Raw genomic sequence first — 144,179 nt, forward strand, 5'->3', positions numbered from 1 at the left:
CCCTTTCAAGGAGTCTGTGGGACATGGTATATCCATAAAGAGGCCTGGAAAACTACTGCTCCATTCCCTTCGATAGCTCAGATGGTAGAGCGGAGGACTGTAGATGAAGCGGGACAGGTATCCTTAGGTCGCTGGTTCAATTCCGGCTCCAAGGAAGAGCTTTCACTTAAGGTGGGCTGACTGTCTTTTTTCTTTGGCAAATGGACCTTTGCCTTTCATTGGCTGAAAAAGCAAAAGAGGATCTTTGCGCTCTGCGGGCCATGTGAATACAAACGCATGGGGTTAGTGGCGCAATGGATAATGCATCTGACTACGGATCAGAAGATTCTAGGTTCGACTCCTAGCTAGCTTGGCTTTTGGTCACTTACACATTGCTAAAATGAGCAATTAGCCAACCCACACTGCAAATCATGAAAATCCCATAAGACACACTCAACAATCACCCTGTTTCTAGACCCAAAGCTTACCCTCACCTTGTCTTTCACAGAAAACATCTCATCTTCCGTCACATTCGAGTGCCTCTTTCAGCTTTTATGGCCACCATTTTGCACAATCTTTCAGACATCATATTTGCACAAGTGAGCTGTTATCTGATAATCTTCGCTATCTTGTTGCATGCGCCAAAACAATTTCACCAGAAGGTTGAACGTACTCAGCTGTAAACGCAATAGATGTGTCGTTCACATCTCATTGGATTAGTACCTTGTTTTTTTTTCTTCAAGGGCTCTGAAAGACTTTCATGCCTGGCTAGCTCAGTCGGTAGAGCATGAAACTCTTAATCTCAGGGTCGTGGGTTCGAGCCCCACGTCGGGCGATGACTTGACTGAAGCTGTCAGTATGATTTCAGTTAAGCTATTTGTTTGTTGTGCCATTGCACAAGTAAAATGGTGCTCTGGTCATCCTCCAAGCCCCCCCCCCCCCCCCCCCCCCCCAATAAGCTTCAGTTACTCCACCAGGAATTGGTTGCTAAGAATCACTAAAGGTGTTTGATGATCCTTAAATGAGTAGTTCTTAACGTGCCTGTCAATGTTCAGCAATCATTATGAAACATGCCAATTCTTTGCAAAAAGATCATTGAAAAATGTTTGTATGGACACAGAATTCCTCAGCAAGCTGCATTGGATGAAGGAGACAGAGGCTTACACCTCTCTTTAGCAGAACCTTGGGATAGGGGAAAAACATCAATGACTAGCAAGAACTAAGAACCAAATTAGCTAAACTGCATATAGGGAGTGATGTTATCAAGGTACACCAAGTCACAGATGCTTGCTCAAGACAAGACATTTCACCAAATCTTGCCTTTGATGGTTCAGTGTCGCACTAGCATCCCCTGTTAGCAGAAGGCCTGAGTCACAATGGGTCCCTTTCAAGGAGTCTGTGGGACATGGTATATCCATAAAGAGGCCTGGAAAACTACTGCTCCATTCCCTTCGATAGCTCAGATGGTAGAGCGGAGGACTGTAGATGAAGCGGGACAGGTATCCTTAGGTCGCTGGTTCAATTCCGGCTCGAAGGAAGAGCTTTCACTTAAGGTGGGCTGACTGTCTTTTTTCTTTGGCAAATGGACCTTTGCCTTTCATTGGCTGAAAAAGCAAAAGAGGATCTTTGCGCTCTGCGGGCCACGTGAATACAAACGCATGGGGCTAGTGGCGCAATGGATAACGCATCTGACTACGGATCAGAAGATTCTAGGTTCGACTCCTAGCTAGCTCGGCTTTTGGTCACTTCCACATTGCTAAAATGAGCAATTAGCCAACCCACACTGCAAATCATGAAAATCCCATAAGACACACTCAACAATCACCCTGTTTCTAGACCCAAAGCTTACCCTCACCTTGTCTTTCACAGAAAACATCTCATCTTCCGTCACATTCGAGTGCCTCTTTCGGCTTTTATGGCCACCATTTTGCACAATCTTTCAGACATCATATTTGCACAAGTGAGCTGTTATCTGATAATCTTCGCTATCTTGTTGCATGCGCCAAAACAATTTCACCAGAAGGTTGAATGTACTCAGCTGTAAACGCAATAGATGTGTCGTTCACATCTCATTGGATTAGTACCTTGTTTTTTTTTCTTCAAGGGCTGTGAAAGACTTTCATGCCTGGCTAGCTCAGTCGGTAGAGCATGAGACTCTTAATCTCAGGGTCGTGGGTTCGAGCCACACGTCGGGCGATGACTTGACTGAAGCTGTCAGTATGATTTCAGTTAAGCTATTTGTTTGTTGTGCCATTGCACAAGTAAAATGGTGCTCTGGTCATCTTCCAAGCCCCCCCCCCAATAAGCTTCAGTTACTCCACCAGGAATTGGTTGCTAAGAATCACTAAAGGTGTTTGATGATCCTTAAATGAGTAGTTCTTAACGTGCCTGTCAATGTTCAGCAATCATTATGAAACATGCCAATTCTTTGCAAAAAGATCATTGAAAAATGTTTGTATGGACACAGAATTCCTCAGCAAGCTGCATTGGATGAAGGAGACAGAGGCTTACACCTCTCTTTAGCACAACCTTGGGATAGGGGAAAAACATCAATGACTAGCAAGAACTAAGAACCAAATTAGCTAAACTGCATATAGGGAGTGATGTTATCAAGGTACACCAAGTCACAGATGCTTGCTCAAGACAAGACATTTCACCAAATCTTGCCTTTGATGGTTCAGTGTCGCACTAGCATCCCCTGTTAGCAGAAGGCCTGAGTCACAATGGGTCCCTTTCAAGGAGTCTGTGGGACATGATATATCCATAAAGAGGCCTGGAAAACTACTGCTCCATTCCCTTTGATAGCTCAGATGGTAGAGCGGAGGACTGTAGATGAAGCGGGACAGGTATCCTTAGGTCGTTGGTTCAATTCCGGCTCGAAGGAAGAGCTTTCACTTAAGGTGGGCTGACTGTCTTTTTTCTTTGGCAAATGGACCTTTGCCTTTCATTGGCTGAAAAAGCAAAAGAGGATCTTTGCGCTCTGCGGGCCACGTGAATACAAACGCATGGGGCTAGTGGCGCAATGGATAACGCATCTGACTACGGATCAGAAGATTCTAGGTTCGACTCCTAGCTAGCTCGGCTTTTGGTCACTTCCACATTGCTAAAATGAGCAATTAGCCAACCCACACTGCAAATCATGAAAATCCCATAAGACACACTCAACAATCACCCTGTTTCTAGACCCAAAGCTTACCCTCACCTTGTCTTTCACAGAAAACATCTCATCTTCCGTCACATTCGAGTGCCTCTTTCGGCTTTTATGGCCACCATTTCGCACAATCTTTCAGACATCATATTTGCACAAGTGAGCTGTTATCTGATAATCTTCACTATCTTGTTGCATGCGCCAAAACAATTTCACCAGAAGGTTGAATGTTCTCAGCTGTAAACGCAATAGATGTGTCGTTCACATCTCATTGGATTAGTACCTTGTTTTTTTTTCTTCAAGGGCTCTGAAAGACTTTCATGCCTGGCTAGCTCAGTCGGTAGAGCATGAGACTCTTAATCTCAGGGTCGTGGGTTCGAGCCCCACGTCGGGCGATGACTTGACTGAAGCTGTCAGTATGATTTCAGTTAAGCTATTTGTTTGTTGTGCCATTGCACAAGTAAAATGGTGCTCTGGTCATCTTCCAAGCCCCCCCCCCCCAATAAGCTTCAGTTACTCCACCAGGAATTGGTTGCTAAGAATCACTAAAGGTGTTTGATGATCCTTAAATGAGTAGTTCTTAACGTGCCTGTCAATGTTCAGCAATCATTATGAAACATGCCAATTCTTTGCAAAAAGATCATTGAAAAATGTTTGTATGGACACAGAATTCCTCAGCAAGCTGCATTGGATGAAGGAGACAGAGGCTTACACCTCTCTTTAGCAGAACCTTGGGATAGGGGAAAAACATCAATGACTAGCAAGAACTAAGAACCAAATTAGCTAAACTGCATATAGGGAGTGATGTTATCAAGGTACACCAAGTCACAGATGCTTGCTCAAGACAAGACATTTCACCAAATCTTGCCTTTGATGGTTCAGTGTCGCACTAGCATCCCCTGTTAGCAGAAGGCCTGAGTCACAATGGGTCCCTTTCAAGGAGTCTGTGGGACATGGTATATCCATAAAGAGGCCTGGAAAACTACTGCTCCATTCCCTTCGATAGCTCAGATGGTAGAGCGGAGGACTGTAGATGAAGCGGGACAGGTATCCTTAGGTCGCTGGTTCAATTCCGGCTCGAAGGAAGAGCTTTCACTTAAGGTGGGCTGACTGTCTTTTTTCTTTGGCAAATGGACCTTTGCCTTTCATTGGCTGAAAAAGCAAAAGAGGATCTTTGCGCTCTGCGGGCCACGTGAATACAAACGCATGGGGCTAGTGGCGCAATGGATAACGCATCTGACTACGGATCAGAAGATTCTAGGTTCGACTCCTAGCTAGCTCGGCTTTTGGTCACTTCCACATTGCTAAAATGAGCAATTAGCCAACCCACACTGCAAATCATGAAAATCCCATAAGACACACTCAACAATCACCCTGTTTCTAGACCCAAAGCTCACCCTCACCTTGTCTTTCACAGAAAACATCTCATCTTCCGTCACATTCGAGTGCCTCTTTCGGCTTTTATGGCCACCATTTTGCACAATCTTTCAGACATCATATTTGCACAAGTGAGCTGTTATCTGATAATCTTCGCTATCTTGTTGCATGCGCCAAAACAATTTCACCAGAAGGTTGAATGTACTCAGCTGTAAACGCAATAGATGTGTCGTTCACATCTCATTGGATTAGTACCTTGTTTTTTTTTCTTCAAGGGCTCTGAAAGACTTTCATGCCTGGCTAGCTCAGTCGGTAGAGCATGAGACTCTTAATCTCAGGGTCGTGGGTTCGAGCCCCACGTCGGGCGATGACTTGACTGAAGCTGTCATTATGATTTCAGTTAAGCTATTTGTTTGTTGTGCCATTGCACAAGTAAAATGGTGCTCTGGTCATCCTCCAAGCCCCCCCCCCCCCCCCCCAATAAGCTTCAGTTACTCCACCAGGAATTGGTTGCTAAGAATCACTAAAGGTGTTTGATGATCCTTAAATGAGTAGTTCTTAACGTGCCTGTCAATGTTCAGCAATCATTATGAAACATGCCAATTCTTTGCAAAAAGATCATTGAAAAATGTTTGTATGGACACAGAATTCCTCAGCAAGCTGCATTGGATGAAGGAGACAGAGGCTTACACCTCTCTTTAGCAGAACCTTGGGATAGGGGAAAAACATCAATGACTAGCAAGAACTAAGAACCAAATTAGCTAAACTGCATATAGGGAGTGATGTTATCAAGGTACACCAAGTCACAGATGCTTGCTCAAGACAAGATATTTCACTCGCCATCAACCTTTGATGGTTCAGTGTCGCACTAGCATCCCCTGTTAGCAGAAGGCCTGAGTCACAATGGGTCCCTTTCAAGGATTCTGTGGGACATGGTATATCCATAAAGAGGCCTGGAAAACTGCTGCTCCATTCCCTTCGATAGCTCAGATGGTAGAGCGGAGGACTGTAGATGAAGCGGGACAGGTATCCTTAAGTCGCTGGTTCAATTCCGGCTCGAAGGAAGAGCTTTCACTTAAGGTGGGCTGACTGTCTTTTTTCTTTGGCAAATGGACCTTTGCCTTTCATTGGCTGAAAAAGCAAAAGAGGATCTTTGCGCTCTGCGGGCCACGTGAATACAAACGCATGGGGCTAGTGGCGCAATGGATAACGCATCTGACTACGGATCAGACGATTCTAGGTTCGACTCCTAGCTAGCTCGGCTTTTGGTCACCTCCACATTGCTAAAATGAGCAATTAGCCAACCCACGCTGCAAATCATGAAAATCCCATAGACACACTCAACAAACACCCTGTTTCTAGACCCAAAGCTTACCCTCACCTTGTCTTTCACAGAAAAGAGCTCATCTTCCGTCACATTCGAGTACCTCTTTCGGCTTTTATGGCCACCATTTTGCACAATCTTTCAGACATCATATTTGCACAAGTGAGCTGTTATCTGATAATCTTCGCTATCTTGTTGCATGCGCCAAAACAATTTCACCAGAAGGTTGAATGTACTCAGCTGCCCAGCCAGCAAAGCCAAGTGGGCCCCATATGGTTTAAAAATGGGCAGAAAATGTGGGCCCCGAATGGTTTTGTCCGCAGTTTCCGTGATGGCCCCAACTGTGTATGCCCACATAGGCTTGAAGTGGGTGCTGAGTGGGTGTCAGATAGGCCCGAGGTTGGTAAATAATATTAGAACCCATGTAGGGCCCATATTTTTGCCCATGTGGGCTGGAAGTGGGATTGAAACAGGGCCCATGTGGGTCCCAACTGGGTAAACTACCCAAGACCCACTTTGGCCCCACTAATGTGTCTATCTGTATCTTATATTGGTTTTATGTGGGACCTAAATGGCTATAATGTGGGCTATAAGTGGGTTTGTCCGCAGTTTCCGTGGTGGCCCCAACTGTGTATGCCCACATAGGCTTGAAGTGGGTGCTGAGTGGGTGTCAGATAGGCCCGAGGTTGGTAAATAATATTAGAACCCATGTAGGGCCCATATTTTTGCCCATGTGGACTGGAAGTAGGATTGAAACAGGGCCCATGTGGGTCCAAACTGGGTAAACTACCCAAGACCCACTTTGGCCCCACTAATGTGTCTATCAGTATCTTATATGGGTTTTATGTGGGACCTAAATGGGCTATAATGTGGGCTATAAGTGGGTTTGTCCGCAGTTTCCGTGGTGGCCCCAACTGTGTATGCCCACATAGGCTTGAAGTGGGTGCTGAGTGGGTGTCATATATGCCCCAAGTTGGTAAATAATATTAGAACCCATGTAGGGCCCATATTTTTGCCCATGTGGGCTGGAAGTAGAATTGAAACAGGGCCTATATGGGTCCCAACTGGGTAAACTACCCAAGACCCACTTTGGCCCCACTAATGTGTCTATCAGTATCTTATATGGGTTTTATGTGGGACCTAAATGGGCTATAATGTGGGCTATGAGTGGGTTTGTCCGCAGTTTCCGAGGTGGCCCCAACTGTGTATGCCCACATAGGCTTGAAGTGGGGGCTGAGTGTGTTTCCTGTAGGTCACAAGTGGGTAAGTAGCATTAAAACTGACATTGGGCCCATATTTTCACCCATGTGGGTTAGAAGTGGGATTAAAACAGGACCCATATGGGTCCCAACTAGGAAAAGTACCCAAGACCCATTTTTGCCCCACTAATATGTCTATCAGTATTGCATATGGGTTTTATGTGGGACCTAAATGGGCTATAATGTGGGCTATAAGTGGGTTTGTCCGCAGTTTCCATGGTGGCCCCAACTGTGTTTGCCCACATGGGTTTGAAGTGGGTGGTCAGTGGGTTTCCTGTAGGCCCCAAGTGGGTAAGTAGCATTAGAACCATACTCATAGTTAACCATAACTCGTAGTTCTTCTTCTGTGGGCTGGAATTATGACTGAAACAGGGCAAAGATGGGCCCAATCAGGTAATCATCCATGACCCATTTTGACCCCACTTATGCATCAATTAGTATTGCATATTGGGTTAATGTGGGACCTAAATAAGCCACCATGTGGGCCATGAGTGGGTTTGTGCAGTGTTGCCATGGAGGTCCCAGCTGTGTTTCCCTACAGTGCTATATACCAGTGAACCATTATAGGGTCTTCTTTTCCATCTAGCTTTCCTAAAACCCAAATGAAAAGATTCTGTAAAATCCCACTGTTTCACAACATAATTTTCCAAATGACATCAACAAAATGCTTTTTAAAATGCTTCAATTTAATAAAAGAAAATAAATTATCCTGATCCTGCATTATGAAAACGATATACAAGACCATGGCAAGGTCACCCAAAGGTTTAACAGATAACACACAGGATCTAACATACTACAGTTACTTAATAAAATAAAGAACAACTTCACTTGGTACAGTACAATTTCAACAACCTTAATGTGTGCCAATTATGTGACGAAAAAAATAAATAAATCCAGTAAAACAAAATACTCATGGCATCCTTGACGGTTCCTGAGAACAAGCTCCATCGGCTTGTTATTCAAGCTCTCTTTGAGTCCTTATAGCTCGGTTTCCTCCCCTGTCACGAGCTCCAACAAACCATTTGGAAAGGCCCTTCTCCACTTCCTTTAGTGGGACTGGTTGGGTGCCGGCATTTTTCTTCACTGCCCCTAAAAAGAAATCACAAAAAACAAAGTATTCATTTTAGCCTGGGATTAAACTTACTAAATCATTTGTCAGTGATGAATATAGATTAATAAATTCAAATCCAATTACCATAGAAGACATCAAAAAGACACAGCTAGCAGAACTTATTCTCTCCATGACATCCAAACAGGTTATATTGCAGAGCCAACTCATTGGACATGAGGAAGCCCATCATTCTTCTGGTTGCATCGTCCAAGAGTCCCCAATTACTCCAACCACAGCAACCTTTTTAAATAGAGAAAATATCACAAGATAGAAAGATATAGTTAAACGTTAACAGCTTAATTACATATATAAATAATAAAATGTTACTTTAAGAATAAACTTACAACTGCTGACATGAAATCTACATCGGCGAGTCTGTCACGACAACTTGAGTGAAGCTGCAGGTGACCTGACCGACACAAGGGACAAAATAACTAAACTCTGAAATAACCATTCCCTTAAGCAAGTATTCAAGTAACTCTAGGATGATATATATATATAAAAAGCATAATTAAAACTATTAAATACTTCCAGAAACTCAATAAAGGGGCCTATACCCTGTTATTTTTAATCCCTTAATAGTAAGCAACATCCATATATATGATAGTATTACCTTTGGCCCACACACAAAAGGATTTTTTAATTTAAATATCGGTTATTATCCGGAGTTTCTTTCCAAACTGGAAATAACAGGACTCATCCTCTGAGTCACCGGCTTTCGCTCTGTGTGTGACGTCAATCTCGGCAGACGGAGCCGGCCTCAGCAGCGTGTCTGCGTTTCTCCCAGGAAAACAAAAACACATTCAAATTCTGCAAAGATGGATGTGCATATTGTGCATATAAAAATAAAGCGCTTTTGACAAACATTCTTGCTCATCGGAGAAAGTGGGTGTGTGTCTGTGGGCGGGGCCGGCAGCGCAGACTCTTCATGAACGGGACCGTTCTCAATGTGTTCGTCACGTCACCTCATGAGAACCCGCTCGAGTTTAGAGGAATACTCAAATGCTTGAATGGATCGAAATACCGCTTGGGTGTCTTTTTGTGAGGAATAAACATTATAATACACTAAAAAGCAAAAACGAAAAAGATTTTGCATTTTATGGATCTAAACTCGCCGCTGGACTGATTAGTATTCATTCATTTTACCGAGAAATTCCGGTCATTTTTCAAAATAAGATCATTCAGACTCATAATAAAACGAACTAAAAAACATTTCACACAAAACCTGGCCAAATTACATCTGACCAAAACAAGTTATCCCCGCAAGATCCAAATCAAAACCACTAAACTGGACGGAAACCCGCCGAATCTGGCAACTGACAACTCTGTTACTAGGATGCGCTTCCTAGTTTGATGCCTCGGTGAAACGCCGACACACACTGGCTGGATGATCGGTGACGCGACCCACCACTACTTGTCATCATGTCTGCAAATAAACCTGCTGCACGTGGAAACTAGTCGTCTGCCCATTTGTGACACCGGCTTCTTTCAAATGCAAAAGCCGCTGTAACGTGGATGGATTCAACTGCAGGACAGAACAACACTCCCGAGCTGCGCATGCTTTTATGAACCACATTTATCATTGCCAGTTAGAGCTGTAAGCGAAACACAAAACCAGAAAGGTATCTTACCTTGATATCAATAAATGGCCTGGATGAATGGTGCGACAGAAGTGCAGAATCTCCTTGAGTTGACGGAACAGGACGACTGACCGAAGCCGTATCAGGAAATGAGCGGGAAATTCAAAACGCAGCAACCGTCCAATCAGCAACGCCTGCTTACCACTTTGAACTCCTTAAACCACCCTGCTTGCCCCTTCGAGAAAAAAATTAAAACGTCCATACTATTTTTTTTTTTACTTTTCACCAGTCAAAATAGGCGCTTTACGCTTTACAGTCACAGTCCAGATCATTCACCCATGCACACACACTTACACACACTAATGGCAGCTCTGCTGCCGAACAATGGTGCCAGCCTCCCACCAGAGGCAAGTTGGGGTTCAGTGTCTTGCCTAAGGACACTGCGACACATGGGTGTGCAAGGCGGGAATCATACCTGCAATCTTACGATCATGGGTCAACCGCCCTACCGCTGCACCACGGCTGCCCCATATTAGTGCAAAGGTGTTACTACAAAGGGGAATATTCTGCTGTGTTCCAACCAATTTCACATTTAAACACTTTCAAACATAATTCCAAAGAAATTAATTAAAATTGCATGCACTAAATTAGATGAACTAAGGGAATTATTAGATATTCACCAGACCCAGCTCACTCTGTTAAGACGGAAACTCTGCAAAGCATGAGACACAGCGCAGAGGACAGCATCATGACACATTCACCTTTTCCACAGCTAGCCAGCCACAGTTAAACTAATGTCAAAAATTAATAATTGAAATGCAACCAAAGACCACCATCCAAATAAATGTCTAATGTCTTGTAATCTCTAATTGCCTGCAATTCTTATTCCGCTGGCCTGAGCCCACTGATGAGTTGCAAGTGCCCTTCTGCAGGGCCCTGAGATTAAATCTGTATTGTTTGTTGATTGCAAGTTACAGGGAATAAAAGTCTTGGTTCATTTTGTATGCACTAAAACTGGGTGGATTAAAAAAGGTTAAAAACTGCTATGTTTCACAAAACATACTGTATATAGCATTAGTTTTCTGTGTTTTAGAATTTAAGGTAGGGTATGGTAGGTGTAGGTACCAAAACTATTCAGCCTGCAATTACCGTTTGAGGTCCTTCAGGGTCCTGGGACTAATACTGACGTCACATTTTTTTGATGGGCTGTCCGTTGGTCCGGTGACGTGTCAGAATGTGATAGGACAAATTACAATACTGGTAAATGGTAAATGTCATACACGGATACAGAGCTTTTCTACCTTCCTTGAAGGCCCAAAGTGCTTTACAGTCACAGTTCCATTCACCCTTTCACACACACATTCACAGACTGGTGGTGGCTCCGCTGCCGAACACTGGGGTCAACCTTAAAAAACAGAGTTACGGTGGGGTTCAGTGTCTTGCCCAAGGACACTTCGACACATGAGCGGGGCAAGGCAGAATCTGATATCTTCCGATCAGAGGTCAACCAACCTACCGCTGCACCACGGCCGCCCCATACTACCATAGAAGAAGATATTATGAGGGGCCCTGTGAACATACAGAGATCTGACAGAGCAACATTATCTTTTAAACTTGCACCTTCCCTGCCTGCAAAAACAAAGTTATGAGACTCCAGCTGCTCTGCTCAGAGACACGGTTCTATTTGTGCAGCAGCAGGTTCATTCTAACAGCCACAGATCTTTTTACAAAGTGGGTTGTGTCAAAACCTCTCTTTAAACATTACAAAGAATAATGTCACACACAACTTATGAAGGAAAATAACTTTAGGTTACAAAAGGAAACATAAAATGAATATTATAGAGCTTGAGCAGATCTTGACGCAACGTAGTTTGTCCAAGTGGGGTTACCGTAGTGTGACGTTAACCTCAGTTGAAAGGATCCCAAAAGGTAATTGCAGGCCGAATAGTTTTGGTACCTACACTGGACTGCTGTAATTAAAAAATGTGCTCCAAATTAGTGTATATCTCCCTCTATTCTTTTGTTCTTGCACTCTCTAGCTCTCTTGTATGCTTATGTACATTTACCAGATTGAACATTTCTTTGATCTTATTGTTTAAACTTTTACAATGATTCTTCTTTTTCAAAACTTTACCTTGAGACCTTTGCACCCCTAAGTATTGACTACACATGCATACATGGCCAATAAAAAAATCTTGAACCTTGAAGCCAGGCTTGTACTGAATAGGACAGCAACACAACAAATGTGTTATTGTCATGGTGCCTCTGTCAGCTATCTTCCCCCTCCCCTCTCTGCTTGGCCACTGATTCGTCCCAGCTGCGTTCACTCATCTCATCAACCTGCCAGACCTACTTAAGGAGCGCCAGGACCAGAATTCAACGCTAGTTCGTTGCCCCTGATGGACCTACATATCCCACGAGTGGACGCCAGCTTCAGCTTCAGCCCAAGCGGACTTATCCCCGGAGTTACCTACCTCCTCTCAACGCTCCATACATCAGGCCTCAGCTCTGGCCTCAGCCGAACCTCCAGCCACGCCACGGGCCACAGTCGAACCTCCAGCCACGTCAAGATCCACCCTCTCATCTGGAGTTGCCGTTCCTGCCATTCCCCGCCACAACAGGACAAATTCATCCGCTGGAAAAATTAAATCTATTATTTACCTTCACTCACCTCCTGTCTTTCTTCTGGGTTTCAGCGTCTGGGTCTGTCTAGCTTTGACAAGTCATGACAGTTATGTTCAAACAAAGTTACCACTTCATTTTAAACTGTGTTGTTAAAAACTTGAATCTGTGTTGGATCCACTGAGCACCATTGAAAAAAGTAAATATTTTTAATAAATAGGAATGCCAGACAGAAGACTAGATGGCTGTATGGTGCCAAAAGTGGGACAAGTGGTCACCCTACTTGTATCTAATTGCTACTTGCTCCATCCTCAAAATCTCAGCACAAACTACCAAAACTCTGGACAGTAAAAAATAAATGTCATAATTGTCCAATATTGCAAATGCAGGTTGCTCTGGGTAAAACATGGTAAAATATTAAAATGTACGTCTATTTGTGGTTCATCAATTTAGCCAATGTTAACAGCCGGACTGATCAGAATTAGAAAAGCTGTGATTCATATTCAATTTGGAAAGAGTCTTCAGGGGTTCTGTCATTTTACTCATCTTCTTGGATTTTAAGCATATGTCTAGTAACAGAATACAAAAATAACCTTTTAAAATACCTGCCTATATGGTTAACCCATTAGCACTCTTAATGTGGTACTCATTTATAGCAAACCATGTGGGTCCTACATACAGTGGCCCAGTTACAGACCAGGTCTTCTTCACCTACCTAGATCCTTTATTGAGCCTATTTGGTTAGCCCATGAGGGCTCCTCATGTTGAACCCATGTAAGTCATACCACATGGGTCCTACATACAGTAGCCCAGTTACAGACCAGGTCTTCTTCACCCACCTAGATCCTTTATTGAGCCTATTTGGTTAGCCCATGAGGGCTCCTCATTTGGGACCCATGTAAGTTATACCACATGGGTCCCACATACAGTGTCCCAGTTACAGACCAGTTCTTCTTCACCCACCTAGATCCTTTATCAGGCCTATATGGTTAGCCCATGAGGGCTCCATACGTGGGACTCATGTGGGCCAAACCATATGGGTCCCACATACAGTGTCCCAGTTACAGATCAGGTCTTCTTTGCCCACCCGGGCTCTTTATCAGGCCTATATGATTAGCCCATGAAGGCTCCTCATGTGGGACCAATGTAAGTTATACCACATGGTTCCTACATACAGTGGCCCAGTTACAGACCAGGTCTTCTTCGCCCACCTAGATCCTTTATTGAGCCTATATGGTTAGCCCATGAGGGCTCCTCATGTTGAACCCATGTAAGTTATACCACATTGGTTCTACATACAGTGTCCCAGTTACAGACCAGTTCTTCTTCACCCACCTAGATCCTTTATCAGGCCTATATGGTTAGCCCATGAGGGCTCCACACGTGGGACTCATGTGGGCCAAACCATATGGGTCCCACATACAGTATCCCAGTTGCAGACCAGGTCTTCTTTGCCCACCCGGGCTCTTTATCAGGCCTATATGGTTAGCCCATGAGGGCTCCTCATGTGGGACCAATGTAAGTTATACCACATGGGTCCTACATACGGTGGCCCAGTTACAGACCAGGTCTTTTTCGCCCACCCGGGCACTTTATCAGGCCTATATGGTTAGCCCATGAGGGCTCCACGCGTGGGACACATTTGGGCCAAACCATATGGGTCCCACATACAGTGTCCCAGTTACAGATCAGGTCTTCTTTGCCCACCGGGGTTTTTATCAGGCCTATATGATTAGCCCATGAAGGCTCCTCATGTGGGACTCATGTGGGACAAACCATATGGGTCCCACATACAGTGTCCCAGTTGCAGACCAGGTGTTCTTTGCCCACCCTGGCTCTTTATCAGGCCTATAAGGTTAGCCCATGAGGGCTCCTCATGTGGGACCAATGTAAGTTATACCACATGGTTCCTACATACAGTAGCCCAGTTACAGACCAGGTCTTCTTCACCCACCTAGATCTTTTATCGGGCCTATATGGTTAGCCCATGAGGGCTCCACGCGTGGGATTCATGTGGGCCAAACCATATGGGTCCCACATACAGTGTCCCAGTTGCAGACCAGGTGTTCTTTGCCCACCCTGGCTCTTTATCAGGCCTATAAGGTTAGCCCATGAGGGCTCCTCATGTGGGACCAATGTAAGTTATACCACATGGGTCCTACATACAGTGGCCCAGTTACAGACCAGGTCTTCTTCACCCACCTAGATCCTTTGGCGGGCCTATATGGTTAGCCCATGAGGGCTCCTCATGCGGGACCCATGTAAGTTATACCACATGGGCCCTACATACAGTGGCCCAGTTACAGACCAGGTCTTCTTCGCCCACCTGGGCACTTTATCAGGCCTATATGATTAGCCCATGAGGGCTCCACGCGTGGGACTCATGTGGGCCAAACCATATGGGTCCCACATACAGTGTCCCAGTTACAGCCCAAGTCTTTATGGCCCAGATGCAACCCATATGGGCCTTACTTGGCTGACCTACATGGGTTGTAGCCCACATGGATCCTTTGTAGGGCCCTAACAGGTAACCCATGTGGGGGGCCAATGTGGGGCCAATGTAGGCTAAACCTAATGGGGCCTTCAAAGTTTACCCAAAATAAACCCATGCCCAGTCAGTACCCACATAGCCCACCTCTTTCCCAGTTGGGGCCCACGTGACATGGGTGTAAACGCAATAGATGTGTCGTTCACATCTCATTGGATTAGTACCTTGTTTTTTTTTCTTCAAAGTCTCTGAAAGACTTTCATGCCTGGCTAGCTCAGTCGGTAGAGCATGAGACTCTTAATCTCAGGGTCGTGGGTTCGAGCCCCACGTCGGGCGATGACTTGACTGAAGCTGTCAGTATGATTTCAGTTAAGCTACTTGTTTGTTGTGCCATTGCAAAAGCACAAGTAAAATTGTGCTCTGGTCATCCTCCAAGCCCCCCCCCCCCCCCCCCCCCACACACACACACACAATAAGCTTCAGTTACTCCACCAGGAATTGGTTGCTAAGAATCACTAAAGGTGTTTGATGATCCTTAAATGAGTAGTTCTTAACGTGCCTGTCAATGTTCAGCAATCATTATGAAACATGCCAAATTTTTTGCAAAAGGATCATTGAAAGATGTTTGTATGGACACAGAATTCCTCAGCAAGCTGCATTGGATGAAAGAGACAGAGGCTTACACCTCTCTAGCACAACCTTGGGATAGGGGAAAAACATCAATGACTAGCAAGAACTAAGAACCAAATTAGCTAAACTGCATATAGGGAGTGATGTTATCAAGGTACACCAAGTCACAGATGCTTGCTCAAGACAAGACATTTCACCAAATCTTGCCTTTGATGGTTCAGTGTCGCACTAGCATCCCCTGTTAGCAGAAGGCCTGAGTCACAATGGGTCCCTTTCAAGGAGTCTGTGGGACATGGTATATCCATAAAGAGGCCTGGAAAACTGCTGCTCCATTCCCTTCGATAGCTCAGATGGTAGAGCGGAGGACTGTAGATGAAGCGGGACAGGTATCCTTAAGTCGCTGGTTCAATTCCGGCTCGAAGGAAGAGCTTTCACTTAAGGTGGGCTGACTGTCTTTTTTCTTTGGCAAATGGACCTTTGCCTTTCATTGGTTGGATTATGACAAACAAAAAACGGTTTACTCCCAGCGTCACCAAGCCCACCTGAAGCAGGGTAGATTTAGAGCAACCAAAAAAATTGTAGCCCCCGGCGTCGAAAGCACAAAAAGGTGAGTAGACAAAAAACACACAAGAGCTGAGCCACCAAAAGAAGTGACACAAAACAAAATGTTTGGTTTTAAAATAACACTTTAAATCATATATCCTTGTTTTTTTGTCCTTGCTTTTCCCCCTCTTTTTTCATTCAGGTGTTTTATCGGGGCTCACAGTCCTGCACAGTGGCCAGACTGCAACCGAGTGTCAGAGGCCATCTTTGTGAGACTTTGTGCCTTGTACCCAAACGCCGTCCGATGCGAAGGGAAGAAGGTTTCTCGGTTCACTATGGTGCTGCGGATGTACAGGACGATTAGAGAGTGTGTCGTCTCAAATGCGAGAATTATGAGCGAGACCACCATCCAGCTCCCAGAAGTAAATGCTGCTACAGTCACACAATGGTAAGTAAATTAGAATGATTTTAATACATGACATTTTCAGTCTTTATGAATACATTTTCAACAACATCAAACAGAAAAATATAAGAAGCTGTATCCTCCAGAATGCATAGAGGAAAATCAAAACAGTTTAATCAAAAAATAGGATCAAACAATAGTAGGGGTGGCTTTTTCATTTGTCTTGCATCTTATAAACACAAAGGCAGCTGGGGCTGTTACCCTGTTTTGATTCTATTGTTGAACCTTTTCGTTTTGCACATATTTACAGGTACAGCAGGCGGTGCCATGTACAAGATAAACTCATTTTAAGCCAGGGCATCCCACAACCTGCTGCTTCCATGGCAGCTACAGAAAAACTTCCAGATCCACTCCAGAAAGGAACACCTTTACAGATGGGGACCTCAGCTCAGCCGCACATTTTTGTGCTTCCGCCCAACACTGCTGGGGAGGCAAAAATTAAGGCAAAGCCACAGCTGCAGGCACTAGCACCCCAATTGAGTTCTACACCCTTCATCATCCCATCAGGATCCACCTCACAGGTTTTGGTTCCTCCCGTTTTAAATGTCCCGTTCAGTTTTGTCATGCCTCCTCCTCCTGCCGTCCCGATCATACTTGCTGGACAGGGTGGACAGACTGTGGTGGTATCCTTCGTAAGTCCCCTTGCACGTAACCAATGTCCCTCAGCCCGAAGAATAATTTGGCAGCCCCCTCTTTCTTTGGATGCCCCAAAAACCACAAGTCCACATTCAGATTGCCACAAAGGGCTTCTGACCTCATCTGTTGTGCATAAGAAAATCAGACAAGTTATTTCTGTGGAGATAACTTACTTTGTGGCATCTGAGTATTTAGTTTGCAAACAATGCAAAAGAAAGCTGATCAGCTGGAGCCACACCCTCATACAATCTCCTTTTCGCATCCTTTCCCAGTGACCGTCATTCAAACAGTCTCTTTATTCCCCCCCATATCTTTCGTACTTCATTCATTCTAAACTCTACCTCTCCCCCCATTCCACCATCCACACAGACATACGACCCCAAATACTGAAAACACTCTACCTCTTCCAACAACTCCCCATTTAATGCCACATTCAATCTACGTTCACTCTTTAACCTCGTACACCTCATCACCTTACTCTTTTCCACGTTCACTCTCAACTTCCTTCTGTCGCACACCCTTCCAAACTCCTCAACCAGACGTGCCAAGCTCTCTTCTGAGTCAGCCACTAGTGCAGTATCATCTGCAAACAACAACTGATTCACACTCCATTCGCTGCCGTCAGTATTCACCATGCTCACACCCGTACCTAACACCCTTTCATTCACCTCTTTTACCACACCATCCATACACACTTTAAACAACCACGGAGCATCACGCATCCCTGACGCAGACCAACCCTCACAGGAAACCACTCACTCATGCTATTTCCCACTCTCACACATGCTCTACTGTTTCTATAAAAACTCTTCACACCTTCCAACAATCTACCATCAATACCATACATACTCAACACAACCCACAACGCCTCTCTATCAATCCTATCATACGCCTTCTCTAAATCCATAAATGCCCAAAACACCTCCCTCCCCTTAGCCAAAAACTGTTCACACACCTGTCTCACAACAAACACCTGATCCACACACCCTCTACCTCTCCTGAAACCACACTGCTCTTCACCAATCATACACTCAGTCCCCTCTACTGCCCTATTAATCAGCACTCTCCCATACACTTTGCCTACAACACTCAAAAGACTAATACCCCTAAAACTACCACATTCATACTTATCACCCTTACCCTTGTACAGGGGAACCACACACGTACTCATCCAATCAAGCGGCACCTGCCCACTTACAAAACACACATTCAACAATCTCACTAACCACTCAATCACGATCGCTCCACCACACTTCACGCATTTCACATCTTAATTTTCATATTGTTTATATTTCCATTATTAACAAATCTCATGTGCTATAATGTGTGGCAAACCTGGCAGATGAGGTTAAGAAAGCTAGGAGGCCAAAAAACCCAATTTGTACGCGTTCAATGCAGGGCTCAAACTCGCGGCCTCTGTCTGTGTTTCTTCAAAACGTGGAAACTTTATCTTGTCTGATGGGCGCAGCCCTTAGCGCAATGGATAACGCATCTGACTACGGATCAAATTATTATATAAATTATTGGTTCCGTCCATTTGGATATTAAAGTCACCCAGAAGTTTTATGTTTGTTGAGAGTAGGGAGAGGTGTGTCAAAAAATCCAAAAAGTCAGAGATAAACTCCTCATTGGGTTTAGGTGGGCGATAGATGGTGGCAAAAATAGTTGGAGTTGATCCAGAGAATTGACAGACTAATGATTCGAAAGATCCAAACACTGGAGCAGTCACAGGCGCTATCATCCAGTTCTCGCGATAGATCTTTGGGAGACCGCCCCGACGGCCAGAATCACGTGGTTTGGCGATGTAAACAAACCCCGGCGGAGTGGCTTTATTTAGTGGAGTAAAATCCAGGGGATGTTTCAGTCAGGGACATGAAATCCAGCCCACGATTAATGAGGAGATCTTGGACAAGATCTCCCTTGGTTGTGAGGGAGCAAATGTTCAGGAGGCCGAAGTTGACAGATATGCGGTGGAGATTGTTAGCCATGTTATAAGCCGAGCGAGCAAGAGGAGCTAAGATGTGGTTAGCATGGCGACCGGTGTGTCTTGACGGACACCGAGCAGAGGACCAGAGTGACTTGATGGAGTTGGTGTTGTCGTAATGGAAGCTCTGATGTGATCTTCGATGAGTGTATCTCCGGTGGGGCACGTATAAGATGTCCGGATGCTAGAGAATAGCCAACGGCGGTGGCCCGGGCGGAGAGTTCCGGAGGTTAGCAAGTTCGTCAGCAGAGTATTGTAGCAGTGCTGTTGGAAATTCCTGTACAAGCGACAGGTATATCCAAGTAAGTAAACACAAAATTGAGAGTAATCAACATTGCTGGTATTTGAGTTAAATTGAAGTTTTTTCCAGGGAGCAGCGGCTGCCAGGCACGCCAGCATTCACTCGACCCGATGATCACGATGAGGAGAGCAATCAGCACTTTCACTTCTCTACTGCTGAAGCTGAAGTGGAAATGTTCACTACTACTCTGGACTAACTTGCACAACACTAGACAGGTTCCACGTTATGTCAAAAGAGACAGTTTATGAGGTTATAAATCTATTTACACAGATGCAAGTATTGACAGTTTTGGCATTTGTTTGGCTGATCTCTCTTTGATTTATTCGTATTCCCATCCATCTCTGAAAACTTCTCTACCGGTGATTTCTTTTCTCCCTTCAGCCGCTTCACACATCAGCCAAAATCTGCTCTCTGTTCCTTTTTTTAAGACCCCCCTCTGCAGACCCCTCACCTTTGAAAATGGTCAAATTCATCAGCAGGGACCAGCAAGGTCTTAAGGGCAAAGTGGATTGGGCTGAGCCGTCCTTTCCTGCTGCTTTTCTCTTTATCTCTGGCAGAAACCAGCAGCTATCTGTCCCCTCACAGTCACTGTCTGGCATTCCAGGAGACAACAGCAGTGTGATGGAAAGGAAATCATGAATTTTTATCCTTCAGTAGGACTTTTGAAAGGTCAAAAGCTAAAGCTTCAATGACTTTGTTGGGTTTTAAGTTTATAGCCCTCACATGTTTAATTTATCAGATAATCCAGGTCCACAGATAATTCCTCTTGTTTTACAATTCATTAAGACAAACAATATATATATATATATATATATATATATATATATATATATATATATATATATATATATATATATATATATATATATATATTATGTCATTGCTGAAGATAGTTTCTTTTTATAATGACTAAATTAATCTTCCCACAAGTACATGTGACACACCCTTTTTAAGTTAAATAAAAAAAAAATACTTCAAAAAAAGGAAATTACCAGCCAATTAAGTTAACGAAAAAGTAACTTGTCATTTCAACCAGAAAATTTTATGTTTGTAAATCTTACGTGAATGAATCATGTCGATTGTACATAAAAATAATCCATTTAAAAGTTACTAATTTCAATCACGTTGATCCAACATGATACCATTAAATTGGATGCATTAGTAATCGCAAGGAATTGTGGGATACCATTTTCTTTGTCTATCTGGGCAGATTGGGGTCTAAGTGTGAGTTTTTGTCCATGGGTTTTATTGTCTAGCTGTTTTACTCTGTTTTAACTAGTGATTTAAACTGTTATGTTTATTTTTTTTTGCACCATGTGTTAAAGTTTGGTAGAGGATGATGACCAACCCCCTTGTGTGGCAAACTGTTAATGTTCCAATACTTAACACAGAGTTCGCGGTAATTGAGCTTCTGTTTTGTGATGGACTTTGCTGGGTAATTCATGTCTTTGATGTGAAAATTAAAAGACCCATTGGTTGTAACTTTGGAACAACATATCAATTACAGATGAATAAATAAAATTAAAGAAATAAATAGAAATTCAAGTTAAATAAACTTAATTTACTTAGGTGACCAATTGAAGTGATTCAATTAAATTGGATCAACTTTTTTCTTTTTAGAGTGAGCAACAATATCAATTTAAAGTTGGGTGCAACTGCTCTATTTAAATTGAATCAACTTAAATTTATTAGTTTGAACCTAAATACATTAAGTTGACCCAACCTAAATAAATTAAGTAGGACCAACATGATTCATTTTTGTTCAAGTAACGCAATCTAATCATGTGGAAATCCTTTCCATAATTTTTTTATGTTCATTCAAAGTGAACGTTTTTTGAGTGTAATCATAGAAAATTGATTCATTTTTTTCCATTATGTCTATAAAACAAAACAGAAGTTTAGTTTGTAGATATAAAGGATGCTCAGTGCCCTGAACAAAGACCTCTGAAAGTTTGACTCTCTCTGTATTTTTGCCTAAAAAACAAATCTCTGTTCTAGAAGTTCGTCTTCTTTGCTGAAAGCAGGGTTGTCTGTTCTGTGCACCGGCATGTCACTTTAGTCCCAGAGTGAGGCTTTAATAAAGTATTTCATTTGGATACTGTCACAGTGAAACCTAACATTATTAGCATCCTTTCTTTGAAATCCTCTGCAGGATTTCTCAGCAAGGAATCTGTCATTTTCATATTATGTTGGACCCCATCTATCAGCGGGAAAGCATGAACACATGTTGATGTTTTCCTAGAAAGCTGGTTGTTTGTCTGGGGCGTTTGACTGTTTGTCACTTTTCTTCATTACTTTCTACTTAAGCTGACAGGGTAACATGCTTCAGCAAATAAATTTTTTTTTGTGCCAAATTCACAAGTATTTAAGAGTTGTTTTTCTAACAAAAACTTTTTTTGTTCAGATTTTTTGTGTAGTAATTTTCAGAATTTGTTAAAAAAACTGTCATTAAGAGGGCTCACCCTGTGAGTATTATTTTCTTCTTTTATTTCAGTTTTGGAGGCATTAACTAATTATTGGCTGTTTTAAACTCTGAAGTCATTGCTTACAATGTCATTTCCTTTTCTGCAATTAATAGCTTTGGTGAAGTGAAGGTGTAAAGATTCTTTTTGTATATGCGTACGTTTTTATGTTTTGTTTCAGGTGTTCTGGATTGGTGGACTACAGACTTATGGCTGCACTGGACTGGAAGGAGGTAGACTGGTGGCTGCTCAGGATTTGAGGACAAGACTTTAAAGACATGGCATCTTCACTGCCCCATGGGGGGTTGGGTTGGACTATAGTTTCTATTTTTTGGAAAGCACCAAATGAACCAACCATTCAGGGCTATGGCATTTCATCTCTGCCATAAAGTGAAAGGGTGTAAAGACAACTGAGCGGGCGTATTCAGGAACTGAGAGAGTGAACCTTACAACCGCACAGGCTCAATTCTAATCAAGCGATGATGCATTTTAAAACTGCACGCCTGCAATCCTAACTGAGCTGTTATCCCGTGTGGGCAATTCTTTTTGTGTGCTTGATTGGATTTGCGCTCAGTGTTAAGGGGGCATTTTTGTCACTTGGGGGGCAGTATTCAGGGATGTGTTTGTCACTTGGGGGCAGTAACCGTTCTGGTTGGCTGAAATTTGTTGGTCAAATGCGGCGAGGCAGTGGGGCGGGACTTTCATTTTTCAGAGCAGGGGGGGTTAACAAGCGGCTCTTGAGCGGAGAGAGGCAAGGACATGAAAGGAGAGAATTGAACCTGCAATCTTACGTTCAAGGATTCCCTCCTTTCATGTCCTCCCCTCTCTCTGTGCTGTTCTCTCCTAGGTCCTCTTTACTGGATTCACACAACAACACATTAGGGCCGCTCTGTACATTTTGGAGAAAATGTAAGACTTTTATGTTCGCCTTTTGGTGGTGAAAGTACGGTATATAGAAAATATGATAAAAGGCAGAGAGCCGGATGCAGCTCAAGAGCCGCCTTTTAACCCCCCCTGCTCTGAAAATAAAAGTCTGGCCCCGCTGCCTCGTCTCATTTGACCAACAAATTTCGGCCAATCAGACCAACCAGAAAGGTTACTGTCCCCAAGTGACAAAAACGCCCCCTTAACACTGAGCGCAAATCCAATCAAGCGCACAAAGGAGAATTGACTGCGCAAGATCACCGCTTAGTTAGGATTGCAGGTGTCCAGTTTTAAAATATGGGGTCGCTCGGTTAGTTCCTGAATACGCCCGCTCAGTTGTCTTTACGCCCTTTCACTTTATGTCAGAGATGAAACACCAAACAGGGCTTTGAAACCACACAGAACAGCAGCATCTGGGGGGTATTCCAGAAAGCAGGTTATGCTAGCTCCTACGGTAAGTTTGAGGCTAAGGAAGTGGATAACCTCAGCTTTAGGTTCCAGAAATGGAGGTATGTTTCAGGGTATGTAAAGTTGCTATAACAACTCATGTTCTGAACATAACCTGGTCTGGAGCAGGTTTAGTTGAAGGTTAAATTGTTTTCAGAGAGGTGAAGCAGCATGCCGTGTCCATTTGAAAATGATTTAGTGGATGAAGGAGCTCAGATAATACTTTTTCCATCATGAGAGTGTGATAAGACCACGTTTCAAACTTTTTACATTGATCTAACTTAATTGTTTGCTATGGTTAAGATAAAGCAATTATTTTTAGTTAAGTCAACTTAAAAATAACACGTAGTAATCAGACAGTTATTTTACTTTCATTCAAATTAATTCAATTAAGTAGGTGTAACTTTGGTGCTGCTGTTAGATCGGCACCGCAAGGGATTGTGGGATATCATTCCCTTTGCCTGTCTGGACGGATTTGGGTTTAACTGTGGCTTTTTGACCAAATGTGTTTAGTTGTTTAGCTGTTTTACCGTGTTTTGCCGAGTTATTTTGTCCTACTTTGCTCAAGTCTCTGCACCATGAGGGAGAGGGAGGGGGAGGATGATGAGTTTATATAGCACCCCTATGGTCAATTGGTATATTAACAATGTCAGAAAATTCCTAAATAAATGAACACATGGAGCACATACTGTTTTGTTCTTTTTATTGTTAGAAAAATGAGGATGTGACGGCTCAAACTTAGACGTATGAGAGTTCAAGAATTTTAAGTTATTACGGTGGAAAAAAAATACTTGAATTGGAGTAATATGACATTTAGTTAAATAAATATGTAAATTTGAGTTGTATTAACAACTATTGAGTTTTATAGACGTAAAAAATTAGGTTGAATAAATTTAACTCAATTACTTGTTACCAATAGAACTAATTCATTTAGGCTGGCAAAACTGGATAAGTTATATATATATATATATATATATATATATATATATATATATATATATATATATATATATATATATATATATATATATATATATATATATATATGTCACATGAAAATGGTCATGAAAGTCGTGCGTTTATTTTGTCTGTTCTTCTACTACAAGCAGAAACTCTTTCTTTTGATGATGCAGCCGTGTTACTTTTTTGATGGACGTATAATCTTCATACGCCGTCATTAAAACCTCCGACTCCGTCTCACTGAAGTGTAGCGCTTTCTTTTTTTTTCTCCACGCGTTTCCATGGTGACTCCGGAAATCGGCGATCTATTGAGAATGTCTTTATGTACCTGCTGTGCACAAGCATTAACCCAGGGTTACCAAGTCGAGCGTAATTACGCCAACTCATATCAGGTCTTTTGGAACCGACATACCCCGAGTAAGCAAGTTAAAGCAGATTTCAGCCAGAGTTCAGGCTTAAAGTCAGGGTAGTTTAAACATGCTTCCTGGAATACCCTCCTGGGGCCTGTTTCAGAAAGGAGGTTAAGTGTAAACTCTGAGTGCGTTAACCCTGGAATCAGGGAAACCCTGGGTTTTCCGTTTCAGAATGGGAGGTTTGTTAAACCAGAGAAAGCAGAGTAAGTCAAACCCGTTTCTGAAAGAGGGGTAACTTATACTCGGAGTCAGTGTCCATGGTTACTTATGCTGTGAACCTAACCTGGTCGGGAGCAGGTTTTATTCTCCAAACTCAAGGTTTCTGCCAGTCCCCTCCCCTTTTTAAAGACGAAGTGGTATTTTTCGCTTTAATCTTCATTGCCCACATTTCCGTCACACAGACAGAGACGGTCTAAGTGACAAGAATGGCTTGTTCTTTTTTGGAGGACCCAATAGACGAGGAGGCTGCATTAATTCGTAGAGAATTATATTTACCTCGTACGAGGATTTTGAGAAGACTCAATATTTTGTCATTTCTCCATACGTTTTTGTTTGAGCGTTACCGTTTTTCGTTGCAGTCAATTACATATATACAATGAAAACAACATTAGGTCTTGCTATGTAGATGTTTCATATGTCAAATATTGTCAACAAAGCCTACATCCATGACATGCTCAGATTTGACCTGATTGAATTATGTTTTTATACTTCATTTTTAGCTTCTGCCATGTTCTTTTAATTCCTGCAGGATTGCAACTACATGAAAATGAAATCAGGGACATTGAATTAGATTAATGTAACAATTAATGTTTGGAAACACAATTTGCTAGTACTGCTTACTTTCTTAATCCCATATAAACCTATACCACTTGACCAATACAAGGGTAGTGTTGCAGCGTGTGTGTGCTGAGCGGGGTGCGATCCAAGAGAGACAAGGGGAGGGGCGATTGCAGGTGCAGATGGGGGGGGGGGGGGGGGGATGAGCACGGAGCGGAGGTGTGTGCGTGGTATATATTGTGTGTTCGGAGGACGGAGCACTTAGTTAAATAAAGAGAAGGTGTCATTCCCAGAATAACTGTTTTGGAGTCATTCTTAATCCGCTCTGGAGGTTGAGGGTTTCGAACGGGAAGTGAACCCCGAAGGAGAATTCCCTTCGGCCCTGAAGGAAATCTCCCCTGCGCTTCTGACCACGGTCGGAAAGAAGAGAGAAAAGAAAGGAGAAGTCTTCGCGCAGCGAAAGGTTCAACAGTAGACAAAAGTTCACTTTTAAAAACACAATTGCATGTATTAATATTAAACTGACCAACGTTTGCAAGAGGGGGAGGTTAACAAAAAAGTCCTCTAAACATTATCAGCATTAAATGCATTTTCCCCCCAGATTGGTTCTGAACACTATGCAGCATTTCATGCATTTACACCAGGAATGACACTTCAAAAGTACGCCTAAATATCGCCATTTTTTTATTTCACTCCTTACGCTATTTAAAAAGTTATTACAGTCAATATTTTATAACAATGATTTAAATGCAAACTTAGGCATTAACTTGAGCAGCTATGTTTTCCACGCTAACTGTCTCTGTTTTGCAGATGCAGCGGTGTTGCTTTTCTTCCAGAATATGTGCTCATATTCACTGTAACTCTGCAGCAGCACGTCAAGTTCAGCTGGCGAAAAATACGCAGACCTCTTTTTTTCACGGTTGCCATGGTGACTCGTGATATCTGCGCTCCATTGATAATGGCTTCTTATAGTCGCGGTGCGCACGCTAAACTCCGAATCAGTCCACTCAGAGTTGATTGACCCAACTCGGATCAGCTTCTCTGAAACAGAAAACTCAGAGTTGTTAATCTCCCGATTGACCAACTCAGAGTTCAAGTTCAACCTCACAGTTCGTTGAACCTCCTTTCTGAAACAGGCCCCTGGTGGCGGACTGGACGTATATCATATGCTTCAACTAAGCTCCTTGTAACACTGCAATTTGGAAAATGATGAAAATACACAAAACAATGTTGTTAATGATGATTAAAAAAAAAACAGTGTAAAACAACACAACGTGTGACATTTTCTGTGAGAAGTGCTTGACACAGCAAAACACACATCACATGAAGAAAATAAATGCAAAGCAAAACTATTATTAAATGCTAGTTTTTACCCCAGGACCCCATGATTTTTCAACTGAGCTATCTCTACTGTTGCTGTAGCAACTTGCCATTTTATATTCATAGAAGTGTTTTCTTTTTAAATAACGTTCATAGTGTCTAACCGAGTTGAAACGATCCTGAGCCACAGTACGTTTTTTACCAGGAACTATGGTAAAGTGCAATGAACTGATGCTGATTCAAAAACAGGGGAAACAACAGAACTGGGGCCTGTTTCAGAAAAGAGGTTCAACCAACTCTGAGGTTAAACTTGAACTCTGAGTTGGTCAATCGAGAGATTAACAACTCTGAGTTTTCTGTTTCAGAGAAGCTGATCGGAGTTAGGTCAATCAACTTTGAGTGGACTGATTCGGAGTTTAGCGTGCACACCGCGACTATAAGAAGCCATTATCAATGGAGCGCAGATATCACGAGTCACCATGGCAACCGTGAAAAAAAGAGGTCTGTGTATTTTTCGCCAGCTGAACTTGACGTGCTGCTGCAGAGTTACAGTGAATATGAGCACATATTCTGGAAGAAAAGCAACACCGCTGCATCTGCAAAACAGAGACAGTTAGCGTGGGAAAACATAGCTGCTCAAGTTAATACGCAAGTTTGCATTTAAATCATTGTTATAAAATATTGGCTGTAATAACTTTTTAAATAGCGTAAGATGTGAAATAAAAAAATGGCGATATTTAGGTGTACTTTTGAAGTGTTATTCCTGGTGTAAATGCATGAAATGCTGCATAGTGTACAGAACCAATCTGGGGGGAAATGCATTTAACGTCGGTAATGTTTAGAGGACTTTTTTTATTAACCTTCCCCTCTTGCAAACGTTGGTCAGTTTAATATTAATACATTCAATTGTGTTTTTAAAAGTGAGCTTTTGTCTACCCTTGTATTGATCAAGTGGTATAGGTTTATATAGGATTAAGAAAGTAAGCAGTACTAGCAAATTGTGTTTCCAAAAAGAAATTGTAACAATAATCTAATTCAATGTCCCTGATTTCATTTTCATATAGATGCAATCCTGCAGGAATTAAAAGAACATGGCAGCAGCTAAAAATGAAGTATAAAAACATAATTCAATCAGGTCAAATCTGAGCATGTCATGGATGTAAGCTTTGTTGACAATATTTGACATATGAAACATCTACATAGCAATACATATCTAATGTTGTTTTCATTGTATATATGTAATTGACTGCAACGAAAAACGGTAACGCTCAAACAAAAACGTATGGGGAAATGACAAAAAAATCGAGTCTAGGTCTCAAAATCCTCGCACGACATAAATGTAATTCTCTACGAATTAATTCAGCCTCCTCGTCTATTGGGTCCTCCAAAAAAGGACAAGCCATTCTTGTCACTTGTCTCTGTGTGACGGAAATGTGGGCAATGAAGGTTAAAGCGAAAAATACCACTTCGTCTTTAAGAAGGGGAAGGGACCGGCAGAAACCTTGAGTTTAGAGAATAAAACCTGCTCCCGACCAGGTTAGGTTCACAGCATAAGTAACCATGGACACTGACTCCGAGAATAAGTTACCTCTCTTTCAGAAACGGGTTTGACTTACTCTGTTTACTCTGGTTTAACAAACCTCCCATTCTGAAACGGAAAACCCAGGGTTTCCCTGATTTCAGGGTTAACGCACTCAGAGTTTACACTTAACCTCCTTTCTGAAACAGGCCCCTGGTCAGGAAACGTTTGGGATTCCTTTGTATTTATAGAGAATAGCGCGCCCAACTGTTCAAACACAAGTGATATCTGAACCCTGGTTTCGACCAAACAATGCATTTGGCGCTTCATACGTCATTAACCACGTGATCTGCGCTAGTATAAACCCACCCCAAAACATTGTGCCGAACCGCTCTGTTTCATGAAGGTGAAACAAGCGCCGGAGCATCCGTGTCAAACAGGCCATCACTAAAAAATAGTGGTGGGTAGATGAGGCCTCGTGAATCGTTTCGGCACATTGCTCAAATTGTATTTATACTGTGTCAATACTGTGTCACTTAATACTTACTTCTGGGGTGTATTCCAGGAAACAGGTTATGCTAGCTCCCATGGTTTGAGGCTAAGGAAGTTGATAACCTCAGCTTTCGGTTCCAGAAATGGAGGTATGTTTCAGGGTATGTCAAGTTGCCATGGCAACTCATGCTCTGAACATTACTGGACGGGAGCAGGTTTAGTTGAAGCTTAGTTTGTTTACAGAGAGGTGAAGCAGCATGGCGTGTCCATTTGAAGATGATTTAGTGGATGAAGAAGCTCAGATAATACTTTTTCCACCGTGAGAGGGTGATAAGACCATGAACGGATGTTGGAAAGATAAACTTTGTTGATCTAACTTAATTATCTGCTTCAGTTAAGTTAATTAAACAACATTTTTTTTGTTAAGTCAGTTTAAAAATAACACGTTATTTTCAGACATTTATTTTACTTTCATTCAAATTAATTCAATTAAGCAGGTATAACTTTGGTGCTGCTGTTAGAGCCTGTCTGGACGGATTTGGGTTTAAGTGTGGGTTTTTGACCAAATGTGTTTAGTTGTTTAGCTGTTTTACTGTGTTTTGCCGTTTTTTGCCGAGTTATTTTGCCCTACTTTGCTTAACTCTCTGCACCATGAGTGAGAGGGAGGGAGAGGATGATGAGTTTATATAGCACCCCTACAATCAAGAACTATATTGACAATGTTGGAAAATTCCTAAATGGTTGTACTCTCCAAGTGTATATCATAATGTTCTTTTTATTGTTATAAAAATAAGTATATCTGCCGGTTCAAACTTAGACATTTGAGAGTTCAAGAATTATAATTCATTAAGATGGAAAAAATATTAATTAATTCAATTAATTCAATTAATATTAAATATTAATTGAATTAGAGTAATATGACATTTAGTTAAATAAATATGTAAATTTGAGTTGTATAAACAATTATTGAGTTTTATAGACGTAACAAATTAGATTGAATAAATTCAACTCAATTACTTGTTACCAATAGAAGTAATTCATTTAAGTTGACAAAATTGAAAAAATTATATGCGTCACAAGGAAAATGGAAATAAGATCAGAAACTCGTGTGTTTGACTTTGTCTGTTCTTTTACTACAAGCAGAAACTCTTTCTTTTGATGATGCAGCCGTATTACTTTTTTGATGGACGTATAATCTTCATACCCCGTCATTCATCTCCGACTCCGTCTCACTGAAGTACAGCGCTTTCTTTTTTTCACCACGCGTTTCCATGGTGACTCCGGAAATCGGCGATCCATTGAGAATGTCTTTATGTACTTGACATGCACCCGCATTAACCCAGGGTTACCAAGTCGAGCGTAATTACACCAACTCATATCCGGTCTTTTGGAACCGACATACCCAATACCCAAGCATTTTCAGGCGATTTCAACCAGAGTTCAGGCTTAAAGTCAGGGTAGTTTAAACATGCTTCCTGGAATACCCCCCTGCTGGACCAAAAACATCATTGCAGCCAATCAAGTTAAGAAACTCTGCTGATATTAAATCTAATCTAAGCACAACATTAGCCATTATAGTTCCTCATCCCCATGTCTCGCTCTATAATGCCCCAGCATTGGGGAAGTGTTTTTAAGTTGGACAGTTCTGCAGAACAAATGCCACATTTAACCTCCAAAACATAAAATGATTACTTTCGAATAAGAGTCCATTTGAAATGGAAGTGTATTCTGCTAGATCAAGCGAAAACCGAGAGGAACAGGAGAAACAAAAAGCCAAAAACACTGTTAAAACCATTAAATAATTCCACGAACCTCAATAAAAAACTACATTCAAAAACACCTTAAGTAAAGATCCAGTAAAATAAAATGTCAAACTCAGGTGGGCGGGGAAAATGGGGGTGCAGGAGCGCGAGAATCATTCAACAGCTGGAAGCTGGGCACACATTAGAGGTCTCACTTTTTTTTCCTCCCTACTCTGTTAAACTCACCGCTGGACCTATTTAGCACCCAAGTGACATTGATGTAACTGAGAATGTCCGGTAATTTTTCAAAATAATATATCTTTCAAAATAAAAGACAGCTTAGACTCATAATAAACTAACCGAAACCCGCCAAATTGACCCGAAAACTGCCCAAATCAAACCCACCCAATTGGGCGGAAAACCGTATAATCTGACAGCACTGCTGGTCGAATCGCTTCCTTGTTTGTCTCATTTGTTACACACCAACACAGTGGCTTTACCAGACACGTGACATCTCCTGAAGTGATACGCGCACCGACACAGGGTTTCACTTTATGAGCTCGACACGTGTGCCGATGCGTCGGTGTTGCCAGACCCATCACTAGGAAAGTCATTTTTCATGCCCCGGAGCACCTTCCAGCTGTTGAGAGATTCTCGCACCCACCTGTTTTTGATGTTGTATTTTACTGAATACAAAATTCTTTATTCTAAATACCTTAAACAAATTCTAAAATAAAATTCATTTTTGTTACTCTAATTTACAATCATCAATTAAAAACATTAAAACAACAAATATCTCCCAAACTTTCCCCCTCAGGCCTCTAAATAAAATCTACCGGAACCTTAAATTAATATAGCTCTGCTCCTGGGGAAGGGTTTTGCCCGAGCACTCTGGGGAAGACAAACACAGGTGAGTACATCTTGTAGTCACACCTTATTCTAATTATACTAAAGACTAACATTCCTTTCTTGGTAGCTGCCAATTAATCTACACACCACATAAGAAATATAAAACCATGTAAACCTCTCATTAATAAACCTTTATTCAAACCTATAAAATGTGCCATGGATTCTTCTTTCACTTTCGGCTTCTCCCATCAGGGGTCGCCACAGCGAAACAACCCTCCCACGAGGATGAGTCGCATGTATTACTGTTATTAAATGCTACTCTTTAAAATGTGGTGTGCCCACGTACCATACCTCTATACCGCTACCACTACCTTTACTAAAGTAATGAAGGAGCTCTTCGTTACAGTAAGCCAAACTGATTGACTTTTCCTGAATTTGTGGTCAATTTTCTGTTCTTCTATTTGCAGAATTTTCTTTATTTGGCCACATCCATGAGCTTTTACTAAGTAACCTCTTTTAGGTCACTTTTTAATCTGATTTTAATATTTCTTCTGTATTAGACTTGCATTTGGGCTCTCAAAAACGTTTTATTTATGGTATTTTTTATTTGAGTAATTCACAGGTGGATGTCCTGCTGTGCTTGTTTCATTCCTTTTCCAGAGATGTGTCTGAGCCTCAGGTCACGATTGATTGTTAAACATTTTTCATTAGGATTTACTGTTATAGAGTGGACACTCAAGATTTCATTTACAGAGATTGACCGAATCCTATATACCAGTGATCTCCAACCTTTTGGGGCATAAACTGCCGCTAATAAAGCTGCATTTGTAGTGGATTCATGTTTATTATATTGAGAAAATACAAGTTTTGCAATGGTTGTGTGCATTCAATATTTTCTTTTGTATTTTTTTCTTTTTGTATTTAAAATGTGCCATAACAAATTGAATGTCTCAAATGTTTTTGGTTGGTACGTGTCATTGACCAACAGCCTTTCCAGGGCATAATTCCCCATTGAAAATATAAGAGTAAAAGAATGAAGCACAATAACGAACCTGGCAGCAACATATTTATAAGTTATGGGGTCTGAAGCATGACACTTTTGCATATGATACAGATGCCTTTGTTTCCGTTTTGCCAGCCCTCTATCCGGTTCAACTTTTCGTAATATACCTGCAGAAGAGAAATATAGTCGTTGAATTTCTGCCTCTGCAGCCTTTGACATTATCTTGTCCTTCCGAATATCCTCAGCCCAGTGTGACAAAATGTTATGACATTTTTGCAGCCTGTGATCTTTTCATCTGGTGAACACTGACCATTCCTCTGACAGCCTTTGACTTAACTTGCTATCAACTCTCATTGCTCAACCCCAAAGTCTTTGCTGCTGTCTTTTCAGGCATGTGACAGTGACCTCAACACAGACCTCATCTTACAGCCTTCCCATGACATTTAAACCAGCCTCTGGGGAAGAAGCACATCAACAGAGGAGACCAGACAGGAAGAGCTGGAAGAAATTGACTTCCATTTGAAAATGGTTCAAAGGTACCAAACAGCAGATAAAATACATTGTCCCCCTGATTGATCAACTAGTTTATGTTGAACCTAACAAAAAGCTTTTGAATGACTCGTGAGAATTTTCTTAGAAAGAATACAGCAGATTTGTTTGTAGGGTTGATGAATGTCTTGTTTTCTTTAGTCAGTTGTTCAAAATGAGCACAAATATGCAAGGAAAGGTGGAAATGCTGTGAAAGATGGGACATAGTGGAGCCCATGGGGAATCAGTGTGCCTATTAAAAAAAGGAGCAATTCTGAACAAATCAACCCTTACCCAACCAAATTTACATGAAGTCATTTAGAGATCAATAAATTCAGTGATAACAATTAAAGTTTAAAAAAATAAAAACAAAACAATTTCAACTACTTCTATTTAAGTATATTTTTAAGATTTATTTTATGAACAGGTATAACACCAAAATATGTGGAAAAACCAAAAGTCAAATGAATTACTTTTTTTGCCCTCTTTTTCTTTATAATTTAAATTCAGTTTGAACAACCAAAAAAACGTGACTTTTTCTAGTGACCCCCATAAGAAATACCTAATAGAAGTGCAAAAGGTAGAAAACTGTTAAACCAATCCCAGCGGCTAGTGAGGAAAAGAACTTTGCAAATGTAAAGTGTTGCATCTAGCAACTCAATGCCAAGCATTTCAAAATGACTTTTTCTAACACCCCTAATGCTCACTACTTTTTTTTTTCAAACGGCGAATATGACATCAATGATTTCACAAAGTGAAGATCTAATTGATATGAGTATTCTACATCAACTTTTTATGAATCCACAGTGTTCTGATGATGAAAACGTTGATGATTTATTCAAAAACATATTTAAATACATTTTTGTCGCAAAAATTGGTTAACTGCAATGCATTGTGGTCTATATTTGCCAATCTAGGAGTTTTCGCAGAGACTTCTCGGAAATTTCTAGGTCACTCGATTTTGGAATTGTAGATTTACACAGCACTAGAAAATGTCAAACGTGCACTATATAGCGTGTAGTGAAGGAAGTCGGACATAGTCTTGACTTTCCAAATTAAAAGGAAATAAAAGTCAGACTAACCTGACTTCCTGAACCAAATAAAACAGGAGACAACAACCCGAAAAAAGAAAATAGCAGTTCACTCCTACCAATCATGCCAAAAACATTCAGCTGCTTTCAGTATGAGAGGAGAAGGGGGTGGCAGAATATAGACTGGAAAAAAAATGCACGAATGGAGGTGTGACGTCACCCATAGACAATGCCGTACTCCCAGCTCTTGCGAAATGGGGCAAAAAAAGGAGATACACAACATCCAAAATAATGAAACAAATATCAACGGTTATTACAACAGCGTGTCATTTGCTTGCATCTACTCCTTTTATCAGTCTTTTCCTTATGTCCTCCATCACTCTGCTCTTCTCAGAATTCAGTTTTGAAGTTAATAAGTCGTAGGAACAAGTATTATATGATGCTCATGTATTTTTTTACTGATCTTTACAATAATTTATCAAATATGTGGAGCTTTGGGGGAGCAAATGGCATTCAAAAATAGACATAAATATTTAAAGATTTATCATATTTAGAGGAAGCTTGTGGTAAAATTCTGAAAGCTCTGATTGTTTCTTTGAAATTGTCAAAACAATTCAAAAATGTTCTAATGATATTTTATTTTTAGAAACAGGGATCCATATTTTAGTAACATTTCTCCTCATGTCTTTTTCTGAAATGCTTTGGAGGCATAAAACAGTGACTGCTCCTTTTTTGGTCTCAACACTAAAAGTTTCCTTAGATCAAAAGCTGTTGAGCCAATTGCTTTTTCAAAATGTTTGGAATGGGCTGTTGAGAAGATTAGGTCAATGATTTGGGGATCATTCAACTCTTTCAAAAGAGGATGAATCTGTCCAGAACCTTTCCTACATCATTTTAATTCTTTCTGAACTATCTATTTTCTGTGTGAGCCAACCTTTCCGTCTTCATTGCGACATCCATCTTTAAAGTTCTAAAAAGTCTTCTGTCAGGGTGTATGGCTCAGGGAGAGCTCACTGCAGGCTGGATGACCCACATATTCTGTGTTGTCATCTTTATTCATTCACTTTGGTATTATGATCTTTCTCTTTTCATTTACCGAGATCCGTCTTTCCCCTTTACAGATGTGTCTCTTAAAGCCTATCCGTCATTCTTCTATGCGCTATTCCGTTACTTTGTTGTAATGAGTTTTTTTCTAGGCTTTCCAGCTTGGCTTCTTTTCCATGCAAAGAAAACCAAAATTAAGGTAGGATTTAACAGAAAAAGAAGAAAGTAAGTATTTCTGCTTTAAAATCAATCTTTTTAAAATAGCATTTTAAAGAGATTCCCACACTGCAAAAGTGAAATGTTTACCACTGTGACAATATTTGAGAAATATACATCGACAGCATTATCTCATCAATACACGAACAACAGCAGAAAATATTTTGCATAAACAACATTATGCGTAAAGAACAGAGGTCATGTTTGTTCAATAAGTGGATGTCCTCACTCAAATATTCGTTTCTGATCAGAGTCAATGAAAATAAATAAAGGAACAAAAACAAAAAAAAAGTCTACTTGTCTAAACACTTGAATTGTAGTATTGTATTGAGTGTAGAGTAGTGTAGAGTGTAAAGTGTAGAGTGCATGTTGGTGTAGTGGTCAGCACTGTTCCTGGTTTGAGTCCCTGCTGGGACCTTTCTGTATTAAGTTTTATGTTCATGGTTCATATTTTTTTCGTCACCATTTTAGTTTTTTGTTACCATTTATTTTTAAAGAATTAGCAGAAGGGATGAGTGGTCACTGCCTAAATTAGTTAGTGTTAAAATCAATGTTTATATTTTTTCTCACTCTTCAACTTTCTAAGCCACTTTTGCTCGTGCTCTTTTACTTTTTTTTTTAAACCACAATTTTTTTTTATTGGTCTGCATTTTTTTTGCAACTATTTATTTATTATAATTTTTTTTAGCTAATTATTATGAATTATAGCTTCAGTATTTCATTTATGAAATACTGAAGCTATAATTCATAATAATTAGCTAAAAAAAAAAAAAAAAATTATAAATCTAGCCACAGGGGTTGCAAGCCAGTTGCCTCTGTGCCGGTCCCAAGCCCGGATAAATAGAGAGGGTTGCGTCAGGAAGGGCATCCGGCGTAAAAATTGCCAAAATAACCATGCGAATCATCCACACCACTTTAGACATACCGGATCGGTCGAGGCCCGGGTTAACAACGACCGCCACCGATGCTGTTAACCTACAGGGTGTCGGTGGAAATTTGACTACTGTTGGTCGAAGAAAGAGGGGAGGCAGAAGGGTCCGTGGCCAGAGAGAGAAGGGAAAAGGCAGGAACATAGGTTTGAGAATAGGGACTCTTAACGTTGGCACAATGACAGGGAAAGGCAGAGAGCTGGCAGACATGATGGAGAGAAGGAAGGTAGATGTACTGTGTGTGCAGGAGACAAGGTGGAAGGGCAGCAAGGCACGTACTATTGGAGGGGGATACAAACTGTTCTATCATGGTGTTGATAGGAAGAGAAACGGGGTAGGAGTGATTCTGAAGGGGGAGTTTGTAAACAGGGTTCTAGAGGTGAAAAGAGTCTCAGACAGGATGATGAGCCTAAAGTTAGAAATCGAAGGGGTGATGGTGAATGTAGTCAGTGGGTATGCACCACAGGTTGGCTGTGAGTTAGAAGTGAAGGAGAGATTCTGGAGTGAGTTGGATGAGGTCATAGAGAGTTTTCCCAGAGGAGAGAGAGTTGTTATTGGAGCAGACTTTAATGGGCATGTTGGTGAGGGCAATAGAGGTGATGAGGAGGTGATGGGCAGGTTTGGTGTTAAGGAAAGGAATCTGGAGGGACAGATGGTGGTGGACTTTGCGAAGAGGATGGAAATGGCTGTAGTCAACACTTACTTCCAGAAGAGAGAGGAACATAGAGTGACATACAGAAGTGGAGGTAGGAGTACTCAGGTGGACTACATCCTATGTAGACGAGGTCATTTGAGAGAGGTTAATGACTGCAAAGTGGTGGTAGGAGAGAGTGTAGCCAGACAGCACCGCATGGTGGTGTGTAAGATGACTCTGGAGGTCAGGAAGAAGAAGAGAGGGAAAACAGAAAAGAAGACCAAGTGGTGGAAGCTACAGAATGAAGAAACTTGTGAGGAATTTAGGCAGAAGTTGAGACAGGTCCTGGGTGGTCAGGATGAGCTTCCAGATGACTGGGAAACTACAGCAGAGATTATCAGGGAAACAGGTAGGAAGGTGCTTGGTGTGTCATCTGGAAAGAGGAAAGACGGTAAAGAGACTTGGTGGTGGAATGAGGAAGTACAGGAATGCGTCCAGAGGAAGAGGTTGGCTAAAAGGAAGTGGGATGTAGAAAGGACTGAGGAAGGTAGACAGGAGTACAAGGAAGCGCAGCGTAGAGTGAAGAGAGAGGTGGCAAAGGCCAAACAGAAAGCTTATGATGAGCTATATGACAGGTTAGACACAAAGGAAGGAGAGAAGGACTTGTACAGGCTAGCCAGACAGAGAGACAGAGATGGGAAGGACGTGCAACAGATAAGGGTGATTAAGGACAGATATGGAAAGGTGCTAACAACCCAGGAGAGTGTACAGAAAAGATGGAAGGAGTATTTTGAGGAGCTGATGAACGTGGAAAATGACAGGGAAAGAAGGGAGGAAGATGTGGTTGTTGTGGAGCAGGAAGTAGCAGAGATTGGAAAGGATGAGGTTAGGAAGGCTCTGAAAAGGATGAAGAGCGGAAAGGCCGTTGGTCCTGATGACGTACCTGTGGAGGTATGGAAGTGCTTAGGAGAGACAGCAGTGGAATTTCTAACAAGGTTGTTCAATAGGATTTTAGAGAGTGAGAAGATGCCTGAGGAATGGAGGAGAAGCGTTCTGGTTCCGATCTTTAAGAACAAGGGTGACACGCAGAACTGCAGCAACTATAGAGGAATAAAGTTGATGAGCCACACAATGAAGCTGTGGGAAAGAGTAGTGGAAGCCAGGCTTAGGAAGAAGGTGGAGATCTGTGAGCAGCAGTATGGTTTCATGCCCCGTAAGAGCACCACTGATGCCATTTTTGCTTTGAGAATGTTGATGGAAAAGTACAGAGATGGTCAGAAGGAGCTGCATTGTGTGTTCGTAGATTTAGAGAAGGCGTATGACAGGGTGCCGAGGGAGGAGCTGTGGTACTGTATGAGGTCGTCTGGAGTGGCAGAGAAGTATGTCAGAGTAGTTCAGGACATGTATGAGAGAAGTATGACGGTGGTGAGATGTGCTGTAGGTCAGACAGAGGAGTTCAAGGTGGAGGTGGGACTACACCAAGGATCAGCTTTGAGTCCTTTTTTGTTTGCTATGCTGATGGACAGGCTGACAGACGAGGTAAGACAGGAATCTCCCTGGACAATGATGTTTGCGGATGACATTGTAATTTGCAGTGAGAGTAGAGAGCAGGTGGAGGAACAGCTAGAGAGGTGGAGGTTTGCTCTGGAAAGAAGAGGCATGAAGGTCAGTCATAGTAAGACAGAATACATGTGTCTGAACGAGAGGGATCAAGGTAGAAGCGTTAGGTTACAGGGGGCTGAGGTGAAGAAGGTGCAGGAGTTTAAGTACTTGGGGTCAACAGTTCAGTGTGATGGGGAGTGTGGAAAAGAGGTGAAAAGGCGAGTGCAGGCAGGTTGGAGCGGGTGGAGGAAAGTGTCAGGAGTGTTGTGTGACAGAAGAGTGCCAGCAAGACTCAAAGGAAAGGTGTACAAGACAGTGGTGAGACCAGCTCTGCTCTATGGGTTAGAGACGGTAGCAGTGAGACAGAGACAAGAGGCTGAGATGGAGGTAGCGGAGATGAAGATGTTGAGGTTCTCCTTAGGAGTGACCAGGTTGGACAGGATAAGGAACGAGAACATCAGAGGGACGGCTCATGTTGCCTGTGTTAGGGACAAAGTCAGAGAAGCCAGACTGAGATGGTTTGGACATGTTCAGAGGAGGGATAGTGGATATATTGGTAGAAGGATGTTGGAGATGGAGCTGCCTGGCAGGAGGGCAAGAGGACGGCCAAAGAGAAGATATATGGATGTCTTAACAGAGGACATGAAGTTGGCTGGTGTTAGGGTAGAAGATGTCCATGATAGAGTGAGGTGGAGGACGATGATTCGCTGTGGCGACCCCTGATGGGAAAAGCCGAAAGAGAAAGAAGAGTATTTCATTTATGATTCATCTCTTTAACATTCGTTAAAGCTTTCTTTTACCAATTTCATGAATAATTGTATACATTTTAAATACTATTAGCATAATTTGTCTCATAATAAGGCGTGTTCCCCTTTTTTTCTGCTTTTTCCAAACAATTTTTTAACAGGCATGAATTGCTTATATACTTAACCCAAAAGTCTAATTTTTAATATTTGTTGAGTAATGTTTTCCCCACTATCTAAAGCTTGTTCTCGGGCCAATTGAGGATGTAAAGAATACACACCTTTTTTTTTTTTTTTTTTTTCACAAATTAGGCACCAAAATGCATTTTATGTTAAAAATTCTGTTGGATTTGTTCAGAGCTTTGAAACTTACCTGTTCAATAAGTACTGCTACTCACACATACCTATTTTACAAGCCAAAAAGTGAGGGTTTTGAATGTCACTGGCAATAAGAGCAGAAAGAAGCTGATATTTGAAAATGACTTAACCTTACAACTTGTGTTCTTCAAATTACAAGAATCCCCCCAAAGAGATCTTTCTCTTTGGTGGGGATTTACAGTGCAAATAATAATGGCATATTGAGGTCTTGTTAAAAGCACTCCCATCTAATCATTTTTTAAATTTCAGTCACTTAACTACAAAGGTCATGTCTGGTTGTCTTTGTCTGAGGCCTATTTGAGTCAGCAATCTGTCTCAGCGTGTACAGTAGGTCTGAACACTGGTCCCTCTTTATGTGACAGACAGCAGCATCTGCCACTTCAGAGCACTCAATGTGAATCACAATGAATCATGGCAGCAATACTCCAGTGTTTGTCCTCCATGTCTTCTCCTCTTTGTTCCTTTCACCCCCTTGACTTACACTATATATATATATATATATATATATATATATATATATATATATATATATATATATATATATATATATATATATATATATATATTTCTTTTTGCTCTAAACAAAACGGGCCACCATGTCTTCGATTAAATACTGTCTGAAGTGGCTCTGACTCCACATAATGTATACTACTCAGTGTAACTGTATTGAGGATTTTCTTTCCTCCCCAAAGCAGACCAGTGAAATTATCTGTGCATGTATTGAAAACTTACTAAAAAAACAGATTAATATGGATGTAAATCACATCACAGAGAGCAACTTGTTGCACAACAACTGCTGGCCATTTATTTATTGCAGTGTGTGTCTACTGTGAAAGACATGGGGGGGGGGAGTGAGGACTTTTATGTAAGACAGCAAGTTCAAGATTTTTCCTACATGGTATCTTCAGGCTTTTCAATATTCTGCTTCCCTCCTACTCAAAGTAACAGACATGAAAAGATTGCTGCTGAGACTAGGCTTCCTAGCAGGGAAACACCCTGAACATGCTGCAAGTTCATCAAGCCTTACTTGGAGACAAACACAGCAAACAAACACCCACACACAGCACACTTGTTAGAACTGTGGACAGATGCTGGTGTCTTCTTATTAAATTTGTCTTATTTTATTTGTTTATAAGTGGATAAAGTAGTGAGAGGTATAGGAACATACAGAATAGGAGGCAGAGCAGAGCGGCATAGTGGTTTGCACTCTCGCCTAACAGCAAGAGGGCCCTATAGTTTGAAACCCAGCTGGGACCATTCTGTGTGGAGTTTCCATGTTCTCCCCGTACATGTGAGGGTTTTCTCCAGTCACTCTGGTTTCCTCTCACAGTCCACTAACATGCTTCCTAGGTTAATTGGTGACTCTGAATTTTCCCTTAGGTGTGAATGTGTGTTGTCAGCATGGCCCTGTGACAGACTGGCGACCTGTCCATGGTGTACCCTGGCACTTCACCCAACAGTAGCTGAAAGCTCCAGCAGCCCCATGTCCCCAAAATGGATTCAGCAGGTCCAGTTAGTTGGATGGCTGTATTACAGATCGGGGCCTCACTTTCCTCAATGTACATCTGTCCTGTCTGCTCTATACAGTGTTCATGAATGTATGTCTTTGTTGGTTCTCCCATGGTGAAGAGGTTGCGGTCTAATTTTTTAAGGATGTGGACACGTCTCTTTTATACAGATAACCAGTTCAAAGAGGTGCCATTGATACAGGAACAAATGGAGGATGGAAGAATGTTGTAAAGATCAAGTAACCGGTCTATAAGGGCCAAGATTATTTCTTGTTTGTTGGATCTATATACTAACCTTCTGCATAAATATACAAATACATTCTTTAAAAATCAAAGTGTGATTTCCTTGATTCTTTTTTTTATATTCAGTCTCTCAGTTGAAATATGTCTGAGATGGACATTATCTAATTTTTCAACCCAGTAACACTGGAGCTTTAGGTATGTTGTTTATGGTCTTTAACTACTGTAACTCTTCGACCATTTATCCCATTAACATATTTCCAAGGGATTCTGAAGCTGAGATAACAGCTTTGCACTCATCTGCAACACTTCACAGTAATAAAGTCAACGTAATACCGTAATTTACGGACTATAGAGCGCACCTGATTATAAGCTGCACCCACCCACTTTCACGTAGTTGACTTCTTTTGTACATACACAAACTTCGTCAGCATACAAGCCGCATGCATTGCGCAACATGGTCAGCCTGACAAATCACGTTCTGACTCCCAAATTGAGTGCATTTCATTAGCACACTGTGGGAGGAGACAGCCTTGCCTCAGACTCATGTTTTTGAATACACCCACATCTGCCAAACACCATGGACCTGTATTCTGTTCACAAGTTCCTCAGTTATGGTTTTTTTTATTTTTTATTTTTAGGTTTTTTTTTTAACTTATTGACAACTAGGTATCATACATAAAATTACAAAAAGTAACCATATAATCAACATTACATCCCTCAGTTATGATGAGGAAATTTACATCTGCGATCCCCCATTTCCCATGAGTCTTAGGGGCTAAAGGCGGGTCTAACCCGGCTTGCTACACTGTTGTACGTGTTTAAGAATGAGCAAGGAGCAGCAGTGGGTGGAGGGGTGAACGGAAGAACAGCTCTCCTTCCGCTTGTGTCGCGGCAGCATTATGGTGGTAGCGGGGCTGGTTAAAAAAACACACCAATAAAATGAAGCAGCGGCGACTGAAAAGCGCGCGCGTCAGCGCGATACGCGCGTCAGCGCGATACGCGCGCCTCCGCGCGGCGCGTGCGTCAGAAGTTTCCTTCCACAACAAACAGTGTTGCTCCGCGGACGCCTCGAGTAAGCCCTGGCTGCAGCCTGCAGAATGGCTCGACGCCTCTGCGCTCCGCGCTCGCCCCGCGCTCCTTGTCTCCCCTTCCTATCTTCTCCGACACCCCTGGCCAGGGCGGCTCCGGGGAGTAGCGCTTCGTCCCCATCGCGCCGGTGGACGGAGCAAATCGTGTCTGTGCAGAGCAATCGGACTTATTACTGTACGTTTTGTGGATGAGGGGCGGATGCGTTGTTACGTGTGGGAGCCATCAGACTGCGATCGGCCCCGCAGCTCTATGTGAACGAGCAGCAGCAGAACATGTCTCCAGCTCACACAGAGGCTGTGAGCTTTTCAAAGCAAAATTCCGCTCAGTCCTTAGAAACAGTTAAAATGGCCACGTCAATTTGTGTTTCCAGTCGTGTCCCGACAAAATAAAGGCTGATGTTATTCCCACATATTTACGTGCAGCCCAGCTGCAGATTGCAGCTTTTCCGTCAGCAGCTGACCGGCTTTTCCAAACCCGTTGGTGATGGTGTATTTTTTTACGCTGCCTTTAACGATTGCTTTTAACTTGAAAGCTTCATCATAATGTAGTGGCGATCACGTGCACGTTGGGTCTAATGGCACCAAAGGATTCTGGGATGCGGCCGGGCATGCGTGTTTCTTTTTGTTGAACCATGACTGAAGTGTCTAAGACCTGAACTCAAGTCCATGCTGTTTGGCTGCTAAGAGGTGTGTTGAAAAATATATGACATTTTGCTTGGAGTTGGATAGAGTATTCAAACCATGCACTGAGTCTGAAAGTACATACATGGTGGCGGCCAATTAAATCCATAAATTAGCCGCGTCACTGAATCAGCCGCAGGGCATTAAGCGCTGGAAAAAAGTAGCGGCTTATAGTCTGGTAATTACAGTACTTGCTGCTTCTGATGCTGCACTTACTTCTACTGTACAGTGGTAAAGCAAAGAGATTGGTTGATTGGTAGATAGTGTTTGGGTTTTGTATCATTGGCAGCTGATACTGCGAAGGAACAACAGTAAATTTAACTGCAGATTTACAGGTTGGTGGGCTGTGTGTTCTTGTCAACAACAGCTGTTTCACTGCCACATTCCCCATAAAAACCTTGTTTTCTGTCTCTGTTTTCTGTGCTCCCTTAATGGTTTGAGCCAATCAAAAGACAGTAGAAGAAAGTTGGTATAGTGATGGTCATATTTATTACACCTACCAGAAACCCTGGATCTACAGTATAGGGGGGATACATTGTTAAACTGGCTCTGGCTCTATTCCTAGTCCGCCTCGTCCTGTGATTTTAGACACATTCTCACCTGTTTCCCTCCCTGAGTTAGTCAGATTAGTTGGCACAATGAAGTCATCCTCTTGCTCCCTCGACACGCTGCCAACTTCTCTGCTCAAAGATGTCTTCCAGTCCATTGGTCCCTGTGTCCTGTCAATAATGAACTCGTCTCTGCTGTCTGGTCAAGTCCCTGAGCACTTTAAGGAAGCTGTTGTACTTCCTCTCCTTAAAAAACCTGGGCTTGACCCCTCCCTCTTGAGCAGTTTTAGACCTATTTCTAACCTTCCTTTCATGTCTAAAATTTTAGAAAAGGTTGTTGCCAAACAACTTACAGCTGCTCTCGACAGTCATGGGACATTCGATCAATTTCAGTCAGGTTTTCGCAGAGCTCACTCCACTGAAACAGCCCTACTCAGAGTCACTAATGACATCCTGATGCAGAGTGATGCAGGAAAATGCTCTGTGTTACTGTTATTGGACCTGACCGCAGCCTTTGACACTGTGGACCATTACATCCTTTTGGACAGGCTGAAAAACTGGGTTGGGGTCTCCGGATCAGCCTTAAACTGGCTCTCCTCATATTTGACTGGCAGATCTTTCTCTGTTGTTTTCTCCAAGTTTAAGTCCTCCTCTGCTCCCCTCACTTCTGGTGTGCCCCAAGGCTCAGTTTTGGGACCTTTATTGTTTATTTTATATCTGCTGCCTTTACAGCATATTTTAAGTTCTTTTAATGACATTTCTTATCACTTTTATGCTGACGATATTCAGCTTTATGTATCTTTTAAACCCCAGGATGTTTTTAAAATACAGACTTTACAAAGGTGTCTGGATTCAGTTAAGAGCTGGATGAATAACAACTTTCTCCAACTCAATGAAGCCAAAACTAAGGTCCTAGTTTGTGCTCCTGACAGTTGTCTCCCCCAGATAATCCATGAGCTCGGTCCACTTGCTTCTTTTATCAAGTCCTCTGTCAGGAACCTAGGTGTAACTTTAGACCCGGTTTTATCCCTGGACTCTCATGTCGGGTCACTTGTTCGCTCTTGTTTTTATCATCTTAAAAACATTGCAAAACTGAGTCCAATTGTGTCGCGTTCTGAGATGTAGATGCTCATTCACAGTTTTATATCCTCCCGTCTCGATTATTGCAACTCCATCTTCACGTTTAAGTAAAAAATCTCTAGAACGGCTCCAGGTTGTCCAGAACGCTGCTGCTAGGCTTTTAACCAAGTCATCCAAGTTCTCACACATCACCCCGTTGTTAATGCAGCTGCACTGGCTCCCCATTCACTACAGAGTGCATTTTAAAATCCTGGTCTTAACATACAGAGCTCTTAATGACCAAGCACCAGTCTACATAAAAGACCTGGTGCAGCCATACACTCCCAGCAGGTCACTGAGGTCATGTGACCAGGGTCTGCTGGCTGTGAAGAGAACCCGATTAAAAACTAAAGGAGACAGAGCCTTTGCCGCAGTGGCCCCATCCCTCTGGAACTCTCTTCCTCTCAGCCTCAGATCTGTGGACTCAGTGTTTTCTTTTAAAAAGCAGCTAAAAACACATCTTTTTAAAATGGCTTTTTCTTAATTTCTTTTTAACATGTGTTTTTACTGTGTTTTACTGTTGTTTTATCGTGTTGTACTGTGAAGCACTTTGTGATTTTTATCTGGAAAGGTGCTATACAAATAAAGTTTATTATTATTTATTATATTATTATAAACTACCCACGGTGGAATGGCTTCACAAAATAAAGAAAAATTATTTGAACTTACATGAAACAACTGTTGAAATAACATGATAATTAATGCATATTTGGAGAACATAACCGTGAAGAAATCTAACTTCCACAAAAAGATGCCCAAAACTTTATCCTAAAAAAATTACCATTTGATTACATGGATGCATGATTAGGGATGGGTACCGAGCCCCGGTAATGAACGAGCCCCGGGGCAAAACATTCTTCAAAACCGAAGTATCGTCAAGATCTGACCTCAACGGTTCTGCTATCTGTACTGGAGTAGAGGCATTTTTTCTGTCCCACTAGATATAAACATTATCTGCCATATTTAACTCACCACGTCAGTCAATTTTCCATTAATTAATGATGATATTAATTTCGCTTTTCTCACTGAAGAGGAGGGGTCTGTCTGCCTATTTGTGTGCACGGGGGGCAGGGCTGTTGTTCAGACAGCAAGCGGCCGGCACACACAGGAACGCTACTAAAGATATACGATGGCGGAAAGAGCTAAATAGTCCAAAAAATGCGGCTCTTTCCTCCCTGTGCTGCAGCTCTCTTTGTTTTTGTAAAATAACTATCATGTTCACAGATTGTCGTGGTGCCTTTAACACCGTCAGGTAAAGCGAGCTGGCAGGTGGAAGACAGCAGCGTGAACAGGCGGAGGGGGCGTGTCTGCAGCTGTGAACGCAGACCAGTCTGTTATGGGATGGAAAGTTTTTCTGGAAAGACAGTCAGTGGCGATCTCGTAGGGGACACGTGGGCGCCCAAATAAAAAAAAAAAACTTTTATCCCCCAGACTAAAACCACCCATTTCTGCGTAAAATGAATTAAATTTGCGTCAGGGCGCCGCTACTATCCTCTCACCTTGCTGCTACGATGACCGTATGTTGCGCTGTCTGTGTAGTACACGCTGGGGGGGGCGAACGCGGGGGAAAACAACGAACAGGTAGAGAGGCCGGGGTATGGGGCTTATATTCACCGCTTATGATTCCAGACAAACTAACAGCTGCTTCCTAATAAAAAATAGTTGTCATCCATGAATTTATATGATTTATTGGGTTTACTGGATTTTAAGAAAAAAAATGTTTTTGGAAAATGGACAAAAGATCAAAGAAAACATCACGCTCATAAAAAATAAAATAATTAGATTAACAAATTAAATAAATATCCTGGCAGCATTTTGAATCAATACAAGTATTGCCAAATGAACTATTGCGATATGTCGGCAAAAACATTTTTTCTAACACACCTAGTGTTGCGGCTCCCTGTGCTTTCATTTCTGTGGAAACTGATCCAAATGGCTCTTTGAGAGGTTCAGGTTGCACATCCACGTGCATTCCAGGTGTGTATTGTAACATTATCATGTATTAAGTAAAATGTTTTGGTAAAAAAACATTGTTGCATAACAAGGAAATAAAACACTTTATGTTCTTAATTTGTTATTTATTTATTTTTCGTTCTCATAAAGTATCGATAAACGTATCGTTAAAATACCGGATCAATAAGCAGTATCAATAAGAGTAGTAGTACCATTAAAACCTTAACGATACCTATCCCTATGCATGATTTCACAAAAATACCTTTTCAGTGCTGCAGGATCATATAAATGTTTGATGACCTCAACTTTCCCTCAAAAATGTACAGCAGTCCATCTCAGGTTTGTTTGTTTTCCACATCCTCTACAGACCATACTTACCAGTCAAACGAAATTAAAGTGGATACATCGGGTTGTTTTTTCCGCATCTCTTCAGTATGAAATGTTCTTTTTACAGCAGCCTCTAGTTATTAAAGTCTTGCTCACACATGTTCAGTGTTGTGCAGGGAAGTCATGCAGAACTTGCTCAGTGGGGCCATTTCAACTGAATTTCATGGGTAAGCTTGTGGGATGTAATGTATGCAAGTCACATGGGCAGCCTTTCATGTTGTCTGTTTCTGCAGCTTCTTGTATTTGATGGTAACGCAATTATGTAACAATGTAATAGCGAAAAGCAAAAGCAAAAAAAAAAAACATCCAAATGTTCTGTCACTAAATTAATTTAATGAGACTCTTTAGAAAATACTTAGAATAAGTGTTTGTTGTGTAAATAAAGTTTCCTGCACATTCAACCCCTCTAGCAGCATTTTCAAGAAATTCACAGAAAAACCATAATAGTTGGGACCAGTTAAGAAAGGATTGAGATTTCAATCAATACACTGTGTGGTGAAGATACAGACTGCAAGCCAGCACAGGAAAAGGACAGCACAGATTGCTACCTGCATGCCCAGATGGTGTCGTCTCAGTGCTTCGACTTCTTTCTTGCTCAGTGTGATACATGTTCTTGACAGGCACCAGTGGCAGAGACGCCGAACACAAGGAGCAAAAGAAGCTAAATCAGATTAGCTGCAAAGAGAGTGAAATGACACTTTATAAGCTGTGGAGGTACCTGCTATTCTGCTGTAATGTAGCATTTTAGTTGGTGACTTTGTAAAATACAAAAATAAAAAATGGTCACATACTGTTGCAATTCTAATTATGGTTAAGAAGGAACAGCAGGATATACAACAATCTGTTTTAAATTTAGAATGACCTTTCTTAACCCAAACAAGAATAATATTCCCATTGCTGGGCTAATCGCAAGCAGAGATGAGCAATGCTGTTGGAAGGATGGAAATAATGTTATCTAGACTGACAACGCAAGATTAAATCAGTACTGCTACCGTATGAAAAGGGCAGTGTGCAGCCTGTCACGTTCTCAGGCAAGTTAGGATCATTACAGCAGCAATCCATTTTAGCTTTTTGGGGTCAGTTTCAGTCTGTGGCTGGTGAGTTAGTCATTTGGCAAAAATAAAGCTGCAATTAAGTTGTGGAGACTGTGCCAAACGGAATGCTGGGAAATAAGAATAAAACTTGTGAAACAATGTCTCGGGGAGGAACTATATTTTATTCACACATGGCATGCATCACTGGTATCTCTAAAAAACAGGATCTTCGAACACCAAATACAAGCCAGTATCAAATGGCCAAAACACTGAGGCAGAAGCTGGTTCACCCAAAGGCCCCACACCCGAAGAGACAATGTAGTTTATGCGGTCCAATGAAGGAAAAAAAAAAAACTCTCAGAGCTGGTACATTGGAGAATAAAAACCTCTATTATACAAGTGGATGTATCAACACAGGAGGAACAACACCTTAGAACCAGTTTCTGCTGTTTATTCTCATTTAAAAAACAAAAGACACTCATTCAAAGACAACAAAGTACACATCCTTGACAGAGCAGAAAGATGGTTTAAAGGGGCCAGAGTGCGTGTACAAATTAACAACCCTTCCATCAACAGACGGGGAGGCCTTAGACACAATTTGTCTCCCTTTTACCTCACTGCCCTTTCAATAGTCCCAAAGAAGACCAAAACTAGAGCACGACTACACCCAATGACCTAGGCTAGGGGGGATTACAAGAAGAGAGGCTTTTTACCCCCTTGTTTCTCTTCCTTGTTTCCCTAAATGAGCCATTCAATTCCAGAAATATGGGTGACCCACTTGGAAGATATTTGTGGGGCTTGAACTCATCACAACTCAGACTGATGAAACCACTTGTATGATTTATTTGAAGTAAGATAACTTTAAGTCCAAATGCCGTGATTCAACTCCAAGACAATGTCAACTTGATGAATGAGAATGTTAGTTGAAATATATTTATCCAGTTTTCAAGTCGTATATAAAAATCTTAGGCTATGTGAAAGTAAACACTGTTGATTTACTAAATAATATGACACTCATTATAAATCAAATTGCATCATTTCAGAGATAAAAAGAAAAAAAGATTGTCATTACTCTAGATGGACCTTTTTTATTGAGCAATAGCTGCAACCAACAGTAACAAAGCTTCGAGTGGAACAAATATTTCTAATAGTTAGTCTTCTCTTAAATGTAATCTAGGAATGCAAAGCAAGCAAAGGTTCTTCTGCTGTGAGAGGGTTAGACCCCTCCCAAGACCTCCCAAGTGTAGACGACCTGGCAATTTTGATTTCGTCAGAGCGTATTGTCTTGTCAGAGGGTGTTGACAGCTCAGCGTGAAACTGATCGGATCAAATTTAGCATTTTCAAGTCTGAGGTTTTGGTTCCTAAGTGAAAAAATAGGGATTTCTTCCAGTTTAGAAAGAAAGACGTGAAAAACTTGGTATGTTTGTTAAAGGCAAAATTGATCTTGAAATTGAGCAATGAGACTGGTGCCACATCTGATTCTGTACTGGTACTCTTTGTGATAATGAGAGCCCTCATTAAAGACTAACGTCAATGAAAGTCTTCCTGCTCCGCTCCATTGAGATACACCCTCTTGCAGACAAATATATGCATTAATATCGTAGTTTACCTCATCTGAGCTGACATCAGACTCAAAACTGTTAGACTGCATAGCTCAGATATCGCTCAGTATTTTTGTAGCACGGTTAACATTAGTTTGGAGTTGTAAAGGGGCTGTAAGCTAGTGGGAGAGCGTGGAAACAAAGGGATGATGGGAAATCAGAGCAAGCTGACTCCATGCCAACAGTCCCACCCACAATTCAGAGGCGAATTTCTGATTAACTCCTGCAGTGCAGAAACTGTGTCCTACAAAAATACACAGTTTTTTTTTATTTCTCCTGAAAAACAAAATAATCATAATCAAAAGATGGCCAGATTAAAAGAAGATTGGAATGAGACTTCAAACTTATTTACATGCCAAACCTCATCAGTGGCCATGGGTTATGCCATTTAGTCACTGTATACAATCTGTGTATGAAAGGTACTACGTAAATAAAGCTGTCTTGCTTTGCCTCACAGGCGATAATGAGCTTCCTTGCCAGGGGGAGTTGAAGTTGCCCCCAGAGACTGCACCTCTCTTCAGGTTAAAGAGCAGAGTTAGCTGGCTTCTCCGCAATGACAGCAGGTGATTGGAAAGTGAAGTGATTTGTAATGTTTGGTGAATATGCCATCCGGAAGCCTCCCTGGTGAGGCAAATACATCTCCAACTGAGAGGCTGGCCCCATGGCAGACCCTGGACAGACTAAAGGGATGTTTTATCTCTCGGCTAGTGGAAATGTCTTGTTGCTGAAACGATAACCCAAACCTAGACAAGCGGAAGACAATGGATTAATGAATAGGAACATCTCTGGATAACCACACACTGGGGTGACAAATGGCTTCTACTAAAAGGGCTTCAGTCGGGACACAAGAAATGTGGGAATTCTCAGCAACTTTAAATTTCCAAAAAATTTAAAATGAAAAAGGTTAATTGATAATTTTTGTATGATAAAACTGACATCTAGAATGTACAGTAGTATCAAATAGAGTGAAATTACTTTTTCTTTGTTGGATTATATGTTTTTAGAGGGTTACCAAACTTCTTGACCTTGAAGCAGTAAAAAAATAAAAGGCATGTAGTCTTTGCGGAGTCCTGATCATACATTTAAAAAAAACATCCTCCCACGCCATCAAATCCAGTCTCCCAGTCATCCAGTGTTCCTCACCAGATACTCACATGGCATGGCAGCATTCAACAAACTGCATGGATTTCTTCTGGCTGATGTTGAAGTAGATGACACCAAGCATTGCCTGACTGTGCTAGGTTTGTTCCATTACACAGGAGGATTTTACCATTATTTTGGGGTATGTTTTCTTCATTTTCTTTTTCTTTGTGGTTTTCCCCCTGTCAGAGTCTCACTAGGTTTCATTTAGTAATTTTCCACAGCTGTCTTCACTTAAGTTAATAATTTTCAGTACATTTAAGTGTCTGGTTATAGTTCAGTCTTGTCAGATTATCTGCTGCTTTGTCAACCTTTTTCCCATCTTTGTTTCATGGTTTTGTCACGCTTTGAGGGTATTTATTAAAGTTTTAAGCTCACGGCATAAAGCCCAGTCTCATATATTTTGGGCTATACCTACATGACAATTCATGACAGTTTTCACCACTACAACTTAAAAATGTTTTTAAATGAGCTTTATGACAACACAAAACATTTTACTTTTCAGAAAAAACATTACATATAGGTAATATGATAACATAATAATATAGTATTGATTATAATTTAAAATACAATTTTTCGAACGCAAAGTCTTTTGCGTATATATATATATATATATATATATATATATATATATAAATGGTAATCTTTAGTATTCAGATCAAATAGTTTCTTCTTAAGGCTGATCCTGTCATCATGTAACCACAATGTGAGTCGGTCCCTTTACACTGCAATGTGAGACGGCCCTAAACAACATCAAAAAAACACATTAACACAACAAAACATTTATGGCCACAGACTACATTTAAGCATTTAAAATTGGAACTTCAGCTCCAGTGTTGATATTCTTTTGACTACTTTTCAACTGTAAGCAACTGACATAATTCAAGCAGGTTCTGAAGCACAGAAAATAAGTTTTACACTGATTTGCAACACTTTACAGTATTGTAGTGTCAATGCTTTAAGATAAGATAAGATAAGATATTCCTTTATTAGTCCCACGATGGGGAAATTTCCTTGTTGCAGCAGAAGTACAGGTACAGAGAGCGATATATAAAGAAACCATATATACACACATACATTTCCAAAAAATTGCACAGGATGACCATATAATCGGTTATTGCAAAGGGTAAAAGAAATATGACAGAGCCGATGATGTTGATTAACTTGGTTCACTGGGAGCAGCTAAGGTTGTACAGTCTAACAGCAGCAGCTAGAAACGACCTGCGGTGTCGCTCCTTCAGACACTTAGGATGTCTCAGTCTGACGCTGAAGGAGCTGCACAGCGAGGACAAAGACTCATACATGGGGTGGGCGTCTTTCTCCATAATGGATGATAGCTTAGCTACCATCCTCCTCTCTCCCACCTCCTGCATTGAGTCCAAAGGCAGCCCCAGAACCAGCTTCTCCAGCCGCTTCCTGTCTGCTGCGGAGATGCCGCTACACCAGCAGACCGCTCCATAAAAGATGGCTGATGCCACCACAGAGTCATATAAAGTCTTTAGGAGTGATCCCTGCACTCCAAAAGACCTCAGTCTCCTCAACAGATAAAGTCTGCTCTGTCCTTTTTTGTACAGTGCTTCTGTATTGTGTGACCAGTCCAGTTTATTGTTGAGGTGAACACCCAAGTACTTGTACGAATCTACTCTCTCAATATCCCTTCCTTGGATGTTCACCGGTGCTAATGTAGAGTGAGTGTGCCTGCGAAAATCTAGATCAGATCCAGAAGAAGGAGGCATCCTTGAGCCTTTCTCTTCACTTTTAAAAAGTTGGGGGGTTTCATGATGTTATCTCCAAAAAGATGGCATCTACAGTGTCATTTCATAAATGGATTTTGTGTCAAAATTCATGAAAAGTAATCATTCTCTTAAATGTCTTTTTGTTACATTTTCATCAATAATTGGTAATTAACTATCAAATTCTTGATTGATTCAGCTTATAGATCAATTTTACAATTTTTATTAAATTATATATTTGATTTTAACTAAACTTGGTGCAACCTTGTTACGAGTTTTTGCAGGTTACAATGGTGTAAATCTGTACTAATATTTTTTTCTCAGGACTAGCTGTTTAGCTAACTGTAAATGACCAAGTGTCAGTAACAGTTAGCTGTTACTACACTGTTACTACCAAAAGAACCAAATTAAATAAGACATAACAAAGACATACACAGCTTTTATGACTCCTCCAATTCTGAAATTAATGAGCGCTTAAATGACAACATGTATGATAAGATTTGAAGTTCTCTTTGGGAATATGCAGAGTAAACGTGATGAGATTATTATTATAAACTCTTTCAATGAGAAGAAAACTCCATGACAGAAAGAAGGATGTGCCGTGGTGAAATAAGTTGCAAAACTTTCTGTTTTGGAGTTGAGTGCAACTCCCATGTCAGAACACTTTTTTGCCCACTTTGCAGACTATGGCGTGACTTTTCTGTGTACGCTGTAGGCTAGAAGCCTTCTGGAGGAAATGAGCACAGAGCAGCTTCCAAAAGAGACTACAAACACTAATGTTGCATTCACTCTGCAGACTTGCAAACATAAATTTTGCACCAGCTAGACAAATGTTAAAAAACATCACAAACTAAGAATTTCTTCTGCTCTGCTCAAAAACTTACACAGTTGCTTCTAAGAAATCTCATTATGACTAACAGTTCCAATGCTTTTATTTACACTTCTTCATTCTTTACTTTCCATAGGGTAATGCAGCTCTGCATTTCTGTCCACATGCACTACAGCGTGGAAAACTGCAATAGACTTGCATACAAAAAAAAGCTAAAGAGAGGACAAAAAAAAAACTTGTCACTCTGTGAACAAACATATATCCTACACAGAGGAGGCAAAGACAACTTCTGTGAAATACACATAAAAAAGATTTAAAACCAGCCTGTGAAGAAGTATTAACAAGGGAACTCAATTCATTTAGAAACTTGAAGAGACTTTAATGCAAAGAAAACACCATGGCTTCATTTAAAAACATGTTTTTGAAACACAAAACACTACAATGGTTGTTGGTGCTTGACAAACGCTTTGACAAAATGTAGAATGTAAGAAAGTGGGAATAAGTCTAAGCACACAGGAAATAGACCCAATGTGGAGCTTACTGCTGAATTCAGTTTCTTTTTATTTTTCCCATTTAGGTCGAATTTCTCAACCGTCACCTCAAACACAGAAAAATAAACTAAATCTTTCCCAAACAAAATACTATTACCTAGCATTTTTATAACCCAATTCAAGTGATTTAAATTGAGACCAAATCTGTGTAACTTGATTTGAGAGAAACAGCCTTTTTGTTGTGAAACCTTCCTAACATTTTTCTAGTTAACAAGTTGTTCACCGCTCCTCAAAACGCTTTATTGAGAGCTCCACTCTGCTTGCCATCTCTGTTGTTGGAGGAGTTGTCAATCACAAAAGAAAATGGCCTACATTTACTCATCAGTGATTGGCATGTTTCCCTCAGCTGCCAAGCAACTCCACAGAAGTCTATTTGGTAATAAGATGCTCAGGCAATTTTATTGTAACGTGGAAGAAAAAGAGAAGCAGGCAGACACTTGAAAAGCAAGGCAGTAAACATGCTATATGCTACACATTTGATTAAAGAGCGTTAGCTTAATGGGAAAACAAGTGGGTGACCTGAATAGTAACACAATGCATTTCAGCAACAAAATATCTACATAACAAAGAATGATTTCCCTTGCTAGCAATAAAAATACATGAAAACATTTTAGTTTAGAACATTTCCCTGAGCTGAATTTTTTGATCAATTTTAAAATCGTTCACAATGGTGTTTTAAATATGATTTTGCTGTTAGTTTGTTTTTTAGCAAAAATCCAAAAACCTGTCGTTTTTAGGACATAGATTCTGTAGAGCAGCAGTAGTTCATCAAAAGGAATTTGCGTCTGGGTTGTGGGCGGGACTTTGGCCGCAGTTTAAGCCCATCCCCAATTCCCATCATTCATCTTGTTACACTATCTCCCGCTTGCTTACAGCCCCTAAAAACCCCAAGCTAAAATTAGCTGTGCATCAAAAATGACAAGCAACATTGGAGCCATCCAACCGTACAGTTGGAGCCAGATTCCAGCTCGGATGATGAAAACAAAGATGTATCTAGTCGTCTGCAAGTGTAAGATCCGAATGGAATGGAGCAGGGACTTTGTGGCTTGCTGCTGTAGGTTGTACATCAGATCTAGAAGCTTTATCCAAGCGGTAACTCCATTTCAACAATGGCTGCATATTTAATTCATGGCAAGTCGGGGGAGAGTTAATTTTTTGGAAAGTTTGTGATTCTTTAAAAAAACCATGTTTATCTTCGTTTCAGTTTTAGCATCTAAGTTGTATTGTGGTTTACTGTCCTGCTCTTCTTTCTCTTTCGGCTTTTCCCATCAGGGGTCGCCACAGCGAATCATCCTTTTCCACCTCACTCTATCATGGACATCTTCTACCCTAACATTAGCCAACTTCATGTCCTCTGTTAAGACATCCATGTATCTCCTCTTTGGCCGTCCTCTTGCCCTCCTGCCGGGCAGCTCCATCTCCAACATCCTTCTACCAATATATCCACTATCCCTCCTCTGAACATGTCCAAACCATCTCAGTCTGGCTTCTCTGACTTTGTCGCTGACACAGGCAACATGAGCCGTCCCTCTGATGTACTCGTTCCTTATCCTGTCTAACCTGGTCACTCCTAAGGAGAACCTCAACATCTTCATCTCCGCTACCTCCATCTCAGCCTCTTGTCTCTGTCTCACTGCTACCGTCTCTAACCCATAGAGCAGAGCTGGTCTCACCACTGTCTTGTACACCTTTCCTTTGAGTCTTGCTGGCACTCTTCTGTCACACAACACTCCTGACACTTTCCTCCAACCGCTCCAACCTGCCTGCACTCGCCTCTTCACCTCTTTTCCACACTCCCCATCACACTGAACTGTTGACCCCAAGTACTTAAACTCCTGCACCTTCTTCACCTCAGCCCCCTGTAACCTAACGCTTCTACCTTGATCCCTCTCGTTCAGACACATGTATTCTGTCTTACTACGACTGACCTTCATGCCTCTTCTTTCCAGAGCAAACCTCCACCTCTCTAGCTGTTCCTCCACCTGCTCTCTACTCTCACTGCAAATTACAATGTCATCCGCAAACATCATTGTCCAGGGAGATTCCTGTCTTACCTCATCTGTCAGCCTGTCCATCAGCATAGCAAACAAAAAAGGACTCAAAGCTGATCCTTGGTGTAGTCCCACCTCCACCTTGAACTCCTCTGTCTGACCTACAGCACATCTCACCACCGTCATACTTCTCTCATACATGTCCTGAACTACTCTGACATACTTCTCTGCCACTCCAGACGACCTCATACAGTACCACAGCTCCTCCCTCGGCACCCTGTCATACGCCTTCTCTAAATCTACGAACACACAATGCAGCTCCTTCTGACCTTCTCTGTACTTTTCCATCAACATTCTCAAAGCAAAAATGGCATCAGTGGTGCTCTTACGGGGCATGAAACCATACTGCTGCTCACAGATCTCCACCTTCTTCCTAAGCCTGGCTTCCACTACTCTTTCCCACAGCTTCATTGTGTGGCTCATCAACTTTATTCCTCTATAGTTGCTGCAGTTCTGCGTGTCACCCTTGTTCTTAAAGATCGGAACCAGAACGCTTCTCCTCCATTCCTCAGGCATCTTCTCACTCTCTAAAATCCTATTGAACAACCTTGTTAGAAATTCCACTGCTGCCTCTCCTAAGCACTTCCATACTTCCACAGGAACGTCATCAGGACCAACGGCCTTTCCGCTCTTCATCCTTTTCAGAGCCTTCCTAACCTCATCCTTTCCAATCTCTGCTACTTCCTGCTCCACAACAACCACATCTTCCTCCCTTCTTTCCCTGTCATTTTCCACGTTCATCAGCTCCTCAAAATACTCCTTCCATCTTTTCTGTACACTCTCCTGGGTTGTTAGCACCTTTCCATCTCTGTCCTTAATCACCCTTATCTGTTGCACGTCCTTCCCATCTCTGTCTCTCTGTCTGGCTAGCCTGTACAAGTCCTTCTCTCCTTCCTTTGTGTCTAACCTGTCATATAGCTCATCGTAAGCCTTCTGTTTGGCCTTTGCCACCTCTCTCTTCACTCTACGCTGCGCTTCCTTGTACTCCTGTCTACCTTCCTCAGTCCTTTCTACATCCCACTTCTTTTTAGCCAACCTCTTCCTCTGGACGCATTCCTGTACTTCCTCATTCCACCACCAAGTCTCTTTACCGTCTTTCCTCTTTCCAGATGACACACCTAGCACCTTCCTACCTGTTTCCCTGATAATTTCTGCTGTAGTTTCCCAGTCATCTGGATGCTCATCCTGACCACCCAGACCCTGTCTCAACTTCTGCCTAAATTCCTCACAAGTTTCTTCATTCTGTAGCTTCCACCACTTGGTCTTCTTTTCTGTTTTCCCTCTCTTCTTCTTCCTGACCTCCAGAGTCATCTTACACACCACCATGCGGTGCTGTCTGGCTACACTCTCTCCTACCACCACTTTGCAGTCAATAACCTCTCTCAAATGGCCTCGTCTACATAGGATGTAGTCCACCTGGGTACTCCTACCTCCACTTCTGTATGTCACTCTATGTTCCTCTCTCTTCTGGAAGTAAGTGTTGACTACAGCCATTTCCATCCTCTTCGCAAAGTCCACCACCATCTGTCCCTCCAGATTCCTTTCCTTCACACCAAACCTGCCCATCACCTCCTCATCACCTCTATTGCCCTCACCAACATGCCCATTAAAGTCTGCTCCAATAACAACTCTCTCTCCTCTGGGGAAACTCTGTATGACCTCATCCAACTCACTCCAGAATCTCTCCTTCACTTCTAACTCACAGCCAACCTGTGGCGCATACCCACTGACTACATTCACCATCACCCCTTCAATTTCTAACTTTAGGCTCATCATCCTGTCTGAGACTCTTTTCACCTCTAGAACACTGTTTACAAACTCCCCCTTCAGAATCACTCCTACCCCGTTTCTCTTCCTATCAACACCATGATAGAACAGTTTGTATCCTCCTCCAATACTACGTGCCTTGCTGCCCTTCCACCTTGTCTCCTGCACACACAGTACATCTACCTTCCTTCTCTCCATCATGTCTGCCAGCTCTCTGCCTTTCCCTGTCATTGTGCCAACGTTAAGAGTCCCTATTCTCAAACCTATGTTCCTGCCTTTTCCCTTCTCTCTCTGGCCACGGGCCCTTCTGCCTCCCCTCCTTCTTCGACCAACAGTAGTCAAATTTCCACCGACACCCTGTAGGTTAACAGCATCGGTGGCGGTCGTTGTTAACCCGGGCCTCGACCGATCCGGTATGTCTAAAGTGTTGTGGATGATTCGCATGGTTATTTTGGCAATTTTTACGCCGGATGCCCTTCCTGACGCAACCCTCTCTATTTATCCGGGCTTGGGACCGGCACAGAGGCAACTGGCTTGCAACCCCTGTGGCTAGATTGGTTTACTGTCCTGCTGTTGCGCTGTAAACTGTACTAACACGCTCCCTGGGATTCCTCTGTTACCTTTTCACCGGTAAGTACTCAAAAAATTACTTTATATTTAACAACAATAAACCATATATGCATATATACATACATATACATATATATACATATGTATATATATATATATATTTATATATATATATATATATATATATATATATATATATATATATATATATATATATATATATATATATACATATGTATATATATATATATATATGTATATATATATATATACATATGTATATATATATATATATGTATATATATATATATATACATATGTATATATATGTTCATGAAGACTCTCATTCATCCAGGTTGGTTCCATTGTAGTAGGTTTAGGGGATGTCATCTGGACTAGGTTTTTTTAAAAACCAAGTCCAGATGACATCCCCTAAACCTAGTACAATATATATATATATATTCACCCATTGACCCACCGGCTCAGCTTCCACTGGAGGCAAGGTGGGGGTTCAGGCTCACGCCCAAGGACACTTTGACATTTGGGCAGGCAAGGGGGGAATTGAGCCTGCTATCTTCTGATCAGATTTAGCACTGCACCATGGCTACCCGTATTCATACAGTGTATATTTATGTGATCATTTCAGTTATTTCCAGTAATTCGATTTAATTATTTTCAAAATTTCTGGTCTGATTTCATGGTCTGGCTCTGCAGACCATGAACGTCCTCTTTCTTTCTCGTCAGCAGTTCCAGTCTCCTGACATTTCCCATCCACAACCTCTACAGTGAGAAATTCAGAAACTAGCCTTCCTGTGGGCTTGAAAAGAAAAAGGTAAAAGGCAAGCCAAGGAAAGGCAAGTTTATTTGTATAGCACAATTCGTACACAAAGTAATTCCAGGTGCTTCACAAAACAGAAAAATGCATTAAAATCACAATACATCATAGAAATAATCAACGTAAAATTTACTTTAAAAGAAAAGAAAAAAAATTGAAAATTGATTTAAAAAGAAAGGAAGTAAAGGAAAGAAAAGTGCAGATAGGACCTCTCAGTCACAGGGCTAAACAGAAATGTTTTAAGTCTAGATTTGAATATGAACACAGAAGAGGCCTGTCTTACGACTTCAGGGAGGCTGTTCTAGATTTTAGCTGCAGATATTGAAACGCTGATTCCCCTTGTTTAGTTCTGACTCTGGGAATCAACAGGAGGCCGGCCCCTGAGGTCCTCAGAGTACGAGATGGTTCATATGGCACTAACATGTCAGAGATGTACTTTGGTGCGCGGCCATGGAGAGACTTGTACACAATCAGAGCTGCTTTGAAGTCTATTCTTTGAGGTACAGGGAGCCAGTGCAGAGACCTGAGCACAGGACTAATGTGATCATACTTCCTGGTTTTGGTCAGGACTCGAGCAGCAGCATTCTGGATGTACTGAAGCTGTTTTACAGCTCGTTTGGAGAGGCCGGTGAGCAGGCCGTTACAGTAGTCTAACCTACTGGAGACAAATGCATGAATAAGTATCTCCAGGTCTGGCTTTGACACTATGTTTTTGATTTTGGCAATGTTTTTCAGATGGTAAAATGCCGCTGATGTTACTGACTTGATATGGCTGTTAAAGTTTAGGTCAGAGTCCATGATTACCCCTAGATTTCTGACTTGATTTGAGGGTTTAAGAGACAGAGAATGAAGGTAGCTGCTGACACTTTCTCTTTGTTTCTGTGGGCCAAAAATAATAACTTCTGTCTTGTTTGAGTTTAGCTGGAGAAAGTTGTTCTGTATCCACGCACTGATCTGTTAGAGGCAGTGGCTGAGGGAATCCACCAGCCCATATTCACCTGTTGTCAGTGACACATAGATCTGAGTATCATCTGCATAGTTGTGAGGGCTGCTCCACAGTGGTCCACCCAGCTGAACAAGGAGAAGTGGATCCCTGCTGAACCCAAGTCACTGTGATGGTTTTGTTGAGCTGCATTTCCTGATGCCCGACATACATGACTGTCACTGATAATCCGGACTGTAATTGCAAGGACAATAAAATAAATTTGACACAATAAAATATTCGTGCAAGTGCAGTTTTTGCAAAAATGTGTTAAAAATACACAATGGAAAATATTTAATCTTGTTTATGGTAAAGATTCATTTGTAAATATCATTTGACAAAATATTTTAAGAAAATGAGTTTGTCTTGGGCAGAACATTTCAGTATTGACTTTTGGATTGTCAGCAGCAGAGCAGCATTCTGCGACTGTGTGTGTAGAGGGTTAGCTCAAATATTTGCTCAGGTCTTAGAAGGTTAATGACGATATGTTTAACTCAACTAAGGAGGAAAAAGAAAAAACTCCTTACTTTGTGATCACAACATTATATATGATCATACGCGAAAAGTTTTATTTAACATTTTACATGTTTATCTATGTATTTATCTATGTATTGTTTGTTTAAAAAATTATATATATAGACTATAACCAAATAGCATATTTTTATATGAAATGTTAGGACCCCAGAAATAACATTTTCAAACTTGTTATAAGTAAGAAAGGGCTCTTCATAAAAAAAAACTGTTTGGAAAAAAATAAAAAGCGAAAAAACGACTTCATTCAGTCCCACCTCTTCTCCCCATATTTGAAATGTCTGAGTTAGTTGGAGTTAACTCCAGCCAATATGACTGCACCCTCATAATTTAGGCTTCAAGTAGGGGGACTAGAAATCAATGGGTGACGCCATAGATGCTCCATACAGTAATAAGTCTATGGCTTTCTCCAATGGCACTTTTGTGTCTGCTCCTGATTCACAACGATTTAAATAAAGAAATACTCAGAAAATGTGCCATTTTAAGAATAATTAATTTGATATACTGTATGTCCTCCATCATGAGAAAAATGCCACAAGAACATGTTAACAACACGAATAACACAGTTATTATCAGAGTGGGTCTTAAGTTCTTTATCTGTCATATCGAGACACTTTTAACTGTAAATTTGTAATTATGAAAAAAAAATTTCCAGACCCACAAAATGACAAAAAGACCAAAATTAGAAACAAGACATTATAAAGCACTAGCCTGGTGCTGCACTAATAGGAGAAAAATGGCAGTACTGGTGAACAGCTTGAGCAAATTCCATCTGACAAAGGGTGAAAGGGAAGTAACACCCTAGAGAGGTCAGCAGTTGAGCACTTGACTGACCCTGAGACGGACATGCATGGATGCTCCGACACACAACAGTTTAGTGTCACTGGTTAGCCTAACCTGCACAGCTGTGGACTGTACAAAGGAAGCCAGAACAGTTGAGATAAGAAAAAAAAAATCTCCAATCCCCATTGCATATAATGTCTTGCCCTGAAGATTTGAACAGAAATAAAGCATAGTTTTTCTGGCAAAATGTCAAAGGATCAACTTTACTTAGAATTTTGGCTGTGCATCAAAAGCCTCTGAGGGAGTCCACACATGTATTAAATTCAATGAACACAACATAAACCTGAATGTTGAGTCTTTGAAATATTTCCATCAATCTCTCGTTTTTCCTCTCTACATCAATGAATCATACTTGTAAAGCGTGAAAGAGAGTTATTTTGTTTTACTTTAAACATTTACCATGCAAATTCCCCTTCCTTACCTTTTATATTAAAAGTTGAGAGCAACTTTATAAAAAAATCCCTGAGGAAATTGACCACTTGCTTCCCCCCACCGATTATCTGTTTTAAATATCTGCAGATCTTGACCCTTTAGAATGTAGAGAGATAAATTTTCATGAATTTAAATCAGGCTTAATTGATGAGTTGCGTGCAGAGTAATTAATGGAATAACCCAGTTTACCCGAAAGTAAGTTCTTATTGAAACTGTGCAATAGCTTAATAACAATGTCTGTATGAAAGGGCAAATTAGAACTTTTTCTGTTGGAAGGAACCACTGCATGCATGGGTGATATAATATAGTTGCTTTGGAGCACGGAAATGTTGTGAGTCAGGAATGGAAGATATTGAGAAGTGACATAATGAGGCTAGAGAGCTTGTTCTTTTGTTCCTTTTTTGTGTCGCCCACTAAGCAAAGCTTAGATTATCAGCACTGAGAGACATGGACATTCACTTTCTGCTGTCATCACCCTGCATGACTGGCAAAAGGATTGAGACTGCTACCTCAAAGAGTGGATTTGGTTGCCTCTGTTTCACATGCAAGCGATGGAAAAGAAAGCACACTGCTGATGACTCACTCTCTTCATAAATCATGTTGTTTCCGCTTAACTTCTCTGTGGTTTGCTTTAAAAGCTGGAAAGTATTCAGACAAGGGGTGGTCTGGATTGAAAAGAACAATAGAAATTTACAAAAAATTATATGGTAACACTTTCCGATGTTACCAATGTTTGTTTGTTTTCCTTTGGAGGAAAAGCACACAAAAAAGTTTTTAACCTTAATAGTTTGTTTCTTTAACAATTAAAGGAGGATTCTACTAGGTCCAGTTGCTGAAAAATATGTTTTGTGCAAAAGATTTGTAAAAAAAAACAAACAAACTCTATTTATCCCTCAATGGGGACATTCTTCTCTGCATTTTGACCCATCCCCTGGGGGGGAGCAGTGAGCTGCAGACTAGCTGCGCTCGGGGGCGACAGCTGGCTGGGGAGAGCGGGGATTGATCCGCCAATCCTTCAGTTGTTGGACGACCTGCTCTACCGCCTGAGCTGAACTGCCACCCTAATGTTGTGTCTCACAGGCAGGGTAAACCAAAAGCTTGTTCACAATCTCAAAATACACAAGTTCTCAAAATTTGTGACCCTTGTGCTATCCTAGGCATTTGACCATTGGGAGTTGGGTCATTCAGACTCACTAGACAGTGCGCTGAACCTTTTTTCTTCAATGATTTGTGAACCTCATTGGTGTCCATGGATTACATGAAATCTTCCCACCTTTATCCACCTTTGTCATGGTAGTGAGAACACGTCAATGTAAGGGTGGGGTCATCTAAGATAGCACAAGGGTCATGTGAGCCAATGGGACCTGTTGTCATTCTACAAAAATGAAACACAGTTGTCTTTGGTGTTTTTAATATTTAGTAAACTACCCTCAAAATATTCTTTGTAAGCCAAAATGTATGACAAACAGAACTTTATGACAGGTTAGGGTTATAAATCTTAATTTAGCCTAACATTTTTTAACTTAATGATTATTTCTGTTTGTTCTACATCATTTTTTATGAGTCTTTTCAAACGAACTATAAAGTTTGAAAGCAGCTATAATGGCAGCAACATCATATTTTCCTTGAGGGAGCTTGAAAACAAAAGTACCCCAAGACAAATTGGTTAATTAGATAACTGGTAGGTTACCCATGACATAAGCATGTTATGACATGGTCATATCCTTAATTCACCTCGTTTTTGTTTATATTTACTGTCAAACTTGCATCTAAAATGTGGACATGGCCTTTTGATTACAGTGTTTTTGTGAAATCATTAACTCAATAATAAATTGTTGTACTCCATTTTCTTAAAAAGTGAATGCTTAGAAGGTCTTTATCTATCAAGCTACTCAAATAAGTTTTTTTTTCTGTGAATTCTTGCAGTATTTTCTTTTCCCTAATGTATATATTTGACTGGCACAGAGTTTTGACTGTGAATATTTTGTCTCTTTGCCCTAACTTATGGAGGGCAGTTTTATGAACAAAGGTCAATTCAAGGTTAGATTTCTCTGCTGAAGCCAGAAAGTACCATAATTTTCGGATTATAAGCTGCTACTTTTGGAACTTTTGGAAGGAGACACTGAGGACGTGTGTGGCGGCCGCGTTGCAAATGAATTCCGGTAAAAGTAATAATTACAACGCACTATTCTTTATTAACAAAGAACAGTAACTACTAACTATCTAACTACTTAACTAGCTATATAGGTGTTGTAGAATGAGTATGTGTGTAAGAGGAAGGAGCGCGAGCCGCGCGAGAGTGGGTGAGAGTGGCGTTCATGTTTGTTGTTACGGAGTAAAAGGAGAACAGTAATAAAAGGTGTCCCCCAGAAGAAGAGTGATTGATTCTTTATTAAACCGCTCTGTAGTAGAGCTGTGACGGTGTGGGATTTTTGATCACCGCGGTGATGAAGCAGCAAGAGCCGCGGTGTCGGGACTCTTGCGAGACCCCACCCCCCAAAAACAAAATCCCCCGGCGAGCGGCCGCTTCACGCACTCTAGAACCCACACAACTTGTAATGGAAATGAAAACAATAGAAATTCCCCCAGAAGCCCTTGAAGTTTGAAAACAGGACTCACAGAAAAAGTCAATTATTAGCGAAGATGAATATGTTTATTATAGTTCAAATCACGCACCATATGCAGAACTTTCAAGAACAACAAAAAAGGTGTTGAGTTATCACAGCAGTGATGCGGTTATCGTCTCACCCCTAGTTTGGAAAGTAAAGCTCAGGAATATTATTAAAACTTTGAAAACTCTTTGTACCGTCTTTCTTTGTAAATAAATCTTGTGTTGAAACCTTCCTGCGATTAATTTTTTTCTTTCTGACGGTGGTCGTAAAATGCAGGGGAGATGCTCTCTGCCGGAGGAGGATCTTCCTTTGGGGTTCACTTCCCCGTTCGGATCCTCAGAGCCTCCAGAGCGGGTTAATAAAGAATCATTCACCGTTCTTCTGGGGGAAACCTTCTTTTATTACAGTTCCCCTTCACTCTGTATATTAAACTTTAGCGCGCATCCCCAACACACTTCCGCTGCGCGCTCTCCCTCTTTCTTGTGCTGCATGAGCTTTCCCCTCTTTCTGCTGCACGTGTTCCCTCCTCTTTCTTACACACGCGAGCGGTATCAGCACATACACATCCTCATTCTACAACACATGTTTCAATGTGGGCACATGGGGTTTATGGACAGGTGTCAGGGTTTAGAATATTTTCCTTAATAAAGAGAAAAACCCCACGTGAGATGAGAATTTTTGCTAGACTTCTGCAGAAGGAGAATTGGTCTGTGACAGCGGGAACTGTCACAGAGGAGTTCTGCCTTCCCAGTGTATCCAGTCTGGTTTTATTGGTGGCCCGTTGGTTGATAACATAAAAGTGGGTCATTCAATCAAGCAGTACAAGAACATCATATCTTGTATAGTCAGCACTTTTCACGTCATTGTTTTCTCAATGAAAGATAAAACTGAGACAATCATATTAAGGTGAAAATAGCGTGTAAACACTTATGTATGTACAAAATGTTTTATCCTTTAAAAATGTAATGGATGTAGCACGCTCTATAGCCAGGAAATTACAGTATCATATCCACCCAAGATGGTGATGGTTGTGCAGCTTAAAAACTATCCAAATGCAATGGTCAAGTGACCACAATATGTAATTCCATATGTGTTATAGATTCTAAGTTTAAGGAAAATTGGCTTTTGCTACAGAGCATTTGGATACAACTGGGAGTGGGGGATTTATAAGTCGGTTGTGTAACCTAAGCAAAGAGAACATTCTGTTCTTTAACTTCTTTAACAATGTATCATAAAGTTGCAATCACACACATTCAATGATGTGCTAATATATTATGCTATGTAAAAAAATCTCCTTGACCAAAGCTGTCTCTGTTTTTTATTTGTTAAAAACAAAACACAAAATACTGGCAACCATGTCCTTTAAGCGCTGTCTGTGTTTACCCCACACTTTGAGCCAAATTGTAGAGTCTTTTGTAGAAACTTCACATCAATCCCCTGGAGAGCTCCAGAAAGCATTTTAAGGAAAATAAATGGTTATCATAAAAAAAAGGAAAAAAAAAGTAGAATCAGTCTTTGTTTTTACAATCGGCTCTCTTCTGTATAGAGTTGTGCAATCATATGGGCGTTGAAAAAGGTCTATGATCCTGGCCCTTGTAAATTCGAAAGCTTCCCTTTCTTTTACCAATTTATTTATTTATTTTGTTGTAACACTCGTGCAGCTTTTCTCAAACTCAACATTGTCTTAAACCAGTAATCAGACTGTTTATTTTAATTATCCAACTTAACTTTATACACAAAAGCTAAGAAGGATTTTTTTTACACGATTGTTTACAAGGAATTAGCTCACATCTCACACGAGTAAGCACCATCTGATATTATCTCTGTTTGAAACTATAAGGTTATTTGAGTTTATCCAATGTTAATGTGAAGCAATATCAGAAGAAAGTATACTTTTCACCTATATAGTTCTTTTGAAATGCAAACTGCACTCACACAAACAAAAAGAGAGTCCCCTTTTTTCAGCAGACTCCTAGCCAGCATAGGTAAAAAATAAAAACTACTTCCTGGCTTCGGCAAAGAAATCAAACCTTAAATTGAGCTTCGTTCATGAAACTGTCCTCCATGAGGTAGGACAAATAGACAAAATATTCAATGCCACAACTCTGTGCTAGTCAAATAAACTCAGCTTTGATACATTTCCATTTGGAAAAAGAAACTACTGCAAGTATTCACAGCAAAAACACTTATTTGAGTAGCTTGATAGATTAAAGAACTTGTTCTTCTTTGAAGCTGCAAAAAGCAGGTACATGAACGAATTTCAATTGAAAGCTAAGAATGTCTGTCCTGCTGCATCCCCCCCCTCCCCATACACACACATCTTTCTGAAATGCTTGGCTTGTTAAATTATGGGATTTCCTAAAATAAGGGATTCAGTTTGTCCTCTGGATGAAATGTGCCAAGCATTGACTATAAATGAGAATTCGACTGAGTTAGTGTGACGTCATCTATAGAAAAAAAAAAAAGCTTCCATGTTGGAAGTCCACACCCCTACTACTTCAAAGCGGGCTACACCAAATCTGCCAATTAAATGTTTCAAATGTGAGACTCCAGACTTTATTTAAAGTTATATGCTCTATTGAGCATATAACTTTAATAATTTGCACTACTTACAAAAATATTAAATAAAACATGTTAAAAAAGGTATTTGAGCGAAAATGCGTTTACTGACAAATTTAATGACTGAGTAATAGCTGTTTTTTTCTCTTAATGGGATTTTAGCTTCTTGGAACCAGCAAGGCAGGGGGTGGGGTCACTCAGTCCAGTTCTTGTATACCGTAAATGTTGATAAGTTAAAACAATTACATTTCAGGATGTATGGGAACTTCTTAAAAGTCATACTTTGGAATTTGGATTTATGAACATGTTTACAGACAATAAAGCAAAAGAAAAGTCCAGGGAAATCATAGAGAGAAATTTTAAATTAGGGCAGATCTCAAATTTGACAAGTGTGGGAAATCAAATCAAAAACTGAATATTGGAGCAACCCCTTACTACGTTTATCAACTGAATGAAGATTTTGGAGAAAAGGGCAGGTGTTCCCAGTTTGATTATGATGATGAAAAAAATTCAAATTTAACGAAGCCATCAAAACCCATTCAGAATAGTACAACAGGACTGAGAGGTTTTGCAAAAATCAATTTGTGTTGTTTAAACTAACACTAATGCATGACAGGAGGTGTGTGAAAGCCTCGAGTTTTAAGCCTGTCATGTTTTAAAATGCAGAGAAGGATTTTCACCTAGAGGCGTGCACTTCGGTCGCAGAGTGAAATCTGTGTTGCCGATGTTGCAGAGTGTTGCCTGTCCCATGAATTTTACCAGACTGCTGCCTGGCACCGAGCTGTCACAGCCAATAGGTTTGCAAGAAATTTTGGGGTGTGAGAGAGAACAGAGTGGGTGTCCACAAGGGGGTGTAACATCTGTTTCAGCGCAAGCCGCAGGCTTGTGCCTGTGCGTTTGACCTTGCATCAGCAAAAACAGGGTGTGTTTCTCTTCAATGGACGGCACGTCGCCAGTGGCATAAACAAAAGGAAGTGATGATTAAACACAGAACTGTTGCTTCCAGAAAAGAGCAACACTATTTGCCTAAAACCCACAAACACTCCTGCTTGCTTACTTGATGCTCAAACACACATTCACAGACACATGAGGTAATTCTGTTGTGCTGAGCTCCCTTTTTTTATGCTGGCGGCCACAGAAGGAGCACTAGTGTCATCTGGCTTCCACAATGAAGTCATGGGGTCAGGTTTCAGGTGCACAGCTGGTCCCCTCACAGGCTCACATTCCCCTATCTGCATTTGACAATTTTTGCAAACAAACAAAAAATCCTGTGCATCCAGGAGCAGAAGTATCAGATTTGCCTATGGGCGTACTATAGTGTGAGGTGCATCATCAATGAATGTTTTATTTTCAAACTTATGCCATAAATAAGACGCACCGAACTACAAGAAACATTAAGCAAGACTAAAGGGTAAGAGTTAAGATCTTCAATAACTTTTTAAACTGTGTTCTCAGTAACTCTAGAACTTCACAATACCTGTAACTCCCAACCTTGTTTCTGGACTTAAAAAAAAAAACAGACTGATACTGCTAAACAAGCGTTCTTGTGATTATGCTAACTCGTAGCCTTGTTATTTGTCCATCTTCTTCTGCTCATCCATTACTGGGGCAGCAGTCTAAGCAAAGATGCCCAGACTTTCCTCTCCCCAGCCACTTCCTCCAACTCCTTTTGGGGGACCCTTAGGCATTCTCAGGCCAGCTGAGAGACTACGTCTCTCCAGGACACACTCAAGAAACATATTCTCTCCTGTCCCCCCTACTCCGAGCTCTCTCGGGGTGACCTGAGCTTCTCACCCTATCTCTAATGGAGCGCTCAGCCACCCTACGGAGAAAGCTAATTTCAGCCTCTTGGATTCAGGATCTCGTTCTTTCGGTCATGACCCAGAGCTCATGACCAAAGGTGAGTACAGGAACTAAGTTCGACCAATTACTTGACAGCTTTGGTTTCTGGCTTAGCTCTCTCTTCACCACAACAGACCGATACAGTGGAAGCTGCACCAATCTGCCTGTCAATCTCACGCACCGATCTTCCCTCACTTCCCTCCCTTAAACCTATCCAGTTGAGGCAGGAGCACTCCACCTATCCAGATAGGGCAAACTACCTTTCTCTGGTCAAGACCCATGCCTTAGACTTAGTCTGGTGACACCTAGGAATTTTGTGCATATGTATTATATGTAATGCTTATATTCATATATAAAGTGCTCCACATTATAAAGTGCACTATGTCTTTCTGAAAAAAGCCCTTTAAAGTACCCACTCTAATAATCTTTTGATCTACCGGTATTGTAATAATGTTCCCAGTGGTCTTTTAAATATGATGATGCTGTCTTTAGAGCTTTTTTTTTAAGTGTCATTGTTTGAGGACATTGTTTTTGCAGAACGGCAGGAGTTTTCAGAAATTCCCTTCTGAGTTGTGGGCGGGACCTCTGGTGTTGACCCACCACACTTCCTATTATCCCTTTGTTTACATGCTTTTCCACTAACTTACAGCCTCTCACAACCCCAAGCTAACTTTAGCGGTGCAACAAAAATGCTTAGCACTATTGGACTTATCCCTCAGTACAGTTTTGAGTCAGATACCAGCTCAGATGACGAAAACAAAGACGTATACGAATCTTTTTGTCTGCAAGTGGATGGATCAGAATGGAGCTGAGTAGGGAGCTTGTAGTCTACCGACTATAGTTTGTACATAACAGCTAAAAGCTTTTTCCAATGGCATGGGCTTCTAATTCACCACCATTTGAATACTCAGAAATCCCTCCACCCTTTTGGCTAGACGTCTAATTCTTCTAAAGTGGAAGGATGTTGCCCCACCCACAGTGACACATTGGAATAGGGAAGTGCTGTATCATCTCAAATTAGAAAAAATTCGTTATACTGTGAGAGGCTCAGAAAGAAAATTTCTTGAGACATGGAAGCCTTTCCTGGACTTTGTTAATCAGCAGTCTACAAAGGTTCAGGATTAACTTTGGTTTTATGCAAAGGTGATTGATTTTGTTGTGCCTTCTGTATGTACGGTTAACTTTTCTTTATGTTCCCTTTTTTATCATGCAAGTATATTTGACAGCTGGTATGGGGTTTGTTTGTTCTTATTTTTTTTTCTATTTTATTTTTGGTATTTATTTTTTCTTTCTTTAGTTGTTGTTCCAGTTGGTGTGATATATATGTAAAATAAATAAACATATTAAACACTAAATACTTAGAAATCCAATTTTAATCCTAAATATCTTCATAAATAAATGTCCTCCAACATCAGAAAAAAGCTACAAGTACATGCAAAAAAAAAAAAAAAGTTTACATGATTTTCATTGGAGTAGGTCTTTAAGTACATCTTACAGTGTGGAGAAAAAAGTAAACACATAGGTGCCAAAAGACAGACGCTTAAGCAGCCCTCCAGGCTGTTATTCAATAAACAAATGTGTACAGAAATTGTCCATTTGAACTGCTTTTTATTGCTTTGGTCTTTTCAACTTTTAAAAAAAATATATTTTTTCAGGTGTATTGTAAATCTGTACTATTTGGTTACTAATTTTGTCATCCTTCACTCCAACCAATCCTCCATCCAGTTTTCCTCCGTATGTCTGTCTAAAAATCAAAAGGCATTTGCTGTTTCTCGTTCTTACTCGTTCTTCTCCTCCCTCCGTCACTCCCCTTCTCTCTCACATTTCTTCCCCAGGTTTCTCCCTTTCCTCCTGCCACAGACGAGTGTCACCTAACATTCTGCATCCCTGGAGCATTAGGGTAAGAGGAGGACGATGGCAGACGGAGTGAGTGGCAAACAGCAAAAGCCAGCGATGATGTTGGTATCTGTCTGATGCAGAGAGCGCCCAGCTAAGTGGAATCAGATACACTGCACTTCAGCGCTCCAATCCCCAGCGCTGCAGTGGACTTCACCCACACTCCCCATTCTTCCACTGGGATCACAGAGTGCCTGTGAATCCGTCAGGATTTTAAGCCACTTTAAATACCAAGGAATAACATAAATCTTTCCTTTTGCAGAAAAATGGCTCGTTTTGATAGTGAATAAAATGAAAAGCTGGTGGAATGCATATTTAACCAAAAAAACGACTCATAGAATGTGATATAGAAGCAAAAGATGTTCTTTCATCTAAGAGCTGCAATAGCCATTAAAAAAAGGTTAATTTGCTTAGAAGTAAAACAACTGCACAGAAAGTCAAGTGAATCCAATTTTTGTTAATAAGAAATGTTTAATAATAATAATTTAAGATTTGAACTGGTTGATGAGCTGTAAAACTACAACGTATTTTGCCGTGACATTCAGAGACTTTTGCTTTAAGGCCTTTGGTGATGTTATATTTCGTCTTATCTATGATATCTCGAATAATACCAAACACCAGTAAATATCAAAGCAACATATGAAATTCAGTAAATATTAAATAATAAACACAGATTTCTGATAATGACTTTTTCCAAAACTGTATTGGTTCATAGCAAATAGATTTATATTAATGCAAATCTCACAAAGATAACCCCACTTTGCCTCATTATTTAGAATGTATTTAGACTTTAAAGCATTTGAACTCTGAAGCACCCGAAAACAATTTTCTTCTGGGCTTTTAAAGTTAATCAAGCTTTTTTTCCTTTTGGATAGCAATGATTAACAGCAGCCAGAAACAAATAAAAATTAAAAAGAAAAAAAAGAGGCCAAACTTGACCCTGTGGATTGTTCAAGGTTAGGAACAAAAGAAGAAAAAACATCATGATTATATGATTATTTTAACTAATGTATAATACAAAAAAAAGAATGATATTACTTGTCTTTTGGAACTCAAAATACAGTAAATGACATAACTAAATGTCAAACCTTGTTTGACAGGCTTTGTCATGTTTTTTTTTTTCAGAATGTGTCATAGATTTCACATCAGTGTCTTCAGAAAGTTATAAAAAAATAAGTTAGCCCATTGCAATGAACAGTGATCCACCAATGGGAAACTGGAATTGTGCTAGTTTCTCTGAGCCTTAGATCACATCTTCAATTTTTTTTGCCTTTGCCTTATTAGGTTTTACCTGGAATTTCCAAAAGTTTGAGAAGTCCCTAACCATAAGGTTAGGAAATGTGAAATAATTTTGTTCAATGGAAATAAAATCAGAAAGCCTAGAGTTGTGAAACATGTTTGAAAGGTTTGCATGTCGCGTTTGTGGAAGGAAGCTCTTCTGAATGTCAAAGAGTTCGAACTAAAGTTTAGTTATACAAATCCAGAAGGAGAGAACAAAGTGTAAAATACAAAATTATTCTACAAGAGGATTGAGAGTAAAAGGAAAACAGCAACCAAAAGTCTAAAGGCTCGACAACATGATAAGGCATAGGTCAAAAATCCAACAACCAGTTAGTCAAACTCACATCAGACCAGAACCAAGCTAGTGCAGCAAGAAGATTACAATGAAATCAGTTCATTATAAAACTTTACTGTCTCTATAAAAATATAAAATACTGTAGGTAAAGGAGAAAAACACCTCATAGAATAACAGTACAGAACTTTATGTTTTTTGTTTTTTTTACTATGCAACTTTTAAAGGAAATGAAGATCTGTGCAAATGTCCCACAGCAACAAAAGTTGCATAAGAATGTTTTCTCTTTAAATCCTGCTTTATACAACTGAAGCTTGGTTAAGCCTATACTTATCATGGAACCATCATAGGCACGTTGCAATTGTTTTGTCAACCTGTATTTTTTTTAAGATTTTAGACTAATTTAATGTACTGGAATTTTTAACTAGCTCAATTAAATCTAAACAGTGGCCATACACACTCACCAGCCACTTTAGCGGATTGGACCTTTTGCCTTCAGAATTGCCTTAATCCTTGGTGGCATCGATTCAACAAGGTAGTGGAAACATTCTTCAAAGTGTTTGGTCCATATTGACATGACAGAATCAAACGGTTGCTGCAGATTTGTCGGCTGCACATCCATGATGCTAATATTCTGTTTCACCACATCCCAAAGGTGATCTATTGGGTTGACATCTGGTGACTGTGGAGGCCATTAGAGTCCAGTGAACTCATTGTTGTGTTCAAGAAACCAGTCTGAGATTATTCCAGCTTTATGACATGGAGCCTTATCCTGCTGGAAGTAGTTTCCAGAAGATGGTACACTGTGGTCTTGAAGGGATGGACATGATCAGCAACAATACTTAGGCTGTGGCATTGGATCAATCCTCGATTGGTGGCTCAAAGTGTGCCAAGAAATATCCCCCACACCATTACACTACCACTACCAACCCGAACCGTTGATACAAGGCAGGATGGATCGATGCTTTCATGTTTTTATTGCCAAACTCTGACCTTACCATCCGAATGTGGCAGCAAAAATGGAGACTCATCAGACCAGACAACGTTTTTCTAATCTTCTATTGTCAAGTTTTGGTGAGTCTGTGCGAATTGTAGCCTCAGTCTCCTGTTCTTAGCTAAGACGAGTGGCACCTGCTGTGGTCTTCTGCTGCTGTAGTCCACCTGCCTCAAGGTTGGACATGTAGTGTGTTCAGAGATTTTATTCTGCAGACCTCAGTTGTAACCAATGATAATTTGAGTCACTGGTGCCTTTCTATCAGCTGGAACCAGTCTGGCCATTTTCCTCTGACCTCTGGCATCAACAAGGCATTTCCACCCACAGAACTGCCACTCACTGGATATTTTCTCTTTCTAATCATTCTCTGTAAACCCTAGAGATAGTTGTGGATGAAAATCCCAGTAAATACGCAGTTTCTGAAAAACTCAGACCAGTCCGTCTGGCGCCAACAACCATACCACATTCAAAGTCACTTCCATCACCTTTCTTCTTCATACTGATGCTCGGTTTGCACTGCAGCAGATCTTCTTGACCATGTCTATATGCCTAAATGCATTGAATTGCTGCCATGTGATTGGCTGACTAGAAATTAGCATTGATGAGCAGTTGGACAGGTGTGCCTAATAAAGTGGCCAGTGAGTGCACGTCTTGTTTCATTCACCAAAGTCGGTTGGCTAAGGAAAAGTGCCACAAAACCAAAGGATATGTCATCATAATGCATGTTGTTTGTTACAAATGCTTTGCTAGGGTAATCTAAATATAATAATTACCATTTACATGGCAATGTCTTATCTGGGAAATTAATTTATTAGGGAACAGATCAGACAGCTGGGTTGCAATTAGTGACAAACCCACTGATTTTATGTAATGCACATGTTAACTTCTTCAATTTTATATTCATTTGAGAAATTGGTTTTCAGAATTCGTTCATCTAAAGCTTGATATTTGATATTTTAGAAGACTTGAACTGATGACATTTGGACTTCAGTTATATGGTATTACTAACATTTAATCTAGAGCAATCAGCAGCATATAGATTAGAAGGTGTTAATCTGACTAATGACTGATAAGAGGGAAGATTTACAGACTTAGTCCTTTATGAGAGAAAATTATGCTTTAGAAAAAAAAAAGAAAAGAAAATGCCCTCTGCTGGATCTGCAGCATCTGATAGGCTCTCCCAGATCAGCTTCTCTTGGCTGTGAGAAACAGCATCTTTCATGTCCAGAACCAATTGGAGCATCATCCCCTCAGTGCGTCCTTTCAAATGGCGCGCCTGTCTCTGCATGGGATGTTTAATGTGTAAATACAGCGGCGTGGGTATCAGTTACGTCGATTCAGCTAACTCAGCTGCTCGCTCAGATCTGCACACAGACAGCACCCTCATTCTGTCCTTGTACCAAACATACAGAGCAGCACTTATGTCATGGGAGTGATGCATGGGCATTATGTGTGTACGGGTGTGTAATAGGCCACAGCCGTGCTTAAAGCAAAAAATAAAATATGCACACATTTTAGCCTATCTGGTGTTTATTGTATCACCTGCTATGACCAGGCTTCAATAGAAGGTCAGGAATTAGTCAAAGTAAGTCTTCGGCTTTCCTCTCACTGTTGTCTTTTCTCTCATTTAATTCCCCATTACTGTAGTTGCCATTGTTGAGAGTGATGTTCAGAGGCAGGAGAGCCTATTCCTTTGGATCCGCTGGTTGTACGTGAGGCTCTAATTTGTAACGGATACATCCAAAAGTCTTCCGCGTCGCCCTCACCAAGCCACACGTTTACAGAGCACTTGATCGTAGGTGAGTCCTGTTTTCATGCTGTTTATCTGGCTTGTGAAAAAAAAAGTGAAAAACAAGAGTATTTATTGAAGCACAACGTGGCCCCCTGGTGGTGGATGCTGGTCAGGCTGCAGCTCTACAGAGGTTTTTCCTCTCCCGGCTCTCTGTGCTTTTATTCTGCTCACACAGTGTCTGGGCTTTCTCTGTCAAGTCTGCAGCTGATTTAAGGCAGATACTGCGCACTGAGACCCTTCAGAATTCTGTTTGGAGAAGCAGATGGTTTGCCATGACAGCAAGCCTAATTTCACAGTGGGGGAGAAACATTTGCAGGGTGTTTGTGGTTTTAATATTTTAAGTCCAAGCCATTATCTTTTTATTTTGAGCAGCTCATTTAAGAATACCTGAAGTCAAAGTCGCCACCTGATTCTCATTCCGAGCTTCTGTCCTAAAAGACCACAGCGCTATAATAAAGAGCAATACCTGAGTTCTCTGTCTAGACCTTCTGCTCATGCACATGCAGCTCCAGAGCCGTGTTTCCTGCATCTCTCAGAATATTTCCCCTCGTGTGAATTAAGCTCCTGTCTTTTTAAGTGAGAGACGTGTGCCGCTTTGAGCTAACATGTCAGTGTGTTAACATGGTCTCAGTGACAGTGCTAACATGCAAACGTCTAGATGGGAAATATTTGTTTGAAGGACTTTAAGATTTGATCAGTGAAAATTTTAAAGGTCAAAAGGATCAATTCTGCAGAACAAATTGATTCGATTTGATCAATTGATTTCCTATGTCAATAGTCTATTTTCTAATGTCTTTGTCATAACTGCCCTTACACATAGAAGCGATCTGGGTGTGAAAAATGGGCTAATCTGTTCAGGGTCAGCATGTTCGTAGACCACTTGGACTTTTTTCTCTACAGGCATGCTGCGGGCGACAGGTTGTAGCAAATATCCAAACAATACACAGGGGTAAGTAAGGGTGAGGTAGGTAAGATGCAGACGTGTTGTACACATTTTTCCTTTTTAAACCCCCCTCAAATCATGCACAAGGGGCCCATTTATGTTGCTTAAGAGATGGGTGAGTGCTCCGTGCTTGCAGCCTGACTGTTAAAAATTAGGAACTTAGACTTAGACTTGGAAGAACTTAGAGTGTAGATAGTGAGGACATCCTACAGGCGTCCCATGCTAACTTACATATTACCTGCACATCCAATGCAGTCAGTATGAAGCCAGTATAATGTAGCATCACCCATACATCATAAGCGCGTGCAGCTTACATTAGCCTTACATATACTTCATGATATACTTACCAAACACACAACAATGTACTTTCGATTTCCATGACGCCCCTTGAGCTATGTTCACACCGCCCTCTGCTACACACAAATCAAGCGACCGCTTTCAATGACTAGTCAACGTAAACACGTTTTTGTGCTTCTGCTTGTAAAAACTCTCACGTTCATGTGTTGCAATGCATTATTCTCCGACCGTTTTCGGGCTATATGTACAAAACGTGTAGGTATTGAACATTGTTAAAAAATTAAGACAGGTTGAATTTTGACCAATCAGGGACTGGGATTTGGTAGTGACAAACTGATGGCGGAATTTCACGGAACTGCCAATCATTTGAAAGATTGATCATGAAGGAGAAATGTTTTATTGTGGTTTGTGCCTGGCCATAACTTTGTGACACCCAGTCTTTCATATATTGAAATTGAGCAGTGGGGAAAAAAAACCTGGCACAAGATTTGCGAGATTAGTACAAATTCACCAAGTCTCTTCCAACTGTGGGAGATGGACATGCACTAGTAAGGAAGAAGATAAAGCAAAAGAAAAAAAAGCCCCTCCCTGCTTGTCCGGTGTGAACACCATAGACTATATGTGTGTTTAACCCTTGTGCTATTTTAGATGACCCCACCCTTACATTGACGTGTTCTCCCTACCATGACAGAGGTGGATAAAGGTGGAAAGATTTCATGTAATCCATGGACACCAGTGAAGATCACAAATCATTGAAGAAAAAAGGTTCAGAGCACTGTCTAGTGGGTCTAGATGACCCAACTCCTAACGTTAAAGTGCCTAGGATAGCACAAGGGTTATGAGAGTACATTTAGTGCACTCTTGAATGAGTATCAAATGCCCAGTGTGAACGTAGCTTTAAGGTCGTTGCACGAGCCTCAAGGAAACTGCAAGATAACTTAAGTGCTCCATTCAAGATGTTGTTGGAGCTGTCTGCGGCCCTTCCCAGTCCTGGACAAACCAGGAGCAGCACTCGCATGGATCAAGCCAACATACGGGTGCATGGCATAAACAGCTTTTGACCTACATGTCTATTGATGATGCCACAAATGATATAGAATTTTTTTCGTCCTAGTAATACTAGTGTTTAGAATTATGTGATTGCGGTTTCTTATTTGGTATTCCTCTCTAGTACTTATGATCAAACGGGTAAGTAAATTAGTTCTTCTGTCAGATGACCATTTCTCTTTGCTGCATGCGTGTTTATTTCTTTTTAATTCCTTCGGTTCTAACAACATTTGTGAGAAGATTTTCACTCATCGCATTTATAAAAACAAATTATCTCAAAAATAGTGACAGAAATTTTGTGGCTGTCTTGAATAAGTGTCAGACCTGTTTTGAAATCCTAACCAATTAGTTTTACTTTGTCAAATAAAAGAGAGGAATATTGGAAAACTATGTGAGGATTTGGTGGCCCATAGGAATGACTATTTTAAATAGCTCTGCCATTGCTGCTTTAACTGTTCAAGTTGAATTTTTGCCTAAAATAAACCAGAGGCCAAATGCAAAAACTCAACATTGTGATTCCACGTTGTTGCCTACTTTAATTTTTTTTCACACATTTGGATCTACAACAAAATGCTCACCAGTGAGTCTAGTGAGTCCAATGACTTCAAATTAGACTTTAATACCTCAGAATGCCTGTTTTATCCAAAAGCTCACCAGAACTCTGACGCAAAAATGTACAGAAAAACTCCAGTCTGTCAAAAAAAATTGCAAGTGAATTTTATTGTGGGTCAGTATAGTATGAATGCAGACGAAGAGCAGCAACAAACCAAAACAATTGTGACAGGGCAGTACTGCCGGAATAAATACTTAAATGCAATAGTTTGTGATTTGATTTACTATTCTCTTTGAACAAAAATTTGTGTGACAAATTTATATACTAAAAACATGAATGTCATGAAAAACACATTTTACACAGCTATTGTTATTGAAGTAAGGTAAAACTGTTGTTCATAAAAGGATGAATCACTGTGAGTATTGGTTTTCTTTAGTCTTCTGCTTGTTTGGGGCAAAACAGCTGTTGCAGTTCCATGACAACTTTAGAAAGTTTGATTTTTTAAGTGTAAAAGTAAACTCGAGAAAATGAAGGTCAAAACAAACCTGGCTGGAGTTTTATACTGGTTTAAAACCACCCTAAAGTTTACAGACACTAGAATTAGACCATAGCTCAGGCTCCACTATTTAGATTCTTTTGAGTACCGTAACTCCTCAACCATTTCTGCAATTAATGTAATTTCAGCAGAGTCTGAGGTGGAGGAAAGCAGCCTTGCGCTCATATGGAACATTTTACTGTAGTGGCAAGGAAATCAACGTAAATCAGCTGATTCTGACACGGAAATATATACACACACATATAGTCTATGGTGTTCACACCGGACAAATATATAGGTTCAAAGTCAATATGCAAAGTGCCTTTGCATATTGACTTTGAACCTATATGCAACACTTTTACTGTATTGAGGTGACGCCAGCAACATCTCCAATGTTAAAGAGTTTAAGTGCTTCTAACCATACTTATATGAGTACAAGCGAGTTGAATAATCCTTTACTTATCCTCCTCATATTATCCACAGACAAATTATTACCAATAATGACTAATTATTAGGGGTGTAACAATTAATCAACTTTTTTGATTTATGTTCCTACAATCCAACCAGATCAATCTCTCTTGGAGAAGCTGTTAATCAAATCAGCCTATACCATTATAAAATTGTTTCAATCAATTATGTCGATCTTGGAAAAATACTATGTGGATTGAGACATGGTGGATTTCTTTTACTATAACACGAAAAAGACCAAAGTGAATTAAAGTGGACACACACGTGATGCAGTAAAAAATGATCAGTCCATCATTCCAGTCCAATGAGTGAGACACTTTGAATTTAGAAAGGTCATGTGATCATAGAGTGTGGTAGAATGTTCTAATAACGTTCCCTTTGGATTATTGTGATGTGGAAAAACAACCGTGAGCTGAACTTTTTGAAACTCAAATGTGAATGGATTTGTCATTGATTCTTGTTTACTTGTTTGTATGGACAAATATTTAATTTACATTAAATTATCTTGCAAGAAATACAAGGAATCAGAAAACCTCACCTGCACTGTTACTTAAGTATTTACCTCTGAGTCGCACTGGTTGACGTTTTAGCTAAAAATCAATTTTAAATGATTGAATTGGATCATTTAAAATGAACCAATATCGACTATGTATGTCGTATTGACAAACACAAATTATGATATGAATCAAATCGTTAAAAAGAAATGTTACACACCTACTAATTATACTGTTTTGATTACTTTTACATAAAGATATCACATTATTTATACTTACCGATAAGAGTTAGCTCTTCTCCCAATATTTATCCCTTAAGAAAGGCCTGTCTGTTGTCTTTCAAAAGCCAAACTCCTTTAAACAAGTAAAAACTTCAGGAGACTTTAATTGACAGTTGGCCTCTCAGAGAGCTGCACGCTGTCCATGTCAAGAGATGCTGCTTCTCCATCAGCTGAAGTGGAATGATCAAAAGGCGGGCTGATTGAAATTGTAGATGAGTTTAACGGGACTGAGGGGGAGAAACATCATCTCTTAAAACTGAAACTTTCTTTCATATGTTAAATTCTGCAAATGCTGAAAAGGCGTGATGCTTTAACCCATTCCTTAAACCACCTGACCTGTTTGGAAATTTAAGCCAAAGAATATCGCATTCTACCAATCTAGTTTCTGTTAGACTGTCATGGTGACTCATCACAGTTTCATTGGTTGAACATTTGAATAGATGTCGGTGTTGAAAGGTTGTGTTTGCACGGCTGTGTCTGTGCTTCTAATATAAATCCTCGTACAGCTAAACAGGACTCAAGTGACAAGTATTAGGTGTCATACAGCTTGTTGACATTTTCTGCTGCCATCTAATTGTAATTTTAAATGAAATTCAGCAAAGCCTATTATATATCCAAAGTCACATTTGAATACAGCTAAACCTTGAAAGGCCAAATAAATTCCAGATTGCACATTTAAGCTGTGGAGACATAATGAAAACAATACCTCACAGAGCCAGCCATGGCTTCTCTTCCTCCTCGAATGCTGAGGCTGGAGAGAAGCTATTCTGTTAACACGGGAAGATGGGATCTCCTGAGAAAGATGAGAAGTCTTCGCATGTCATGGAACAGATCTTTGACGGAGTAAACATAGGCAGTTGGTAATTGTGGACATGCCCAAAGATCTGTTCATGGAAGGGAATATTTATTTTCCTTTAATACGATGGCATAGATGATTTCTGATTGTTACTATGTTCTTTAATAAGCTCCTCGTTGATGCAACATCTGCAGATGAAAGCAGCAACATCACTTTTAGAATACACTTTACACAATTAAGTTTTGTAAAAAAAAAAAAATCAAGAGAAAGATTTTATACAGTAAAGCTGGTATGTCAATAAATGCAGTTAAAAGCAGTCTTAAAACAGTTCATTTAGACAAAAAACGACAGCAATGATAAGTTTACCCCACCAAAAACTGTCATTTAAATCCCAATCCGAACATCTTCTGATCTATTTTAAAAGCGTTCCCAATGGTCTTTTAATTATGATGATACCGTTTTGAGCCAAAATTTAGAAATCTGTCGTTTTCTAGGACATATTTTCTGCAACAGTTCATTAGAAATTCACCTTTGAGTTGTGGAATGTTGGCACTGAGCAACCCACTTCTGCCCCAGTTGCTGAGATTTTTCAGTTTACACTCTTCCAACGGACCATTAGCAATGCAAAAAAAAAAAAGTGGTGAGCAATATTTGAGCTATCAACAGTTTTGTCGGTTCCGATGAGGAAAGCAAAGGCCTACATGGATCTATTTGTCTATAGCTGCTTCAGAATACAGTGGAAAAAAAAAGAGCTTGTTGTCTGCCTAGCATATTTTCTACATCACAAACATGCTCTTTTTCCAACATTTGGACATTGGGGCGGGGGGGTTGCTATTCTGGGTGGTGCGGAAGTTTGCAGTCTCTGTCCCCCTATGCGTCCCTGCCCTCTGGATTTGGGGGCCTCTGTGGCGGTCCTCTTGGCCACAGCCTGAGTGGCATATATGATGGCCCAGTGGCAGTAGTTCTCTATCTGCTACCGTGCGGGTGTTTGGGGGGGGCTGCTGCAACGGCAGGGGTCTTGGTGTGGGGATGACTGGGCAATCTCCCTCCTTTTTACATTCTATCGTCCACCTTAGAAGAACATAAACACCCACTAGAGCACAGGTGTTAGCTCATCTTTGCACAAATAGTTTGCGTGACTGAATTAAATGTTTCACGTGTGTTGGTGTGAATGCATAAGTATGCGTGTGTGAGCATTAGTTGTATTGTGTACATGTTGACATGTTTGTAACATACCTCTCTGTAACATACCCATCTATAGTCACCCTCCTATCACCCCTCTCTAACATCCCTATACTAATTATAATAGTAATATACTTTGTACTTCATCAAAGTCATTATGTTTTTTAGGTTCATTTGAGCTTGTATTGTGATGATTTTTCTTGTAGTTACAAACCCTGAAGAAGTCCTGCACCGATACCAAACTCTGCTGAAGGAATTTTGACGGACAAAAAGCACAATCCCACATGTCGCCAGTGTAATATAGACAAAAATACAATACATTTGCCCCCACACGGCAAAGCCAGAACTGTTAAAACCCAAACAACTAAAACCCAATGTTTAAAAGGCAGTGAAAAAAAGTTAAAAATCAAAGGGGAACCTCATAAAAACATTGTTAAAAAAAATTAAAAATAAATAGTCCATTAGTTGTTCCTCCAAACATCCACCTATAAAATAAAGGTAGGTCCTGCGAGTATCTCAGTTGTTAGGGCTAGACAGGCCTGGCTGTCCCAGGAGTCCCAAGTGTGTCCAATCTGGGACTCAGTCTCCATGGGGTGAAACAACAAAAAACACAAAAAACAACTTCACCACAAAAGCATGCAACTAAAAATCAGAGAAGACTTCCTCCATCAAAACAATTTTCAACACAAAAGCATGCATATAAAAATGACAGGAAAATGTTTCACCACACAACATAAGTAACCAGTAAGTCCCATAAAAGTACCATGTGAACACCCTGTAAGTAACCAGTAAATTCCATAAAAATTACCATGTAAATATCCTGTTAGTACCCAGTAGTTGCACAATAAGTACCATGTAAATACCACTTAAGTACACTGTGAGTATTGTACTGTAAAAGAAAGCGTTACCAATACGTCTAACACAAGAGACCTTCAGCTCTCATCTGTTTGCTGACACCCCCTGCCAGGGATGGGGTAGGGCCCCTGGGAAAACTCTGGTCGGGCCTCGACGGGACCGAAGCAGCCGACCAGCTGGGGCAACCACCGATTGCCTCAGCGGGGACCCCAACCTGCCAAACCTCCAAGGTCCCGTATTAATACTGGCTATAATCATTTCTGCTATGTTCACTTGTTGCAGGGATGTGGTGTTGGTGGTTTAGCAGAAGTCAAGTACTGATGTTCTTGTGTTATGCTACGTTCACACCACCCGCGTTTCAGGCTTCTACATTCAAAACTATTCGATTAAGTAATAGTTTAAAGTATAAAACATTTGACCATTGAACATGTGTTAAAAGTTAAAGCAGGTTAAACTTAGACCAGTCAGGGACTTGAATTTGGTAGTGACGTATGGACAGTTTGTTTGATTCACGGAAGTGCCAATCATTTGAAAATGTATCACGAGGGAGAAATCAATAATTGCGGTTTGTGCACAGCTGGAATTATATGACACCAAGTTATTCATATTTTGAAACAGAGCTGTGAAAGAAAAAGCCTGGAGCAAGATTGCAGAGATTTCAACCGCTTCGACATTTCCCACAAAGCCTCTTCCAGCTGTAGGTGGCAGATATCTGCTAGTATTGGGTAGTGACAGACCAGTGTGAGCACCTTAGGCTAAACATACCTTCACTGAGGCTACGTTCACACTGCAGGGTTTAATGCTCAATTCGGATTTTTTCAAAAAATCCGAATTGTTTGCTAGACCGTTCACATTTCCAAGTAAATCCGAACTTTTGTGATCTCCAGTGTGACCGTGACACGACCCAAACGAGACCCGCATGCGCAGAAGCCAGAAGAATACTCAACGGTGAACGACGTCACTTGTTGTTTGCGGAGCCAACGTTAACATGGATGTCAACAACAGTGTTGTCAAAAGCGGAGCTCTTTTTGTAATATTAAATTTATTTTCACGAAGGAGCAGCACAATTACAATTTTCTCATTTTAAGAAGGCAATGGAGTCGGGATCGTCTGTACCCACTGCAGTGGAAGAGGAATGTGTATGTGTTGGGGCCGCGCCCCCGCGTGTGTGTGTGTGTGTGCAAGCGCGTGCCGCGATAGAGAATAGGGGGGGGCAGTGTGGGCGCGCATTCATGTTGTGTGTTACGGAGGACGGTAATAAAAGAAAGTTTCCCCCAGAATAAATGCTATGGACTCTTTATTAACCCGTTCTGGAGAATCTAAGGATCAGAACAGGGAGGAGGAGGAGGATCGCCTCGGGTCCCCTGCGCTTGAGCACGGTCAAAGGGGAGAAAGAAAAAAAAGTTATCGCGGGAAAGGTTCAACACCACGCTCTGCCATTTAGCTGGAATCTTTTTCAAAAACCGCCCAGTTGCGATAAGAGCCCTGGAGTTTGGCTTGAAAAGAGCGATCAGCCCAAATATTAATCCAATCAGTGACCTCCCTTCCCTTCCACTGACTGGTCTCAGCAGCATCGTCCACCATGGTTGATGTTTACGTTCTCGTTCCCGCCTACTTCAACGCAAAATGATGACGTTTGTTGCGTGTCGATGACGTACAGTTCGGAATCAAGTCGCCTGGCCGGTCAGACGGCGGTCGCAATTGAAAAGAACGGCTACAATTCGGAATCAGGACGGCAAATCCACGGGGCCTGGGTCGCAATTGAAAAGATCGGATCTGTGTCATTCAGACTGTCATGAAAAGATCGGAATTGGGCCGCTTAGGGGCAAAAAATTCGGAATTGGGTCGTTTCAGCCTGCAGTGTGAACGTAGCCTAAATGTGTTCTTGAAAGCGCATCACATGCCCCGTGTGAAACATGAGGTTTGGTGCTGCTCACTCTTTCTACAGCAGCACTATGGTCAGTGAAGGTGTTGTGTGTCACTCCTCAGGATGTTGACATCAACCTCCTTTGTCTTGCTTACAGAAGAAGGTTGTTGTCTCTACACTACATGGTCAGAAGATTAACCTCTTTCCTGTAATGGGTCACATCACCCTTGATTATAAGATCCTCTGCAGTGGTATTATCCACAAATTTCACAAAATGGCTTGTGCTGTGGGGAGCTGTGTAGCTATGTATCAGCAGGATAAATAGCAGGGGACAGAGCACACAACTCTGAGGGACCCCTTAGCTCAATGTGGTGCTGAATAAGAAGTTGTTCCCGACACGTACTGCTTGTGATCTCTGACTGATGAAGTCAGTTGCTAAGGGAAGCGTTAAGTTTGTCCAATTTGCCAATGAATTATTGAGGAATTTTTGCCTCCTCTACTCAGTTTGCAAACTGGAAGGGATCGAGAGTGGAGAATATATTTTATTTTAATATATTTAATCTGTGACATGACTATTCCGTTAAAACACTACATGAATATAGGTGTCAGTGCCACGGGGCAGTAGTCATTATAACAAGAATGGGATGGGATTCCTTTGGGAGGGTTATGATGTACGTCTTGCCTCAAAGAAATGTTAAAGATGTCTGTGAAGACTTCTTTAGGCTCTTATGCACAGTCCTTCAGCACACCACCAGGAGTTTTGTTACGGCCATGCGGGCATAGATGGCATAGTTTCCTCTTCATGCTGGCACCAGACGAACCCAGAGTCTAGTCCTAGGGAGGAGGTGGGGTTTTCGTGCTTCAACACATATAAAGAAGCTGTTGGAGTTATTCAGCAGAGAGATGGTACTTGAGCAGTTCTGCGGTGCAGGCTCATAGCCCAATATGGCCTGAACGCCTTGCCATAGACTGTGTGATGCTCTGTTGTGTTTGAAGTGGGAGGTTAACTTGTGTGTGAATTCCAGTTTTGCTTTTCTGATGCCCCGGGATAGCTCTTGCGGTTTTTAAAACCGATTCACTCACAGTTCTAAAAGCCTTGTCTGTAGCTCTCTGATGGTTGTTGTGACTGTGAAAAGGCTGTTTACATGTTAGAAGATTCAAAATAATATAAGAATATCGCAAATGATTTATCTTGAATAAAACATATTTAAAAATATGACAAAATGTGAGATATGATATATGCATGGCAGTATCGAATACAGGGAATGAGCCTATTAAAAAAACTGCTGTGCGTGCAAATAAAGTCTATAAACAGTTGGTTGTGTGCGTTAAAACAGAAGGACAGATAAAGATCAGCTGTTAAGATTTTACTGTAGATATCAAAGTTTGGCAGCCTTACATTCAATCATCCACCTTAGAAGAACATCAACACTCACTCGAGCACAAGTGCTATCTCACCTTTGCACAAATAGTTTGCGTGACTGAATGAAATGTTTCATGTGTGTTGGTCTGAATGCATAAAAATGCATGTGTGAACATTATTTGTTTTGTGTACATGTTGACATGTAAACATTTTTGGAGCCAACAAGTATGTTTTTAACAATTGAGTGTGTATGTTTGGGCCAAGCCCTGCCATTTTTAGATATGTTCTACTTCTAAACCTGACCGTAATTATCCAGCAACCAGCATTTGCATTCAGCAACTTGTTGCTTTATGCTACTTCATGCCCCCCCCATTCTATAATCACTCTCCTACCCCCCCCCAACATCCCTCTCTCTTCTACCCTCCTTTTTTTTCCCTCCAGTCCAACAAACAACTGTTAAAAATAAATAAATAATATAAATAAAGAGTAGCCTAAATTACAAATGTGGTTTATTCAAATATACTTCTGGTGTGTCAGAAGACTCCTAACCCCTGCTGTAACAGTAAAACATGTCCAAAACAAGAGGCCTTCAGCTCTCATCTGTTTGCTCAGCTGTTGGACAGGACAAGTAACAAAAAAAAAGAAAAAGAGTTTGGGAGCCTTACTGAACAGTGAACCATAAAAAGGGGATTAAAAAGTCTGGCATTCACTTTTTTCATGGCTAAAAGTTACACATATATAATGTCTGCTCAATTTATAACCACTTTTTCCATTATGTTCTATTTTCAGGCAGTAAAGTCATGAAAGTATATCTTTCCTTGTCTCGAAGCTGAACTTGCTCAGCCTCAAAGCATCCCTGTGCACTTCCTATGACATAGCACCCACTAGCCACCTTCTTTCACACCCACACACCACACCTCAGAGCTCTGTCACCCTCACAGCCTCCTTGCAAGCTGTTTGCAGTCTTTTCTGTTCTTTTTTTCGCTCTTCGCACAGCAAGGGACCTGGTGGCACTTACTTTCAACAGCATCCTGTGCACGGTCACCAAAAACAAACAAAAAAACACACACACATATGCATAATTGAGGCTTTATTAAGTCATGCAAATCAACAAAAGGAGAAACAAAATGTGCACACTCAGGGTCAAATATATTTTAACTGGGAATATTACAAAAATAAAAGCATGTTGCAAAACAAATTTCCATCTATGAGCAGTTTTGACCCAACCCCCACCCCCCCTCCCACCTACACATATATACAAATAAATATATAATATGTACAGTGATCCCTTGATTATCGCGGGGGTTACGTTCCAAATAGAACCCGTGATAAGCAAAATCCGTGAAGTAGAAACCTTTATTTTTTTTACAATTATTATACAATGAAATACACTATTATACATTGAAAAGAGAGAACAAACCATTTAACAGGCTAAATCAATTGTTTTTTAACAAATAAAAGTACTTTAGAAACGTTTTTTCAACAAATAACTTCTGTAGTGTGCTGTCAAATAATAATTTCAATCATCGATAAGAACAGAAGGCTTTAAATTGCGGAGATTAGCCCCGCCCACCGCGACCCGAGTGGATTAAACGGAAGAAAATTTAAAATGATTATGAAAAAAATAAAAAAGTACAGTGGGACAGATAGTGACTCCGGTCTTCTTTTTCACTGCTCTTCATACTGAGCCGCTGCATCCTCTGCAGCGTTTTTTCCTTTTGAAGCCCGCGGTGCAGCTGCAGGTGTGATTGTTCGGGAGAGGAACATAGTGATAGGCAGTTGTTGTCGCTCTTTTTTCTTCTTTGCTATAAGATCCTTATACACCGACATGCCCCCATCGATTATGTTGGCGAACTGTAATGAACGGCTCATCAAAGGGTCCCATTCTTGAGCTACTCGCTGAGTGACTTTTTAGCCAATCAGAATGCAGAACACAATGCACAATCCAAATCCGTGAAGTAGCGAAACCGTGAAAAGTAAACCGTGATATAGCAAGGGATCACTGTATATCAATGTTTTACAGAGTAGAGACTTAAAGTTTTAAAGTTTGTCTTAAAATCAATAACCTGATCATTGCCATAAAATGCAGTGAAAACTACAAAACAGGGTTACATAGAACAGTTAGACTTGACATTTCAATTTGTCCCAGCAAATGCTAAATAATATAGCTACCTCGTGGCTGCCTGTCACTTCGGAGGTCTTTGTTGAATTAACCAGTCAGTTTGTACACCTCAAATCTTCACAGTTGGTTGACTTATATTCCAAGCTGCCTTTCGCATGGCTCTTGCTCTGAAGTCTTGTAGGATGTGAGAACGAACACGTGAACCTGATATCTAAATCCTGCGAGTTCTCAGGAACTCTCGCGGTATTAGTGTTAGACAAAGCTTTCATACAACAGTGCAATGCAACTTAGTATAACACACAATAAAACATATTTCACACATTTTAATAACACTAATTTTCAACTAAAGGTATTTCATCCTTTAAACAAAAATAAACTAACCATGTAACTTTTCAGTGACACAAAGAAGTTTTTATCTAAACATGTAAATATTAACTAGGCTAACCTAATTTTTTGGAAAAACATATGGTTTTTCTTTAAATCAGAGTTTGAAAAAGTCGAAAAAGTAACAGTAATTATGCTTGAATTTGACATACATCATATTGGGAGCTCTTGCTAATGTTGCCATGAGCAGATGGAAAAGATGAAGCATCAAGGGAGCTCAACCGCGCTTTGAATTCCTCCCAGCATAGGCCTCTGGAACGTTTTCTTTTTAAAGACATTTTCTAAGAAATTCCAGCACAATTTGTCAATTTCGAAAAGTTTAACTCAAACCGACACACCTCCCCTCTCATAAGGAGCATCATCTCATTCTTGTGATGCTGGTAATGCTCCACAAGCTACATGAAGTTTTTCAAGAAGCACACAGCCGACTGACTGGCGTGTGGGCTGCAAAAAGAACCTGCTGAACAAAGCAAAGCCCTCACCTGTTACTGCCTCTCATTGTCTATTGATCCAAAACAGCACTGAACAAGTTTTTTTTTCTGCTCATAATTCAGAAGCAGACACATCCTAGCCGGTGTGTTTGTGGTTTATCCTGAATTAAAAAATAAACTTTTCCACTATCTGTAAGAAAGCATGATTGAAAAGGGGTTTCCAAATTGTTTGACTTTAAAAACATCACATCTCTCTCTCTCTCTCTCTCTCTCTCTCTCTCTCTCTCTCTCTCTCTCTCTCTCTCTCTCTCTCTCTCTCTCTCTCTCTCTCTCTCTCTATCTATCGAAGAATATATAGAACTGGTTCAGAATCATTTTCAGCAGATCATACATGCATACATGTGAGAGGCCCCACTGCAGTTTAGAGGAGCAGACACATGTGAGGATAGGTTGTGGAGGTGGGTGTCAGGCACTCATGGTATGGGGGAAGACTCTTTGTGTTCTGGAGTCTCTCTGTGCAGATGGTTACGTGACAGCTAATGGCCCTGGGAGCCGTGGAGACCACTGACCAGCCGATTCTGCCCCCTCCTCTCTGCATTTACATATTCATCCATACATTCTATAAATCCCCGGGCAGGGAGAGAAACAGTGTTCTTGTGTTCCTGCTGTATTCATTCAGGGAAATCGATTGAGCCTGGATATCTGTATTAGAAATTTTGTTAGGGTAATAAATCTTTGGCTTGAATTGGAAACTCCCCGTCTTTGCGCTTTCATTCCAACAGAATCTTTACGCTTCACCAGAGAGAGAGAGAGAGAGCGAGAGCGAGAGATAAATAATAATAACCAAAATAAGAGAAAAGACTGAAAATGTGCTGTTGCATGAGTGTTAGTGTATGTTTGACAAATGAAGCCAAACCAACAGAAGTCAAACAGATGAGTGCATGCAAGGGTGCAGAGATTAGGCAGAGCTTTTGCGCTATGTCTGGACATGGCAGGCACACCAGCAGAAGAGTCTCTCTTTGGTGGACCTTTTATCCCTGTCCTCTGATTATCAAACACCTGAACTTGTGCAAGAGGGCAGCAGCAGGCAGGCAGCAGGAACAGACTCATACGGCCCAGGGCCGTAACACTATAACTCATCATGAAGTTTAGCATGCACTCCACTTTCCTTAGGCTCAGTAGCCATTTCCATGACAACATATCGCACCATGTATCAAAGAGTCCACTTTTTGTGAAAATCAATTCAAATCTAAAAAAATAACAAGAATTAAGTAATTGATTTTACTTAATTTAAAATGTATTTCTTTCATAAGTGACCATGCGGGATACGGCCCTTTCAGTTCATTTTCAGAAAATCATGAACTTTCCGTCTGATGCTAAGAAGAGGACAGTCCGCATTAAATTCTGATAACTGACAAATTCTTAGGCATTATTTTTCTCACTTATTTCCTGTTAAGGTTTGCAGATCAATATGGCTGATGGCTCTCTTCTTTGACAATCCAGAACAGGTTGTTAATCTCCACTCTCACATGACTACCAGATGGCTCTCCATGACTTTCCTTTACTGTCACGTTTGCACTGGTGCCAACACAGGATAAGATCAGGGATGAGTCCAGATCCTGCTTCTGCTCAGGGGATCATAGGGTCAAAACGTGGCAAAAATGCAGAAAATGCATTGCTAAGTGATGAAGGGCCACGAAAAAACATCCATTTGTGGCAGCAGTGTGATGGTTTTGGTCTAGAGCTCACTTTCTAGATAACAAAGGTTGTCATATGATGCAATCTTTACCCATCCATCAATATTTAAAACTTGCTGCACTCAGAGAAATGAAAAAGTGCTGTAGTATTTTTTATGTAAATTATTTATGTTGAAAATATTAAATCAATTCACTTTCAGTAATATAAACAAGGGTGTTACATTGCATTTAAATAACAATTGCAATTTGGGTAATATTTAAAAATGTTCAATAAAATTTATTTAACACAGTCAATTTTTAAAAGGACAGTTGTCCCAACAAGCTTTCCGTTCATCTGACGCATGCGCATTACGCAATAAAATTCAGCAAGAAGACAGCGGCCGCCATTTCTCGACGACGACTCCTCTAGTAGTGTGCTCAAGAATTTTCATCGAGTTTCTAGTAAGTACTTTAAGTGTAACAAACATACAAATGAAAACGATGTATAAAATTTTTACATTGGGGATTAATAATCAAGATAGTGACAAGCACTGTTGATTTTTGGAATAAACGAGGGCGGGAAAATTTTGAAACGTTAGCTAAATACTAGGGGTGTAACGGTACACGTAGTTGATCGAACCGTTTCGGTAGGGCAAATTCTGTTTGGATCACTTTTGTACCGCTTCGTTTTGAAGGTTATTTAGTTTATCCCCTCGCCCCCCAACGCATAAACTTTGCGCCGAGGCGGAACTAATGTTAAGTCCGAGTTCCCGCCGAGACGCTCATGTCTTCGCTCGCGCCAGTTTCAGGGTGTGCTGCTGAGTTCACCGTAAGTTTTAAGAGTTTTGCCTTTCACGCGTCATTACCACGTTAACGCAAATGTTTTTAACGGCAGAAATTATTTGTAACGCTGGTTAATTGCGCGTTAGAACTGAGTTTTTGTTGACCCCGTATTGAGGGAAGAAAACCGCGAACACGTCGGTTTCTGTGCGCGCGGGTTAACTCCTCCTCTGCTCAGCGTCAATCCGAACACAAAATGGAGGTGGGCGGCTCCTGCCTCACTTCAAAGAACTCTGCACACCTGCTCCCACCGTTCTCCCTCACCCTCCTCAAACAAGCCTGCTTAGTTCTCTCATGGTAAGCAGGCACATAGCGGTGGCCTATATTTTGAGTTTAGGATATCAGCAAAAAATAACTAAGATAAAATGTATTAAAATTTTTATCGCTTTATATAGATATAGATCTATCTATCTATCTATCTATCTATCTATCTATCTATCTATCTATCTATCTATCTATCTATCTATCTATCTATCTATCTCTCTATCTATCTCTCTATCTATCTCTCTATCTATCTCTCTCTCTCTCTCTCTCTCTCTATCTATCTATATCTATATATATATTCATTCATCATGATCCTCATCATCATGATGATCATGATGATATATAGATAGATACACACACACTAATCTTTTATCGTCTTTTTTTATTGTCTAGATTATGTGGACATGCAAAGAGTGTTCTGCAATTGTATCTAAAAGGTATGAGGTACTATATTTTGTTTAAGGACATGAGCATCACACTGTGACACTTCTATGGTAATCTGTACTGGTATTCCGTTTGAGATTGAATTACTCCGTGTTTCAGGTAAATGCCGAGTTCACCCCCATTACCACTGGTGTCCACCTTCATGTTCCAGCTAGATCATTATTCAGATCTGTTGTTAAAGACCTTCCAGAAGAAGGGGGGGAACATCAGGACTAAAGGCAAGAATCCTGGCAGCCATGGGCAAGGTTGGTACTTACTGAAATCATTTACACTGATCCTGATTATAAAATCAATTTCTACCCTAGCCTAAGTGTTCTGAAAAACTTAATAGAATTGTCCATGTTCACTAAAACATTTTTTCTGTCTTGTGCATAATTTAGCAACATCTGAAATTACATAGACGCCATTCCCATCTTGGAAGGGTAACAAAACCTTAATGCTGTTTTAAATATAAATGGGTACTATTGTTTACAGTATTTTCACCACCATAGGGCCCACTGGGTTATAGGGCGCAGTTTCAGTTATGGGTGATTAGGAGCACCGCCTCATTAGGAGCACCGCCTCATAGGGCGCCCACTACATTTTGTAGAAAATTTAAGACTTAAGTGCGACTTTTAATCATGAAAATACAGTACTTTGGGCACTGGGTCGCCATTTTACACTTATTTCACATTAAGCTTATAGCGTAGTATTCACCATGTCTCTCCATTTATTTTCTCACTGGTTTAACCACACGTACCCTGATTTTTAATCTTACTCACTTTTGTGTATGGGCAGTGCGAAAATGGGTGTTTCACTCTGTTCTGGTTTAATTTTTCAATTTCCCATTTCTGGAAAATAAAGTGCAGGCAACCTGTGCACAGAGATTAGTTTGTGAAAGTTTCTTTTGTGTGTGTTTTCACAGAACACATCTGTTGAAAAACGAAGAGAATGCATCCTGAAAGCGGTTTGTCTTTACCTCAAAAGTCCTGATGACCTGATAAAGGAGTCCCTGGTAAGTGTCAAATTTGTATGACATGAATCCTTGGGTGTAGACTATCTTAAAGACTATCTTCATACAGGTTTTCTATTTAGCTCCATAAACAAATAAAACTCAATTTTCCTAGAAAGCTCTGAATTTAAAGCGTGCTTACAAGGTTTGGTGCTCAATCATCCAGCAATTTACAATATTTCTTACAGGTTTTTAGTCCAGAGCTTGGAGTATTATTTTTATCTACGCTCAAAAAAGTCATGATGTAGGTAAAGCTTCTTATATATAAGTATTTTTAGTTCTTGTTTTTTATTATTGTAGTTGATTTTGTATTCGGGTTGTTGGTAAATACCATAAAAAATTTGAACTTTAATCAATTTTTTTAATATATATAACTTGACAGTAAGACTATCTGAAACACACCTAAAACAAATCTTCATAAGTAATTTATTTTAAATCCCTGCTTTAGGATGCTGATCTTGAAGCGGAGCAGGCAACGAATGAGCAACTCGACTTGGTGATCCACGTCATTCAACATGAAGGAGCTAAGCTCACAGATGACCCCGCGGAGGTGAACATTTTCATAGAGGGGGTGGAAGTGCTGCAGGATGTAAAGGACGTGCCGTATGGTTGCGCTCTCCTCCTGGGGCTCATCTACTGCCTTAATTTGGAGTTCCCCAGTAAGCTGAAATACACGTTTGAATTCATTCAGAAAGTATTGATGGACATGGATGGACAAAAACTGTCACCCAAGTTACAGGTCCTCAAAGGTAAACCATATGAGTAAAGGAAAGTTAACAAAGTTCCTAAAGCATAATGCTTTGGATTTCTCACAGTTGGAGTTTAGTTAACGTGTTACCGTTTCTGATTGTTAATCGTTTTAACACCTCACCAATGCACTTTGGTATTTTGTATTATTTTGTTGTTTACATGTGTCTACACATAAAGGGAAATGACGGGAAAAGGCAACAAAGACGGACACGCACTTAAGAAGACACAAACTCAAAAAGGCACTTTGTTAGGTCCGTTTGACAGTTGACTTGTGTTTGCCTTTAAATTTGTTATAAATAAAAAATGTGAATGTCAAATGATTAAAGTTGTGCTTATTGAAGTCCTACAACATGATTACAATTAAATTTAGTATTGTTAACGTGAGGAATTTTAGTAAATGGAACAAAAAAACTCAACATGATTCATAAATTTAACATAACAAAAAAATCGACACTATTGATTATGAATAAAATAAACTTAACGCAATAATGAGTAAATTCAACATAACAGTTAAATAGAATGGAAGAATTTTAAGTAGATCCAATATAAAAATTCATAACTTTTACTTAATAATGTTAAGTAAATTCAATCTAACGATTGCTTAATTCAATGTGTTACACGGTTCAGAATGATGGGCCAACTCACTCTCTGTGCAACATATTTAATTTTGAAAAAAATCCTGCAAAATATACAAAATCACAGTCAAAAAGAGCGCACTTCGTCATATACTCTGCTGACTCACTCATCCAGTCCTGACTTGGCTTCTTCTGCTGGTCAGCTACTGACGTATATGCATAACTCTGCACCATTAACACATACAACACAACTTCTGCACTGTTTTATACAGATTACATAACTTTTAAGAGTAAACAAAAATTCCAAAATGCATTTTACTCCATTAGCAGACACTTAAACTCCTAACATAAGAACTTGTGTTTTTTTCCACACAATTAAAACAACCGTAAGCATAGTACAAAATCTTGCGATAAATTCAAACTCCTGTACCTGCTCAGTGACGGACTTAACATTGGTATAACTCCGCATATGCGTGAGCTTTAGCTTAGCTTAGCTCTGGACCTAAAAGCTTAATATGATCAACACTTTAATTCTTGTTCACATGCCTGTTCCATAAATTCACACTTCTGCAAGGTTTTTATGCATCTCTCATCAGATAGTTTATCACCTTTTAGCTTACACTGGACTTAAACATCTCTAATATGTGTGAAACTGCTCGCCATCGATTCACGTCCGCCATCTTGGCAACAAACCGCGGCGTCCGAGTCATACTAACTTGTTTAAACTACAAATAAACGTCACTTAAGTTCCCCTCTAAAGCCCTCAAAACACATCATTACTGTTAGAAAATCATTTGTGTGTTGATTTCAGCCACCTTACCTGCAAAATATACAAAATCACAGTCAAAAAGAGCGCACTTCGTCATATATTCTGCTGACTCATTCATCCAGTCCTAACTTGGCTTCTTCTGCTGGTCAGAGAAGTTAGGTATTGGCCAAAACCGTTTTTAAACACAAACTGACAGTTTGAGTAGTTCTAACAGTGATGTTACTGATTATTTCAGAGATCAAAATGAAATTAAATGGGGGGCATCTGTTTTAATGAATTTTTAAATCACACAGTGCCACAAATGCAACAATGTTGAGTAAATTCAATATAATTAATAAATCCAACGCAACAATGTTGAGTAAATTCAATATAATGATTAATAAATCCAACGCAACAATGTTGAGTAAATTTTACATAATAGCACTATGTAAACTTACAATAACTGTGTAATGTAGCGCTTATTCAAGATAGTATGTTGAATTTTAGTCATTCAGTCTGTCTCAGATTTAAACAAAATTGTTTTGTGGGACCGGTTGACGATACTTTATTATTTAAATCTAATGTTTCATTTCTTTGAGTGTGTGTTCCTTACATGGTGTTAATTGAGCCATCCTAACTGCTGTTGGGTGTAGACAGAGTACACCCATCAGTCTGTTAGAGGGCCAAGAAGCTGTCTTGTTACAAAGAAATATTTGAATCAGATTATGCACCAGTGGAAAAACCCATATTTCAACTGACCACACTTCAAAACAAGCTCAAATGGCCTTGAATACAGGGATTTTGTTTGGCTTCTTCAACTAGAAAAAAACAAAGATGGATTAGAAAATAGAACTTATATTACATAAGGAAAAATACATTATTAAACAAGGCATAACATACGCAGGCTGCTAAAGCAACATGGTGTCGGTATACATGAACTCCTCCACAACTCAGACAACCCATAAATTAACATTTGCTGTCCAACTCCCACAACACAGAAACATACCTATAAATACTTCGTTTCTGCAGTCCCACTGCCATAGCTGTACAGCAAGTCTGAGCCAGATGCAGGGAGGATTGGAATATAATTATACGCCTGTCATACCTGGCCACACTGTGTTGCCTCTAACTTCCCCACTCAGAGTCCGGTAGTCTTGTAATACTGAGAGAGCCTCTATATACCCTTATTGGCAAATATCTAACTGACCGTGAAGGATCTTGAGCTCAGCTAAATAAGGGTATAAGGTTGCTTTTGTAAAGGCACAGCCTCTTAGCCCCCCACCCCCTGCCTTCCTGCTGAATCACTGAAAATACCTTTTGACTTTGGTAATAAGATTTATAGTGTTGGTTGGTGACATAAACAGGCAGTAATATATTATGTCTTAGATTATTATATAAATATCCAAAACATTAAAAAAATATTTTAATGTATTTATGTTAAAATGTGTAAATGTTTTACATTTTCTTTTGTCTTTTATTGAAAAGTACTTCCTTAGTTCTTTGAGAGAGTTGTAAAGTGCTATATAAATAAAGTTCACAATGCACTTTAATGATGGCTTGATCATTTCTGCTGTCATCACGTGTGTTGTCCGCTGTGATGTCACTTGGTCATTTTTGCGTTATAGTAAAATACACCTACCATGTCTCAATCCAAATGGTATTTTCCATTCAATTATTATTGAGATTATTACTTTGATTATTGTTACAGCTGGGGCTGTATTTGATTTTGTTTTGTTTGTTTGTTCTGTGTTTTGTGTGTTATTTTTGTATCAGAGTGGGACTTCTGTGTTTTTTGTGGATCTTTGTTTGTATGTCTGTGATTATTTTCAGGTGTGCTGGCAAGGGTGTGGCCTCCATTTGGACAAGCTGGTGGAGGCAGCCTTTAAAAGCCACCACTTGGACCTCCAGCCGGTGAGAAGGGTGCCTTGCAGCAAAAGCCTCCACTGCTGCTTGGCCCTCTTCTCCATTTTGTTTTGTTCTCCATTTTGTTTATGTCTTCTCCACTTGTTTTAGTTTGTGTTGCACTTTGTAGTTCTTTGTAGTTTGTAGTTTTGTCTGTGCCCACTCTGTTTAGTCCTTTGGTTTATGATTTTGTTTAAGTGAAGCTGTAGGGGTGAACCGCCATTTTGTTTAGTACATGTTTTCTCCTGGTTTTGTTAGGTTAGGGAGGTTAGCGTTCTGTCTTTGATTTCCCTTTTCTTTTGTTGCAGGTAAGATTACATGTTGCAGTTAGTTGGGGTTTTGTTTGTTGTTTTGGCCTGGGTTCACCCTGAAGCCTTTTAGCTTCACTTTTAGTTATTGTTGGATTGTTTATTTGTAAATAAATTGGGTTATTTTATGGAGACATTCGTTTGGTGTTTTTTGTTACAGTCAACTTCAGTAGCCAAACCTTTACTTTTTTTATGTTATGCCACCAGTCACCCCTAGACACAGAAGGGGGCGTAACATAATTGGGGGCTCGTCCGGGATTGTTAACCGTTTGGGTTTCTCTTATTTGTTAATTGATTTGTGGGTTTTTGATCAGAATTAATATTGGCTTGGAGTATTTGGTTAACAGTTTGTTTTCTTTGTAGACCTTAATTTGATTTGAAGTCAGTGACCTGTTGGGTTTGTGAGACCAAGAGCATTTTTCAAAGAGCAGTTTATGTCTGAGCATGGAGTGTTACAACCCTCGGGCATACCTTGGCTGGAGACATCAGTTGGAGGTGGTGTAGGCGATGATGTAGGAGTGGAGGCTGCTGCAGCTGTTGCCAATGCTACTAACCCCGCTCGGGCGGAGGCAGGTACGGTGGTTCCTGCTGCCGTAGCCGGTTAAGGGGGGGGCCAGACCCAACTCTTGTGTTCCAGACTGGGGTTGCCACGGAGGAGCTCTACTGCCCATCCAGTGTGAGTAAACACCTCGCTCTTGATTGAGTCACTTTGAATTTGTATTGGCTCTTTTTAATGCACTCTGTGTTTTGAGTGCATTAAGGCCTGTGTGTCCTGACCAAAACCTTTGAAGTCAGTGCTTAAGCACATTGCCAACATTTCGTAGGACACAAACTGTTAACCAAACTTGTGTTGAATTTTGTTTGAAACACATTCGTTTTGTTTGTTTAATTTCAAGTTTGTCTTGTGTGACTAGTAAGACTAGTTTTGACGGGTGCGTGTCCTGCGGGGCGCGCACCCCGAGTTTGACGGGTGCGTGTCCTGCGGGGCGCGCACCCCGAGTTGACGGGTGCGTGTTCTGCGGGGCGCGCACCCCGAGTTGACGGGTGCGTGTTCTGCGGGGCGTGCACCCCGAGTTGACGGGTGCGTGTTCTGCGGGGCGTGCACCCCGAGTTGACGGGTGCGTGTCCTGCGGGGCGTGCACCCCGAGTTGACGGGTGCGTGTTCTGCGGGGCGTGCACCCCGAGTTGACGGGTGCGTGTCCTGCGGGGCGCGCACCCCGAGTTGACGGGTGCGTGTCTTGCGGGGCGCGCACCCCGAGTTGACGGGTGCGTGTCTTGCGGGGCGCGCACCCCGAGTTGACGGGTGCGTGTCTTGCGGGGCGCGCACCCCGAGTTTGACGGTCGCGTGCCCAGAGGGGTATGCGTCCCGAGTTGACGGGTGCGTGTCTTGTGGGGCGCGCACCCCGAGTTTGACGGTCGCGTGCCCAGAGGGGTACGCGTCCCGAGTTTCTGTGGTGTGTCTTGTGTAGTGCCTTAAGTTTGTGTGGTGCATCTTGTACGCGTCCTGAGTTTCTGTAATGCGTTTTGTGTGGCCTGTTAGCTTTGTGTGGTGTCCTGTGTTTGTGTGCTTCGTCTTCTGAGGCCATCTGAGTTTGTGTGGTGTGCTGTGAGAGCCACCTTTGTACATGTACTAAACAAATCAATTTATGTCATTGAAACAATGTTATATTAGTAAATGTTGATTAGAATAACAACTTGTCTCAGACAGACTGATCTGGTCAATAAAAATTGATTCATCGATTAAGTCAATTAATCGTTACTACCCTAGTGTTCCAAGCTAAAATATTAGCATGTTTGGGACAATTTAACTGTCCTGCTGAAATGTGTTAATTCTGTTCTGTTACTGCAAAAGCTCTTTGACATAAATTCTTACTTTGTGAGAAAAACTCAAAAGTATATTTTTTTTATGAGCTGAACACTGTCATTTAGTGCATTGCTCTCTCTCATTTAATAGAGCTAATTATTTTTCCTCCCACACAGATGACAGCAAAGGGAGACACAGAGAAAAAAAAGGAGATGGAAATGGGATAAGAATGGGATAGAGGGCCAAGACAAGGAAACGAATCAGAAAATGCAAAGGGAAGATAGCGGTGAGAAAAAGATGTGCAGGATGAAAGCAAAAGCAGTGAATAGAATATGGAAGAAGGTACACATGAGGACACGGAATGAGAAACCAAGGACCACAGGACCAAAAAAAAATAGAGCTCAAGAGGGCAGGAAGGACAAAGGTTTAAAAGTGTTTGGGATTGTCCAATTTCACTGTGGTTTGGCAAGTCAATTTCAGCCTCAGCAGGAATGCAGCAGCTGAGTGCAGTCGCAGTGATGCTATTAACGCCAGCCGAAGCATCCACACTTTTCTCAGAGCAAACAAGTGCATGCTTTTTAGATGCTTCTGAAGGCTGCAGCGCTCACAAATAACAGTTAAGATATGAATTACTCGTCACTACTCTGGATTACGAAAACGTTGGGGTTTAACCTTAAAGAGATCGAGATATTTCTATAGTCACCATTACTCGATGTCCCATCATTCAAAATATGAGTAACACTGATGGCAGGTCAGGTGTCCTCAATTGTTGCATTTTTAAAATGGAAGTATGGGCATTCCTGGGGTGAATGGGCTTAACTTTTGCCTTTGCCCTAAATAGCCACTGCTCCATACACTAGATGGCAGCTTTGACTGATTGGCTAAAGCCAGGTGAGGACAGCAGACTGTAGTCTATAACCCCTGGTGATCTCTGGGTTTCTCTGGCATGCAGGGCCTGTTCTGAGTCTCTGGGATGTTGAAATCATGGGGTAATCAAACAACCATGATGCGTGGAAGTCATGTTAGAGCAAAGGGCTCAACACTGCAGCAAATAAAGCCTCAGATGGGGTTCTACGTGCCCGTTGGACCCTGGACTCCGTAGCCGAAAGGATGGGATTATTCCAGTGGGTCAGTTTGAGCCCGTCCTCCCCATAACAAATCAACCAGACTGTTGCAGTCCAATAATTCCAACATGTGAAGCCAACATTAGTCACAACAAAAAGTCAAAGAAAACGCGGAAATTTCTAGGAATTGGATGCTCTTCAGCATTGTTTGAAGCATTTCTCTCCACATGCAGCAGCTTTTGATCTTCTGCTCTTCCACCAAACAGCTTCTCAAATTTAGATGCAGCCAACATCAACAGAGGCAAACAAAAAAGGAGCAAACATGAGCTTTTTCTGCTCTACAAAATTGGCCACACAGGTAGATGGTAAGATGATGGTAACATGATACTTTTATCAACAGCTAAGGGACATCTCGTATCATCTGACAAATCACATTTTATCAAACTTTCATCTTATTTGAAAAAAGTTAGCCATATATGTAAACTATAAAAAAGATCATTTGCCAATGGTGCAATGTTCTTCGTTGTCTTGAAGCTTCAAGTGGTGAAACGTTTCAAGAAAGAAGACGTTAATGCCGCGGCTCAGCTTCAAGACAATATCACCTAGATGAATGACAAACTTTATCGACATTATTTTAATACAGTGTTCACTTGCTATATCATGGTTCATCTGTCATGGTGTCGCTGTATTACAGATTTTTGTTTGTGCGGCTTTGCTTTATTTATTTATTTATTTAAACAGCGCTCTGTGCTCTGCATCCCAATTGGCTGTTGACCTCTTTCATCAATCTCCTCTGATGACGTGTCTCCTGTATAGAATGTATTCAGCTTGGCAGAGTTACATAAATCTTTGATTGCGATCAGGTATTCATTCCATAATACTGGACTTATTTTTCTATGAAGGTTTGAACTTTGTGAGTTTAAACAAGAGAGAAAAATGGAAAAGTGTTCATGTCTGTCAGAGAAACATGTCGTAAGTGTGTAGTGAACAGTTTTACAGCCTTAAAACATTATAATCAAACTTTACAAATTTCCTCTACTGCGGGTTAATTTTAGAACGAAAACCCAGCGATAAACAAGGGAACACTGTAGTTGCTTAAACTCATGAGTGTTTGAGCTATTATTCTAGTCAAATTAGGGCAGATTACCTGATAGATCCCAAAATACTGCAATGATGACCAACTGGATCATTAACTCAATTTTGATGTGGCAACATTTTCAGGTAAATTTTAGGAGCCAAAAGAGGAGCAACCTTTCTATTTGATGTTATAAATGCTTTTTACTGTGACACACCACATACTCTTTTTTCTTGCACTGGATTAGATTAATTGAGTTTATTCTAGTACGTTTGTTCAAAAGCACTTTTTTCTGGCAGAAACTAAGTTTTATTCGACCATACATAGTCTATTTCTAACTTATCTTACCGGACAAAATATGTGATTCCTCTAACAACTCACACTAATGATCACCTCAATTTTTTTGGAATTGCCATTTCTTAAATTATTTTTCTTTAAAATTGTTTTAGAGAATTAAAACAGTAATGTTTAAATTCACATTAAATGTGTTTGTGTGAACAACCTAATTTACAGTCAATAAAAAATGATGCTTAACAGTATTTTTGAGTTTAGATATGTTTAAGAATTTAATTTTTAAAAATGTCATTTTTTGATCAAATTGGTCACATTATATGTGAGTTTAAAGTTCACACGTCTTTGTAAATTTAGATAGACAGTTAAGAATTGAAGAAAAAATGGATTTCTTTCCAAGGCTAAGAGGATGAAAAATCAACTGAATCATCACACTGGCAGGATTATTAAAACCAGTTTCCTATTTTGCTACTTTTTACTGTTCAGTGAAAAGAAAGTCAAATGGCATTTACTGAGCATTTAAGGCCAGGCCAGGGATAATGGAAAATCGCTCATGAAAGCAAAGAAAATGCCATGAATAGAAGAAAGAGAAGATCAAGGCTAACCCGACTTGAAGCTATTACAATACAGTAAAAGTGAAAAAAATGTGGGGCATGAGACTGAGAGGCTCTGATAACAAAAAAAGAAAATTATGTGCCACTGTCAAATCTGAGAAAATGGGGGGGAAAATGGCATGCCATCAAAAAATTAACAACTCCATCTGATAGTTTATATTTGGCCAGTCACACACTGTGGGTGGAATTGAGTCCCACGTCGGTCTTATCTTCCGCTCGTACGGCTAGCAGTACATGCCCAGAGTTCCCAGCCTGCATCTCTGGCAAACAAGGAAGCATTAAACCCTTCCTGCCGTCCTCACGGATGACTGGTCTCCTCTCTCTGCTTCATTTTTTAGCCTAATAAATAATAAAGCTTTGATTTCTCAGAGGGGTGTACAAACATTGTGCACCTGAACACCCTGCATGTCTGCTAGCAAGCATTTAAAGAGCCTGCCAGCGCGGCAAGCATGGCCACTTTCTGTCACAAGCTGCGCCGCACCCTGACGACAGCGACTCTTTTCACTTCACCGGATCAGCTAATCTTCTGAGTCCGCACTATTTGCCAAATGGAAATTTTCCAGAACTAACCAAGAATTGAGCTTTGCTGTTTTTGACATGAAAGTGAAATTATGAGAAAATACCATAATTTTTTTGAGTTTTGGTGTGCAGGCGTTCCTTGGTTGTAAAAGTAAAAAAGCTGAAAATGGTATTTAAAAAACAAGATTTTTTTTTTGTCTATTGTAATCATGTTCCCAGTGGTCTTTTAATCATGATTATACAGTTTTAAGCCAAACTAAAAAAACCTGCTGTTTTTTAGGACATAGTTTCTGCAGAGCGACAGAACGTCATCAGAAATTCACCTCTGAGTTGCTGGCGAGACTGTTGGCATGGACTAAAGCTGAGTTCACAGCGAACGCAATTCGAACTATGAATGAGGGGCGACTGACACAAAATTTGATGCTCGCGACCTGTCCAAAAATATGTTCATAGCCGCATGTGGGAGGAGCTACTTCCAAACTTTTTTGCTTGCAGCTACATGGAGCGGTGTCTGTGATTTTAATTTACAGTCTGTCTTTCTGGGACCCAGTTAGAAGGCTTATGGTCCCACATTAACCCGAGAGGGATTTTTTTTTAAAAAGAATGAAATTAGGGGACACTTTATTTATTGCTAAATATAAGAAAAATACTACAAAATTCAGGAGGCCCGAGATGGCTCCCTCCCCAAGCCACAGTGGATCTCTGTCTGACCACTAGCTCGCCTGCCAAGGGCCGGCAAAGCGAGCGTGATCGCTCCAGCTCTATGGGCCCTGCGACAGACTGTTCAGAGTTCACTCTCTTTTACCAAACAGTAGCTGGGACAGGCTCCAGAAGCCACAGTGCTACAAAAGGATACATTAGGTTAAGAAAATGGATGTATGTATGGAAGTTCATTAAGAGAACTGTCGGAGCAATCCACTGTATTAAATGTGTATTTTACCTGCTGATCCGGTCAATGAAAACGTCACATGCCCAAAGTTGAGTTCTTGATTGGTAGACGTCATCCGGCGACCTCGTCAAGGTTCCTAAACTTTAACTCTGATCACACCGCGCTGCTGTTGGACTGCTGCTCCACAGGACTTTTGATCGCAAATGTACCATTGACTTCTTTGCTGCGCGAATTGAGTTTAATGTAAACCCTGCATAAGCCCGCCTTCACTTCCCTATGTTTGGACTCTCTCCTACTAGCTTGCAGCCCCTCACAACCCCAAGCTAACATTAATGGTTCAGTATTGGAAGTATCCAGCTGAACAGTTTTGAGCCAGATGCCAGGTCAAATGAGAAAAAAAAACAGCCATCTATTTGTCTGCGAGTGGATGCATCGGAACAGACCAGAGCAGGGAGCTTGACTGCAGTCTGTGTGTAATAATGACAAGCTTATTAGGGCCCGAGCACGGAGTGCAAGGACCCTATTGTATCTGTTAGGTTTATTATTAGGGCCCGAGCACGGAGTGCAAGGACCCTATTGTATCTGTTAGGTTTATTATTAGGGCCCGAGCACGGAGTGCAAGGACCCTATTGTATCTGTTAGGTTTATTATTAGGGCCCGAGCACGGAGTGCAAGGACCCTATTGTATCTGTTAGAGTTATTATTATTATTAGGGCCCGAGCACGGAGTGCAAGGACCCTATTGTATCTGTTAGGTTTATTAGGGCCCGAGCACGGAGTGCAAGGACCCTATTGTATCTGTTAGGTTTATTAGGGCCCGAGCACGGAGTGCAAGGACCCTATTGTATCTGTTAGGTTTATTATTAGGGCCCGAGCACGGAGTGCAAGGACCCTATTGTATCTGTTAGGTTTATTATTAGGGCCCGAGCACGGAGTGCAAGGACCCTATTGTATCTGTTAGGTTTATTATTATTATTATTAGGGCCCGAGCACGGAGTGCAAGGACCCTATTGTATCTGTTAGGTTTATTATTAGGGCCCGAGCACGGAGTGCAAGGACCCTATTGTATCTGTTAGGTTTATTATTATTATTATTATTATTCTTCCGACTTTTCCGTCGCCTTTTTGAGGCCTTTAACATACCCCAAAACTCACCAAATTTTGTATACACATCAGGAGTCGCGAAAAATTTCATATTTTATAGGAGAACGGCATAGGTAAACAAAAATGGCTCGATAGCGCCACCTGCAAAATTTGTTTTCGCGAGCACCTCCATATGCTTTATAGTACAAACCTGATTTTAACAGGGCATGTTCATCGGATAGAAACCTACAAAAAAGTCTCTTGGGACCAAGCTGTCAGTCGCACAGGAAGTCTGATATTTTGATGACAATATGTCATTTTTGCTGTATTTTGGTCATTCGCAGGCCTCGCTCTAGAACGAACTCCTCCTAGAGATTTGAGAGTAATGACTCCAAACTTTGGTTTTGTAAACTATACACATGTCCGATGTTAAATTGCAAAGCTTTTAAGTTTTTATGGATGTTTGTGACCATGGCGGCGCGTCAAAATTGGAGGTCGTTTCGAAAACACGCCATGAAAAGAAAAATGGCCATTACTCAGCCATGCATAATCCAATCTGATCCAAAATTGATGTGCATGATTGTAGTCTGACTCTGAACACATCTGCAGTGAAAAAACCTGGAAAAAGTGTAGCGCCACCTGCTGGCAAGAGGAAATGACATGTTTTACTTGGAGCATCACTACTCCGAGTAGGATGAGCCGACACACCTGAAAATGACGTCCACCTGTTGAAAAGCCATTGAAGTTTACTCTGACAAAAAACCATAACTTTCAATGCGGGGGTGTGGTCGTGACAGAGCGGCAAAGTTGGGCATCTCGCTATGCACACAAAAGTTGCTCTCACGTGCACATTCCTTGTCCAATCTCACTGAAATTCAATGGATATGATGAAGCTTCTATTCTGAACCCATGGATATGACAATCTTGGACGAGCTCTATAGCGCCACCTAGTTATTGCATTGGGCACATTCTGCCCTGTATTTTCTCTTTGCTTTGTCCGATGTGCATGAAATTAAAACTGGAGATACTCAGAAGGGTCCTCTCTCATCATGTAAAGTTTCATGGGTGTACACCTGACGGTGCCTGCGTAACAGGAAGTGGTCGATTATGTGCACCCAAATAATAGAAATTTATTATAAATCAGCCGTTTGTCTCAGGAAGCTGAGATTTCAGAATTAGATGCCTTTAATAACCTCCAGCTTTGATATGTAACACTATAGGGTCTACGAGAAACTTCATCACTTGATTTTTTTAATGAAATTTTGGACTGAACAAAGATTTTTAGCATAAATTCTGTTTAGGTTATCAGCACCAAGAATTCAACTTTCATAGGCATTTATGTGCTACTGCTTCCTAAAAAAATTCAGAATGATTGAAGTTACAGGTGAACTTTTAGAGAACATTTCATCCAAAAAGGTCCGAAAACGTCTTTTTAGGCAAAACTACAAACACCTATTTTTTTTCATAACTTAATCATCATATATCAACACCATTTATTTTTTTAAATGTAGGGATCTGTGTTTGCTGCCTTCCATATTTTTTTCAGAAGTCCAGGTGAAACAGATGATTTTAAAAAAATCCTGATTCATCCCAAAACCTGTGCTTTTTCCGTCTGGACTCCAAACAAGTGTGTTTTAAAATTACTTATGCTTCAAATATCCACACCAAGTTTAACACGCATATAGTTGAACATGTCTAAATGCTTCTTGAATATTCTTTACAGATATAAAATGAACTGGTCAACTGTAGGATGTCATTTCCTCTTACATGGTTCAGTCTTTTTCTCATGCTGCAGCCTGCTCCTCAATCTTTCCTGTTGCTGGAGTCAAATTTCACCCCCCCCCCCCCCCCCCCCCCACACACACACACCAGCTGCCTGTTTATATGCTAACTAACCCAGAAGTGAGGTGACAATAGTTTAGACACAAGAGGGAGGGCAGACTGCTTTTTCATTTGTTTTGTATGTCTTTCATAGATTTTTATGAATAATCATTGCTTTTCTAGTCATGTAAAATGCAATTAACTTAATATTTTATCTTTTTTTTTTTACAAACAAAACATATGAATGTGCTCCAAAACAAAACCCAACTCTCAGTACAGTTCTACAGATGTAACATAAGACTTAGACAGTAAATGTCTCTTTTATCCTTTTTTAATCAATGCTGCAACTTCTTTTCCTTAATATAAATCCAATGAAATTAAACTACAAAACCAAAAAACACAACCTATAGCAAATTTCTCTAAATAAATTATGTGTATATACAATATGTAGCACTTTTAAACAAAATAATAACAAATCCTTCCAATACAAGCACAGAAAAATGGAACACAAAATTTAAAACCCAAATTTGAAATGGCAATTTTAAAAAGATAATTTTTTCAGCCTGCTAAAAGTGCACAATTGTAAAAGCTCTTTTATATAGACAACTGTTTGGTTGCTTAGAGCTCTAAATATAAAAACAATGCCTTTATGGACGTGGCACGGATGGCACGGATGTTCAGCAGGGTAAACCCCAGGAAAGCGGCGGGACCTGATGGAGTTCCCGGAAAGGTTCTGCGGGCCTGCGCCGATCAACTCTCCCAGGTCTTCACAAAAATCTTCAACCTGTCGCTAGCTCAGGCTTTCATCCCTGCTTGCCTGAAGTCATCCACTATCATCCCGATACCCAAAAAGTCCTCATCCACAGCCTTCCTCACGGACTTCCGCCCAGTTGCACTCACTGCTGTAATCACAAAGTGTCTGGAGCGGCTGCTCCTGGGACACATCAAAGACTCCCTCCCTCCAATCTTCGTCCCCCACCAGTTTGCAGAACAGAACAGATCCACCCCCACTCTACATCGATGGAAACTGTGTGGAGAGGGTCCACAGCTTCACCCTCCTGGGCACCACCATCTCTGCTGACCTCACATGGTCTAACAACACCATGACTGTCATCAGGAAGGCCCAGCAACGCCTGCACTTCCTGAGAAAACTTAGGAGGAACGACGTCAGCCAGGAGCTGCTGGTAACGTTCTACCGCTCAACCATTGAGAGCATTCTGTCCTATGGCATCACAGTGTGGTTTTCCCACTGCACTGAAGCAGAACGGCAGAGTCTCCAGAGAGTGGTAAAGACAGCGCAGAGGATCATCGGCTGCCCCCTCCCCTCACTGAAGGACATTTACCAGTCTCGCTGCATCAGCAGAGTGACTAGCATCACCACTAACTCCACCCATTCTGCTTTCCCTCTGTTTGAACTGCTGCCCTCTGGAAGGAGGTACAGGTCCATCAGAACCAGGACAAACAGACTAAGAAACAGCTTTTTTCCATAGGCAATTATCATACGGAATGCACATACGTCCACCAACCACACCTCACTCTAATTTTACTACAATGCGTGCAATATCCTGACTGTCTAACCGGGTCACTGTGCAATAACTTGATATTTATTAAGCTGTGCTCACAGCAACTCATGTAATTCCTTTCTATTTTATTCACAAATATTTAATATTTAACAGTTTCTGTCCATATTGTTCATTTTTTGTTAAGAGTTGTAAATACAGTATTTCTTTTTCTATTCTATTTTTATTTTTATTTTATGTAACTCCTTCACTCCAAGGCTGCTGCAATTTCATTGTATCCCCATGTACAATGACAATAAACGATTCTGATTCTGATTATATCACTTAGACACAGATGGAGAACCATATCAACTGGATTGGTAACAGCAACAACCACCGACCAAGCCGGCAAGCCCTGGCAGAAAAGATCCCCACAAGAAACACTGCAGGCTGTTCCATAAAAAATATAGTTTTACCATTGCCTTGCAGATCACAGTTGAAGTGGTTTAGTTTTCCTAAAAAAATTCAGAATGATTGAAGTTACAGGTGAACTTTTAGACAACATTTGATCCAAAAAGGTCCGAAAACGTCTTTTTAGGCAAAACTGCAAACACCTATTTTTTTGCATAACTTATCTTTCAAATATCAGCACAAACAAATTAAAAACGGTAGAGATCTGTGTTTGCTGCCTTCCATATTTTTTTCAGACTTAAAAGTGTAACAGATGATTTATAAAAAATCCTTTTTCATCCAAAAACCTGTGTTAAATCTGTCTAGACTCCAAACAAACATTTTTTTATGGTAACTTATGTTTCAACAATCGACACCAATTTTCACACACCTATAGCTGAACATGTCCCATAGCTCCCTGAATATTTTCATAGATATACAATGAACTGGTCATTCTAACATCTAGCATTCTAACATCTAACATCTTACATGTCAAAGCCTCTCTCAGCCTGGCTCTGCTGAAGGAGTCGTGTTACAACCCCGCCCCCTCCTGCTGGGACCCCTGCTATGTAAATTAGCAAGCAGTGAACAGAGAGATGAGGAGTAAGAATGGCCATTACTCAGGCATGCATAATCCAAAGACAGCCAGTTAAACACTGAAAGACATATTTTTCGGTATGTCTTTCATACATCTTTAGTATTAAAAACTCTCCAAGATGAATGTGCCTGACTCCACCTGCAGGTGGATCACAGACTTCCTGACGGACAGACAGCAGTATGTGAGGCTGGGGAAGCTCGTCTCAGATACTCGGACCACAAGCACCGGATCCCCCCAGGGCTGTGTCCTTTCACCCCTGTTACTCTCCCTGTACACAAACAGCTGCACAGCTGGTCACCTGTCTGTCAAACTCCTGAAGTTTGCTGACGACACCACACTCATCGGCCTCATCTCTGACGGAGATGAGTTGGCCTACAGGAGTGAAATAGCCAGGCTGGTGTCATAGTGCAGCGCTAACAACCTGGAGCTTAATGCTCTGAAGACAGTGGAGATGACAGTGGACTTCAGGAAGGCCCCAGCCCCCCTCCCCCCTGTCATCCTCTGTGACTCCCCGGTGACCTCTGTGGAGTCCTTCTGCTTCCTGGGAACCATCATCAGCCAGGACCTCAAGTGGGAGCAGAACATCAGCTCCATCACTAAGAAGGTCCAGCAGAGGATGTACTTCCTGAGGCAGCTGAAGAAGTTTCACCTCCCTGAAAAGATGCTGGTAGACTTCTACGATGCCATCATCGAATCCACCCTCACGTCCTCCATCACAGTCTGGTTCGCTGCGGCCACGGCCAGAGACAAGGCCAAGCTGCAACGCGTCATCCACTCAGCAGAGAAGGTGATCGGCTGCCACCTCCCGTCTCTCCAGGAGCTGCACATCTCCAGGACCTGGAGGCGGGCAGCCAGGATTGTAGCCAACCCCTCTCATCCAGGACATAATCTCTTTCGGCCCCTCCCTTCTGGCAAGAGGCTCCGGTCCATCAGGACCAGGACCTCGCGCCACAAGAACAGCTTCTTCCCCACTGCAGTCAGCCTGCTGAACAGTACCCCAACTCCCCCAGGTGACCCCCCCTCCCCCCCCGCCCACCAAAGGACTGTCGGTGCCACTTACAGGCCCCACCATCCCAGCCCATCTGTGCTCCCACTTTAAGTCACCTTACTCTACTGTATATAGTGTGTTGTTGTTGTTAACTTAATTTTTAACTTATTCTTAATTGCACTATACACCAAGTCAAATTCCTCGTTTTGTAAAGTGCGCTCTACTGAACCTGGCAATAAAACTTTTTCTGATTTCTGATTCTGATTCTGATTCTATTAATCATTGTTTTTTATTCATTCAAAATGCAATTAAATCAATATTTTATCTTTTTTCTTTTCCTTTTTCTTTTTTTTTATCTCTTATATCCTTTTTTATAATCAATGTTTGAACTTCTTTTCCTTTCTATTGTCATGGTTTCAGTTTGTTGTCTTGTTTTTCGCTTTAGTTCTTGTTTTGTCTTGTTTGGTTCTGTTTCCTGTTTTATTTTGAAAGGTTTCCTGTCTTGTCATGTTTCTTGAGTTTTACTTCCTTTGGTCCCCATCTGCCCTAATCGTGTTCACCTGTGTCTTGTCTGCCCTGTCTGTATATAAGTCTTGTCTCTCCCTTCCTCCTGTGCTGGTCCATTAACTTCTGCTCATGTTGATCACGTCTTCTTGTCTGGCGTCCATGTCCCTTGCCATGCCACAGTAAGTTTTTGTTTTTAGTTTTGTCATCCTGCTCTGCAGCGCTTTTTGTTAGTTAAATAAACCCACTTGCCCTGAACCCGTTTGCCTCCCGTCTCTGCGCCTGGGTCCTACCTGCTCTCGAGCCTCCCCCCCACACGACATCTATACATCCAATGAAATTAAACTACAAATCAACAAACACAACTGATAACAAATGTCTCTAAAAAATGATGTGTATATTTGCAGAACCTTAAAAACACCAAACAAATAACAAATGCTTCCCAATTAAAGCACAAAAAATGGAACACAAAATGTAAAACCCAAGTTAGAAATTGCAATTTGAAAAAGATACTTTTTTCAGCAGCTTTTCAAAATCAATCACCAATTCTACTCTTCTGTGGATGAAACAAAGAACTCCAGAACAATGAAGCCATTTCTCTAAGTCTCTCTCACCTTCAGTTTTAAACAAGGTCTGTGAAAATCCACCATACATTGGTCACATGAACTCAGAGACCTGCTAAAAGTGCACAATTGTAAAAGCTCTTTTATATAGACAACTGTTTGTTTGCTTAGAGCTCTAAATATAAAAAAAAATGCTTTTCTATCACCTAGACACAGATGGAGAACCATATCAACTGGATTAATAACAGGGTGGCATGTTTAGGTTTAAACTTACATCAAAAGACAACATGAAGCTGTCCATCACATTTTTGACCTAAACATGTAAACACATCTTTGGCTCTGCGGTTAGGAAATGGTATTTGGGAATCTCTTTATACCAGGAGCCAGCCTGGCCATTGGAACATCGCCACAGTGCCCATCCAGACTGGGACAGCAACGGGGTCCACTTCAGAGCCGTGAGCTGCTGTGTTTAACTCCAGCTGTCCCAGCAAGGGAAACAACTGCAGCAACATCCACTGACCAAGCTGACAAGCCCTGGCAGAAAAGATCCCCACAAGAAAAACACTGGCTCAGGCAGGCTGGTCAAAAAAAAATAGTTTTGCCATTGTCTTGCAGCTCGCAGATCAAGTGGTTTAGTTTTCCAGTAATGTCAGTCAAGAATGCAAGTTCAGATTCACAATGTTCATATTCACCATATTCAACAGACATCTCCTCCAATAGCACCTTAAAAATCCTGTGCTGTTTTGCTTTGCAGCTGAGGTTGTTTACGATTTTCAGAATAAGAGTCATTATATGTCCAGAGCCAATCACTTCTGCACATAAGGCCTGCTGGTGAATGACGCAGCAGTAATGCAGACATTTTGGAAAGTCTGGGTCAGCTTTACAGTGAGTGATGAAACCTGTTTGTCTATTGATCATAGCAGGAGTCCCATCTGCAGTCACTGCTACCAGCTTTTCTAATTGTACCTTTTTCTGCACAAAAACTCCTTCACCGTGTTATACATTTCAACTCCTCTTGTAGTTGTCTGTTAGGGCAGATGTGTCAGGAGTTCTTCTCTTGTGGAAACCAAAAGCTATGCTGTACTGTTGCCGTCCACAGACTCATCACACTGGACGTTAACCACCTGCACTTTGCAAGATCCCGGTCCAGCTAATTGGCCAAGTTATCAGACATAGCTGACACTCATCTAGACATTGTAGTGGAAATTGAATGAGTTCTATTGTTCTCATCCTTAGGGACAGTGATAGCAATTATCATCATTGCTTGAATTTTTTTCATGCTATATGCAAAAGTCTTTGTCCCTTAAGGCAACAGATTACAGCCCCCCCCCCCCCCCCCAGGCTGCTGTCGTATTAACATTAGCTTGGAGCTCCAGAATGGACAAGAAAAAACGACGAGAATGGCTCGAGCAGGGCGTTGCTCACGGGGCGGTCGCTCGTGCCATGCGGTCGCACGTGCTCGGGCCCGCTAAATGCTACTTGTAGCTTTAATTATTATTATTATTTTTCTTCTGCCGGAAGAATCGCATTTTTGAGGCCTTTAACATACCCCAAAACTCACCAAACTTGGCACACACATCAGGGGTCGCGAAAAATTTCGTTTTTTATGAGAAATTGGCATGGGTGCGCAAAAATGGCTCGACAGCGCCACCTACACTGACTTTTGTCCCGACGCCCCGCATACGCTTTAACGTACAAGCTTGATTTTTTCAGGGCATGTTCATCAGATGGAAACCTACAAAAAAGTCTGTAGGTACCAAGCTGTCAGTCGCACAGGAAGTCTGCTATATTGATGTCAATATGTCATTTTTGCTCTATTTTGGACATTTGCAGGCCTCCTTCTAGAACGAACTCCTCCTAGAGATTTGTGAATAATGACTCCAAACTTTGGTTTTGTAAACTAGACACATGTCCGATGTTAAATTGCAAAGCTTTTAAGTTTTTACAGAAGTTTGTGACCGTGGCGGCGCGTAGAAATTCGACGTTGTTTCGAAAACACGCCATGAAAAGAAAAATGGCCATAACTCAGCCATGCATAATCCAATCTGATCAAAAATTGATATGCATGATTGTAGTCTGACTCTGAACACATCTGCAGTGAAAGAATCTGGAAAAAGTGTAGCGCCACCTGCTGGCAAGAGGAAATGACATGTTTGACTTGGAGCATCACTGCTCCGAGTAGGATGAGCCGACACACCTGAAAATGACGTCCACCTGTTGAAAAGCCATTGAAGTTTACTCTGACAAAAAACCATAACTTTCAATGCGGGGGTGTGGTCGTGACAGAGCGGCAAAGTTGGGCATCTCGCTATGCACACAAAAGTTGCTCTCACGTGCACATTCCTTGTCCAATCTCACTGAAATTCAATGGATATGATGAAGCTTCTATTCTGAACCCATGGATATGACAATCTTGGACGAGCTCTATAGCGCCACCTAGTTATTGCATTGGGCACATTCTGCCCTGTATTTTCTCTTTGCTTTGTCCGATGTGCATGAAATTAAAACTGGAGATACTCAGAAGGGTCCTCTCTCATCATGTAAAGTTTCATGGGTGTACATCTGACGGTGCCTGCGTAACAGGAAGTGGTCGATTATGTGCACCCAAATAATAGAAATTTATTATAAATCAGCCATTTGTCTCAGGAAGCTGAGATTTCAGAATTAGATGCCTTTAATAACCTCCAGCTTTGATATGTAACACTATAGGGTCTACGAGAAACTTCATCACTTGATTTTTTTAATGAAATTTTGGACTGAACAAAGATTTTTAGCATAAATTCTGTTTAGGTTATCAGCACCAAGAATTCAACTTTCATAGGCATTTATGTGCTACTGCTTCCTAAAAAAATTCAGAATGATTGAAGTTACAGGTGACATCTTAGAGAGCATTACATCCAAAAAGGTCCGAAAACGTCTTTTTAGGCAAAACTACAAACACCTATTTTTTTTCATAACTTAATCATCATATATCAACACCATTTATTTTTTCAAATGTAGGGATCTGTGTTTGCTGCCTTCCATATTTTTTTCAGAAGTCCAGGTGAAACAGATGATTTTAAAAAAATCCTGATTCATCCCAAAACCTGTGCTTTTTCCGTCTGGACTCCAAACAAGTGTGTTTTAAAATTACTTATGCTTCAAATATCCACACCAAGTTTCACACGCATATAGCTGAACATGTCTAAATGCTTCTTGAATATTCTTTACAGATATAAAATGAACTGGTCAACTGTAGGATGTCATTTCCTCTTACATGCTTAAGTCTTTTCCTCATGCTGCAGCCTGCTCCTCAATCATCCCTGTTGCTGGAGTCAAATTTCACCCCCCCCCCCCCCCCCCCCCCACACACACACCAGCTGCCAGTTCATATGCTAACTAACCCAGAAGTGAGGTGACAAGAGTTTAGACACAAGAGGGAGGGCAGACTGCTTTTTCATTTGTTTTGTATGTCTTTCATAGATTTTTATGAATAATCATTGCTTTTCTAGTCATGTAAAATGCAATTAACCTAATATTTTATCTTTTTTTTTTTAAAAACAAAACATATGAATGTGCTCCAAAACAAAACCCAACTCTCAGTACAGTTCTACAGATGTAACATAAGACTTAGACAGTAAATGTCTCTTTTATCCTTTTTTAATCAATGCTGCAACTTCTTTTCCTTAATATAAATCCAATGAAATTAAACTACAAAACCAAAAAACACAACGTATAGCAAATTTCTCTAAATAAATTATGTGTATATACAATATGTAGCACTTTTAAACAAAATAATAACAAATCCTTCCAATACAAGCACAGAAAAATGGAACACAAAATTTAAAACCCAAATTTGAAATGGCAATTTTAAAAAGATATTTTTTTCAGCCTGCTAAAAGTGCACAATTGTAAAAGCTCTTTTATATAGACAACTGTTTGGTTGCTTAGAGCTCTAAATATAAAAACAATGCCTTTATGGACGTGGCACGGATGGCACGGATGTTCAGCAGGGTAAACCCCAGGAAAGCGGCGGGACCTGATGGAGTTCCCGGAAAGGTTCTGCGGGCCTGCGCCGATCAACTCTCCCAGGTCTTCACAAAAATCTTCAACCTGTCGCTAGCTCAGGCTTTCATCCCTGCTTGCCTGAAGTCATCCACTATCATCCCGATACCCAAAAAGTCCTCATCCACAGCCTTCCTCACGGACTTCCGCCCAGTTGCACTCACTGCTGTCATCACAAAGTGTCTGGAGCGGCTGCTCCTGGGACACATCAAAGACTCCCTCCCTCCAATCTTCGTCCCCCACCAGTTTGCTTACAAAGCAAACAGATCAACGGATGATGCCATTTCCATCACCCTCCACACTGCGCTGAGCCACCTGGAACACAGAGACACCTACGCCAGGATGCTCTTTGTGGACTATAGCTCAGCCTTTAACACAATCATTCCTGACATTCTGGTCAACAAACTGTCTGAACTAGGACTCCACCCACTCACCTGCTCGTGGATCAAGGACTTCCTGACAAACAGACCACAGACAGTCAAACTTGACCCCCACCTCTCCTCCACCCGGACGCTGAGCACAGGCTCCACACAGGGATGTGTGCTGAGTCCTCTGCTGTATACACTGTACACAGCAGACTGCAGACCAGCCCACACCAGCAACACCGTGGTGAAGTTTGCAGACGACACTACTGTGGTGGGGCTGATCTCTGGGGACGACGAGACGGCCTACAGAGACGAAGTCCTGAAACTCTCAAGGTGGTGTCAGGCTAATAACCTCATCCTGAACACCACCAAGACCAAGGAGATCATCCTGGACTTCAGAAAAAACAGAACAGATCCACCCCCACTCTACATCGATGGAAACTGTGTGGAGAGGGTCCACAGCTTCACCCTCCTGGGCACCACCATCTCTGCTGACCTCACATGGTCTAACAACACCATGACTGTCATCAGGAAGGCCCAGCAACGCCTGCACTTCCTGAGAAAACTTAGGAGGAACGACGTCAGCCAGGAGCTGCTGGTAACGTTCTACCGCTCAACCATTGAGAGCATTCTGTCCTATGGCATCAAAGTGTGGTTTTCCCACTGCACTGAAGCAGAACGGCAGAGCCTCCAGAGAGTGGTAAAGACAGCGCAGAGGATCATCGGCTGCCCCCTCCCCTCACTGAAGGACATTTACCAGTCTCGCTGCCTCAGCAGAGTGACTAGCATCACCACTAACTCCACCCATTCTGCTTTCCCTCTGTTTGAACTGCTGCCCTCTGGAAGGAGGTACAGGTCCATCAGAACCAGGACAAACAGACTAAGAAACAGCTTTTTTCCACAGGCAATTATCATACGGAATGCACATACGTCCACCAACCACACCTCACTCTAATTTTACTACAATGCGTGCAATATCCTGACTGTCTAACCGGGTCACTGTGCAATAACTTGATATTTATTAAGCTGTGCTCACAGCAACTCATGTAATTCCATTCTATTTTATTCACAAATATTTAATATTTAACAGTTTCTGTCCATATTGTTCATTTTTTGTTAAGAGTTGTAAATACAGTATTTCTTTTTATATTCTATTTTTATTTTTATTTTATGTAACTCCTTCACTCCAAGGCTGCTGCAATTTCATTGTATCCCCATGTACAATGACAATAAACGATTCTGATTCTGATTATATCACTTAGACACAGATGGAGAACCATATCAACTGGATTGGTAACAGCAACAACCACCGACCAAGCCGGCAAGCCCTGGCAGAAAAGATCCCCACAAGAAACACTGCAGGCTGTTCCATAAAAAATATAGTTTTACCATTGCCTTGCAGATCACAGTTGAAGTGGTTTAGTTTTCCTAAAAAAATTCAGAATGATTGAAGTTACAGGTGAACTTTTAGACAACATTTGATCCAAAAAGGTCCGAAAACGTCTTTTTAGGCAAAACTGCAAACACCTATTTTTTTGCATAACTTATCTTTCAAATATCAGCACAAAAAAATTAAAAACGGTAGGGATCTGTGTTTGCTGCCTTCCATATTTTTTTCAGACTTAAAAGTGTAACAGATGATTTATAAAAAATCCTTTTTCATCCAAAAACCTGTGTTAAATCTGTCTAGACTTAGTATTAAAAACTCTCCAAGATGAATGTGCCTGACTCCACCTGCAGGTGGATCACAGACTTCCTGACGGACAGACAGCAGTATGTGAGGCTGGGGAAGCTCGTCTCAGATACTCGGACCACAAGCACCGGATCCCCCCAGGGCTGTGTCCTTTCACCCCTGTTACTCTCCCTGTACACAAACAGCTGCACAGCTGGTCACCTGTCTGTCAAACTCCTGAAGTTTGCTGACGACACCACACTCATCGGCCTCATCTCTGACGGAGATGAGTCGGCCTACAGGAGTGAAATAGCCAGGCTGGTGTCATAGTGCAGCGCTAACAACCTGGAGCTTAATGCTCTGAAGACAGTGGAGATGACAGTGGACTTCAGGAAGGCCCCAGCCCCCCTCCCCCCTGTCATCCTCTGTGACTCCCCGGTGACCTCTGTGGAGTCCTTCTGCTTCCTGGGAACCATCATCAGCCAGGACCTCAAGTGGGAGCAGAACATCAGCTCCATCACTAAGAAGGTCCAGCAGAGGATGTACTTCCTGAGGCAGCTGAAGAAGTTTCACCTCCCTGAAAAGATGCTGGTAGACTTTTACACCGCCATCATCGAATCCACCCTCACGTCCTCCATCACAGTCTGGTTCGCTGCGGCCACGGCCAGAGACAAGGCCAAGCTGCAACGCGTCATCCACTCAGCAGAGAAGGTGATCGGCTGCCACCTCCCGTCTCTCCAGGAGCTGCACATCTCCAGGACCTGGAGGCGGGCAGCCAGGATTGTAGCCAACCCCTCTCATCCAGGACATAATCTCTTTCGGCCCCTCCCTTCTGGCAAGAGGCTCCGGTCCATCAGGACCAGGACCTCGCGCCACAAGAACAGCTTCTTCCCCACTGCAGTCAGCCTGCTGAACAGTACCCCAACTCCCCCAGGTGACCCCCCCTCCCGCCCACCAAAGGACTGTCGGTGCCACTTACAGGCCCCACCATCCCAGCCCATCTGTGCTCCCACTTTAATTCACCTTACTCTACTGTATATAGTGTGTTGTTGTTGTTAACTTAATTTTTAACTTATTCTTAATTGCACTATACACCAAGTCAAATTCCTCGTTTTGTAAAGTGCGCTCTACTGAACCTGGCAATAAAACTTTTTCTGATTTCTGATTCTGATTCTGATTCTATTAATCATTGTTTTTTATTCATTCAAAATACAATTAAATCAATATTTTATCTTTTTTCTTTTCCTTTTTCTTTTTTTTAATCTCTTATATCCTTTTTTATAATCAATGTTTGAACTTCTTTTCCTTTCTATTGTCATGGTTTCAGTTTGTTGTCTTGTTTTTCGCTTTAGTTCTTGTTCTGCCTTGTTTGGTTCTGTTTCCTGTTTTATTTTGAAAGGTTTCCTGTCTTGTCATGTTTCTTGAGTTTTACTTCCTTTGGTCCCCATCTGCCCTAATCGTGTTCACCTGTGTCTTGTCTGCCCTGTCTGTATATAAGTCTTGTCTCTGCCTTCCTCCTGTGCTGGTCCATTAACTTCTGCTCATGTTGATCACGTCTTCTTGTCTGGCGTCCATGTCCCTTGCCATGCCACAGTAAGTTTTTGTTTTTAGTTTTGTCATCCTGCTCTGCAGCGCTTTTTGTTAGTTAAATAAACCCACTTGCCCTGAACCCGTTTGCCTCCCGTCTCTGCGCCTGGGTCCTACCTGCTCTCGAGCCTCCCCCCCACACGACATCTATACATCCAATGAAATTAAACTACAAATCAACAAACACAACTGATAACAAATGTCTCTAAAAAATGATGTGTATATTTGCAGAACCTTAAAAACACCAAACAAATAACAAATACTTCCCAATTAAAGCACAAAAAATGGAACACAAAATGTAAAACCCAAGTTAGAAATTGCAATTTGAAAAAGATACTTTTTTCAGCAGCTTTTCAAAATCAATCACCAATTCTACACTTCTGTGGATGAAACAAAGAACTCCAGAACAATGAAGCCATTTCTCTAAGTCTCTCTCACCTTCAGTTTTAAACAAGGTCTGTGAAAATCCACCATACATTGGTCACATGAACTCAGAGACCTGCTAAAAGTGCACAATTGTAAAAGCTCTTTTATATAGACAACTGTTTGTTTGCTTAGAGCTCTAAATATAAAAAAAAATGCTTTTCTATCACCTAGACACAGATGGAGAACCATATCAACTGGATTAATAACAGGGTGGCATGTTTAGACAACATGAAGCTGTCCATCACATTTTTGACCTAAACATGTAAACACATCCTTGGCTCTGCGGTTAGGAAATGGTATTTGGGAATCTCTTTATACCAGGAGCCAGCCTGGCCATTGGAACATCGCCACAGTGCCCATCCAGACTGGGACAGCAACGGGGTCCACTTCAGAGCCGTGAGCTGCTGTGTTTAACTCCAGCTGTCCCAGCAAAGGAGACAACTGCAGCAACATCCACTGACCAAGCTGACAAGCCCTGGCAGAAAAGATCCCCACAAGAAAAACACTGGCTCAGGCAGGCTGGTCAAAAAAAAATAGTTTTGCCATTGTCTTGCAGCTCGCAGATCAAGTGGTTTAGTTTTCCAGTAATGTCAGTCAAGAATGCAAGTTCAGATTCACAATGTTCATATTCACCATATTCAACAGACATCTCCTCCAATAGCACCTTAAAAATCCTGTGCTGTTTTGCTTTGCAGCTGAGGTTGTTTACGATTTTCAGAATAAGAGTCATTATATGTCAAGAGCCAATCACTTCTGCACATAAGGCCTGCTGGTGAATGACGCAGCAGTAATGCAGACATTTTGGAAAGTCTGGGTCAGCTTTACAGTGAGTGATGAAACCTGTTTGTCTATTGATCATAGCAGGAGTCCCATCTGCAGTCACTGCTACCAGCTTTTCTAATTGTACCTTTTTCTGCATAAAAACTCCTTCACTGTGTTATACATTTCAACTCCTCTTGTAGTTGTCTGTTAGGGCAGATGTGTCAGGAGTTCTTCTCTTGTGGAAACCAAAAGCTATGCTGTACTGTTGCCGTCCACAGACTCATCACACTGGACGTTAACCACCTGCACTTTGCAAGATCCCGGTCCAGCTAATTGGCCAAGTTATCAGACATAGCTGACACTCATCTAGACATTGTAGTGGAAATTGAATGAGTTCTATTGTTCTCATCCTTAGGGACAGTGATAGCAATTATCATCATTGCTTGAATTTTTTTCATGCTATATGCAAAAGTCTTTGTCCCTTAAGGCAACAGATTACAGCCCCCCCCCCCCCCCCCCCCCCCCAGGCTGCTGTCGTATTAACAATAGCTTGGAGCTCCAGAATGGACAAGAAAAAACGACGAGAATGGCTCGAGCAGGGCGTTGCTCACGGGGCGGTCGCTCGTGCCATGCGGTCGCACGTGCTCGGGCCCGCTAAATGCTACTTGTAGCTTTAATTATTATTATTATTATTCTTCCGACTTTTCCGTCGCCTTTTTGAGGCCTTTAACATACCCCAAAACTCACCAAATTTTGTATACACATCAGGAGTCGCGAAAAATTTCATATTTTATAGGAGAACGGCATAGGTAAACAAAAATGGCTCGATAGCGCCACCTGCAAAATTTGTTTTCGCGAGCACCTCCATATGCTTTATAGTACAAACCTGATTTTAACAGGGCATGTTCATCGGATAGAAACCTACAAAAAAGTCTCTTGGGACCAAGCTGTCAGTCGCACAGGAAGTCTGATATTTTGATGACAATATGTCATTTTTGCTGTATTTTGGTCATTTGCAGGCCTCGCTCTAGAACGAACTCCTCCTAGAGATTTGAGAGTAATGACTCCAAACTTTGGTTTTGTAAACTAGACACATGTCCGATGTTAAATTGCAAAGCTTTTAAGTTTTTATGGATGTTTGTGACCATGGCGGCGCGTCAAAATTGGAGGTCGTTTCGAAAACACGCCATGAAAAGAAAAATGGCCATTACTCAGCCATGCATAATCCAATCTGATCCAAAATTGATGTGCATGATTGTAGTCTGACTCTGAACACATCTGCAGTGAAAAAATCTGGAAAAAGTGTAGCGCCACCTGCTGGCAAGAGGAAATGACATGTTTTACTTGGAGCATCACTACTCCGAGTAGGATGAGCCGACACACCTGAAAATGACGTCCACCTGTTGAAAAGCCATTGAAGTTTACTCTGACAAAAAACCATAACTTTCAATGCGGGGGTGTGGTCGTGACAGAGCGGCAAAGTTGGGCATCTCGCTATGCACACAAAAGTTGCTCTCACGTGCACATTCCTTGTCCAATCTCACTGAAATTCAATGGATATGATGAAGCTTCTATTCTGAACCCATGGATATGACAATCTTGGACGAGCTCTATAGCGCCACCTAGTTATTGCATTGGGCACATTCTGCCCTGTATTTTCTCTTTGCTTTGTCCGATGTGCATGAAATTAAAACTGGAGATACTCAGAAGGGTCCTCTCTCATCATGTAAAGTTTCATGGGTGTACACCTGACGGTGCCTGCGTAACAGGAAGTGGTCGATTATGTGCACCCAAATAATAGAAATTTATTATAAATCAGCCGTTTGTCTCAGGAAGCTGAGATTTCAGAATTAGATGCCTTTAATAACCTCCAGCTTTGATATGTAACACTATAGGGTCTACGAGAAACTTCATCACTTGATTTTTTTAATGAAATTTTGGACTGAACAAAGATTTTTAGCATAAATTCTGTTTAGGTTATCAGCACCAAGAATTCAACTTTCATAGGCATTTATGTGCTACTGCTTCCTAAAAAAATTCAGAATGATTGAAGTTACAGGTGACATCTTAGAGAGCATTACATCCAAAAAGGTCCGAAAACGTCTTTTTAGGCAAAACTACAAACACCTATTTTTTTTCATAACTTAATCATCATATATCAACACCATTTATTTTTTTAAATGTAGGGATCTGTGTTTGCTGCCTTCCATATTTTTTTCAGAAGTCCAGGTGAAACAGATGATTTTAAAAAAATCCTGATTCATCCCAAAACCTGTGCTTTTTCCGTCTGGACTCCAAACAAGTGTGTTTTAAAATTACTTATGCTTCAAATATCCACACCAAGTTTCACACGCATATAGCTGAACATGTCTAAATGCTTCTTGAATATTCTTTACAGATATAAAATGAACTGGTCAACTGTAGGATGTCATTTCCTCTTACATGCTTAAGTCTTTTCCTCATGCTGCAGCCTGCTCCTCAATCATCCCTGTTGCTGGAGTCAAATTTCACCCCCCCCCCCCCCCCCCCCACACACACACCAGCTGCCAGTTCATATGCTAACTAACCCAGAAGTGAGGTGACAAGAGTTTAGACACAAGAGGGAGGGCAGACTGCTTTTTCATTTGTTTTGTATGTCTTTCATAGATTTTTATGAATAATCATTGCTTTTCTAGTCATGTAAAATGCAATTAACCTAATATTTTATCTTTTTTTTTTACAAACAAAACATATGAATGTGCTCCAAAACAAAACCCAACTCTCAGTACAGTTCTACAGATGTAACATAAGACTTAGACAGTAAATGTCTCTTTTATCCTTTTTTAATCAATGCTGCAACTTCTTTTCCTTAATATAAATCCAATGAAATTAAACTACAAAACCAAAAAACACAACGTATAGCAAATTTCTCTAAATAAATTATGTGTATATACAATATGTAGCACTTTTAAACAAAATAATAACAAATCCTTCCAATACAAGCACAGAAAAATGGAACACAAAATTTAAAACCCAAATTTGAAATGGCAATTTTAAAAAGATAATTTTTTCAGCCTGCTAAAAGTGCACAATTGTAAAAGCTCTTTTATATAGACAACTGTTTGGTTGCTTAGAGCTCTAAATATAAAAACAATGCCTTTATGGACGTGGCACGGATGGCACGGATGTTCAGCAGGGTAAACCCCAGGAAAGCGGCGGGACCTGATGGAGTTCCCGGAAAGGTTCTGCGGGCCTGCGCCGATCAACTCTCCCAGGTCTTCACAAAAATCTTCAACCTGTCGCTAGCTCAGGCTTTCATCCCTGCTTGCCTGAAGTCATCCACTATCATCCCGATACCCAAAAAGTCCTCATCCACAGCCTTCCTCACGGACTTCCGCCCAGTTGCACTCACTGCTGTCATCACAAAGTGTCTGGAGCGGCTGCTCCTGGGACACATCAAAGACTCCCTCCCTCCAATCTTCGTCCCCCACCAGTTTGCTTACAAAGCAAACAGATCAACGGATGATGCCATTTCCATCACCCTCCACACTGCGCTGAGCCACCTGGAACACAGAGACACCTACGCCAGGATGCTCTTTGTGGACTATAGCTCAGCCTTTAACACAATCATTCCTGACATTCTGGTCAACAAACTGTCTGAACTAGGACTCCACCCACTCACCTGCTCGTGGATCAAGGACTTCCTGACAAACAGACCACAGACAGTCAAACTTGACCCCCACCTCTCCTCCACCCGGACGCTGAGCACAGGCTCCACACAGGGATGTGTGCTGAGTCCTCTGCTGTATACACTGTACACAGCAGACTGCAGACCAGCCCACACCAGCAACACCGTGGTGAAGTTTGCAGACGACACTACTGTGGTGGGGCTGATCTCTGGGGACGACGAGACGGCCTACAGAGACGAAGTCCTGAAACTCTCAAGGTGGTGTCAGGCTAATAACCTCATCCTGAACACCACCAAGACCAAGGAGATCATCCTGGACTTCAGAAAAAACAGAACAGATCCACCCCCACTCTACATCGATGGAAACTGTGTGGAGAGGGTCCACAGCTTCACCCTCCTGGGCACCACCATCTCTGCTGACCTCACATGGTCTAACAACACCATGACTGTCATCAGGAAGGCCCAGCAACGCCTGCACTTCCTGAGAAAACTTAGGAGGAACGACGTCAGCCAGGAGCTGCTGGTAACGTTCTACCGCTCAACCATTGAGAGCATTCTGTCCTATGGCATCACAGTGTGGTTTTCCCACTGCACTGAAGCAGAACGGCAGAGTCTCCAGAGAGTGGTAAAGACAGCGCAGAGGATCATCGGCTGCCCCCTCCCCTCACTGAAGGACATTTACCAGTCTCGCTGCCTCAGCAGAGTGACTAGCATCACCACTAACTCCACCCATTCTGCTTTCCCTCTGTTTGAACTGCTGCCCTCTGGAAGGAGGTACAGGTCCATCAGAACCAGGACAAACAGACTAAGAAACAGCTTTTTTCCACAGGCAATTATCATACGGAATGCACATACGTCCACCAACCACACCTCACTCTAATTTTACTCCACCTGCAGGTGGATCACAGACTTCCTGACGGACAGACAGCAGTATGTGAGGCTGGGGAAGCTCGTCTCAGATACTCGGACCACAAGCACCGGATCCCCCCAGGGCTGTGTCCTTTCACCCCTGTTACTCTCCCTGTACACAAACAGCTGCACAGCTGGTCACCTGTCTGTCAAACTCCTGAAGTTTGCGGACGACACCACACTCATCGGCCTCATCTCTGACGGAGATGAGTCGGCCTACAGGAGTGAAATAGCCAGGCTGGTGTCATAGTGCAGCGCTAACAACCTGGAGCTTAATGCTCTGAAGACAGTGGAGATGACAGTGGACTTCAGGAAGGCCCCAGCCCCCCTCCCCCCTGTCATCCTCTGTGACTCCCCGGTGACCTCTGTGGAGTCCTTCTGCTTCCTGGGAACCATCATCAGCCAGGACCTCAAGTGGGAGCAGAACATCAGCTCCATCACTAAGAAGGTCCAGCAGAGGATGTACTTCCTGAGGCAGCTGAAGAAGTTTCACCTCCCTGAAAAGATGCTGGTAGACTTTTACACCGCCATCATCGAATCCACCCTCACGTCCTCCATCACAGTCTGGTTCGCTGCGGCCACGGCCAGAGACAAGGCCAAGCTGCAACGCGTCATCCACTCAGCAGAGAAGGTGATCGGCTGCCACCTCCCGTCTCTCCAGGAGCTGCACATCTCCAGGACCTGGAGGCGGGCAGCCAGGATTGTAGCCAACCCCTCTCATCCAGGACATAATCTCTTTCGGCCCCTCCCTTCTGGCAAGAGGCTCCGGTCCATCAGGACCAGGACCTCGCGCCACAAGAACAGCTTCTTCCCCACTGCAGCCAGCCTGCTGAACAGAACCCCAACTCCCCCAGGTGACCCCCCTCCCCCCCCCCCCGCCCACCAAAGGACTGTCGGTGCCACTTACAGGCCCCACCATCCCAGCCCATCTGTGCTCCCACTTTAATTCACCTTACTCTACTGTATATAGTGTGTTGTTGTTGTTAACTTAATTTTTAACTTATTCTTAATTGCACTATACACCAAGTCAAATTCCTCGTTTTGTAAAGTGCGCTCTACTGAACCTGGCAATAAAACTTTTTCTGATTTCTGATTCTATTAATCATTGTTTTTTATTCATTCAAAATGCAATTAAATCAATATTTTATCTTTTTTCTTTTCCTTTTTCTTTTTTTTATCTCTTATATCCTTTTTTATAATCAATGTTTGAACTTCTTTTCCTTTCTATTGTCATGGTTTCAGTTTGTTGTCTTTTTTTTCGCTTTAGTTCTTGTTCTGTCTTGTTTGGTTCTGTTTCCTGTTTTATTTTGAAAGGTTTCCTGTCTTGTCATGTTTCTTGAGTTTTACTTCCTTTGGTCCCCATCTGCCCTAATCGTGTTCACCTGTGTCTTGTCTGCCCTGTCTGTATATAAGTCTTGTCTCTGCCTTCCTCCTGTGCTGGTCCATTAACTTCTGCTCATGTTGATCACGTCTTCTTGTCTGGCGTCCATGTCCCTTGCCATGCCACAGTAAGTTTTTGTTTTTAGTTTTGTCATCCTGCTCTGCAGCGCTTTTTGTTAGTTAAATAAACCCACTTGCCCTGAACCCGTTTGCCTCCCGTCTCTGCGCCTGGGTCCTACCTGCTCTCGAGCCTCCCCCCCACACGACATCTATACATCCAATGAAATTAAACTACAAATCAACAAACACAACTGATAACAAATGTCTCTAAAAAATGATGTGTATATTTGCAGAACCTTAAAAACACCAAACAAATAACAAATGCTTCCCAAATAAAGCACAAAAAATGGAACACAAAATGTAAAACCCAAGTTAGAAATTGCAATTTGAAAAAGATACTTTTTTCAGCAGCTTTTCAAAATCAATCACCAATTCTACTCTTCTGTGGATGAAACAAAGAACTCCAGAACAATGAAGCCATTTCTCTAAGTCTCTCTCACCTTCAGTTTTAAACAAGGTCTGTGAAAATCCACCATACATTGGTCACATGAACTCAGAGACCTGCTAAAAGTGCACAATTGTAAAAGCTCTTTTATATAGACAACTGTTTGTTTGCTTAGAGCTGTAAATATAAAAAAAAATGCTTTTCTATCACCTAGACACAGATGGAGAACCATATCAACTGGATTAATAACAGGGTGGCATGTTTAGACAACATGAAGCTGTCCATCACATTTTTGACCTAAACATGTAAACACATCCTTGGCTCTGTGGTTAGGAAATGGTATTTGGGAATCTCTTTATACCAGGAGCCAGCCTGGCCATTGGAACATCGCCACAGTGCCCATCCAGACTGGGACAGCAACGGGGTCCACTTCAGAGCCGTGAGCTGCTGTGTTTAACTCCAGCTGTCCCAGCAAGGGAGACAACTGCAGCAACATCCACTGACCAAGCTGACAAGCCCTGGCAGAAAAGATCCCCACAAGAAAAACACTGGCTAAGGCAGGCTGGTCAAAAAAAAATAGTTTTGCCATTGTCTTGAGGCTCGCAGATCAAGTGGTTTAGTTTTCCAGTAATGTCAGTCAAGAATGCCAGTTTAGCTCGTGCTGGTTTGCGGCGCCTTCCATCCGTGAAACCTGGGTTCGACTCCGGGCTGCTCCCTGTTCCCTTCTCTACCTCTGCCGGTTCCAAGCCCGGTTTGAGAAGGTTGCGTCAGGAAGGGCATCCGGCGTAAAACATTGCCAAATTTACCATGCGACTTGTTCGCTGTGGCGACCCCTGATGGGAGAAGCCGAAAGTGGAAGAAGTCAGTCAAGAATGCAAGTTCAGATTCACAATGTTCATATTCACCATATTCAACAGACATCTCCTCCAATAGCACCTTAAAAATCCTGTGCTGTTTTGCTTTGCAGCTGAGGTTGTTTACGATTTTCAGAATAAGAGTCATTATATGTCCAGAGCCAATCACTTCTGCACATAAGGCCTGCTGGTGAATGACGCAGCAGTAATGCAGACATTTTGGAAAGTCTGGGTCAGCTTTACAGTGAGTGATGAAACCTGTTTGTCTATTGATCATAGCAGGAGTCCCATCTGCAGTCACTGCTACCAGCTTTTCTAATTGTACCTTTTTCTGCACAAAAACTCCTTCACCGTGTTATACATTTCAACTCCTCTTGTAGTTGTCTGTTAGGGCAGATGTGTCAGGAGTTCTTCTCTTGTGGAAACCAAAAGCTATGCTGTACTGTTGCCGTCCACAGACTCATTACACTGGACGTTAACCACCTGCACTTTGCAAGATCCCGGTCCAGCTAATTGGCCAAGTTATCAGACATAGCTGACACTCATCTAGACATTGTAGTGGAAATTGAATGAGTTCTATTGTTCTCATCCTTAGGGACAGTGATAGCAATTATCATCATTGCTTGAATTTTTTTCATGCTATATGCAAAAGTCTTTGTCCCTTAAGGCAACAGATTACAGCCCCCCCCCCCCCCCCCCCCAGGCTGCTGTCGTATTAACAATAGCTTGGAGCTCCAGAATGGACAAGAAAAAACGACGAGAATGGCTCGAGCAGGGCGTTGCTCACGGGGCGGTCGCTCGTGCCATGCGGTCGCACGTGCTCGGGCCCGCTAAATGCTACTTGTAGCTTTAATTATTATTATTCTTTTTCTTCCGACGGAAGAGTCGCCTTTTTGAGGCCTTTAACATACCCCAAAACTCACCAAATTTTGTATACACATCAGGAGTCGCGAAAAATTTCATATTTTATAGGAGAACGGCATAGGTAAACAAAAATGGCTCGATAGCGCCACCTGCAAAATTTGTTTTCGCGAGCACCTCCATATGCTTTATAGTACAAACCTGATTTTAACAGGGCATGTTCATCGGATAGAAACCTACAAAAAAGTCTCTTGGGACCAAGCTGTCAGTCGCACAGGAAGTCTGATATTTTGATGACAATATGTCATTTTTGCTGTATTTTGGTCATTCGCAGGCCTCGCTCTAGAACGAACTCCTCCTAGAGATTTGAGAGTAATGACTCCAAACTTTGGTTTTGTAAACTAGACACATGTCCGATGTTAAATTGCAAAGCTTTTAAGTTTTTATGGATGTTTGTGACCATGGCGGCGCGTCAAAATTGGAGGTCGTTTCGAAAACACGCCATGAAAAGAAAAATGGCCATTACTCAGCCATGCATAATCCAATCTGATCCAAAATTGATGTGCATGATTGTAGTCTGACTCTGAACACATCTGCAGTGAAAAAATCTGGAAAAAGTGTAGCGCCACCTGCTGGCAAGAGGAAATGACATGTTTTACTTGGAGCATCACTACTCCGAGTAGGATGAGCCGACACACCTGAAAATGACGTCCACCTGTTGAAAAGCCATTGAAGTTTACTCTGACAAAAAACCATAACTTTCAATGCGGGGGTGTGGTCGTGACAGAGCGGCAAAGTTGGGCATCTCGCTATGCACACAAAAGTTGCTCTCACGTGCACATTCCTTGTCCAATCTCACTGAAATTCAATGGATATGATGAAGCTTCTATTCTGAACCCATGGATATGACAATCTTGGACGAGCTCTATAGCGCCACCTAGTTATTGCATTGGGCACATTCTGCCCTGTATTTTCTCTTTGCTTTGTCCGATGTGCATGAAATTAAAACTGGAGATACTCAGAAGGGTCCTCTCTCATCATGTAAAGTTTCATGGGTGTACACCTGACGGTGCCTGCGTAACAGGAAGTGGTCGATTATGTGCACCCAAATAATAGAAATTTATTATAAATCAGCCGTTTGTCTCAGGAAGCTGAGATTTCAGAATTAGATGCCTTTAATAACCTCCAGCTTTGATATGTAACACTATAGGGTCTACGAGAAACTTCATCACTTGATTTTTTTAATGAAATTTTGGACTGAACAAAGATTTTTAGCATAAATTCTGTTTAGGTTATCAGCACCAAGAATTCAACTTTCATAGGCATTTATGTGCTACTGCTTCCTAAAAAAATTCAGAATGATTGAAGTTACAGGTGACATCTTAGAGAGCATTACATCTAAAAAGGTCCGAAAACGTCTTTTTAGGCAAAACTACAAACACCTATTTTTTTTCATAACTTAATCATCATATATCAACACCATTTATTTTTTTAAATGTAGGGATCTGTGTTTGCTGCCTTCCATATTTTTTTCAGAAGTCCAGGTGAAACAGATGATTTTAAAAAAATCCTGATTCATCCCAAAACCTGTGCTTTTTCCGTCTGGACTCCAAACAAGTGTGTTTTAAAATTACTTATGCTTCAAATATCCACACCAAGTTTCACACGCATATAGCTGAACATGTCTAAATGCTTCTTGAATATTCTTTACAGATATAAAATGAACTGGTCAACTGTAGGATGTCATTTCCTCTTACATGCTTAAGTCTTTTCCTCATGCTGCAGCCTGCTCCTCAATCATCCCTGTTGCTGGAGTCAAATTTCACCCCCCCCCCCCCCACACACACACACAAACACCAGCTGCCAGTTCATATGCTAACTAACCCAGAAGTGAGGTGACAAGAGTTTAGACACAAGAGGGAGGGCAGACTGCTTTTTCATTTGTTTTGTATGTCTTTCATAGATTTTTATGAATAATCATTGCTTTTCTAGTCATGTAAAATGCAATTAACCTAATATTTTATCTTTTTTTTTTTAAAAACAAAACATATGAATGTGCTCCAAAACAAAACCCAACTCTCAGTACAGTTCTACAGATGTAACATAAGACTTAGACAGTAAATGTCTCTTTTATCCTTTTTTAATCAATGCTGCAACTTCTTTTCCTTAATATAAATCCAATGAAATTAAACTACAAAACCAAAAAACACAACGTATAGCAAATTTCTCTAAATAAATGATGTGTATATACAATATGTAGCACTTTTAAACAAAATAATAACAAATCCTTCCAATACAAGCACAGAAAAATGGAACACAAAATTTAAAACCCAAATTTGAAATGGCAATTTTAAAAAGATAATTTTTTCAGCCTGCTAAAAGTGCACAATTGTAAAAGCTCTTTTATATAGACAACTGTTTGGTTGCTTAGAGCTCTAAATATAAAAACAATGCCTTTATGGACGTGGCACGGATGGCACGGATGTTCAGCAGGGTAAACCCCAGGAAAGCGGCGGGACCTGATGGAGTTCCCGGAAAGGTTCTGCGGGCCTGCGCCGATCAACTCTCCCAGGTCTTCACAAAAATCTTCAACCTGTCGCTAGCTCAGGCTTTCATCCCTGCTTGCCTGAAGTCATCCACTATCATCCCGATACCCAAAAAGTCCTCATCCACAGCCTTCCTCACGGACTTCCGCCCAGTTGCACTCACTGCTGTCATCACAAAGTGTCTGGAGCGGCTGCTCCTGGGACACATCAAAGACTCCCTCCCTCCAATCTTCGTCCCCCACCAGTTTGCTTACAAAGCAAACAGATCAACGGATGATGCCATTTCCATCACCCTCCACACTGCGCTGAGCCACCTGGAACACAGAGACACCTACGCCAGGATGCTCTTTGTGGACTATAGCTCAGCCTTTAACACAATCATTCCTGACATTCTGGTCAACAAACTGTCTGAACTAGGACTCCACCCACTCACCTGCTCGTGGATCAAGGACTTCCTGACAAACAGACCACAGACAGTCAAACTTGACCCCCACCTCTCCTCCACCCGGACGCTGAGCACAGGCTCCACACAGGGATGTGTGCTGAGTCCTCTGCTGTATACACTGTACACAGCAGACTGCAGACCAGCCCACACCAGCAACACCGTGGTGAAGTTTGCAGACGACACTACTGTGGTGGGGCTGATCTCTGGGGACGACGAGACGGCCTACAGAGACGAAGTCCTGAAACTCTCAAGGTGGTGTCAGGCTAATAACCTCATCCTGAACACCACCAAGACCAAGGAGATCATCCTGGACTTCAGAAAAAACAGAACAGATCCACCCCCACTCTACATCGATGGAAACTGTGTGGAGAGGGTCCACAGCTTCACCCTCCTGGGCACCACCATCTCTGCTGACCTCACATGGTCTAACAACACCATGACTGTCATCAGGAAGGCCCAGCAACGCCTGCACTTCCTGAGAAAACTTAGGAGGAACGACGTCAGCCAGGAGCTGCTGGTAACGTTCTACCGCTCAACCATTGAGAGCATTCTGTCCTATGGCATCACAGTGTGGTTTTCCCACTGCACTGAAGCAGAACGGCAGAGTCTCCAGAGAGTGGTAAAGACAGCGCAGAGGATCATCGGCTGCCCCCTCCCCTCACTGAAGGACATTTACCAGTCTCGCTGCCTCAGCAGAGTGACTAGCATCACCACTAACTCCACCCATTCTGCTTTCCCTCTGTTTGAACTGCTGCCCTCTGGAAGGAGGTACAGGTCCATCAGAACCAGGACAAACAGACTAAGAAACAGCTTTTTTCCACAGGCAATTATCATACGGAATGCACATACGTCCACCAACCACACCTCACTCTAATTTTACTACAATGCGTGCAATATCCTGACTGTCTAACCGGGTCACTGTGCAATAACTTGATATTTATTAAGCTGTGCTCACAGCAACTCATGTAATTCCATTCTATTTTATTCACAAATATTTAATATTTAACAGTTTCTGTCCATATTGTTAATTTTTTGTTAAGAGTTGTAAATACAGTATTTCTTTTTCTATTCTATTTTTATTTTTATTTTATGTAACTCCTTCACTCCAAGGCTGCTGCAATTTCATTGTATCCCCATGTACAATGACAATAAACGATTCTGATTCTGATTATATCACTTAGACACAGATGGAGAACCATATCAACTGGATTGGTAACAGCAACAACCACCGACCAAGCCGGCAAGCCCTGGCAGAAAAGATCCCCACAAGAAACACTGCAGGCTGTTCCATAAAAAATATAGTTTTACCATTGCCTTGCAGATCACAGTTGAAGTGGTTTAGTTTTCCTAAAAAAATTCAGAATGATTGAAGTTACAGGTGAACTTTTAGACAACATTTGATCCAAAAAGGTCCGAAAACGTCTTTTTAGGCAAAACTGCAAACACCTATTTTTTTGCATAACTTATCTTTCAAATATCAGCACAAAAAAATTAAAAACGGTAGGGATCTGTGTTTGCTGCCTTCCATATTTTTTTCAGACTTAAAAGTGTAACAGATGATTTATAAAAAATCCTTTTTCATCCAAAAACCTGTGTTAAATCTGTCTAGACTTAGTATTAAAAACTCTCCAAGATGAATGTGCCTGACTCCACCTGCAGGTGGATCACAGACTTCCTGACGGACAGACAGCAGTATGTGAGGCTGGGGAAGCTCGTCTCAGATACTCGGACCACAAGCACCGGATCCCCCCAGGGCTGTGTCCTTTCACCCCTGTTACTCTCCCTGTACACAAACAGCTGCACAGCTGGTCACCTGTCTGTCAAACTCCTGAAGTTTGCTGACGACACCACACTCATCGGCCTCATCTCTGACGGAGATGAGTCGGCCTACAGGAGTGAAATAGCCAGGCTGGTGTCATAGTGCAGCGCTAACAACCTGGAGCTTAATGCTCTGAAGACAGTGGAGATGACAGTGGACTTCAGGAAGGCCCCAGCCCCCCTCCCCCCTGTCATCCTCTGTGACTCCCCGGTGACCTCTGTGGAGTCCTTCTGCTTCCTGGGAACCATCATCAGCCAGGACCTCAAGTGGGAGCAGAACATCAGCTCCATCACTAAGAAGGTCCAGCAGAGGATGTACTTCCTGAGGCAGCTGAAGAAGTTTCACCTCCCTGAAAAGATGCTGGTAGACTTTTACACCGCCATCATCGAATCCACCCTCACGTCCTCCATCACAGTCTGGTTCGCTGCGGCCACGGCCAGAGACAAGGCCAAGCTGCAACGCGTCATCCACTCAGCAGAGAAGGTGATCGGCTGCCACCTCCCGTCTCTCCAGGAGCTGCACATCTCCAGGACCTGGAGGCGGGCAGCCAGGATTGTAGCCAACCCCTCTCATCCAGGACATAATCTCTTTCGGCCCCTCCCTCCTGGCAAGAGGCTCCGGTCCATCAGGACCAGGACCTCGCGCCACAAGAACAGCTTCTTCCCCACTGCAGTCAGCCTGCTGAACAGTACCCCAACTCCCCCAGGTGACCCCCCCCCCCCCCCCCCCCGCCCACCAAAGGACTGTCGGTGCCACTTACAGGCCCCACCATCCCAGCCCATCTGTGCTCCCACTTTAATTCACCTTACTCTACTGTATATAGTGTGTTGTTGTTGTTAACTTAATTTTTAACTTATTCTTAATTGCACTATACACCAAGTCAAATTCCTCGTTTTGTAAAGTGCGCTCTACTGAACCTGGCAATAAAACTTTTTCTGATTTCTGATTCTATTAATCATTGTTTTTTATTCATTCAAAATGCAATTAAATCAATATTTTATCTTTTTTCTTTTCCTTTTTCTTTTTTTTTATCTCTTATATCCTTTTTTATAATCAATGTTTGAACTTCTTTTCCTTTCTATTGTCATGGTTTCAGTTTGTTGTCTTTTTTTTTCGCTTTAGTTCTTGTTCTGTCTTGTTTGGTTCTGTTTCCTGTTTTATTTTGAAAGGTTTCCTGTCTTGTCATGTTTCTTGAGTTTTACTTCCTTTGGTCCCCATCTGCCCTAATCGTGTTCACCTGTGTCTTGTCTGCCCTGTCTGTATATAAGTCTTGTCTCTGCCTTCCTCCTGTGCTGGTCCATTAACTTCTGCTCATGTTGATCACGTCTTCTTGTCTGGCGTCCATGTCCCTTGCCATGCCACAGTAAGTTTTTGTTTTTAGTTTTGTCATCCTGCTCTGCAGCACTTTTTGTTAGTTAAATAAACCCACTTGCCCTGAACCCGTTTGCCTCCCGTCTTTGCGCCTGGGTCCTACCTGCTCTCGAGCCTCCCCCCCACACGACATCTATACATCCAATGAAATTAAACTACAAATCAACAAACACAACTGATAACAAATGTCTCTAAAAAATGATGTGTATATTTGCAGAACCTTAAAAACACCAAACAAATAACAAATGCTTCCCAATTAAAGCACAAAAAATGGAACACAAAATGTAAAACCCAAGTTAGAAATTGCAATTTGAAAAAGATACTTTTTTCAGCAGCTTTTCAAAATCAATCACCAATTCTACTCTTCTGTGGATGAAACAAAGTACTCCAGAACAATGAAGCCATTTCTCTAAGTCTCTCTCACCTTCAGTTTTAAACAAGGTCTGTGAAAATCCACCATACATTGGTCACATGAACTCAGAGACCTGCTAAAAGTGCACAATTGTAAAAGCTCTTTTATATAGACAACTGTTTGTTTGCTTAGAGCTCTAAATATAAAAAAAATGCTTTTCTATCACCTAGACACAGATGGAGAACCATATCAACTGGATTAATAACAGGGTGGCATGTTTAGACAACATGAAGCTGTCCATCACATTTTTGACCTAAACATGTAAACACATCCTTGGCTCTGCGGTTAGGAAATGGTATTTGGGAATCTCTTTATACCAGGAGCCAGCCTGGCCATTGGAACATCGCCACAGTGCCCATCCAGACTGGGACAGCAACGGGGTCCACTTCAGAGCCGTGAGCTGCTGTGTTTAACTCCAGCTGTCCCAGCAAGGGAGACAACTGCAGCAACATCCACTGACCAAGCTGACAAGCCCTGGCAGAAAAGATCCCCACAAGAAAAACACTGGCTAAGGCAGGCTGGTCAAAAAAAAAATAGTTTTGCCATTGTCTTGCAGCTCGCAGATCAAGTGGTTTAGTTTTCCAGTAATGTCAGTCAAGAATGCAAGTTCAGATTCACAATGTTCATATTCACCATATTCAACAGACATCTCCTCCAATAGCACCTTAAAAATCCTGTGCTGTTTTGCTTTGCAGCTGAGGTTGTTTACGATTTTCAGAATAAGAGTCATTATATGTCCAGAGCCAATCACTTCTGCACATAAGGCCTGCTGGTGAATGACGCAACAGTAATGCAGACATTTTGGAAAGTCTGGGTCAGCTTTACAGTGAGTGATGAAACCTGTTTGTCTATTGATCATAGCAGGAGTCCCATCTGCAGTCACTGCTACCAGCTTTTCTAATTGTACCTTTTTCTGCACAAAAACTCCTTCACCGTGTTATACATTTCAACTCCTCTTGTAGTTGTCTGTTAGGGCAGATGTGTCAGGAGTTCTTCTCTTGTGGAAACCAAAAGCTATGCTGTACTGTTGCCGTCCACAGACTCATCACACTGGACGTTAACCACCTGCACTTTGCAAGATCCCGGTCCAGCTAATTGGCCAAGTTATCAGACATAGCTGACACTCATCTAGACATTGTAGTGGAAATTGAATGAGTTCTATTGTTCTCATCCTTAGGGACAGTGATAGCAATTATCATCATTGCTTGAATTTTTTTCATGCTATATGCAAAAGTCTTTGTCCCTTAAGGCAACAGATTACAGCCCCCCCCCCCCCCCCCCCCCCCCCCCCAGGCTGCTGTCGTATTAACAATAGCTTGGAGCTCCAGAATGGACAAGAAAAAACGACGAGAATGGCTCGAGCAGGGCGTTGCTCACGGGGCGGTCGCTCGTGCCGTGCGGTCGCACGTGCTCGGGCCCGCTAAATGCTACTTGTAGCTTTAATTATTATTATTATTTTTCTTCTGCCGGAAGAATCGCATTTTTGAGGCCTTTAACATACCCCAAAACTCACCAAATTTGGCACACACATCAGGGGTCGCGAAAAATTTCGTATTTTATGAGAAATTGGCATGGGTGCGCAAAAATGGCTCGACAGCGCCACCTACACTGACTTTTGTCCCGACGCCCCGCATACGCTTTAACGTACAAGCTTGATTTTTTCAGGGCATGTTCATCAGATGGAAACCTACAAAAAAGTCTGTAGGTACCAAGCTGTCAGTCGCACAGGAAGTCTGCTATATTGATGTCAATATGTCATTTTTGCTCTATTTTGGACATTTGCAGGCCTCCTTCTAGAACGAACTCCTCCTAGAGATTTGTGAATAATGACTCCAAACTTTGGTTTTGTAAACTAGACACATGTCCGATGTTAAATTGCAAAGCTTTTAAGTTTTTACAGAAGTTTGTGACCGTGGCGGCGCGTAGAAATTCGACGTTGTTTCGAAAACACGCCATGAAAAGAAAAATGGCCATAACTCAGCCATGCATAATCCAATCTGATCAAAAATTGATATGCATGATTGTAGTCTGACTCTGAACACATCTGCAGTGAAAGAATCTGGAAAAAGTGTAGCGCCACCTGCTGGCAAGAGGAAATGACATGTTTGACTTGGAGCATCACTGCTCCGAGTAGGATGAGCCGACACACCTGAAAATCACGTCCACCTGTTGAAAAGCCATTGAAGTTTACTCTGACAAAAAACCATAACTTTCAATGCGGGGGTGTGGTCGTGACAGAGCGGCAAAGTTGGGCATCTCGCTATGCACACAAAAGTTGCTCTCACGTGCACATTCCTTGTCCAATCTCACTGAAATTCAATGGATATGATGAAGCTTCTATTCTGAACCCATGGATATGACAATCTTGGACGAGCTCTATAGCGCCACCTAGTTATTGCATTGGGCACATTCTGCCCTGTATTTTCTCTTTGCTTTGTCCGATGTGCATGAAATTAAAACTGGAGATATTCAGAAGGGTCCTCTCTCATCATGTAAAGTTTCATGGGTGTACACCTGACGGTGCCTGCGTAACAGGAAGTGGTCGATTATGTGCACCCAAATAATAGAAATTTATTATAAATCAGCCGTTTGTCTCAGGAAGCTGAGATTTCAGAATTAGATGCCTTTAATAACCTCCAGCTTTGATATGTAACACTATAGGGTCTACGAGAAACTTCATCACTTGATTTTTTTAATGAAATTTTGGACTGAACAAAGATTTTTAGCATAAATTCTGTTTAGGTTATCAGCACCAAGAATTCAACTTTCATAGGCATTTATGTGCTACTGCTTCCTAAAAAAATTCAGAATGATTGAAGTTACAGGTGACATCTTAGAGAGCATTACATCCAAAAAGGTCCGAAAACGTCTTTTTAGGCAAAACTACAAACACCTATTTTTTTTCATAACTTAATCATCATATATCAACACCATTTATTTTTTCAAATGTAGGGATCTGTGTTTGCTGCCTTCCATATTTTTTTCAGAAGTCCAGGTGAAACAGATGATTTTAAAAAAATCCTGATTCATCCCAAAACCTGTGCTTTTTCCGTCTGGACTCCAAACAAGTGTGTTTTAAAATTACTTATGCTTCAAATATCCACACCAAGTTTCACACGCATATAGCTGAACATGTCTAAATGCTTCTTGAATATTCTTTACAGATATAAAATGAACTGGTCAACTGTAGGATGTCATTTCCTCTTACATGCTTAAGTCTTTTCCTCATGCTGCAGCCTGCTCCTCAATCATCCCTGTTGCTGGAGTCAAATTTCACCCCCCCCCCCCCCCCCCCCACACACACACACACACCAGCTGCCAGTTCATATGCTAACTAACCCAGAAGTGAGGTGACAAGAGTTTAGACACAAGAGGGAGGGCAGACTGCTTTTTCATTTGTTTTGTATGTCTTTCATAGATTTTTATGAATAATCATTGCTTTTCTAGTCATGTAAAATGCAATTAACCTAATATTTTATCTTTTTTTTTTACAAACAAAACATATGAATGTGCTCCAAAACAAAACCCAACTCTCAGTACAGTTCTACAGATGTAACATAAGACTTAGACAGTAAATGTCTCTTTTATCCTTTTTTAATCAATGCTGCAACTTCTTTTCCTTAATATAAATCCAATGAAATTAAACTACAAAACCAAAAAACACAACGTATAGCAAATTTCTCTAAATAAATTATGTGTATATACAATATGTAGCACTTTTAAACAAAATAATAACAAATCCTTCCAATACAAGCACAGAAAAATGGAACACAAAATTTAAAACCCAAATTTGAAATGGCAATTTTAAAAAGATAATTTTTTCAGCCTGCTAAAAGTGCACAATTGTAAAAGCTCTTTTATATAGACAACTGTTTGGTTGCTTAGAGCTCTAAATATAAAAACAATGCCTTTATGGACGTGGCACGGATGGCACGGATGTTCAGCAGGGTAAACCCCAGGAAAGCGGCGGGACCTGATGGAGTTCCCGGAAAGGTTCTGCGGGCCTGCGCCGATCAACTCTCCCAGGTCTTCACAAAAATCTTCAACCTGTCGCTAGCTCAGGCTTTCATCCCTGCTTGCCTGAAGTCATCCACTATCATCCCGATACCCAAAAAGTCCTCATCCACAGCCTCTCTCACGGACTTCCGCCCAGTTGCACTCACTGCTGTCATCACAAAGTGTCTGGAGCGGCTGCTCCTGGGACACATCAAAGACTCCCTCCCTCCAATCTTCGTCCCCCACCAGTTTGCTTACAAAGCAAACAGATCAACGGATGATGCCATTTCCATCACCCTCCACACTGCGCTGAGCCACCTGGAACACAGAGACACCTACGCCAGGATGCTCTTTGTGGACTATAGCTCAGCCTTTAACACAATCATTCCTGACATTCTGGTCAACAAACTGTCTGAACTAGGACTCCACCCACTCACCTGCTCGTGGATCAAGGACTTCCTGACAAACAGACCACAGACAGTCAAACTTGACCCCCACCTCTCCTCCACCCGGACGCTGAGCACAGGCTCCACACAGGGATGTGTGCTGAGTCCTCTGCTGTATACACTGTACACAGCAGACTGCAGACCAGCCCACACCAGCAACACCGTGGTGAAGTTTGCAGACGACACTACTGTGGTGGGGCTGATCTCTGGGGACGACGAGACGGCCTACAGAGACGAAGTCCTGAAACTCTCAAGGTGGTGTCAGGCTAATAACCTCATCCTGAACACCACCAAGACCAAGGAGATCATCCTGGACTTCAGAAAAAACAGAACAGATCCACCCCCACTCTACATCGATGGAAACTGTGTGGAGAGGGTCCACAGCTTCACCCTCCTGGGCACCACCATCTCTGCTGACCTCACATGGTCTAACAACACCATGACTGTCATCAGGAAGGCCCAGCAACGCCTGCACTTCCTGAGAAAACTTAGGAGGAACGACGTCAGCCAGGAGCTGCTGGTAACGTTCTACCGCTCAACCATTGAGAGCATTCTGTCCTATGGCATCAAAGTGTGGTTTTCCCACTGCACTGAAGCAGAACGGCAGAGCCTCCAGAGAGTGGTAAAGACAGCGCAGAGGATCATCGGCTGCCCCCTCCCCTCACTGAAGGACATTTACCAGTCTCGCTGCCTCAGCAGAGTGACTAGCATCACCACTAACTCCACCCATTCTGCTTTCCCTCTGTTTGAACTGCTGCCCTCTGGAAGGAGGTACAGGTCCATCAGAACCAGGACAAACAGACTAAGAAACAGCTTTTTTCCACAGGCAATTATCATACGGAATGCACATACGTCCACCAACCACACCTCACTCTAATTTTACTACAATGCGTGCAATATCCTGACTGTCTAACCGGGTCACTGTGCAATAACTTGATATTTATTAAGCTGTGCTCACAGCAACTCATGTAATTCCATTCTATTTTATTCACAAATATTTAATATTTAACAGTTTCTGTCCATATTGTTCATTTTTTGTTAAGAGTTGTAAATACAGTATTTCTTTTTCTATTCTATTTTTATTTTTATTTTATGTAACTCCTTCACTCCAAGGCTGCTGCAATTTCATTGTATCCCCATGTACAATGACAATAAACGATTCTGATTCTGATTATATCACTTAGACACAGATGGAGAACCATATCAACTGGATTGGTAACAGCAACAACCACCGACCAAGCCGGCAAGCCCTGGCAGAAAAGATCCCCACAAGAAACACTGCAGGCTGTTCCATAAAAAATATAGTTTTACCATTGCCTTGCAGATCACAGTTGAAGTGGTTTAGTTTTCCTAAAAAAATTCAGAATGATTGAAGTTACAGGTGAACTTTTAGACAACATTTGATCCAAAAAGGTCCGAAAACGTCTTTTTAGGCAAAACTGCAAACACCTATTTTTTTGCATAACTTATCTTTCAAATATCAGCACAAAAAAATTAAAAACGGTAGGGATCTGTGTTTACTGCCTTCCATATTTTTTTCAGACTTAAAAGTGTAACAGATGATTTATAAAAAATCCTTTTTCATCCAAAAACCTGTGTTAAATCTGTCTAGACTTAGTATTAAAAACTCTCCAAGATGAATGTGCCTGACTCCACCTGCAGGTGGATCACAGACTTCCTGACGGACAGACAGCAGTATGTGAGGCTGGGGAAGCTCGTCTCAGATACTCGGACCACAAGCACCGGATCCCCCCAGGGCTGTGTCCTTTCACCCCTGTTACTCTCCCTGTACACAAACAGCTGCACAGCTGGTCACCTGTCTGTCAAACTCCTGAAGTTTGCTGACGACACCACACTCATCGGCCTCATCTCTGACGGAGATGAGTCGGCCTACAGGAGTGAAATAGCCAGGCTGGTGTCATAGTGCAGCGCTAACAACCTGGAGCTTAATGCTCTGAAGACAGTGGAGATGACAGTGGACTTCAGGAAGGCCCCAGCCCCCCTCCCCCCTGTCATCCTCTGTGACTCCCCGGTGACCTCTGTGGAGTCCTTCTGCTTCCTGGGAACCATCATCAGCCAGGACCTCAAGTGGGAGCAGAACATCAGCTCCATCACTAAGAAGGTCCAGCAGAGGATGTACTTCCTGAGGCAGCTGAAGAAGTTTCACCTCCCTGAAAAGATGCTGGTAGACTTTTACACCGCCATCATCGAATCCACCCTCACGTCCTCCATCACAGTCTGGTTCGCTGCGGCCACGGCCAGAGACAAGGCCAAGCTGCAACGCGTCATCCACTCAGCAGAGAAGGTGATCGGCTGCCACCTCCCGTCTCTCCAGGAGCTGCACATCTCCAGGACCTGGAGGCGGGCAGCCAGGATTGTAGCCAACCCCTCTCATCCAGGACATAATCTCTTTCGGCCCCTCCCTTCTGGCAAGAGGCTCCGGTCCATCAGGACCAGGACCTCGCGCCACAAGAACAGCTTCTTCCCCACTGCAGCCAGCCTGCTGAACAGAAACCCAACTCCCCCAGGTGACCACCCCCCCCCCCCCCCCCCCCCCCGCCCACCAAAGGACTGTCGGTGCCACTTACAGGCCCCACCATCCCAGCCCATCTGTGCTCCCACTTTAATTCACCTTACTCTACTGTATATAGTGTGTTGTTGTTGTTAACTTAATTTTTAACTTATTCTTAATTGCACTATACACCAAGTCAAATTCCTCGTTTTGTAAAGTGCGCTCTACTGAACCTGGCAATAAAACTTTTTCTGATTTCTGATTCTATTAATCATTGTTTTTTATTCATTCAAAATGCAATTAAATCAATATTTTATCTTTTTTCTTTTCCTTTTTCTTTTTTTTATCTCTTATATCCTTTTTTATAATCAATGTTTGAACTTCTTTTCCTTTCTATTGTCATGGTTTCAGTTTGTTGTCTTTTTTTTCGCTTTAGTTCTTGTTCTGTCTTGTTTGGTTCTGTTTCCTGTTTTATTTTGAAAGGTTTCCTGTCTTGTCATGTTTTTGAGTTTTACTTCCTTTGGTCCCCATCTGCCCTAATCGTGTTCACCTGTGTCTTGTCTGCCCTGTCTGTATATAAGTCTTGTCTCTGCCTTCCTCCTGTGCTGGTCCATTAACTTCTGCTCATGTTGATCACGTCTTCTTGTCTGGCGTCCATGTCCCTTGCCATGCCACAGTAAGTTTTTGTTTTTAGTTTTGTCATCCTGCTCTGCAGCGCTTTTTGTTAGTTAAATAAACCCACTTGCCCTGAACCCGTTTGCCTCCCGTCTCTGCGCCTGGGTCCTACCTGCTGTCGAGCCTCCCCCCCACACGACATCTATACATCCAATGAAATTAAACTACAAATCAACAAACACAACTGATAACAAATGTCTCTAAAAAATGATGTGTATATTTGCAGAACCTTAAAAACACCAAACAAATAACAAATGCTTCCCAAATAAAGCACAAAAAATGGAACACAAAATGTAAAACCCAAGTTAGAAATTGCAATTTGAAAAGATACTTTTTTCAGCAGCTTTTCAAAATCAATCACCAATTCTACTCTTCTGTGGATGAAACAAAGAACTCCAGAACAATGAAGCCATTTCTCTAAGTCTCTCTCACCTTCAGTTTTAAACAAGGTCTGTGAAAATCCACCATACATTGGTCACATGAACTCAGAGACCTGCTAAAAGTGCACAATTGTAAAAGCTCTTTTATATAGACAACTGTTTGTTTGCTTAGAGCTGTAAATATAAAAAAAAAATGCTTTTCTATCACCTAGACACAGATGGAGAACCATATCAACTGGATTAATAACAGGGTGGCATGTTTAGACAACATGAAGCTGTCCATCACATTTTTGACCTAAACATGTAAACACATCCTTGGCTCTGCGGTTAGGAAATGGTATTTGGGAATCTCTTTATACCAGGAGCCAGCCTGGCCATTGGAACATCGCCACAGTGCCCATCCAGACTGGGACAGCAACGGGGTCCACTTCAGAGCCGTGAGCTGCTGTGTTTAACTCCAGCTGTCCCAGCAAGGGAGACAACTGCAGCAACATCCACTGACCAAGCTGACAAGCCCTGGCAGAAAAGATCCCCACAAGAAAAACACTGGCTCAGGCAGGCTGGTCAAAAAAAAATAGTTTTGCCATTGTCTTGAGGCTCGCAGATCAAGTGGTTTAGTTTTCCAGTAATGTCAGTCAAGAATGCAAGTTCAGATTCACAATGTTCATATTCACCATATTCAACAGACATCTCCTCCAATAGCACCTTAAAAATCCTGTGCTGTTTTGCTTTGCAGCTGAGGTTGTTTACGATTTTCAGAATAAGAGTCATTATATGTCCAGAGCCAATCACTTCTGCACATAAGGCCTGCTGGTGAATGACGCAGCAGTAATGCAGACATTTTGGAAAGTCTGGGTCAGCTTTACAGTGAGTGATGAAACCTGTTTGTCTATTGATCATAGCAGGAGTCCCATCTGCAGTCACTGCTACCAGCTTTTCTAATTGTACCTTTTTCTGCACAAAAACTCCTTCACCGTGTTATACATTTCAACTCCTCTTGTAGTTGTCTGTTAGGGCAGATGTGTCAGGAGTTCTTCTCTTGTGGAAACCAAAAGCTATGCTGTACTGTTGCCGTCCACAGACTCATCACACTGGACGTTAACCACCTGCACTTTGCAAGATCCCGGTCCAGCTAATTGGCCAAGTTATCAGACATAGCTGACACTCATCTAGACATTGTAGTGGAAATTGAATGAGTTCTATTGTTCTCATCCTTAGGGACAGTGATAGCAATTATCATCATTGCTTGAATTTTTTTCATGCTATATGCAAAAGTCTTTGTCCCTTAAGGCAACAGATTACAGCCCCCCCCCCCCCCCAGGCTGCTGTCGTATTAACAATAGCTTGGAGCTCCAGAATGGACAAGAAAAAACGACGAGAATGGCTCGAGCAGGGCGTTGCTCACGGGGCGGTCGCTCGTGCCATGCGGTCGCACGTGCTCGGGCCCGCTAAATGCTACTTGTAGCTTTAATTAGGGCCCGAGCACGGAGTGCAAGGACCCTATTGTATCTGTTAG

At 41.5% G+C, this 144,179-nt stretch overlaps 2 long non-coding RNA genes and 11 other non-coding genes across 13 annotated transcripts; 12 read left to right on the forward strand and 1 right to left on the reverse strand.

The window, feature by feature from the left end:
- The first annotated feature begins 741 nt into the window (after positions 1-741).
- Positions 742-814, forward strand: trnak-cuu (transfer RNA lysine (anticodon CUU)). The gene has a single exon. It is a non-coding gene; the product is annotated as a tRNA-Lys (tRNA).
- A 613-nt stretch (positions 815-1,427) lies between these two features.
- trnay-gua (transfer RNA tyrosine (anticodon GUA)) lies at positions 1,428-1,516 on the forward strand. Its single transcript is given in 2 exon segments — positions 1,428-1,464; positions 1,481-1,516. It is a non-coding gene; the product is annotated as a tRNA-Tyr (tRNA).
- A 124-nt stretch (positions 1,517-1,640) lies between these two features.
- Positions 1,641-1,713, forward strand: trnar-acg (transfer RNA arginine (anticodon ACG)). Its single transcript has one exon. It is a non-coding gene; the product is annotated as a tRNA-Arg (tRNA).
- A 389-nt stretch (positions 1,714-2,102) lies between these two features.
- trnak-cuu (transfer RNA lysine (anticodon CUU)) lies at positions 2,103-2,175 on the forward strand. Its single transcript has one exon. It is a non-coding gene; the product is annotated as a tRNA-Lys (tRNA).
- An 812-nt stretch (positions 2,176-2,987) lies between these two features.
- On the forward strand, positions 2,988-3,060 carry trnar-acg (transfer RNA arginine (anticodon ACG)). The gene has a single exon. It is a non-coding gene; the product is annotated as a tRNA-Arg (tRNA).
- Positions 3,061-3,449: 389 nt separating this feature from the next.
- trnak-cuu (transfer RNA lysine (anticodon CUU)) lies at positions 3,450-3,522 on the forward strand. The gene has a single exon. It is a non-coding gene; the product is annotated as a tRNA-Lys (tRNA).
- Positions 3,523-4,123: 601 nt separating this feature from the next.
- On the forward strand, positions 4,124-4,212 carry trnay-gua (transfer RNA tyrosine (anticodon GUA)). Its single transcript is given in 2 exon segments — positions 4,124-4,160; positions 4,177-4,212. It is a non-coding gene; the product is annotated as a tRNA-Tyr (tRNA).
- A 124-nt stretch (positions 4,213-4,336) lies between these two features.
- On the forward strand, positions 4,337-4,409 carry trnar-acg (transfer RNA arginine (anticodon ACG)). Its single transcript has one exon. It is a non-coding gene; the product is annotated as a tRNA-Arg (tRNA).
- Positions 4,410-4,798: 389 nt separating this feature from the next.
- Positions 4,799-4,871, forward strand: trnak-cuu (transfer RNA lysine (anticodon CUU)). Its single transcript has one exon. It is a non-coding gene; the product is annotated as a tRNA-Lys (tRNA).
- An 821-nt stretch (positions 4,872-5,692) lies between these two features.
- trnar-acg (transfer RNA arginine (anticodon ACG)) lies at positions 5,693-5,765 on the forward strand. Its single transcript has one exon. It is a non-coding gene; the product is annotated as a tRNA-Arg (tRNA).
- A 1,987-nt stretch (positions 5,766-7,752) lies between these two features.
- On the reverse strand, positions 7,753-10,017 carry LOC111948864 (uncharacterized). The gene is made up of 4 exons (XR_013656573.1): positions 9,830-10,017; positions 8,543-8,607; positions 8,283-8,438; positions 7,753-8,176 (listed from the first exon to the last, which is right to left on the reverse strand). It is a non-coding gene; the product is annotated as an uncharacterized LOC111948864 (long non-coding RNA).
- A 5,134-nt stretch (positions 10,018-15,151) lies between these two features.
- Positions 15,152-15,224, forward strand: trnak-cuu (transfer RNA lysine (anticodon CUU)). Its single transcript has one exon. It is a non-coding gene; the product is annotated as a tRNA-Lys (tRNA).
- A 16,150-nt stretch (positions 15,225-31,374) lies between these two features.
- LOC144992542 (uncharacterized) lies at positions 31,375-72,078 on the forward strand. The gene is made up of 3 exons (XR_013656577.1): positions 31,375-31,411; positions 32,744-32,889; positions 70,734-72,078. It is a non-coding gene; the product is annotated as an uncharacterized LOC144992542 (long non-coding RNA).
- The last annotated feature ends 72,101 nt before the right edge of the window (positions 72,079-144,179 follow it).

The sequence above is a fragment of the Oryzias latipes genome, chromosome 6 (genome assembly GCF_053564925.1).
Source record: "Oryzias latipes strain Hd-rR chromosome 6, Olatipes_Hd-rR_3.1".
Taxonomy (NCBI): Eukaryota; Metazoa; Chordata; class Actinopteri; order Beloniformes; family Adrianichthyidae; genus Oryzias; species Oryzias latipes.